Raw genomic sequence first — 143,501 nt, 5'->3', positions numbered from 1 at the left:
CCCGGCTCCAAGCGGAGCGTGCCTCTGGAGCTGCGGACTTGCCATCTCCCTGTTATGCCCTCATGTGAATGTTCTTCGGGAAATATTTCTGCTTTTATTTTATAATAAAATTAGAAATCATAAATATAAATATGGATATATACCATGAGGCCTGCCAGCCGGACGTGCAGCTGTGTCTGATTTCCCTACAGGGACTCAACACCCCGGGTGGATCGTTCTGGGCAGCCATGCCCGGTAAGTCCTGGAAACTGGGAGATGCCTTCCCACATACACAACCTATATCAATAGCTAAGTGAAGGGACTGAATACTCTGAAACCTCCTGCCCCAAAGCCCTCTGTCCCTTTTCTTGTCCCTGAAGCTCCCCATAGGAGTGAGGAGGGGGCAGCTGCTCTTGGGGACTCCTCTGCTCCCACCAGCCCAGCAGTGTCCTCAACCGACTCTTTCTTCACCTGGGAATGGGGGTAGGAAATGAGGGGCTGTGTGCGGAAAGTGGGTACATGTGTTTGAAGATGCCAAGGCTGGGGAACAAGTTGGGCCGTGGAGTTTTCCTAAAGGGCAGACTCCTTAGCGGTGAAAGCAATGCCCAGAACCAGGTGGAAGGCACTGGGCAGATTCGCTGGATGAAAGGGCAGCCGCTGATCCAGCCGTGAAGCCGGGATCAGGCGTGTGGCCATGGAGCAAAGGTCTCCATACTTCGAAATCTGTTGGTTTGGGGTGGAGACGAAGGGGCTTGGGGAGGAGGGGAGTCCTGGAGACTGGACAAGCCCAGCTCTTGGAACGCGTGTTCTGAAAGGGAACAAGCAGATGCCAGGACTTGGCTGGTCAGATCGAGGAGTCCCTGCCATGTGTGGTGCCTCTGCGGCCATAAATTAACCTGCACTGCCCCCTCCCCTCTCGGGGATCCAGCTTCCCCGCGCCCCATTCAGCGACACGTCTAAGCCAGTCCTGGCAGATCTGAAGCAGGCGGGACTCCTCGCCAGGGAAGTTGTGGCTTTTTCGTGTCAGGTCTTGGGGGGCTGTTGAAATGATACACTTGGCTCCTCTGTGACCAGGACACTTCTAACTAGATCTGGTGGCCCTGGGTGAGAAGGGATGGAGAGGATGAAGCGTTCTTGCGACCCGTGATCCTGGAGCTCGGGGACTTACTTCTCTGGCACTTGACTCTTTGGTGAAATTACCGCTAGAGGAGAACCCTTTTGCGCCGACTTTCTAAATACCAAGGATCTTTCCCAGTAGAGACCCTTACAATTCCGGAAGCTGGGCGTCTAATTTGGAGCGGGAGGCTTTGCCCCAGACTTCGTTCTGTGCAGGCGTGGGGGTCAGGTTTTACCCAGCAGGGTGAGATAACATCAAGCACCCAAAGTTCCCTGAACCCCAAGAGGAAGTCCAGCCCTGGCAGCTCCTGTGGCCTCTCCTGGAGGCTGTGCTCTCTGCCGCCGAAAACTCAGATTTTCCTCGGTGGGAGTGGCCCCACCCTCGCTGCCTGGCAGGGTGTAGAGCTGAGGATCCAAAGAGGCTCGAGGGATCAAGAAGCTGTCTTGGGTCAGCCAGCAGGTCGGTGATTACTTCTGGAAGGGAGGAAAGACAGTAGTCCCTGGAGCCTGAATCACCCCTATTGCCCCCCATTTTCACACTCACAATCATAGACAAACACACTCTACACCAGCTTTCACAAGGACACATACATATTTACAATTCAATTCACTGTGCCATGCACTGTGGTTAGCACAGAAACACTCACCCGCTCACACTTGGTGGCTACACAAGGAAATCCATCACACAAAACTCCATCACACATATAGTTCACATGCACACGAACAGAAACAAACATACACAGAAACACACAGACACATGTCCTCAGGTGAAACACTCTCCTGCACAGATGTAAGTAGTGAGGTACCTACACAAACAAGCCCTTCCCTCACCGCTGTATTCATGCACTCGAACACAAACCTCTGCTTCTCCCCAGGAACCTGCATATCCACCCCCATAGCCAGTGCCCTTGCCAGCAGCCAGTCCCAGCACATAGACCTGCTGGGGCCAGAACACAGCCCTGAAGCACAGCTGGCCGGGAAAGCCTAGGCTGCAGGAGCTGTGGCCCAAAGAAAGAGATGATGCTAACCCATCATCTCTGCAGATGGTCAGGGCTCCCAGCTGCAGCACCCTCTCTCCCCAGACCCAGATGGGATCCATGGAGTTAGCTGGGAGCTCTGATTTGGCCAGTAGGGGGCGGGGTGCCTGTCTTGGAGCTTTATTCAGGCTTAGTGGTGCTACTTGTTGCAACTTCCTTTTCTCTCCGCCTTGGAAAGTTAAGCCCAAAAATATTTATTTAAAAAGGGAAACTATGCAGAAGTTCTGAAAATAAACCTAAGCAGCTACTTACCCACTGTATAAATCTATACAAGCCAGTCCTCCACTCCACACTCCAATAGACCTACCGCACCAACTGTACATAACTTTTGCACAGACGTTGCCAGGTGAATACAACCATTCCCTGTCCAGGCCTTCATCAAACGGGGTTCTCAATGACTTGTCACCCCTCCCCTCTGCCAGTAGTCACTGAAACTGAGAGTTTTACTCAGGCCACTTGAAGGGAACGCAGCAACTAGAAGCATGAGTCTCCCTTTCTGCTTCCCCAACCACACTTGCTGTTCATTTATTCCCAGCCAGGTCCCATACCCATGCACCCTTGAAGGTGAAACGCTAATGAAGAAGGTAGAATTTAGGCCTTGAGAGCAGCTGGCCAGCTCCTCTGCTTGGGGGACTTAAAAGCCGAGGACTACTGAGGGCAGAAGGGAAACTGAGGGCTGGCTATGCTGCCTCCACAGTCTCCTTCCATGCCGGGAACTCGGCAGCCCTCTCCAGGCCTCAGGTCAGGCCTGGACCTGATGTCCCAATCTTGCAGGGCGTCTCGAGGGAGTGACTCGTCTACCTAAGGAGCAGGTGGTGATGGTGTGCCACACAAGAAAAGGTTAAACAGAGCCAGGGAGATTTGGGGAGACTACAAGTCCACTCAGTCTTCAGTTTAACCCAGTCCCTGTAGGACACACCATTTCAGTACCTGACAAAAACAGGGACCAGTCAAGTGGGGGTACTGAGTCAGGACACAGGGAATTTGGCCTCCTAGATTCCAACAGCTCCCACCTCTTGCCCAGAAGGATGCTGGGCGAGAAGAGGGAAGCGGGCTTTGGACAGGCGATATGTGAACGTCCTCATATTGAGGGGTGGGTGGAGGACGGAGGGCTTGGGCTCATGACTGAGCCCCTTCGTTTTTTTTCGCGTCGCCCATCTCAACGCTGCGGCTTAGGTACCCTTGGCACTCGGAGCCGCCTAGGGAAGCTGGAGAGGAAAGCGACCCAGTGCGCGAGGATGTACTACCAGACGCGAGAAGGCTCTTAAGAGTGCGTGAGCGCCGGTGCGCCTTGAGACGGCAGCTCTTTTGAGTACATAGGTGCGTGGGTGAGCCACTGAGCTGCCCAGGGCACTTGGAGGAGCCCAGAATGCGGCTTGTAAATAGAGGCGCCTGGGGCTGGAGGAGAACCAGCCTCTCCTCTCGCGCCGCGGGAACCCAACCCTGCCCGAACTGGTCCTGATTCCTGAACCCACGGCTGGACGCAGGCAGCCTGAATGAGGAGGAAAAGAGGGGGGCTGGGTTGCTGCTGCCAGGCGTGGGGGGCGCAATGGAGCCCGGAAAGATCTGGAGTCCCTGTGTCAGGGTCAAGGCCTCGCGTGCCTCTTCTCCGGAGCCTCTTCTCGAAACTCCGTGGGTCCCTGTGCGGCTGAAACTCAAAAAAGGTTTCTCATGGGTTGTGGGGTGGAATCGGAGAGGAGAGGATCAGAATAGTGTCCTTCAGAGGGGTGAGTTTTCCCTCCGTTTCTCGTCAATCACAACAGCAGGGTTGCTCCCGCGCTAGGTGAGAGACTAAATAAGACCATGTGGATGCGCCAGAACAAAGACCCCGACAGGCGGCCCTAGTCGCCCCCAAAGGCTCCCTTTCTTGAAGGGCGCACAAACCCGACAGGCTGGCACAAGGGACGCCTTCTTTAGGATGCTAGCAGCCCTGGCAAAGGCCAGGGCTAAATCCAGAACTACCGGCCGCCCGGCCCAGCCGGAGTACCCCGTGCGTCCTCACTGTTTGACTAGCCCGAGGCGGCTGGGACTCTGGCAAGCTGCTACGGGGCGGCTGAAGCCTTCGAAGACCCAGCCGCGCGCTTGATGCCAGGCCCGGCGCGACCGGCTTTCCCAGACAAGTGACCCGCGCGCTGCTGGAGATGACGCGAGGCTCTGGGGCCTGAGCTGCGGGGAGCAGGGGCCCGCGGGACTGGACAGCCTTCTTCTCTGGACCTTGAGCTAGCGGCGCGAGTAGGCCCAGGAGCCGGAACGCTTGGGACGCGCCGCGTGCGATAAAACCATGCGCAACCCCGCAGCCGTCCGGGCTCGGGGCTGGGGGGTGGGCGGGGCGCTTCAGCTCTGCAGGTCCAGAGCACTCAGGCCCAGCTAGCCCAGGCCTGAGATCCTGTAGTCTGCAGGCTGCGTTGCCTCGGTTGCCCCGGCCGGGGAGTCAGCCCAGTCGCCCGAGGTCCTGTAAAGAGAGCGACGGGTCAGACAGGAAGGCGAGAGCAGCCGCGGGGGCGGGCCTTGCAGAGCTGCAGGCCCTCGACTCCCTTCCTTCAGGGTTTTTCCAAGGATTTGTGTTGGCTTCCCAGCCAGGACCTTTCTTTAGTTCCAAAGCTCATTGCTGGCAGCATTATCCGGGTAACTCGCCCTGGGCCATGGAGACGCGGCTCGATGCTAGTGACTTCCCTAGTGCCCAGAGTAACAGGTCATACTTTTCCTTTCTTGAACGCTCACTCCACATCAGGCACTTTACACACCTGGTATCTGTTTAATTCTCACAGAGGCCACACAAAGAAGCTATTATTACTGATACATGAAACCGAGACGTCAGGTTCGGGAACTTGCCCAGAGTCAGACACGTTTACAGCGGTGGGACCGGCATTTGAACTTGGTCCTTGCCAGTATGCAGCGCATGTTTGCGCGGGGCCAGGGATTGGAGAGGCGCCTGGCCCCGGGGTCCTCGGGTGGCCGGGGGTGGGGGGGCGCAGATGCTTCCCTGGGGATCGGAGGCAGCCCTTTGCCGCGGGAGCGAGCTGCGGCATCGGGGCTCGCAGTCCCAGTGACCCGCCCAAGTCCGGTGCAAGCGTTTATCCCTTCAACCATCAGCGTAATTACCCCGTTCCCTCACTTGAGCTCTTCTAGTTTTGAAGCACCATCGAGTACCACCAAGCAGATTTCGACCAGCGCAGGTTACTAGATAGAAAAGATAGAACCTTGGGATCCTAGGGTCAATCTGCTGCCGCTTCCCTCTTCGCCCTCCTGAGACTCCGGCCTTGTCTCTGCCATTCTGATAGGGACAGTGAGGCTGATTGGGGACCCTGAGGGCTGAGACCAGAGTCTTGGGTGGGACACTCTCCTCTTTGTCCGCTTCCAGCCCCACCTCCATTAATCCTGTGCTGCGGACAGGGCTCTCTGGTGGGCTGTAAATAAAAAGCATCATTCACTTAACACAGGTTTACTGCTGGGGTGCAAGGAGATTAGTAAGGAGGCGGAGTCCAGACACTATTTTTCAAAGACCAGAGCGCATCGGACCCATCCCAGTCCGACTCCTCCCCTGCTTCCCCAGCGCACACCCTTCGGGCCCCTCTGGAAGCCCCCATGCCCTTCACCCGTGAAGCAGTAGATGGTGCAAGCGCTCAGATTCCACCCGAGCTAGGTGATTCTGTCAGTGTCAAGATAAGGTGTGTGCAATACCCTGTTGTCCCCAAGCAGAGCCATTGGCGACCCTGAAAAGCTGCCCGGAGACACCTGAACTGATGAGGGAGATTGCTCGTCCAAGTGAATGCATGGGCTCAGCTTAAAGCCAGTCCGGTATGAGTCACTCCTTCGTCCTCCTAAGGGAAGAGCAGGCCCTGGTGGGACGGGCTAGGGAGCTGAAGGAGATTAGAAACAGGGCAAGGCAGAATCGTTTCTAAAAGCAAAATAATGTAGGGATTGCTAGGGTTTGTCCAGTCTTCAGTGGGCTCGTGCTCTTTCTTCTGCATTCTGTTGTTGAGGTGGCTTCTTGAGTTTGGGGAAAATTGTTGTTCAGTCACTAAATCATGTCTGACTCTTTGTGACCCTGTGGACTGTAGCACTCCAGGCTTTCCTGTCCTCCCTATCTCTGGGAGCTTGTTCAGATTCATATCCATTGAGTCAGTGGTGCTATCTGACCATCTCATCCTCAGCCGCCCTTTTCTCCTCCTGCCCTCAATCTTTCCCAGCATCAGGGTCTTTTCCAATGAGTCAACTCTTCGTATCAGGTGGCCAAAATATTGAAGCTTCAGCTTCAGCATCAGTCCTTCCAATGAATATTCAGGGTTGATTTCCTTTAGGGGGAAAAAGCAGACACCAAACCAGCCCAAAGAATAGAGATTGTTCCCTTGGGATTGGGCAAGGGTGCAGAAAAATGGCCACCATCATGGAGCTCCAGATGCTGCTACAGAGACTTAAATGTATCTCAAAATCAGAACAAACCATCCCTGAAATCATTCAAAGGAATGCCTAACCACTGAAAGAAAGGGATCTGTTCTGACAGGCCACTTCCAAACCTTCCCCGGAGGAAGCAGGCAGAGCTGAGAACTTGAGTTTTGGTCTCTCACTGGACCTGTCAGTTAAGGCTCCCAACAAATGAGTTGTGAGCCAGAGATTTCCACAGCAGGTGAATACTGAATTTTGTGGGTGATCCCCAAAGGGATGTAGCTTTTTTTTTTAACTGAAGAAAATGGAGAGTCAAGAGTTCTATTTACTCTGAAAGACTAGACCTTGGTGTCAGTTCAGAGCTATAGATAAAATCAAGAGTTACTTTATCATTTACTTATTTCTTTAAAGAACTAGGTTAAGCAATCACCCTAAAGGCAGATAAATATTTAGTAGGAATATTAAATAGACAAGGCTTCAGAGGAAGGATGAAGGTCCAGAATGGGTGGAGCCAAGACACAGTATCCGGGGTTAGGCAGTCCTCCTTCCCTAGAGATCAGGAACCAAGAGGGGGCAGGGAGGCACAAGTAGGTAATGCCACATCACCCAGAAGCAGCTGGAATGTGTTGGGCACCAAACTTGAGACCAGGAAAGAATCAAAATGTCACCATACCTGGTAGCTATGTCAACAAAAGTGTGCCCCAGGCTCAAAGTCTACCCAACACAAACCAGCTTCCAATTCAGATGGAGCTGAGGCAAAGCCCAAGAAAAGAGACTGTATTACGTATGTTTGTAGACAAATCCCAAAACAAGAGTTTATTTCTCATCCACATTCATAACAGTCTAGTGGAACATTTCTGGGCAACAGGTGGCTTCCCATGGGGTGGTTCAGGGACCAAGCCTTCCTTATCAGGTGGCTCCACCCTTAGAGTCTTTTGTATTCAGTTGCCATATGGGTAAGAAGCATGAAAGACAGGCATGGGAGGGGTGGGTGAGGTGAGGGGGTTTGGAGTGGTACACATCACTTCCACTTGCATTCCATGGAACGGAACTTAGTCATTTGATCAAGTAAACTGCAAGGGAAATTGCGAAAGGAAGCTACCTGTGTGACCAGAAAGATATCCCAGGAAACAGATTTACTGACTTTTTATGGTTAGTCAGCCCTCAGTGATTTTAAAGCTGAGAGATCTGTAAATTTTCCCTTTGCATGCATCTATATGTATTTTTTTTTACAATTATGAGTTAGAATACTGTTTTTTGTTTATTGTCTTGCTTGTCTTGGTTTTTCTGGGGTGAGGAATACACATGGAGATACCACTCTTACATTATAGGTCACTTCACTTCTCTGGGCCTCAGTTTCCTCATCTGTTTCATAGTATATTAATTAGGGCAAGGTTCAGCTAAACGTGATTAAAAAAAAAAAAAACCCAAATCAGAGTCGCTTAAGCATAATAGAAGATCATTTCTCTCACAGATTAACATCTATGTAGGCAATCTAAGATTGATGCAAACCCAAGCTCTTCCTACTTTGTTGTTGTCTCTGAAGAAGTCTAGACATTGACTTACAAGATGGGCACTATAAATCACCTGATTTTATAATTTTTGTTTACTTATTTATGACTGTGCTGGGCTTTCTCTAGTTGTGGAGATCAGGGGCTACTCTCTCGTTGCAGTATGTGAGCTTCTCATTTCAATGGCTCCCCTCATTGCAGAGTCCAGGCTTTAGAGCACGGGCTCAGTAGTTGTGGTACATGAACTTAGTTGCCCCTTGGCCTGTGGAATCTTCCCGGACCAAGAATTGAACCTGTGTCCCTGCACTGGCAGGCGGATTCTTAACCTCTGAACCACCAGGAAACTCCTAAATCACCCATTTGAAATATGCTCAAAGAGCTAAAAGAAACTATATCTAAAGAACTAAAAGAAAGCATGAGAACTATGTCACACCAAACAGAGAATATCAATAAAGAAATCAGAACTACAAAAATAAATTATATAGGAATTTTGGCATTGAAAATTACAATAAATAAAATGAAACATTTTTACTAGAGGGAGTCAATAACAGTTTTAAGCTGACAGGAGAAAGAATCAGCCAACAAAATTATCCAGTTTGAGCAACAGAAAAAAGAATGAAGAAAAATGAACAATGTCTATGAGACCTGCAGGGCACCAGTGAGCATACCAACCTAGGCATACTGGGAGTTCCCTGAAGAAGAAGAGAGAGAAAAGGGCAGGAAGACTATTTGAAGAAATAATGGCTAAAAACTTCCCAAATTTGATGAAAAACATTAATTTACATATCCAAGAAGCTCAATAACCTTTATGTAAGATAAATTCAAAGAGAGCCACACTGAAACATATCATGATCAAACCATCAAGACAAAGACAATCTCTTTGGATACACTGTATGCAGAATCTTAGTTCCCCAACCAGGGATCAAACCCACACCCCTGGCAATGGAAGTATGGAGTCTTACACACTGGATTGCCAGGGAAGTCCCAAGAATCTTTTTTTAAATTGAAGTTTAGTTGCTGTACAATATTATATGTTATAGGTGTACAATACAGTGATTCACAATTTTTAAATGTTATGGTCCATTTATAGTTATTATGAAATATTGGCTATATTCCCTGTGTTGTACAATATACCCTTGTAGCTTACTTTGTACAGAATAATTTGTGCTTTTTAATCCCCTATCCCTGTCTTGTCCCACCTCCTTCGCCCCTCCCCACTGGTAACCACTAATTTGTTCTCTATATCTGTGAGACTGGTTTTGTTGTTGTTCTATTCACTAGTTTCTCCTATCGTTCAGATTCCACATATAAATGATATCATATAGTATTTGTCTTCCTCTGTCTGACATTTCATCTAGCATACTACAAGTCCATCTATGTTGCTGAAATGGCAAGATTTCATTCTGTTTTTATGGCTGAGTAGTATTCCATTGGAGAAGGAAATGGCAACCCACTCCAGTGTTCTTGCCCGGAGAATCCCAGGGACGGGGGAGCCTGGTGGGCTGCCATCTATGGGGTCGCACAGAGTCGGACATGACTGAAGTGACTTAGCAGCAGTAGCAGCAGTATTCCATTACATATATATACCAGGCTTCCCTGGTGGCTCAGGAGTAAAGAACCCACCTGCTAATTCAGGAGATGTGGGTTTGATCCCTGGGTCAGGAAGATGTCCTGGAGAAAGAAATGGCAACCCACTCCAGGATTCTTGCCTGAGAAATCCCATGGGCAGAGGAACCTGGTGGGCTATAGTCTATGGTCGCAAAGAGCTGGACATGACTGAGAGCCTAAATATCAACAACTATATATGGACTTTCCTAGTGGGTAAGCTAGTAAAGAATCTGCCTGCAATGTGGGAGACCTCGGTTTGATCCCTGGGTTGGAAAGATCCCCTGAAGAAGGGAACGGCTACCCACTCCAGTATTCTGGCCTGGAGAATTCCATGGACTATATAGTCCATGGGTCTCAAAGAGTCAGACATGACTGAGTGACTTTCACATATATATATATATCACATCTTCATCCATTTGTCTTTTGATGGACACTTGGGTTGCTTCCATATATTGACTACTGTAAATAGTGCTGCTATGAGCATTGGAGTGCATGTATCTTTTTGAATCTGTGTTTTTGGCTTTTCCAGATATATACCCAGGAATGGAATTGCAGTGTCATATGGTAGTTCTATTTTTAGTCTTTGAGAAAACTGCATACTGTTTTCCACAGTGGCTGCACCAGTTAACATTCTCACCAACAGTCTTCTACTGGAATAGACACCTACTCAGGATATGGATTTACTTTCCCTACCAAAACAACCATCCATGGGCTTGTAGATTGCCTTAGTCACCATCATGGTATTGCATACAGCATTGCTTCTGATCAAGGAATACACCCACACAAAAGAAGCACAGCAGTAGAGCCATGCTCCTAAGATTGACTGACCTTACCATGTCCCCCACCATCCTGAGGAAGCTGACTTGATAGAAAGGTAGAATGATCTTTTGAAGATTTAGTTACAGCATCAGCTGGATGGCAATGACTAGGGTGAGGTTCCTGAGAAAGCTGTATATGCTCTGAATCTACATCCATTTATGGTGCTGTTTTTCCCATAGCCAGACCTCACAGGTCTGGGAATCAAGGGGTAGAAATGGCAATGCCACCACTCACTATTCCTCCTAGTGACTCACAAGGAAAGTTTCTGCTTTCTGTTCCCACAACATGATGCTCTACTAGAAGTCTTAGTTCCAGAAGGAGAAATGCTTCCACCAGGAAACAAAACAATGATTCCACTGAACTGGAAGTTAAGACAGCCACCTGCCCACTTTGGGTTCCTCATGCCTCTGAATCAACAAGCAAAGAAGGGAGTTACTGTGCTGGCTGTGGTAATTGGTCCTGATTGCCAAACGGAAGTTGGACTGCTCCTGCACTCCGGAGGTAAGGAAAAGGATGTCCTGGGATACAGGAGATCCCTTAGCTTATCTCTTAGTAGTACCATGCCTTGTAATTAAGGTCAATGGAAAACTACAACAACCCAGACCAGGCAGGACTACTAAGGGCCCAGAGCCTTGAGGAATCAACCCACCAGTTGAAGAACTATGACCAGCTGAAGTCCTAGCTGAAGGCAAAGGTTTAGAATGGGTAATGGAAGAAGGTAATTATGAATACCAGCTCCAACTATGTGACCAGTTAGAGAAATGAGGACTGCAGTTGTCAAGAGTATTTCATCCTTATTTTTCTATTTATATTTTTGTGTATAATATAAGCATATATATTGGGCTGCCACAGTGGCTCAGTGGTAAAGAATCCACCTGCAGTGCAGGAGACGCAGGAGACGTGGGTTCTGTCCCTGGGTCAGGAAGATCCCCTGGAGAAGGGCATAGCAACCCACTCCAGTATTCTTGCCTAGAGAATCTCATACAGAAGAGCCGAGAAGGCTATAGTCCATAGATCGCAAAGAGCTAGACACAACTGAAGCGATTGAGCATGCAAATGCATGCATATATATCTGCCTGTCAAATGCAGCAGATGCAAGAGACACAGGATCGATCCCCGGGTAGGGAAGATCCCCTCGAGTAGGAAATGGCAATCCACTCCAGTATTCTTGCCTGGAAAATTCCATGGACAGAGGAGCCTGGTGGGGTTCAGTCCTTGGTGTCTCAAAGAGTTGGACACAACTGAGCAACTGAGCACATACACATGCATATATATTAAGCAAATATCATTGGGTTTTTTCCTCTATTTCCTTATCATGTAGCATAAGATGCATTGACGTATATTATAGCACATACATTTTGTTAATTTTACATCATAGTATTTAAGTTATGGGATATCAAGGAGAGGAGTGAACATAGTTCAAGGATTTTCCCTCCTCTTCTGGGGATGGGGTTGGTGCATTTTCAATCGTACTCAGGATAGTTGAATCATTCTTGGAATTATGACCTAGTTATTGTCTTAATTTGCACATTAAGTTTGGTTTAAGGAGCTATATATGTCAAGTTGACAAAGGGTAGGCATCTGAAGGTTTTAATTTCATGTGAAGCTTGGCTGGGCCACAAGATAGATATCTGATTGAACATTATTTCTGATGAAAATCGAAATGGCCATATGTTATCATGTCACACTTGTTCGAATGAGTATTATCAAAAAGGCAAGAAATAGTAAGCATTGGCAAGGAGGTGGAGAAAAGGGAATCCTTGTACACTGTTGGTGGGAATGTAAATTGGTGCAGCCACTGTGGAAGACAGCATGGAGATCCTGAAAAAATAAGAATAGAACTATCACATAATACAGCTATCCCACTTCTGAATATGTATTCAAAGAAACCCAAAAACTCTCATTTGGAAAGGTATATGCACCCCTATGTTTATCCCAGCATTATTTACAATACCAAGATATGGAAGCAGCCTAGGTGCACATCAATAGGTGAATGAAAAAAGAAGATGTGGTGTGTATATATATATATATATATATATATATATACACACACACACACAATATATATACATACAATATATATACTATATATATTGTATATAATATATATTGTATATATATATATATATATACAATACAATATTATTCAGTCATTAAAAAAATAAAATATTGCCATTTGCAACAACATGGACCTTCAGGGTATATGGTAAGTAAAAGAAGTCAGATGGAAAAAGACAACTAGGATATGATTTCACTTATATGTGGAATATAAAGAACAAGCAAAAATGAAATAAATGAACAAAACAAGTGAAAACCAACATATAGATACAGAGAACAGAGTAATGGTTACCAGAGGGAACTAAATCTATGTATATGATATGGCCTCCCTTGATTCTGCTTCTCTGGACAATGACAGTGACAGTCGCTCAGTTGAGTCTGATTTTTTGTGGCCCCATGGACTGTAGCCCTCCAGGCTTCTCTGTCCATAGAATGCTCCAGGCAAGAATACTGCAGTGGGTAGCCATTCCCTTCTCCAGGGGATCTTCCTGACCCAGGGATCAAACCCAGGTCTCCTGCATTGCAGGCAGATTCTTTACCATATGAGCCACCAGGGAAGCAGCTTTTCCAAGATAGACCAACCAGGTGACCCAAGCGGAAAAATATAAAGAATTATTTTTCACACTCTTTAGTACTTTGTATGTATGCCCAGTAGGCTATTAATATCATTTATTTTCTGGTAAATGATATACTATACCTATATCTTCCCACCTCACCACCATCTGCTATTGACCCTTGTAATTTAGTCTCCACACCTTGGTTAATGATAGAACTTGCAATCTGTAGCTGACCAAATGCTGCGCAGAATAAAGACTACATTTTCTGACCTCCCTTGCAGCTAAACATACCACACAACTAAGTTTTGGCTAATGAATATTATTGAAATGTTGTATGTAAACTTTTGGAAGTGTTTTTCAAGGAAGAGGATCCCTTTCTTCTCCCTTCCTCCTTTTTGCTGATAGGAATATAGATGCGATGGCCAGAGCTAGCACAGCCTTCTTGGACCATGAGGCAACATGCTGAAATTGGTGGAGCAGTCAAACAGAAGGAGCCTGATTCTAATATAACTTTGGAGTAGGTATTCTAGCCCTCAACCTCCTACTCCAGATTTCCTTAATATAAAAGAGAAATAAACCCCTATTTTATTTAAGCTACTAATCCCATAGGTTTCTCACATGTGTAGGTATATCTAATTCTAACTGAAAACTACTTTTCCAAATTCAAAGAGTATAATATTCCTATCTGGAACCCTATGGCTCTTTTACTTGTGTAATTTGCTTTTCTTCTTTCACTGTTTCTCTGAGGTGTAGTATTCTCTGACCATGCCTAGTTCACAAAAGTACAGAAAACTTGCATTCAAAGTATTGCCTAAGGCAAAGAAATGGCTTAACTGAGAAGTTGTAACTCCTAGTTCTCCAGTGCATGCTGTCCCCACGCATGCACTTGTGAAAACATAAGTTCAGCATAGTCCGGGCAACCAAATGAAGAAAGTTTCCAGCTACTCCTATGCCTAGATTAATTTGTCTGGACCCAAGAGGCTACCAGATATGTTCCCACTTTTATTTTGGGTCCTTCTCAGGCTGGCATACCCCTGAAAGAGATTTAAAAATCCACAGATGTTCCTTGATAGCAATGGTGGGGGTGGGGGCTGTGATGAGCTTTTGAAAGGCATAAAATATTGACTTTATCCCCTTCCCAGACTTGGTAAAACCTTGGTATTCCCCAGGTTTGGTAAAATCAGTACCAAAACTATTTCATTTTTATAAATGATCTGGAGGACCATGGTGAAACCGCTAGTTTTGCAAATGACACTGTGCTCTAGTAGTGAGTGAAGGACTCAGAGGCTGAGAACAAATTCAGGAAGATCTCATAAAGGCACCTGAGTAGGCAGACCAGTGACAGGTAAACTGAGGCAAGCAAATAAGCGACTGGAGGTACATAATAATCTAAATCTGTGGGTTGGGGAGCTGGAGGTGAAGGCACAGGGATTATTATTAACTCCTCTCCAAAGACATTACCCAATGAGCTTGTCTAGCTGAGAAGGTCAATGCAGTTCAGCCGCACAACATTGATCGAGAGTCTCTGATGTGCCAGGCATCATACCAAGTGCCAGTTTATAAACACGTGTCAGAGGTAGGCCCTACCCTCATGGGGTGTGTGCTCTAGCTCCAAATGTCACCATGGAGGGAGTTGGAATATTCTCCTTCCTGCTCTCTGGGACATTGTGTGCAAAATTGATCAGTGTGCCCAGAATCCAAAACAGAGCTTGGGAAGGTTCAATGAAGAGGTGGAACCAGAGGGCAGGCATCTGCCATCAAGCATTGGTTGCAGAGGTGAGGGTTCCACTCTGACCCCAGATTTATACGTCACCTCCTCTGTGAAGACCTACCTGACTGTCTCCCCCAGGTAGAAATGACCTACACTTACTTTAGTTTGTAAACAATTCTGTCATGTAACTTCACTCCAACTACTTTTTTTTTTTTAATATTTCTTATCTTTCCTTCCAAAATACCTGAAAGCAAAGACCTTACAAGGTTTTGCATCCTTAGTATTTAGTATAGTATGTTCATATAGTACATGCTCCATAAATATATTTCATTGGTCTCTAAAATATATTGTTCATATGCTATATCAGATAAAAAACATTTGATCATGTTCCATTTGTTTAAGTATATTGTATACTTTTTCTATACATTAGAAAACAAAAATAATGTGAACTGAATGAGGTATGAAATTGAATATAATGTTCTAAAAATCTTATTTTTAAACAAGACGTCAATAACAATAATGGATACAAATTCATATTTCAAATAGCCCTTGATAAGTTCAATTTTTTTTTTTCATCTGACTGGGTCTGTCCTGATTAGAATATCATTGTTTTTACCCAATAACATAGCAGATGAAGTGTCATCAGATAAAATGTCACTGAACATTTTATGGCCTGATTTGCCATTAGAATATATATATATTTAAATTTTTTATTCTTTTTTTTTTTTTTGGCTGTGCTGGGTCTTTGCCAAGGCAGGCAGGCTCCTCGGTATGTGAGATCTTAGTTCCCCAAACAGGGATTGAACCTGCGTCTCGTGTATTGGAAGTGCAGCGTCTTAGCCACTGGACCACCACAGAAGTCCCTAGAATATTTATTTTTATTTTTATTTTTTTTAGAATATATATTTTTAATAAACTAATTTCAGAGCAGTTTTAGGTTCACAATGGACCAGAAGATACAGAAATTTCCCGCACACTGTCTTCCCCAGCACAAGCATAGCCCCCTCACAGATGCACCATTATCACCCAGAGCCCGTCGTGCAGAGTTCACTTGCAATGCTGCACTTTGCATGAGTTTGCACAAGTGTATGTGGGTGTGTGTCCACCATTATAGTATTATGCAGAATAGTTTCACCGCCCTGAAAATCCTCTGCACTCCCTCTATTCATCTTGCCCACCTCCTCCAATCCCTCATCTTTTCACTATTGTTACGGTTTTCCTTTTTTGGGAATATCACATAGCTGGAATCATACAGTGTATAGCCTTTTCAGATTGACTTCTTTCACTTAGCCATATGCGCTTAAGTTTACGCATGGCTTTCCATGGCTTGATAGCATATCTTTTTAATGCTGCATAATATTGCATTGTCTGGATGTACCACAGTTTATTTACCCACTCATCCATTGAAGGACACCTCAGTTGCTTCCGAGTTATGGCAATTATGAATTAAGTAGCTATAAACATCTGTGTACAGGTTTCTGCATGAACATATTTTTCAGTTCCTTTGGGTAAATAGCAAGGAGACTGACTGTTGAGTCAAATGGTAAGAATATGTTTAACTTTGTAAGAAACCACCAAACTGTCTTCCAAAGTGGCTGTACTATTTTTCATTCCCATCAATAACAAATGAGGGTTCCTGTTGCTCCACATCCTTACCAATATCTATCTGTGTGTGCCTGAGTGCTCAGTAATGTCTGACTCTTTGCGACTGCATGGACTACAGCCTGCCAGGCTCCTCTGTCCATGTGATTTTTCAGGCAAGAATATTGGAGTGAGTTGCCATTTCCTACTCCATGGGAACTTCCCAACCCAGGGATCAAACCAGTGTCTCCTGCACTGGCAGGCAGATTCTTTACCACTGAGCTACCTGGAATGTTGTCTATGTTCTGAACTTTGGCCATTCTAATAGGTGTGTAGTGTTCTCTCGTTGTTGCTTCCTTTTCCCCCCATTGTTCTGCTTGCATTATTGTTTAGTTTTTCAACCTAAAGATTATTTGCAAAATTCTCTTCTTCAACCACTGGGCATGAGTAACTTCCTTAAATCTTGCAATGAGCATCCTGGCACTCAAGCGTTTCTCTAACACAAGGAAGACAAACGATAAAGGGCCTTGCTGACAATCGTTTTGGGGAACATCACCTCTTCCTTCAGAGGATCTTGTAGACAGCAGGTAGCATATCTCCACCTGAAACAAGATCTGAAGGTGGGTACCAACCTCAACCTATATAATATCTTTTCACTTTTTACTGATTTATTTCTTTTTGGCTGTGCTGGGTCTTCATTGCTGTGTGGGCTTTTCTCTAGTTGTGGTGAGCAGGGGACACTCTCTAGTTGAGGTACACTGGCTCCTCATTACAACGGCTCCTCTTGCTGTGGAGCATGGGCTCCAGGGAGCTTCAGTAGTTGGGGCACATGGGCTCAGTAGCTGTGGCTCGAAGGCTCTAGAGCACAGGATCAATAGTTGAGGTGCATGGGCTTAGGTACTCTGCGGCATGTGGGATCTTCCAGGATCAGGGATGGAACTCGTGTCTCCTGCATTGACAGGTGGATTCTTTACCACTGGGTCACAGGGAAGCCCCTCAATCTATATGTGAAATATTAGTAAAGCTCCATTTAAAATTTTATAGGTAAAATTAAAATATGAAGGTAAGTTCTGTTATTTTCTTGTCTCACCCCTAATGGATTATTTTGTGAATTGAAAACAGAATAATTTGAATAGAGAAGAAGGAGTGTAGAGCTAAAGGCAGATTTAGAAAAGCTAATTTTGATTCACTAAGTGAATCAGAACATGGTGGCAAATCTTTTTACACCTCTTTCAGCAAGAGGCGGAATTTATCTCCTTTCCCCTAGAAACTGGGTGGGGCCTCTGACTACTTCAACCAGTAGGATGCAGTGGAAGAGGCATTATGTGACTTTTATGGTTGTAAAAGGCCGTAAAACTTCCACCTTCATCACTGGAACCCTCACTTGTAGAGCTCTAAGCTTTGGTGTAAAACGCCCTACTTCCCTGAGGCTATGTGCCGGAGCACCAAAAGGGGCCCTGACAGGTCCAACCCAGGCCAAGGAGCCAGACATACAAGAAAAGCTGCCCTGCACCCTGCAGACCAGCCCACAGGTCAATTAAGTGCCCCTGTAGGACCTCTGTCGATGCCACAGGGAACAGATGAATCAGGCAAGTGATCTCTGAATTCCTGACACATGAGGTCATGAGATATAAGAACATGGCTGAGGTTTTTTAAATTTTTATTTTATATTATGATCCTGTTGATCAAGGCTTCCCAGGTGGCACAGTGGTAAAGAACCCACTTGCCAATATAGGAGACACAGGAGACTTAGGTTTGACCCCTGGGTCAGAAAGATTCCCTGGAGTAGAAAATGGCAACCCACTCCAGTATCTTGCCTGGAGAATTCCATGGACAGAGGAACCTGATGGGTGAGCTACAGTCCATGGGGTCGCAAAGAGGTGGCACAGCTGAGCAACTGAGTGCACACGCACGCATGGCTGATTTATAATGCGTTAGTTTCAGGTATACAGCAAAGTGATTCAGGTATACACATCTATTCTTTTTCAGATTCTTTTCCCATATAGGTTATTACAGAATATTGAGTGGGGTTCTCTGTGCTATACAGTAGAATCCTTGTTGATTATTTTCTATATAGTAGTATATATGTTACCTCTAAATTCCTAATTTATCCCTTCCCCAGCTTTCCCCTTTGGTAATCCTAAATTCGTTTCCTAAGGCTGTGGGTCTGTTTCTTTTTTTTCAATCTTGTCTGGGCTGGGTCTCAGTTGCAGCATGCAGGATCTTTGGTCTTCATTGCAGCATGCAGAATCTTTAGTTCTGGCCTGCCAACTCTTAGTTGTAGCATGTGGGATCTAGTTCCCCAACCAAAGATCAAACCTGGCCCCCCTGCATTTGGGAGCTTGGAGTCTTAGCCTCTGAGCCACCAGGGAAGTCCCTGTGAGTCTGTTTCTGTTTTGTGAATAAGTTCATTTGTATCATTTTTTTAAGACTCCACATTTAAGGAAATATCATACGATATTTATCTTTCTCTCTCTGACTTTCAGAGAAAGCAATGGCACCCCACTCCAGTACTCTTGCCTGGAAAATCCCATGGAAGGAGGAGCCTGGAAGGCTGCAGTCCATGGGGTCGCTGAGGGTCGGACACAACTGAGCGATTTCACTTTCACTTTTCACTTTCATGCATTGGAGAAGGGAATGGCAACCCACTCCAGTGTTCTTGCCTGGAGAATCCCAGGGACGGGGGAGCCTGGTGGGCTGCTGTCTATGGGGTCATACAGAGTCGGACACGACTGAAGTCACTTAGCAGCAGCAGCTCTGACTTTACTTACTATGATGATCTCTAGGTTCATCTACGTTGCGGCAAATGGCATTATTTCATTCCTTTTTATGACTGCATAATATTCCATTGTGTGTGTGTGTATATATATGTGTGCGTGTGTGTGTGTGTATATATATATGTGTGTGTGTGTGTGTGTGTGTGTGTATGTCACATCTTTCTTTATCCATTTATCTGTTGATGGACATTTATGTTGCTTCCATGTCTTAACTATTGTAAATGGTGCTGCAGTGAACATTGGGGTACATGTATCTTTTCGAATTATGTTTTGCACTAGATATATGCCCAAGAGTGGGATTGCTGGAGCATATGGTAGCTCTATTTTTAATTTTTAAAGAATCTCCACACTGTTCTCCCTAGTGGCTGCACCAATTTACATTCTCACCAACAGTGTAGAAGGGTTCAACGTGGTTACTTTTTTAAGTCACTAAATTTGGAGGTAGTTGTTATACAGCAGAGAATAACCAGACAATAAGGAAAGTGTTTCTCAAAAATCATAGCTACCAAACAGTGGAACAGACCACACTGAAGGGAACGATTGTGGGCAGCATTCAGTAAGAGGTAAGAACTGGACAGACATTGCCAAGGGGGATTGGGAGGAGCTGGTCATGGGAGAGGGCTCAGCTGGAAGTTGGGTGTCCTGCGTACATCCTGCCACGGAGGAGCCAAAAATCCTTGGGCAAATCTCTTCACGCATGTATCTCCCATGGTTTGAAAAGTTTTTAAAGAGATATGACATCATCTGCAAACTGGAAAGGGACTTGACTTCCCTTGCCTTGTCACACTACAACCATGCGTTGGTTGAACAGCTGAGTTAGGTGAATTAATTCTGAGATTCTATAAAAGGAGATGGAGTTGTACTTCATGTAACATGGCATAAATGTATGCTGCTGGGGATGATTGATTGGTCAGGGTTTCATCTTCCCAAAGGCAGAGTTCAACCCAGGGCGTGTTCTCCTCACTGCCTCCCCAGCCCCTGAGATGTGAGAGTGTCAGTCTAGCAAGCGGTCTCATTATTAAGTTGAAAATTAGATTGAAACTACATCTGGAGAGCAGATCTTTCTACAGGGAGACTGGGGGTGTTCAGGAGAAAACTCCAGAATTTTAGGATGATGGAGAGCATAGTTAGGACTTGCCCCAATTCCTCCTCAGGACTTCAGGAGGTTTAAGACAATAAATATTTCTGACAAGTTTGTTTATGAAGCTGAGATAAAGAATCAGAAATATTGCGGGTATGGCGAGGAGAGTGATATGAAGAAGGCTGGTTGGAATTAGTTTGCTGTCCTAAGGGTTATCAAAGCCCCAAATACTGAGAAGGGGAGTCCCAGGTGGCGACTTACATTCCTGGTTTGGAAACTCAGAGCCAACTTCCCTGTCCATGGAGGCACCGGAAGGTTAAGTTATGGTGCCACCTGCTGGAAAAACATAGGCTTGCTTCTCTTTGCTTGCTGGTTCTGTTCCTTCCTGCTGCTGCTGCTGCAGTCGTGTCCGACTCTGTGCGACCCCAGAGACAGCAACCCACCAGGCTCCCCTGTCCCTGGGATTCTCCAAGCAAGAACACTGGAGTGGGTTGCCATTTCCATCTCCAATGCATGAAAGTGAAAAGTGAAAGTAAAGTCGCTCAGTCGTGTCCGACCCTCAGCGACCCCATGGGCTGCAGCCTACCAGGCTTCTCTGTCCGTGGGATTTTCCAGGCAAGAGTACTGGAGTGGGGTGCCATTGCCTTCTCCTCTGTTCCTGCCTACACTTGCCCTAAAATTCAGTCCCCCAGAGACCCAAGACCTGGAGGGGAGCCACATCCCAGACAGGTGGGAAACCACAGTCGGGCTTATTAATATGCCTTCAGCCTTTCAAAACCTGGGCTCTTGGGGCTGGAGAATTAATATGTTATAGATCTAGCAGACCTTCTCAAAGGAGATGGAGATAGGATGAACATGCCCACCTCCCTTAAAAAGATAGGACCAGAGACTTCCCTGGCTGTCCAGAGGTTAAGATGTCAGGTCCCAATGCAGAGGGTATGGGTTCGATCCCTGGTAGGGAAGCTAAGATCCCACGTGCTTCACTAAAAAACCAGAACAGGAACAACAGAAGCAATATTGTAACAAGTTCAATAAAGACTTTAAAATTGGCCCACATTAAAAAAAATTTTTTTTTTAAAAACAAGCTAGGGCCAGAGGAGGGTTAGCTCCTCTGAGGTTGCCCTCAACTCAAATAGACAGCCTTCCCTGTGAGCCTACCATGATCAGCGTCCTCTTCCCTGAGTTTTCAGGAAGGACACATCTGTGGTTCTGAAGGAAGAGACATGGACCGGTGAGCCACGGAATGCCTTCACCAGCACGGGATCCAAAACCCGTACCCACACTCATCAATTTGCCAGTGCCCCATTCTGTGTGGACCAGGTCTAAAAGGCTCCATAATGACCCAGTAATGGCCAGCAGATGCCTTGAAAATGGTTCCCTCCTCTAAGGATCATTAGAAAGCTATTAAGGGTATCTAATGATTCCCTAGTGCTAATAAAGGTGCTAATAAGCCAACCAAGTTTTCTCACTTTTATGGAGATAACTAGAAGACCAATTATTTTTTATGTACATAAAGGAGCAAAATCTTAGCTGCTGTTCCTGTAGCTGTATTTTATTCTGCACTGTTACAGAAGCTGCATTGTAGCCCTTCGTTATGCATTAACAAGAAGCTTGGATTTTTAAACTCCACACCACCAGCTCACCTCAGGTTAAGAGCTGGTCTGGAGGAAGCAGAGAGAGAAAACAGAGGAGGATTGATCGTGGGGAAGGGGCCACCTTGGCCATGCAGCCCATCAGAAATTGCGTCCTTCCCTGCTACACGACAGAGAAGGCAATGGCACCCGACTCCAGTACTCTTGCCTGGCAAATCCCATGTGGATGGAGGAGCCTGGTAGGCTGCAGTCCATATGGTCGCTAAGAGTCAGACATGACTGAGAGACTTCACTTTCACTTTTCACTTTTATGCATTGGAGAAGGAAATGGCAACCCACTCCAGTGTTCTTGCCTGGAGAATCCCAGGGACAGGGGAGCCTGGTGGGCTGCCATCTCTGGGGTCACACAGAGCTGCTCCATGACGAGGCTTCCCCGGTGGCTCAAATGATAAAGAATCTGCCTGTAATACAGGAGACCTGGGTTTGATCCTTGGGTCAGGAAGATCCCCTGGAGAAGGGAATGGCTACCCGCTCCAGTATTATTGCCTGGAGAATTCCAAGGACAGAGAAGCCTGGTGGGCCACAGTCCCTGGAGTTGCAAAGACACGACTGAGCAACTAATACTTTCACTCCCACTCCCACTTTATGACAGGGGTTCTCAAACTTGAGCACATATCGGACCCACCCAAATGCTTGTTCAAACTCATACTGATGGGTCCCATGCTGGTTTGGTTTTTTTTTTAAGAAATTTATTTATTACATTTTTACTTATTTACTGCACAAGGTCTCGGCTGCAGCATGTGAGATCTAGTTCCCTGACAAAGGATCAAACCCAGACTCCCTGCATTGGGAAATCCCCTCACCCCAGAGTTTTTGACTCACTAAATTTTCATGGAGGGGCAGAGTTGAGGGGAGATTTACATTTTTAATAGGCTCCCAGGTGAAAAGACCACTGTAAAACAAGCTTTCAAACTTGGAAAACACAGATACCCTCCTTCCCTCCCTGACAAGAGATTAATGGATAAGCTTCCAAGGAGTCTTTGACTTTGGTGGGAAAAAATGACATCTTTATCTTCACTAATTTCTCATTGAAATTTCCATCTTTTCTTAAGTTACAAGCATAAGCAGACAACCACAGCAGTACTAGCCATGATAACAGATACTTTCAAATCCCATCACAGTCTAACAAGTATCTTCTGTACATATCACTGCTTCAAAACTCCAGTGGTTGTTAGTCCTGCTGGAAGATCTTATAATGTAATCCATTAATGCAGAAGTACAAATATTACTATATCACTACTTTAAAAAACATTTTGATCACTGTATTTCAACATGATTGGTTTCCTTTGAGAATCTCTGCATTTTTTTTTAATGCATTGAAAATGTTCTTCAGGCTGCAGAGGAAGGAAGAGGGATAGGAAGCAGGAACTATAGCAAAAAAAAAAAAAAACACCGCAGTTCAAACCTTGTTCTTAGGGTGTGCAATTCATTCTCAAGAAGAATTCAGAGTTTCCTTCCAGGGGAAAATTTGAGAGAAGTGATGTCACCACTTGGATGGGCAAGGAGAGGTGTGGAGGGGGTGGTGACCTAGAGGTAGGGTTCAGACAAGATGACCATCTATGCTGTTAGATTAGGCCTCTTAAAACCTCACCAGCTCAGTTTGGAATAAGCAGTGGCAATATCAACAGTAATGCTGATGTATCATCAAAAACATGATTGACTTCTATCAGGCACCAGATGGTTTATTAAGGTCTAACGTGTGTGATACACTCTATTTGGGAGACTTGATGGAGGTCATAATTTTATGACGTGCTGAGACAGGGAGGCTGTCCACTCAATAATTGGGAAGATTAAGCTGATTTCTCTACTCCCAAATCCTGCACTTTCCAGCCATTTGAAGGGATGGGACCAAGCGTGTGTGTCTATGGAGGTGGCAGTTGAGACATTTGCCCATATCGTAAAATCCTTCTTTATTCCCCATCTAGGCTCACAGATCTTGTCACTGTGGTTCCCACATCCAAACCCAATGTTTTTCTCCATGTGGCATTAAGGGAAGAACCTGGAGTCTGGGGTCACTTAGACTTGAGCTCCACACTGATTCTGCCACTGTGAATTTGGGTGATTTATTTGATTTCTCTGAACCTGACTCTTCATCTGTAAAATGACTACAGTATCTACTTTGCATGGCTGTTGGCACCCGCTGGGTGCTTGGTAAACACCAGCCGTCATGGTGTTTTCACCTACACTTGTTCCTGTGGCCACATACCATCACCCTCTCCCTCCCTGTCAATCTTCATTATTTCTGCCTGGCCACACCTCCTCCATCTTCTGCCCCCTTGCCCCAGCCTGCTCGCTCCTCCTAAATCTCCTTCCTTGCGATGCCCAATTCTGTGCATTTATGAACAGCTCACTGGGTATCTTCAGCTTCGCCGAAGAGGGCCTGATTATGCCTCATTTGAGGGGCCAGGCTTCCTGGCTGAACAGAGAACTCAGTGCCTCATCAGAGGAAGAGACAGTGTCATACAGAAATCTTCCCTAGAATAGTTCTTTCCATCATATTTTTCTTTTGTTTTATTTTAATTGGGGTAAAATTGCTTTACAATGTTGACTCCTGCATGAATCAGCCACAGTATAGTATAGCCCCTCCCTTGTAAGCCCCCTCCCACTGCTTCCCCATCCCACCCTTCTAGGTCATCACAGAGCGCCAAGCTGAGTTCCCTGTGCTATACATCAGCTTCCCACTAGCTAGCTGTTTTACACTCGGTAATTTACATATGCCAGTGCGACTCCTCGATTCGTCCCATCCTCTCCTTCCCCACTTGTGTCTACAAGTCCTTTTCTCTACGTCCACATCTCTATTCCTGCTCTGCAAATAGGATCATCTGTACCATTTTTCTAGATTCCATATATATGCATTAATAGACGATATTTGTTCCAACATGTTTCTTAGCCAAAGATTGTCTGGGACTTGCTTTGATTGTGTTTCTTCCCTTCTCCCGTGTAGGTGTTGAGACAGGTTTCCCAAACCTGTGGCTTTGAGAGCAGCCCCCAAAGCTCTGTGTCATCCCCTTGTCAACTCACCCACTCTTTCTGGCTCCAGAGAAACACACTGAAGCTTTGTCTGAGAACTGGGAGGCCCTGGCAATGTCAATTTCCTCAATGTCCTGCATTCCAATGTTTTAATCCTTTTATGTGCTCCGTGTCTTTAGGCAAGTCCCCTGTCCTTTCTGGGCCTGGGGTCGACACATCCTACAGAAGGAAGACACGGTCACTCCATTTTCCTGAGTGCTCTAGAGGGGTGATGGAAGGTTCAATTAACGTTTAGAGAGGATGAGGGCTCTGTTGCTAGACCAGAGATTCACAGTGCTTTTCCATGGCCTCTTTCCTGCCTATCCATCCATCACTGACACCTCCCTTAAAAGAAGCAGAGAATGTGACCCTTAGGCCCTCCATATAGGAGAGAGAGATTTCAATACTGGGTCTCCTGCATTGCAGGCTGATTCTTTACCATCTGAGCCACCAAGGAAGTCCCAAGTGAAAGTATTATTTGCTCAGTCGTGTCCGACTCTTTGCGACCCCATGGACTGTAGCCTTCCAGGCTCCTCTGTCCATGGAATTCTCCAGGCAAGAATACTGGAATGGGAAGCCATTCCCTTCTTCAGGGGATCTTCCCAACCCAGGGATCAAACCCAGGTCGCCTGTATTGCAGGCAGATTCTTTACCATCTGAGCCATCAGGGAAGTCTATAAACAAAAATTTTGTGCTAAATGCTTACCTGTTCAGGACTCTTGTAAAACACTCCAGGTGCAGGTAAGCCACTGACTGACCCTTCCTGGAGTTGAGCAGTTGGACTGGGAGGTGGGTCTCACACTGGGCAGAGGGAAAGGGAGGATCTGGGGTGATTCCACATATTGGGGGATGATGGACCACTAGCCAAACTGGGGCACTTAGAAGAAGAAGCAGGCTTGCCACAAAGGACAACACCTTTCCTGGTAAAGCAGGCAAGAACTTTCCCCCTTTTAACATAATTTCATTCTACAAAGGTAATGTTTTTATTATAAGAAATTTGGAAAACAATAAAAGTTTACAATTTCACTACTCAAATGAAGTTATTTTGCATTTTATTATCTTAGTATCTTTATGTACATATATATTTTTAAACAGCAAATGTTCTATATTACTGTTTTATAATTGTTTTTGTTAAGCAATAAGTTGTGATAACCTTTTTTATGATTATGAAATTAATCTATGTCAGAAAACTTGTGAAAATAAAAATTGTGAGTAATTACACTGCCCAAAGACCAAAAAAAAACCATAATCCATGAGGATGTAGGTATCTGATGCCAGGTATCAGAAGGAGTTAGAGCTAGGAGATTGTGACACAAGGGCTCCTGAACCCAGGGCCTCCCCGGAAATTCCCAAAGGCAGAATGTGCCAGAGGATAATAATAGACAAAGCAAAAATAATAGTTACAAGAATCATAATAACCATTATTTATTGAGCACCTATTAAGTGCTAAGAACTTGCTTGGTGTTTTGCTCCATTTACTCTTAGTAACAAACCCACAAGGTGGGTATCACCGCTCTCATTTACAAAGAAGAAATTGCATCTCCAAGCAGATGGACCATGAACCCGTACCCAGGCCCTACTTCGGGACCCAGTGAGCACCCATGCAGGATCCCATGGAAGATTCCTTTAACTCCAGCTACTGGTGGAGGGACCACCAGCCACCATGGTCTGAATGGCCCCTCTGCTGTCCCCTCCTAAATTGGCTCCTAGCTTCAGTAGCTCCATCTGTAAGAACAAGAAAAAGCAGAATCATGAGCAACAGAGAGAAAGTCCCAACTTGGGAAACAAGGCAGTCAGCCCATTGGGTCCAAGCTATAGGTTCACATCCACTCCAGTGGGTCACCCACACTGTGGGTGAGTCGCCCACAAAGGGGCAAGAAAGAGGCAGCCATAAAAAATCAGAAGGGGCATTTCTCCCCCTGGAGATAGCCTGGTAACTCTGATTCCGGTTCAGCTTATTCAGACCCTCTTCTTTAAAAAATTTTATATTTATTTAACTGTGTCTGCTGACTCATTGGAAAAGACTCTGATGCTGGGAGGGATTGGGGGCAGGAGGAGAAGGGGACAACAGAGGATGAGATGGCTGGATGGCATCACTGACTCGATGGACGTGAGTCTGAGTGAACTCCGGGGGTTGGTGATGGACAGGGAGGCCTGGCGTGCTGCGATTCATGGGGTCGCAAAGAGTCGGACACAACTGAGCGACTGAACTGAACTGAACTGTGTCTGGTCTTGGTTGCAGCATGTGGGATCTAGTCATCCAACCAGGGATTGAACCCCAGCCCCTTGCATTAAGAGTTCAGAGTCTTAGCCACTAGACCACCAGGGAAGTCCCCAGACCCTCTTCTTACTTGATTGGGGAATTATATATCCTTGCTAGGACCCTGACCCCATGAGTGGGGTACAGAGGAGCTGAAGAGATAAAAAGCAGACAGGAGCCTCAATATCCCCCACTTTCTGCTCTTTCTCCTGTTAACTTGATGGGTACAATAGCCAAGCCACAACCAAATGTGGACATCACGCCCAACTCCACACCCAGTAAGGAATCTTCCAGTGGTGTGTGTGTGTGTGTGTGTGTGTGTGTGTGTGTGTGTGTGTGTGTGCGTGTGTATTACCTCTGACATTTCCTGAACTCCTCTGGCTTCAGCTCAGAGAGACAAGTGCCAGATATGCTGAAAACGGAGCTGAAAGCCAGGCAACAGCCTAGGCAGCTGACTCCACAATCCCTGAGGGCCAGGCTGAGAGGCTGGATTCCCACGGGGTCTGGGAGATAGGCTAGACCAGCCCTGGGGGGCTGCTCCAGTCCACACCAGGTAGGGTCCTATCAACAGCCAGCAGCTTCTCCCTGAAGCAGTGCAGGTCCCCCTTCCTACACTCCCATCTCAGAGAGTCCTGTAGATTTCCTGAGGATATAAGGACCACCTTCTTTCTCCCCCTTCACTTTCTGCTTTAGGGAAATAGAGGAGCTGCTGCTACTTTTATTCAAAAAGTGAGATCGCAGTGGCTTGTGCTTACCCCAAACTCTTGTCAGGAGTCTTAGAATTTTAACTTCACACAGTCTCAGTTTCCCCATCGATGAAGTGGGACTAAGACTAAATAGGATAATACATGTACAAAGTCGACAACCGTTGGCAGCCAACAGCTGCTGGCGCCTTTCCCTCCCTTCCCCACGCCCTGCTATCAGCACTGCTCTTACTCTCAAGACTAAGAGTGGAGCGGGACCAACCAGGTCCCTGTGGCTGTTGCTGGCCTGAAGTCCTAAGTCAGGTCTGGGCACGGAGTTCTAGAACTAACATAAAAAACCAGGATGTTCTGTGCCTGCAACGCAGGAGACTCTGGTTTGAGAGGATCCCCTGGAGGAGGGCATGGCAACCCACTCCGGTATTCTTACCTGGAGAATTCCATGGACAGAGGAGCCTGGTGGGCTACAGTCAGGGTCGCAGAGAGTCGGACACGACTGAGCAACTAACACTTTCACGGTCACCCTCAGGGCGACTGGGTACTGGTCTGTAATATGCAGTGGGGTGCCGTGCTTGGAAAAAAGGGGCTGATGGTACCAAAGAGCTCCAAGGGCTAGACAATGGACCCATAATGGAAGCAACAGGGAGAGAGTCATTGACTTGGGAAGGAAGAGCTCTTCAGAGGGGAGTCCAGAGATGCTGTGGGCTGGCTTCAGTAGTGACGGTATATCTGATGTTCAGGCAGAGGAAGGTGAGATCAAGAGGACTGGGGGCGTAAAAGAGGGGATGGAATAAGTAAACTTATTCCTCCCCTAGTCTGGAGTTTCTGGATCTGTCAAAATAAGAGGCACAATTTGAGAAGAACTCTTCACTGCAAACCTCTCTTCTGCCCAGAGTTAATGTCTGAAATTCCTTCACTGCAGATCCATTGCTTTGGGTTAAGATGTCCCTTGGAAAATGCCAGACTCCTTAGCTGGTATCACACACTGATTAATCAAAGCCCTTATGAAGGTTCTGAAGGCAGGAGTAGGAAGATGAGGATGAGGGACATTGGCATTGCATCAGCACATTTTGGGGAGTCAAAAAGTCCTGCTGTGTTTTTAAAGAAAGCCAAGTATAAGCTCAGTACTGGAATGATAAATACATTGCATGCTTGGGTTTTTTTATCTTAATCATTTTTATTGATTTATTCTTATCTAGTTAAAATAAGACATATTAAATATGTCTTCTTACTGTTCTATAAATACATGTATCTGATTTTATATATCCAAAATGATAAATATGATGATAAAATACCAAGGCAGTTATAAAGATGACAGCCCAACCTCAAACGTAGTATTTACCAGTCCAATCTAGAAAAAAAAATCCCAACAATACATAAAAGGGCCTCACATGAAAACAGGCAGCTTGTATATCTACTCCAATACTGGGCTTACACTTGATAGTCTTTAAATACACAGTAGGTTTTTTTAATTCCCTAAAAAGTGTTATATGTGTGTGTTTGTGTATTCTCAGTCATGTCTGACTCTTTGCGACCCCATGGACTGTAGCCCACCAGGCTCCTCTTTTCCATGGAATTTTCCAGGCAACAATACCAAAGTGGGTTGTCATTTCCTACTCCAGGGGATCCTTCTGACCCAGGGATTGAACCCACATCTCTTGCATTGGCAGGTGGATTCTTTACCACTGCACCACCTGAGGAGCCCTTGACAAGATGCAAAGCAGCTCAAGGTGTTACCATCGTTGAGAGGTTCCTGCCCTGCCACGGGAGAAGTCCCCATTTGACAGGAACGTAGGGCCCATTACAGAGGCAGAGGGAGGAGCCCTTTGGGAAGCATGTAAAATACACACTCTGGACTCACACAGATACTTGTCTACAAGTTCATAGCAGTATTACTCACAATAACAGAGAGGTGCAAATAACCCAAGTGTCCATCAGCGGATGAGTGTATCAATAGAATGTGATACCTGCATACAATGAATACAATGCACAGAATGGATACTGGAATTCAGCCTTAACAACGAATGAAATTCTGATACATGTTACAACATGGATGACCTTGAAAACATGTGAAATAAGCCCATCACAAAAGGCCAAATACCATGTGATTCCACTTACGCAGAGGTGCCTATAGGATTCAAATTCACAGAGCTACAAAGTGGAATCGTGGTTGCCAAGGAATGGGCAAAGAGAGGAATGGGGAGTCAGTGCTTCATGGATATAGAGGTTCAGTTGAGGGTGATGACAAAGCTCTGGAGATGGATGGTGGTGATGGGGGCACAGCATTGTGAATGTACTCAATGTCACTGAACTGTGGACTGAAAAATGATTCCAATGGAGAAGCTTATGTTACATATATTTTACCACAATTAAAAAATACACACTCTGAAGTTTGGGGTTCAGACAGGCTCAGTGAGAAAGGCTGTGGGTTCTGCTTCCAAAGACATAGCGTGTCGGCCCTTTGCTATGGGCTCCAGTCTACTGCCCCCCCAGTGGCTGGGCTGGTGGTTGGGACCCAGGCTTTATGTTGATGGGGAAAGAGGTAGAGGGGCTTAGCAGAACCTAGTGAGGGGTTCCAGGACAAGCACTTGTGGGTGAGGGGGTTCAGAGTACCAGGGGGTATGAGGAAACTCACAGAAGCCCCACTCAGCATGTGCACAGGTGCCTGGGATGATATGAACCTGGCTGGAGTGATGGCTGAATGGAACAGAAAGTTGATAGGTGTCTGAAGGGACAGCAGGGGCCACTGGGGGAGTGGTGGGAAGTTTACTGAGGACAACAATCCTGAAAGTCTCCCCTCACTAGGAAGAGTGATATCCTGTGGCCAGTGGGCACTCCAGAATTCCATGGAGAGGGGAGCTTGGAGCAAGCACTCTTTCTCTGTGCCTTGAGCAAAGGATTATTTAGTGCTTCACTGCCCTGGATGGAGCTGCAGGCTTGGAACCATGACCCATGGGAAAAACAGCAGAGTTTGTGCTTCAGTCAGCACAAAAATAATAGAGCTGTCCAGAACTGGAGACGGAGTGGGCTACCTTCAGAGGTGGTGAGTTCCCCATCACCTCTCCTAAGATAAGCTGTCCTCTACAGATTCACAGCAGAGGACCCTGGGCTGCTTGGTTAGAAGAGGGGGCAGGAGATCCGCAAGAGAGGAGGTATTGTCTGAGAGAGTGGCTGCGGCTTTTTCAAGAGGAAGCCACTAATCCTCACAGGGAGCCTTTCTGGCCCAGGGCGCTAGATAATCCCAAACTGCCATTCTGGGGTTTCTTTCATCCTAGTGACTGGCGCGAGGGGCAGGGCGGCAGAGCTGTTCCCGACACTTCCTGGCAACAGTGCTGGGCGGGGGCAGACAGTCTGGCTCCCCATGCCTTTGCCCTAAATGCTGGGCTGGGAGGAGACTGGCAGCAGGATGGCAGAGAGAGAGAGAGAGAGAGAAAGAGGAAATGTCACCCTCACTCTCCCAAAGGACTACTTCAGAACCTAGGAGTTGGTGGCCCTGGGCTGGCCTGTGGGGGAAGGCGGAGGACTGGGCTCCTGGGAGTGGGCAGGTATGAGGGTGCAGCCCATTTCACAGGCAGGTGGGTCCTGAGTGGAATGAAATGAGTTTTTGCTTCCAGCGGCTTCCAACCTTTGGAAAGAGAGATGGACTCTACAGAGAGAGCTGTCTTGTTAGGAGTTTCTGGAGGACGACACTTGCCCAAAGACAGGTGATGCTGCATGGTGGGATTTAAGGAGGGTATGGCAGGTTAGGTCTTTGGAGGCAGAGGGAATTTTCTAGCAGTTTTCCACCTCATCCCTCTGCCTGTCCTACCTGAGAGTCCATCTGGCCTTCAGAACAAACCTTGAACTTCCAGTCAGCACTTCCCAGGCAGAAAAGTGTATGTATTAGGGACATAAGGGTCCCTACTGGAAACCCGCATCAAAATCACCTCCAAGATGGATAGAATGCTAACACTTACCTGTCAAGATTCCTTGCCTCTGAGGCTCATCTCTATTAAAAATATAGGTTCCCATAGCAAGGGGCTTTCCACGTGGCGCCAGTGGTAAAGAATCCGCCTGCCAATGCAGGAGACATGAGACATGTGAGTTCAATCCTTGGGTTGGGAAGATCCCCTGGAGTAGGAAATGGTACCCCATTCCAGTATTCTTGCCTGGAAACATTCCATGGACAGAGGAGTCTGGCAGGCTACAGCACATGGGGTCACAGACAGTTGGACACGACTGAGTGACTGAGCTCAGCATGTGGGGAGACCCTGGAACCAGAACCACCATCGCTGTGGAATTTTTGCCCTGCAGGGGGCACCAGGAGGACCTGTGTGTGCCCAGGTTCGCAGGCATCCCATGGAGCCATTTACTGCTCTGTGCTAGCTCCTGAGGACAGGAATATGGGAGAGGCAGAGCACACAGCCAGCAAACTGACGACTTCTCCAATTCTCTGGGTCCCAGTCACCCCATGAGCCACCACTCCAGGGCCCAGCATACAACCACACATCAGCCAGGCTCCAGGGACAGCCTCAGTGGGGGATTAGTGACTCTCCAGAGCCTCACCCAGAACCTTTGGGCACCAACTCCTCCAAGCCTGCACTGGCCTGGGCATCTGGGGTTGGATCATTTTGCCAGCTGATGAGTGTTCAGAAAACCCAGCAGGAGCTGTTTTCTCCCAGTGACAGGCAGACATCTGGGGGTGGACAGGTGTGGCTCATTCATACTTCTGTGGCAGTGTTTGCTTCCAGCAGCTTCCAACCTTTGGAAAGAGGAACGGACTGACCCCTAGGTCAGAGGTGAAGGTCAAAGGGAGTTCATTTTGAGAGCCCCAGTGCAATAAGGATTGTGTCCTGACTGTATATTCCCCGCAGTGGGGAATGATAGGGAGTTGGAGTGGATCGAAGTGCTCCTATTCCTAAACCTTGGGCCCTTTTCTCAGAGCTGATTAGATCTGCTAAGAGCTTAAACATTGTCACAGATGCTAGACTGTGTGACCCTGGTGCCTATAGAAGAAATGGTCTGAGGATGTTAGTGATGGATGCCACCTGCCAAGGCGGCAGCCATATAACTTGATTCTCAAGATGCCTGCAACCCTGAGTAACCTTCTGATCTCTGAATAACTCCGATCTTAACTCATGCTATATTCCAACTCAGGTTCACATAGGTTGTCTACAGCCAATGCACTGACTGATTCCCTCTGCCTTCTTTTACCAGTCCTTCTTAGAGTTCTGCCTGGTGCCTTAGTGGGGCATGCTGGGTGGACCCCTCATAGACCAAGGCCCACCATGACCCTGTTATGGGCTTGCTTCGCACATCTTCCAAAAGGCCCTCTTTTCTTGCCCCCTTACCAGCCCCGTCTCCTATGATCAAGGGAGGGTAAGAGGCTAGGTCTTTTCAACATTTTAACATTAATCATGAGTCTTAAGAGATGGTGAGGATAAAGAGCACTCTTTCCTGATAGAAGTAAACACAGTACATTTTAAAATGTACAAATAGGTCCCCATGTTTACATCGCTTGGGCAGCCTCTCCAAATTCCTGCAGGACTGGCATTTGTCACCGCCCACCAGCGTCACCCAGACACAAATGCCTGCAAAGAATTTTCTTCTCCAGGATGTCAGCAATCTTCTCCAGGATATCGGACCTCAGAGATGACTGTTTATGATGTCATTTAGCACTTGCACATTTGGTTCAAATGCCCCTAGCTATTTTTCCTCCTCTGTCCCCTGCCCTGACCAAGGAAGAGGACCCATTTCTGAAGACTTTGAAAACCACTTTTCCTCCATCTGGCTGGGGATGTGAGTGGTCTTGTCTGCCAGCAGAGGGATGAATGAAATCAGTGGGTCTTTGGCTCCCACAGCCCGTAATCACCCATGATAGCCATCGGCCTTCATTCTCAGCTGCTGCTGCCACAATGGAAGCCCCTTTTCCCAAGTTACCACCAGCCTGACCATCAGCATGGGAGCCAGGGGGAATTAAACCCCAGGACAAAAGTATATACCGAAAGCCCTAAGGTATGAGACTACCCCACAATGCCCTTCACAGCAGAGTGAGTCCTGGGGGCTTCAGGCTCTGACCCCACCTCTTGCCACATGTCCTTCACCACCCCACCATCCCTACATCTCTGTGTGTGTAAGTAAGTCTTCATCGCTCAGTCGTGTCTGACTCTCTGCGATCCCATGGACTATAGCCTGCCAGGCTCCTCTGTCCATGGAATTCTTCAGGCAAGAATACCGGAGTGGATAGACATTCCCTTCTCCAGGGGACCTTCCCAACTCAGGGATCGAACCTGGGACTCCCACATAGTGGGCAGACTCTTTACCATCTGAGCACACAGGGAAACCCTGTAGATGAGTCCAATTAAACAGAACGGCCTCAAAGAGAAGAAACTGCAAAAAGATAGTCTGAGGAAAGCTGGGAGGAAGCAGTCCCTCATTCTGCTTTAGGGCTTGGGACAAAAAGAGTGGGGGGTTCCGTATTCCCTGAATCCTGTGACTCTCTCAGGGGTCCTGCTAGTGGGTCTACCCCACGCGCCTTGTCTTGAGGGGACCACTAAATCATCTGAGATGTGCAATCTCAGGGACCACGACAGCTATCCTTGGCCTCCACACCCTAGAAACCTCTCAAATCCTTTGAGACAACAGAACATCAGTATCTCTCAAGATTCTTTCCTGTCAGTAAGTTCTGTTTTATTCCAGGGGAAAGGGGAGTATACTAAAAAGGCTTTGTGTCCACCTGTTTATGCTGTGCATTCCTTTTTCAGGTCTAACCACCCATATGTGCGTCTGACTGCAGGAGGGCATTCGGCAGGCACCGAGCCAAGCCAACACGAGGGACGGAGATATCATCCCCTGACACCGCAGGGGAGCAGGGGACACTGGACCCTGCTTTTCCCTCTGAATCCATCAATAAGGCACATTGTAACAAGAGCGGGGCACACTCTCGGATTCTTTTTACTCTACCAACAAACCTAACATCTAGCCGGTATCTAGCTCCTCAAACTTTGCCCACAAGCTATGAACACTGAGGGCCAAGGGAGAAGGGAGGTGAAGAAGAAACTGAGGCAGGAGCAGAAGCTGGACTGGTGGGTATCACTGCTTCCGAGGCAGCTAGGGAGGAGGTATTCCATTTCCTGAGCTGTGCTTGTCCCATTTCAGCTTGAGCAGATGGAAATATAGTTCAATGTTTCAACATCATTTGCCTTTCTCGTGCTAAAATATTGATAAGTGCTGCCCAGGCAGATGCCCCTGCGGTTCCGAGCAGTAACTGGAGCATGATGTGTACTGAAGTGAGACACGGCAAAGCCTTTAACGAGTGTTTAAAATTCCTGGAATAATGCTCAAAGCTGGCTTAGCTCACTGGGCTCCTGAAAACCGCCCCCACTGGGCCGCCTCCTAAGCGGCAGGAGGGGTGTGAGCCCGGCCGGGACCCCCTGCTGGTGGCAATTAGTGCGGCAGCTGCTCGTCTCCAGGACGAGAAACAAAGCGGAGGTGCCTGCATCTGCCGCGGAGCCGCGCTGGGAGGCAGGGCCGCTCAGGGGCGCCGAGGGCGAGGCGTGATGCGTCTCCCGCCTGCAGGGGCCCGGCACGGGGCACCCAGAAAGAGGGGGCTCTGGACAGGGCTCTCGAGAAAGACAGGTGAGGGGAGGGCCAGAAAAGGGAAGAGGGAGAGGAAGAGGGTGGGGACTTGGGAAAAGAAAGAGGAAGAAGGGCTGGGAAGAAGGGTTTTGCCAGGATCAGCAAATCTCCTGGGACCAGCTCGCCAGGCCCTGAAAGGAGAATCCAACACTGCCTCCAAGACAGCCTGATGAGTGGCATCCCTGTCCTAAGACGCTCATTTTCAGATTCCATTCATGACTAAGGCCCCCCGGATTGAGGGTGTAAAAGAAACCTACAAGAGCACCTGGGATGTCACCCAAGACTCAGAACAGTGCTGGTTGCTGAGGTTCGGATCTCCGTCATCTCTGTCCCCACGTGGAGATCGGAGGGTCTAATTGTGGAGATCCCTCAATATTAGAGGTCCTCAATATTTTAAGTTTTAGGGTTTCAGAGTCTTGATTTAAATAAATAAATAAATAAAAACCTCCTTTGGGATCTTTGTGAGATTGTTCAGAAGAATGTTCTCCAAGGAGCCTACTTGAATCTGATCTGGGGAGAAAATATCTGCGTTTTTCAGGAGTGACCCGATTAAAGTGCCACCCACATGGGAGAATGCAAGGCTGTGTCCCAGCAAGCTGGGGGGCACCCCCAAGAAGAAATTCTGGGCTGATGGTTTAATAGGACTTAAAGCAGTGTAACTTGATGCCCCTGATGGAAGACTCGCAGAAATTATTATTGTTGATTGAATAACATCTGCAATTGGGGAGACAGAATAAGAGACCTACAATGAGTTGGGAAACAGGGTCTAATGATTATGCTTTTCCTCTGCCTTCGAGGAAATCAAACTCAGTGAAGTCATGTAACTATAACTATTCTATTTTCTGAGATAAAAATTCAAGGGGGACGTGATCTGACACACAAGAGGACATTTATGGGGACAAACCAGATGGAGCATAACACTGAAAGGGAAGGGACAATAAAGTCTAAGACAGACATCTATCACGAATACTGGAGGCAGATTGAGGGGCTCCAGGACCCACCAGGGAAGCTGTGTTGGAAAAAACTTAATAGAGGAGGAAGTGTCTGGACCCAAGACATACCATGCACTCTGGAGAGGCTGGCAGCAGTCCTATCTTGTTCTCCATCCCGAAGCCATCTAGCTGATTGAGGAACACCTCCCCTGGTGACACTATGGTACCTCCCTCCACCCACATCTTCTGCTACAGGTATCTTCCCACTCCTGTGTTGTTTCAGCTGCTGGCCCCAGTCCAGCCATCCTCCAACCACAAGCATCCTCAAAAGGTGAGCCCGTCACACAGATCAACATCTACAAGGACTGTTGCTGAGACCAGCTCTGTAGCTCTGGGCTGAGGCCCTGGCCATGGGTCTGTCCCTCTGGCACTGTGGCTCTGTCTGTCATTGTTCTCCCAGTTTTCCAGTTGCAGAGTCTGTCCACTGAATGATGGGGCATCTGGCTTCCATGGCCAGAGGCCTGTCCACTCATGGAGCGGAGTATGGGTGTGGCCAAAGTGAAGACCTGCCTGATGCTGACCACCCTCTCCAGGAGCTTATCTGCAGAAGCTGAGGAGCCCTGCCTGCAGGCACTCAGCCTGGTCACTATGGAGGAGGAAGGCCAGCATCTGTGAAAAGACAAACAGGATGGAAAGTCCCAGGTGGCCAGAGTGAAAGGAACGATAGCAAGGGCAGGAGCCAGACAACAGTAGTAGTCACCCTTTCTAAATTTTGAAAAATCTCCTCTGATCATTACAACCCCGGCAGGTGTTATTAGTGCCAATTTATAAAGAAGAAAGCCAGGAACTCAGATCAGTGAAATCACATGACTAAGCTTACAGGCCTGATTTTCCCTACACAATGTCACCTCCTCGAGGAACTAGAAACCCAGGGAGGCACTTTTTGTGGAAATCTCCCAGGGTTCTTATTAAATCAGTGTTGGAGGGACCTAAGACTCTTCAGTCCTAAGAAGTCCCCAGGTGATCCCAAATGCTGCTGGAATCTCCCCCAACACATACGCGTGCACACACACACACACACACGCATGCATGCATGCAAACTGTGAGTGGCAAGGTCCTGCAGCCGTGTTTTTCCATCTCCTTGTTCACAAGCATCTCCTGGATTCTGACTCAATAAGGACTGATCTCAATAAGACTAAGTCTCAATAAGACTCAAGATGCTGACTGTCTGACAAGAGCCTCAAGCACCCTCAGATAAGCTTGGGAAATGCCCTTCGAGTGTGGGAAACATGAGGTCCCAGCTGGGAAGTTTCATCAGGGAACCAGAAGCTGGGTCCCGTCCCCTTCGATGTTCTCCTGGGTTTACCAGACACCCTTCCCTCTGACAGGAGAATGCCTGCCTTGACCCTGATGTTGCTCTGGTGTTCAGTCTTGAGCAAACTTCTTCCCATCTCTCTGCCTCCACACTCTCCTCTGTAACATGCGAAGTGGTAGCTGAATGGTAGTGCATGCAGAGGATACGATAGAGGGAGGCACCTAGAGAAGGGAGTGAGGGAGAAACAGCCAGTGTCCATCCAGCAAGTGGAAAAGAGATGGATGATGGGGAAAGGCAATGGGGAGAAAGCCACAATTGTGCTGCCTGCTAAGGAGCAAAGGTGGTGGAGTGGGGTTGGGGGGGCACCATATCCTGCCCCCACACCCTTGCACTGGCTTCCCTGGTGGCTTAGATGGTAAAAGAATCTACCTGCAATGTAGAAGATCCAGGTTCAGTCCCTGGGTCAAGAAGATCCCCTGGAGAAGGGAATGGCTACCCACTCCAGTATTCTTGCCTAAAGAATTCCATGGACAGAGGAGCCTGGCAGGCTATAGTCCACAGGGTGGCAAAGAGTCAGACAGGACTGAGCAACTAACACACACACACACCCTGGCATTAGAAAACATGGAGCCAAAGGACCAAAGAGACTTTGGTCTCAAAAGCAGGAATGGAGAGGATTCTAGAGACCTGGACCATTTCCACCATGAACAAGTATGCAAAGCCATCATTTTTTCCTCCATTTCACAGGAACAGAGAAGAAGTGCTAAGGGGGTTTGGGGTGGGGTGGCCAGGGGCTCTAACTGGAGTGAAGAAGAGGGCAGAGTGGCCCAGAACCAGGAGGAGCCAGGGGGCTGGACACAGACCCTCCCAGCTTCCCACTCACTGGCTTGAACCCAGTCCAGTTGCCACCACCCCACCTGGGTCCTCTCCATAGACAGGTACTGAGCACCCACTGTATAACACGTGCTGGAAATGTCCATTATATCCTTAATGTTCTGTCTACTCTGGTAACACATGTGTTCTTGTACCCATTATACAGATGAGGAAAGCAGACCCAATGCTCAAGTTTACAGAGTTACTACACGCAAGCACTGACATTCAAACCCAGGCCTCCTACTCGAACACTTCTGACTTCTACACTTCAGCATCTTTCTGAAAAGGGTGTTTGCACAGGGGCTCCAAACCCAAGGGAACCAGGGATATATTTATCCTTTCCCTCAAATCAAATTAAATGCATATTAGAGTGGTGATTTGGGCTTGTGGCACATGTGTGGGAACCTTTCACGGAGAGATATTGACCCACAGAAACTACTGGTTCCAATTCTAGGTTCATTTGCTGGGAATGGGCTTGCTAAGTATGTAGGCACATGGTGGTTTTTACCCTGCTGCTGCTAAGTCGCTTCAGTTGTGTCCGACTCTGTGCTACCCCAGAGATGGCAGCCCACCAGGCTCCCCTGTCCCTGGGATTCTCCAGGCAAGAACACTGGAGTGGGTTGCCATTTCCTTCTCCGATGCAGGAAAGTGAAAAGTGAAAGTGAAGTCGCTCAGTCGTGTCTGACTCCTAGCGACCCCATGGACTACAGCCTACTAGGCTCCTCCGTCCATGGGATTTTCCAGGCAAGAGTACTAGAGTGAGTTGCCATTGCCTTTTCCGGGTTTTTACCCTAATACACACCAAACACAGAGAATTCATTTTCTTGTTTCCCTTCATGAAATCCATGACTTCACCAGGTATTCTGGGCCCACTCACTAACCAGCATTTACCATGCAAAGCCTCCTCACCCCACACATCCATGTGGAAAAAATGGGGATGTCAATTTGAGCACATATGTTTTTCCTATCTTTACAATAAGGCAAATAGGCATGAAGATTTGAGTTTAAATGGATGACTTTGAAATTCAATGAAGAAACTAGACAGGAAAAGACAAGAAGATTCTAAAATTGGTCAAAATAAGATGGTTAGATTTAGAAGCAGATAAGAACTGAGTACCGCTGTCCAAACTAACCAGATATGCTCAGACAAGGATATTCTAAGTCTCAGTTCCAGGTACTTGAGTGTGAGGTCATCTCCAAGGCCCCTCCTCCCCCTCCCCTTACCCCACCCCCAACATGGCTTTGTTTCCAACACTTTCGGGGTACCCCGCCCCTTTCTCTTGCTCTGTTCTGTTAGCACCTCCTCCTTCAAGCTCCCTGGTTGCTTCCCTTACCTCTGATCATAGAGAATCCTCCTGTTGGTCCAGGTTATCCCACCTGCTCAGGCTGTCCTCACCTCCACTCCCTTTTTAGGGATCTCTCTGACTCAGCATAGGGCTTCCCAGGTGGCACTAATGGTATAGAACCCACCTGCCAATTCAGGAGGCAGATTCGGAGGTTCAATCCCTGGGGCATGGCAACCTACACGAGTGTTCTTACCTATGGAATCCCATGGATGGGGGATACTGGCGGGCTACAGTCCATAGGGTCACAAAGAGTCAGACATGACTGAAGGGACCTAGCATGCATGTATGCACTCACCAACTCAGCATGTCCTTCCTGGATCACCTGTTGATTCTAGAAGCATATTCCATGGCAGCCTGGAATACCTGGTTTCGTTGTCTATGACCATGAGCTAGTATTTATCACTCACTCACTCATCAGTTCAACAAATATGTACCAGACTTTGGGTTAGATGCTGTGGGCAATACAAAGGTGTGTTCAATACAGCCCTGTCCCACTCTAGTCAGACACTGAGCCATACACCCAAGGCACTGTCAGTCCAGGGAGAGTGTGTCTTGGGCTCTCTGGTGACCAGGGTATCTCAGTAAAGGCACTGTGTCTGTCTGGTATGCACTGCACCATAAACTTCCCCCACAGCCTCAGTGAGTCCCTCCTCCTGCTCTGAAAACCCCAGCTCCCCTCTGGATGGCCTGCGGAGTTCCTGTTGCCTCTGCTTCTGGGCAGGCCAGGATGACTCAGGTCTCCCTGAGTCAGTCTTCTCAGCTCAGGTGACCATTCCCCACCTGTCTCTAAGCGGTTCTCCCATGACTCAGGTACCCAGATGGTCCAGAAGAGTGCACTTCCAGGCTCCTATCACTCCAAGCGTTTGGTGTTATAATAATTTACATAAACATCACAAACAACACAGTTGCAGTTGGGGGGCAGGGAGGGGAAGTGTCATCATGCTGACACTTTGTTGCCTATGGACTGTCAGGGAAAGGAGCTCCAAGGGGTTATCTTCAAGCCAGGCCTTCCTGAAGACAACCCTCTCCAGAATGCAGGATCCTTGCCATATCCTCACAAGTGATGCTACCTCCCCATTAGACCCAGAAGAAGGAAGAGATGAAAGCTGATGATGAAACTCCTTACCTGCCTGCAAAGTGACTTCAGGCAATGGAGAAAACTAGCAAGCATCCTACAATTCCCTCAGCCTTCAACTTCCTCAACTGTAAAATGAGGATAAAGATACTAGCCACCCACTATGCTGGGAGGGTTAAAAGAAATAAGATGGTAAGAAAACCCAGGACACTACCTGATGCCCAGGAAGCCTTCAATCAATGTTCCTTTTCCTCCTTCCTCTGGGGGTGCTGTCCCTCGTGTAAAAGTTTAAAGCTTGAGGCACTGATCCGTGGCTTGATGGTAGAGATGGACTTTTCCCAGAGGCACCCAGGGGTGAGATTAATGAGTCCCTGGCTGTCCCCAACTTGACCTGGGAGGTGGAGTCCAGGGTGTCCTCGGGTCTGGGAAAGGGTGAAGGCTGGCATCAAGGGGAAAGTCCAACTCGAGGAGAGAATGGCCATGAAAAATGAGAGCTATGAACTTCCCTGGTGGTCCACTGATTAAGAATCTGCCTGCCGGTGCAGGGGACACAGGTTCTATCTCCTCCTAGTCCAGGAAGATTCCGTATGCTACAGAGCAACCCAACCCATGCGCTACAACTACTGAAGCCTGTCCCACGCTCTAGAGCCCATGCTGCGCAACAAAAGAAGCTACTGCCCGCGAGAAGCCCAGGCATCACAGCTAGAGAGTAGTCCCTGCTAGCTGCAACTAGAGAAAGTCCACACACTGCAACAAAGACCCTACCGCAGTCAAAAATAATTTTTTTTTTTTTTTTTAATGACAGCTGGCCCTGGGCAAGGGGTCAGCCTAGCTGTTGATTCAGAGATCTAATCTCTGCAGAACTGCATACTTCCTTGAAAGGGACCTTTTTGCTTTTTCAACTGTGAAGCTTCTTGAATCAAGTCCCTTCTTTCCAGTGAAGGTGAAGATTGCATCTTCCCCTTGACTGTACAGTAAAAAGAAGAGGGAGCAGGCACGGGGAGCAGGGGCAGGGAAATCCACAGGGATGAAGGACACCACCCAGCTGCCCACTCTCTCCTTCCAGGCTGCCCCCCACAAGCCTTCTTCATACCCAGGTGGGAGTCTGCTGTCACCACCACCCCTCTGGCCCCAAATACCCGCAGACACCCTCACCTCCAGTCCTGGGCACCAGAGAGCCCCATTTCCTCTCTTCATCCAGGGTGAGGATAGAATTGTTCTCAACAGATATACTGAATAGTAACAGGCTGTGCAGGGTATGTGTTGGAGGAGGAGGCCCTGGAAAACTACTACAGCCCAGCGCACTCAGCTTGGATGACTCTTCCTTCTGTGGCTAAAACATAGTCGCTGGCGGGTCCTCCCCCTTTACCGCAATCCTCCCTTGGCAAGGGGCTAAAATCCCCTTTCATCAACTGATAAATAGATAAGCAAAATGTGGCATATCCATATAATAGAGAATCTTGCAGCCATAAAAAGGAATGAAGTAGGGTACAGGCTGGGCTCCCCTGGTAGCTCAGCTGGTAAAGAATCTGCCTGCAATGCGGGAGACCTGGGTTCGACCTCTGGATTGGGAAGGTCCCTTGGAGGAGGCCATGGCAACCCACTCCAGTATTCTTGTCTGGAGAATCCCCATGGATAGAGGAGCCTGGCGGGCTACAGTCCATGGGGTCACAAAGAGTCAGACATGACTGAGAGACTAAGCACAGCAAAGGGTACAGGTTAGAAATGAATGAAGATTGCAAACATTTTAAGTAAGATAGTATAACACAAAAAGGTATGATTTAAGTAAAACAGTAAGACACAAAAAGTACGATTATATTTATACAAAATGTCCAGAATAGGTGCATCCAGAAAAACAGAGAGTAGACTGGTGGTAGCCAGAGGTTGGGGGCAGAGAAAGAGGGGACCCCAGGGAGTGACTACTTAATGGCTATGGGGTTCATTTTGTAGGATGATGAAAATGTTCTAAAACTAGATGGTGGTGATGGCTGCACAATACTGTGAGGGTACTAAATGCCATTGAATTGTATGCTTAAAAACAAAGTGAGGACTCTTATTGTGTATTTTACCACAATTAAAAAGCTTTTCAGGCTTTGAGTATTTCCTTTTCCCCTTCCATCTTTCTAACTCCACCTCCATTTGGGAAAAAGAGTGTTCTAGAGCTCACTTGGGGAGAAGGCAATGGCACCCCACTCCAGTACTTTTGCCTGGAAAATCCTATGGAAGGAGGAGCCTGGTAGGCTGCAGTCCATGGGGTCACTAAAGTCGGACACAACTGAGTGACTTCACTTTCACTTTTCACTTTCACGCATTGGAGAAGGAAATGGCAACCCACTCCAGTGTTCTTGCCTGGAGAATCCCAGGGACAGGGTAGCCTGGTGGGCTGCCGTCTGTGGGGTCGCACAGAGTCGGACACGACTGAAGGGACTTAGCAGCAGTATATATATATATATATATATATATATATATATATATATATATACTGAATCACTTTGTTGTACACCTGAAACTAACACATTGTAAATCGACTATACTTCAATTTTTAAAAAAAGTTCACCAAGGACAACCCCACAGGGACTTGACTGAGAGAGTGTCACTCTCAGACCTAGTCCCAGAACTAAGAAGAAAGACGCACCCTTGTGCCCATTCCAGGCTTTTATCCTAACACATCTCCCTGCCCAGCCCACTCTCTTTCTCACCAGCACGGAGCTTCCCAGATGGTCCCCAGAGAGGAGCAGAGGAGGCTAATCCACTGTGTCCATCTTCCTCCAGGTCCTCTGGCTCCTGTAATAGGGGAGCAGGCAGGATGGAGCCGGTGCTCATGAGGTCCAAGGAGTGTTTGTCACCTGTAAGACCACACATGAGGCCTCGCAACTCACCAGGTCTGAACACAGCCTGGTCCCTGCCCCCATGCTGACCATTCCTACTGCTATGGCAAGGCCCAGATGACCACAGGAAGCCTGGACCTCCTCCCTCCTCAGTGATAACACGGAATTTCACAAGATGCCACTCAGTTGGTTGTGGACCAAATCTGACCTGGGAGTCAGTCAGCTCAACTCGCCACGACATGCCCAGTAGACACCTACACTGGGCTTAGATGCGTCAAGAAGGAAGAAGATGCTTGGAGACAAGGGCCTGGGCCAGTCATCCAACTGGATGGCAGGAAGGCATCCAGAAAGATCAGTGTTCCCAGAAGGCCCTGTGGCTTCTTCTTTCCACCCTCAATGCCAAGAACCAAGATTAACCTCCTTCCTCCAGCTTGGGCAGAAATCAAGACGCTAGCCCCTTGTGTCCTCCAGGTTGCCACCAGCTGGGTAGCCTCTCTGACCTTGTCCCACAGCCAACCTGACCTACTCTTCCTGTGGACCTTAGCCTTTGTGGTTTATCCACGTACATTATTTAAATTCTAATTCCCCCAACTTCCTGTCCCACTATGGCCCTCTGTATCCTTAGACAGTACAGGCTCAATCCAATAGACTGCAATCCCCTGCCCCAAACGTTTAGGGTAAGATGCCTTTGGGAATTTAGGATCTGTGGGATTTCAGGAAGGTGCATATAATGGGGCTTGTATTATATGTTCTACAGTACCACCCTGGGGGTACAGAGCCATACCTGTAATCAAATACGCTAATATTTCCACAGTGAAACATCTGACATCTGTGCCAAACGGGACAAATAAAGACTATAAATAGCTTCACTTCAGCTTAGGTCAGATTTTGTTTCCAAATAGCTTTGGCAGCAAAAATACCAAACAAACAAGCAAAAATAGAGCTTTCCAAGTTTGGGATTTGTTGAGAAGAGACTGAAGATCGGTATTTATGCTGCTTAAGAGAGAACCAGGCAAAACTATCCCTGTAAAAGGGAAAGAGCCTGCAATGGAGACTGCCCCCTCCCACCACCTGCCTGCCCTCTGAGATCCTGGCTCTGGTGCCCAGGCTCCTCAGGCACTGTTTGGGACTCTATAGTGTTAGGGGTGCTTAAGGTCAGAGCCTGAGCCATCCTGGGTCTGTTTCCTGATCTCTTTTAACTGAGAAGGAAGTGATTCCACAGGCTCCTTTGACCTCTGACTTTTTATGGTCCTACTAAAAACATTAGCCAGCGCTTGCCACACTGTTCACAGGAGGCAGTGTCTTCACCATCAGAACAAGGAGCACCCCAAGAAAGCATCTGTCTCTTTCAGCACCCATGAGTGTCTTTGGACACACAGTGTCTTCCCAGTCCCCTGGATGGTCCTCTCCTCCTCACCAGCCTGGAAAACGTGTACCGGAGAACCACTTCAAAGGCCCTCCTCTGGGATCCTTCTTTATTCATGCTCCATGTGGGCATTTCTCTGCTTCCGGTGAACCGTAACTGGGTAGCTGGAGTCTACGTTGCCACCCACTGTCCCAGAGGGTACAGCAGCGCCTGGCACACAATAGGCACTCAGCAAGACATTGTGGAGAGGATGAGTGGGTGCTAGGTCCATGTGACTTCCCGCCAGGTAAGTTATCCTGGTGGAAGCAGGGCCCCTGTGCCATCTGGATGAGGCCCGGAGGCATCTGAGGGAGAGGAAGTGAACAGTGAAGGAGGAAGGAGATACACATTATCAGTCCAGGTGGACAACTCTGGGACCACATAGTAAGGCAAGAGGATGGAGCAGGAGTTCAGTTCAGTCGCTCAGTCGTGTCTGACTCTGTGACCCCATGCACTGCAGCACGCCAGGCTTCTCTGTCCATCACCAACTCCTGGAGCTTACTCAAACTCATGTCCATTGAGTCGGTGATGCCATCCAACCATCTCATCCTCTGTCGTCCCCTTCTCCTCCTGCCTTCAATCTTTCCCAGCATCAGGGGCTTTTCCAATAAGTCAACTCTTCGCATCAGGTGGCCAAAGGATTGGCGTTTCAGCTTCAGCATAAGTCCTTCCAATGAATATTCAGGACTGATTTCCTTTAGGATGGACTGGTTGGATCTCCTTGCAGTCCAAGGGACTCTCAAGAGGCTTCTCCAACAGCACAGTTCAAAGCATCAATTCTTCGGCACTCAGCTTTCTTTATAGTCCAATTCTCACATCCATACATGACTACTGGAAAAACCACAGTTTTGATGAAACAGACCTATGTTGACAAAGTAATGTCTCTGCTTTTTAATATGCTGTCTAGGTTGGTCATAGCTTTTCTTCCAAGGAGCAAGCGTCTTTTAAGTTCATGGCTGCAGTCACCATCTGCAGTGATTTTGGAGCCCCCAAAATAAAGTCTGTCACTGTTTCCATTGTTTCCCCATCTATTATTTGCCATGAAGTGATGGGACAGGAGAGGTAAACCCAAATCCACAGCCAAGATGGACGGTCCTACAGACACAAAACTGTGGATTTTGGTATAAGACAGGGACATTTTAATAAAAAGAGGCGATCCTGGGGTAAGCGATGCTCGGAAAAACCAAGAGGAAAAGGAAAGGCCCGGCAGCCCATCTGCACAGTCAAAGCCCTCAGAGCCCGGGACGGAGATGCTGCGCCGCAGCCGCGAGGTGGCACCAAAAACCCGCCAATTGCCCAGAGCGCACGCTGCCTTCCCACCTCCGACCAGGTTCTGCTTTTGGCCTGGGCGCGCACATCCGAAGCAGAAGGGCATCCCTTCGCTTTGCCGCCGGGTGGAGGCTGAGCACCCCGGCCAGGTTTTTCGGATCCCCGGCGGCGGAAGACGAGTCTTCCTCGAGTGCCCAGCTCAGAAAAGCTCCTAATCTGCTATCTGGAAGCTTCTCGAGGGACTCGTGGAATCTAGATGCGCTGCCCCGCTCCCCTCCTCTCCACCCCTCACCCCCACCAAGGAAACTGATCCCTTCTCCTTCCTCCCCGCGTCTCTCCGAAGGCGGGCTCACGTCCTGAATTCTTCTGGGAACAGAACTGTGGTCCGCCTTCATCCTGTCGCGTTCCCACTCACAGCTCGGGTTAGGGCCCGAGAGCGATTCTGGAAGCTGAGACTCCCGGGTCCTGTTCTGCTCCCTGAGACCTGTCACACCTTCGCGCACACGCAGTAAACACTTGCTGGCGAGAGTCACACGAAGGAGGTTCGCCCCGGGCTCTTGAGGGGCAGGTGTGAGAGGCCCCGAGGATCGCTGGACTCGATGCCAAGAGACTTGCGTTTGACTTTGACTCACTTGTTTTCTCGGGGTCCCTTAAAACCCCATTCCTCCAATATCGAGATCTTAAAGCCTCCTGGCGGCTCCAAAGCCGACGCCGTCTCCGCGTCGAAGAGCTTGCTGCAGCCTAGAAAGCTTTCTTTAGTTGTCTCTCAAATAGCAGATTTCTGCGCTGGGCCGTCTGGATCTCCGGAGTCCAAGAACAACGCGCAGAAACAGTTTGCAAAAGGCAAACCCCCAGGGCGCACGAAGTTACGCGGAGCTTGTCGCGGCAAGAGGAATTCTCCAGGCTCCCGAGTCCTGGGTCCCCCTCTCCATGTCTGACTCTCTGGGACCCTGCACCCAGGCCACACTCCCATTCATCCATTCACCTAGTGTGTTGGTCTCCTCGGGTCACACCAGCTACTCTCTCACCCTAGCACCCGCTCTCACTCGGAGTGAATGTTGCTATGGGGTGAGACTAAAGCAGACCGGTGGTGGGCAAGGGAGGAGACCTGGCCACTAACATCCTGGGTAGGGGCAGGGTTTCCGAGAAAGGTACACGGCTCTGATTGGCCCTCGGGATCCACCCACAGAACCCCTCTAAGGAGAACCTGTGAGCCTTTTAAGGAGTTGAAGGTCATGATGCTTCCAGAGTTAGAAGGTGAGAACAGGGACCTCATCACAGGCCTATGAAATTGGGACCAACGCTGAAATCAGATCATCAAGGGAGCCCAGAGGTCTCCCACTGGCCCTCATTCCTCCTTGGCACTGTGTTCAACCAGCCAGACAGCCTGAGCTCAGTCCCCTTCACCTCCTGCCTACCTATGGGAATAGCTTCCTGACCTGCCTTCCAGCCTACAGCCTCACTCCCTCAAAGTCTTGAAGCAGAGCTCTGAGTGTGATCTCTAAAGCTCTCCATAAAGCCTTATTTGGCTCCCCAGTACCCATGGGATCAAGGCAACACAACTTACCTGACCTTGAACTGGATCCAGACCCACCCCGCCCCCACCCGCTTCTCTCAGATTCCATTACCAGCTTCCTATGCATGTGGGCGCCTGCCGCGTGACTTTGTTCAGCGCTGGAATCCAACCTCCTCCAGGCCTTTGCTCCTACTGTTCCTGCCTGGAATCTCCTCCAGGGAGTACAATTCATCTTTCTGGTCAAAACCATCTCTTCTGCTGGAATACTCCAAAGTTGTAATTAATCTCCAAGTTGCCTCCCAAAATGCTCGGTATGCAATTCCTATGTGCGTCTGTTGGTTTTTCAGTGATATTTCAACTGTGAGTTACTCCGTGGTTAGCTACTTTAGGGCAAGGCTTGACTGTGCTTTGGCCCTCCCTCCCAACTCAGTTCTTATTTTGGAATAAGTTGGATGCAGTGGTATCCAAAGCATACATCACTTTCAACAATGTCCCTCCCCCTCTGGTACATATACAGGTAGAGATATCACAAGGGCACGAGGTCAGTATTTCTCCTGCATCTTGGGGGAATGTGGAGGGTCTCACTGTACACTTTTCAAGGTTCACATGGACACACACTTCACTTCCAAAAACACGTCATGGAGTCCTATGCCACTTGGAAGAGCTGGTGGTTCTTGCGGAGCCCTGTCCAGTCTGGAGGAGGAGCCCGCTGAAATCCCACTCACCCTCTGGGCTTCATGGGAATCCAGCCCGTTGCCCTTTGCTGGGTGCTTCTCTCCCAACTGGGCCCTGAAGCAGGAGCGTTGGTCCAAGTAAGGAACTTGCATCTACCTTGCAAGGTCCAAGTTCAGGAGCTTGAGAGAAGGTGCCTCCAAAAGGGCAGAGCCTAGGGCCACTGCCCCTGGGCCTTCCCAACTCCTTTCTCTCCCATTTTTCCTCATCTTTTGCGCCCACCTAAGGTTCTTAGGAAAGTACTTCCTCAGCTACCCGGAGTGCACGGGCTAGGAAGCCTGGGGGGGTGGGGGGTGGGGGGCGGGGGCTGGGCATTAGAGACACAGGGTGACGGGGTTAAGGGACAGGCCGGCTGTGTGACAGTAGCCACGGCCCTCTCTGAGCTTCAATTTTTCCTTTCCGTGGAATCAGAGCCGCTTCCATCTCAAAGGCCCTGGTGCCAGGGCCTGGATTCCAAAAATCCGCAGGTGTACCTCGGTCCCTCCTTGCCCCCCAGTCCAACCTGACCCTGCGGCGCCAGTGGGACCCGGACCTGGCGGGGGCAGGCGGCAGGCGGCGGCGCGGCGCTACCGAGCCAGAGGCGCGCACGCCCTTAATTAGCAGCGCGTTCAGTCATCAAGGGGCCCTGCTAGGAATTTGTTTAATAAAGGTCGCAAATTAGTTATGATGGTAAATAGTCATCTCAAAACCCAACAAACTAAAGCTACTGCCGGCCTGGAAGGGCTCCAGGCTGCCTCCCCAAGTACAGTCGGGCCCTCTCCCGGGACGGCCCAGCACCGCGGGGATCCCCCGGGGGAAGGTTGGGGCGAGGCTGCGGAGCTCGGGCGTCTGGCCCGGAGAGGCTGGGGCTTCGGCCACAGCGCCTCCCAGCGGCCTGAAAGAAGAAAGCCGGAGTCCGAGCCAGAGAAGCCGGGACAAAGGCCCGAAGCCAGAGAGCGCCAAGAAGGCTGGGAGGGGGAGCGGGCCGGAGAGGAGCGGAGAGCATCCCGCAGAGCCAGGCGGCAGCCTCCCAGACTCCAAGGACCGCGTTACCCCCGGACACCGCCGGGCTCCCCTCCCCGCTGGGCCTTGCCTCGGTCCCCTCAGACCCGTTGAGATTTCTGGGCTGAGTGCACTCCCCCCGCTTCACCTCTAGAGGTCCAAGAACTTATCCTTGGCCCCAAGCCCATCTTTTCCTAGGGGAGAACACCTGCGCTCTGGAGGTCTGTAGAGCGACTCCAGCCCCGCGGAGAGGCTCTCCCGAGTCCGGCAGTGAGAGCCGGAGGCTATGCATACAAGTATCTGTAACTTTCCATGTGCCTTCCTTCCTTGCCAGCACATTCTGTAACATCCTCAGTGTCTGAAGGGTTAGACTCCTGCAGGTTAAGGCCCTTCCCTTTTCCGAAAAAAAGTGTGTGTATAAATCCGTGAGCGTCATGGGCTTCTCTGTGAAAAGTGGGGAGATGTTGCAGGGAGTGGAGACCCTGCTTCTGTTCTGCGGAGGAGAGTGGGAAGGCTGAGTGTGTGTGTGTGCGCGCGCGCGTGCACGCGTGTGCGGCGAGAGTGGGTGAGGTTGGGCAAATGGGTGGTGTTCAAGTACCTGGAGTCAGACTGAAGTTTGGAGGTTGCAGTGTCTCCCGGTGGCATTTCTATTGTGTCTTTGGGTTGCCGCATGTATATTGTATGTCTGAAGGGTTCCTCTGTGTATCCTCCATGTGTTTTCTGGTGGATGTGTGGTGGCTGTGTTCTCTGACTGTATGGATCGCTCACCTGTTCCTCTTCTCTGATGTGAACTTTGGGTGAGCCCTAGTCCACTGTGCATCCCAGGCTCCATGCCAAATGTTCTTGATGTAAAGACTATTGTATGCAGATGTGTTTCTTTTGCGGTGTGAATTGCTCTGGACCGCTCCATAGGAGGATGCGGTTATGAAACTGACCATGTTTGTGTGCATCTGTGCAGTTTGGAGTGAGCACACCCTGGAGAGTGTGCCTGCAGGGGAGGAGAATGAGGGGTTCTTGTGTTTGTGTCTGAGAACCGATATGGAATCTCTAAAGAGGAAATCAGAAAGGCAGGCAGGCCCTGTGTTGTGTTGGGAAGGTTTATGCATGTTGGGAAACTGCTCTCAGGGCACGCGGATGCCTAAGGGAGACGGCTCTACTGGATTTGTGATGACATGGCTTGGAGTTGAGCTGTGTGCCTAACATGGGGGGTGGGTGGTATATTTGTGTAGATAATTGTGTGTGTGTGTGGTGTAGCCTCTGTCAGGCTGGCTGTGCCTGCCTGCTCCTGTAGAGCCCCGCCCAACACAGCCAGCTCAATCAGCCCCTGCATGAATACACCCGAATGGAAAGTTGTGCTCAGCTGACCGGAGAAATCAGAGCCGGCTAGCACTGCTCCCCTCCTCCCGACTCCCTCCTGCCCTCCCATAGGCCAGACACCCGCCTGGCCAGGGCACTGGGACAGTGGAGGCTCAGCTCAGCTGGGGCCAGAAGGGGCCCAGGCGGTGGGAAGTTGAGTAGGCCTGAGCCCAAGAACTTGGGGCAAGCATCCCAGGGGGCTGGACATCTCAGCGCAGTTCTTGGGGGTAAAGGGGTTAGGGGAGCTCCAGGGAAATTCCCCAAGGTGGCAGTGGGTGCCTCAGGTAACAGCCGCACAAAGACCTAGGCAGGGAAGGAGACAGAAAAAGAGAGGGAGAGGGAGAAGAGACAGAGACAGCCCCTGCTCGGAAAAGCCAAGTCCCAAGGCACCACAGACTTGTGATCTCTAGCGACCTGAGCGATGAGCTGGGTCCATATTCCAGGCTAACCCATTCTCTTTTCAGAAGAAGCTGAAGGAGCCACTCTACCACCACAGCCCACACTAGGGTTTGAGTTCTACCCCAGTTGGTTCACCTAGGCCTGGGCCTGGCCCTCCCAGTGATCACTGGAGCCCTCTGTGCATGCAAGTCCAGCCATCCCTGGCTAGTCCCACGGCCTCCAACCCCAATCCCAGGCCAGCCAGGCTCTTGTGTCTCCAATCCCACTATTGATCAGCATTCCCACTCTGCACCGTGGCAGCTTCCAGGTCATTTCATTTTAATCAGCTGTACATCTCGCCAGGGATAATCAACTGCACTGGCGCTGGGCAGTCGATTCCGCAGGATCCAGGAGGGCCAAAAGAGGGGCCTGGTCGGGGCTCAGGACAGAGCTGGGGGCAGGGCTGGGGAGGGAGAGGTGAGCAGGCTGGAAAGGAGGTGGAATGACCTATCTTTCCTCAGGCAGGCAGCTTCTAGAGGTCAATGACTTTGATACAGATTTTCCTGGTTTTGCATCCCACCCTGCAAGTTCAGGTTTCCAGTGCATCCCAGATTGCCATTGTGTTTTCTTTGAGGAGGGCAGGAATAAAGAAAATCTTCCCAAATTGGCAGTTCTTCTTTAAGCCCATCACACCCTAGCTACAGGTACCCCCACAGGCCTATGCACACAGGGAAGCTTTCCAGCCTGAGTGTGCTGGCTGGGGCGCCAGAGGGGAAGTGCACTGAGTTCGGGCAGGATGCACCCAGGGCAGCGTGTGCCATGGCACACCCAGAGTGCAGCTGGCCCCTGGGCTGCCACGGGTCCAGACAGCGGAGGGCGGATGGACGTTGGGTCCTGCTTACCCAGTCTGCCGAGCAAGTACACACACTCCCCTTGCCAGGGCACAATCTGCAACACTCCCAGGTGGTAGAGACTTCGTGCTGTGATGGCTTTTCCCCAGCAGGGCTTCAGCCAGGCCTTGCCCTTGAGCTCTGCCCCTGCGACCCCTGGGACATTGACTGCCTTGGCTGTGGCTTTGAGGGACCCAGATAGAGAAGGGGCAAGCAGCCGATTAAAGGAGAGATCCGGCCAGAAAGGGGTCTCTTTCCCTCTCTCTCTAATATTTAAAGGGGCAGGGGCCAAATTCAGTGTAACATCCAAACGTGTCAGGGTACAGGGTGGACTTTGGGAGTAGAACAGCCTGGCTCCCTCCACCCTCTGGTCAAAGACAACACACCAGGACTCCCATTCCTTAATGAGATAGGAAGGTGGATTAGGGGTGGGCAGCTGCCTGATGGACTGACTAGAACAAGGGAACCCACACATGTCCACACCAGATTCAAGACTCACAAGATACCTGTCCACTGCACAGAGACTCCTGTACACACAGCATCCTGTAGGTGTATTTAACCCACTCCTTGCAGAACTAGGGACACAGAAACTGCCCAAGCCACCCCAAAATACCTACACTATAGGCAACAGGCATGAAAACACAGGGCACGCACTGACTCAGTGTACACACTTTTACATCAAACATCACAACACATGCACACCTTTATATAGAGGACTTGACTGAATGGTGGAAATCAGCTTTCAGAATTACACACATCCACACCACTCACAGCCAGCGTTCATGCCTGGCCTGCAGGGAACCCATAGGTAAGGTCAGATCAGACAGTGCAGAGTGGAGTACTGGTATCTGTACAGACCTAGCAGAGATGAGGAGAGGAGAGTGGCAGATGAGAGATAGTAAGACAGATAGCTGGCTGGTGACACCATGTGGGGCCTGGGACCCCGAGGATAAAGTGGAAAAGGAGGAGTGGGTGCTGAATGCCCAAATGCTTTCTCTGCCAGTTATGTTGAGAGAAGGAAGCATTTTAATTCCACCGGTTTGCCCCCTGTCCCCATCTAAAAAGGCATCTGCTCCCTAGTGCCACCTGTCAAGGCCTTTCGAGGGGTCATCCTCCAGCAGCACCCAATCTTTCTGTCCACCCATCACTTCTAATTGGTCTGTTGGGTAGGGTCCATCCAGACACATCCAGACACTGTCTGAAGCAGCCGTGCCTTGGGTTTCCAGGCCCAAGGTCTGGGTCAGGTATGTGACAGGCCATTTGAAAATGATAGTAGGAGACAGAGCCCCTCACCCCAGACATTATTCTGTGCATCTCATCCGAGGCCCAAGCTGAATAGAATCCAGGCAGCCCTTTCCCCAGATGCCTACCACTTGGGCCACTACTGCCAGAAATATAACTTTATGAGGCACATTCCCTCCCCCTGCCTCCCCCGGGCAGTGAACACAAGTAGAGATGCTGATACTGGCATGCCAGGCCTCCGAACTTGGAAGCTCTCAAGGTGGTTGTGGTCATAGTGTCCTGATTCTAAGTAAGGATGCAGGTGGGGAACCTTCTCCACACAAGCCAGAGCCCTAGGTGCACAAGGCCCCACTTGCACCCAGGTCACCTCCTGTCCTGGCCACCTTTCTGCAAAGCCCACCCCACATCAACGCCATGGTACTGCCGAGGATGGGGACAAAAGGAAATCAGAAATCAAAATTAGTCTGGAAACTGGCGCAAAATTCCAGGCACGTTTCTTCTTAATCCTCCTTGCTCTGGAAATTGGACTTTCAAGTGAAGGCAAGTTTTCAGAAATTACCTCTTTGGCTCCTCCTCAGGCACAGATCAACCTGGCCCAGAGCACCAGAGTGGCAGAGGCACCCAGCCAGGCTATCACAGGGAGCCGTGGGCCCCCACCCTCACCCCTCCACCCTGTGCAGGGCAGGGAGGCTAGGGGTCAGAAGGAACCTGGTTGGCAAAATGCAGAGATTTGGGGGGCAGAGGGCGGATTCCATTTAAAGTATAACCTAACTCTGAAATGTTAGAGAGACTCCAGTTGATCCCAAAAGACAGAAATTTCAAAGAGACAGACAGCCATAAGGCCAAGTCATACAGTCACATAGACGCACACACAGGTGGTAAGGAGGGGTTCCATCCTGATTCTAGGCCCTCAACTCCTCAAACTACATCCTCACCCAGCCTACAGTAGTCCCCCCACTTCCACCCCCCGTAAAGAAGACAAAACCTATCAGCTCCACTCTAGATTTATGCTTGCATTTGGCGACCTTGTATATTTCCCCTTTAAATTAAAAAACAAAAAAAAGCAGTAACAACCAAAAGACGCCAACTCGCTCCCAAAGACCCACCAGGGCCAAGATAAGGCTACAGTTCCTGGGGATCTAGGCCTGGCATCTGGTGCTAAAGAAACTGGCCGTAGACCCCTCTCCCTGCGCCGTCTCTGCCTTTTCTCTCAGGATTTGGCTTTGGGTCCTTTCCAAAGGGCCTGTTCCCATCTTTCCACCCACTCCCCTTCTCCAGGAAAAAATTCAGATGCAGCCTTAAAATTCCACCCCAGCTTCAGTGGCTGCGTAGTGGGAGTGGAAGCAAAGGCCAGGCCGCTGCACCCCAGGGCTGCGGCACAGTGGTGGACAAAAACACCAGTCTCCCGGGAGTGATAAGAAAATGGAGAATACTGTATTTGCTTTAGAAAGTTTTTACATATAGATAAACACGCAGTTAAGATAACAGTAAAAGCGCCCTACGGGGAGTGAGAGATACCTCCAAAGCAGCTAAGAAATACTTGAAATAGCTTTTGCATAAGAATACTACAGTCTCACTCTCCGCTTTGCAAGCGACAGGGTCCCTCTTCCTCACCCAGCCCACCACGCCACGCCTTGACTGCCAAGTCGACGCCAGGAACATCGAGTGGGAGGGGAACCCCAAAAAGGAAAGAGACAGGTGAGTGGGGAGGGAGGAAAAAGGTGGGAGAGAAAGAAAGAGAAAGGGAGAGGAGAAAAAGCAATATCATATACAGGCAATTTCTACACATATATTACAAACTGGGAAAATGACCGATCATTAAGATATACATAATTCATATAAAATTTTGAAATAAAAATAAAAATCTGTTACAGTCATAACTATTCTTTTTCCACATTTATAACCAGTACCCACACAGGCAGTGACAGAGTGGAGAGAAAAAGGTGCTTAACAAGAAAATGATTGTCTGCTGAACAAAAAACAGAAGATTGCATTTTGTTTGACCAATACTTGGACTTAAAAACAGAGAAAGAAAGAGAGCAAGAGAGGAAAAAAGAGAGAGCGCAACAAAAGGCGAGAAACATTTGCTATTTCCCTCTCGAGGAGTTCTTTTTTTTTTTTTTAACAAATTCCGAACGGAGATGGCGGTTTTTTTTCTTCTCTTTTTGTCTGTTTTGCTTTTGTCGTCTTGTCGTCGTGGTGGCGGTCGGTTTTTGTATAGTCGACTCTTTTTTAATCGTTTTTAACTAGAGAGAGTATTTTCCCAGATACAAATAAATCGTCATGCAGGTGGGGTGCCGGGTCCGTGGGAACCGAAAGGAGAAGCGGTGCTTGTCCTAGAAAGTATACAATTGTCACCTCTTTTATGCTGTCTGCCCGCCGTATCAGCGCTTGTGACTGTCTGTTGGCTGTCGCGGTCCTTTGGGGTGGCCGTGGTGGTAGATGGTGGTTGGGAGTTGTTGATGGTTTGCGTTTAACTTGTTATTTTTCTTGGTTTTTATATATTTTTGGCTGGAGTGGAAGTGTGTGTGTATTTAGGTGTGTGTATGATTGTGTATCCTGATTTCGGTTTGTTCTGGGGGTGGAGGAGGAAGAGGAGGCAGTCAAGGAGGAGGAGGGGAAGGAGCGGGGAGAGGGGAGGAGGGCGGCCTTGGGTATCATACATCACATTCCGAGTCGCTGGAGGTTACCGAGAGGATGGAGGTGCCGGTGTCCGCGCGCTCCGTCAGGCTCGACACGCTGGTGGTGGGGCTGGCCGCTGTGGACGGCGACTCTGCTGAGCCGTGCGTGGGGCATCCGGGCTCGGCCAGCGAGCGCATGCCGCTCGGTCCAATGGCCTGGTGCTGGAGCCTGCGGGAGACAGAAAACGGCGCACGCCCTGACACGGCGGCCCCAAGACCCGGTTCCGACAAGCCTCCATCCCAAGCCCGCGCCGCCGGGAGCCGGGCCTGCCGCCCCCGTGCTACTCCGCCTTCCCCAACCCAGTGGCCTTCGCCACCGCCCCCTGATTCCGCTCTCTACGCTCATCCCCCTCCTGCTACGCCTAGCTGATCCCGAGCGCAGCAAAGCGTCCCCCAGCGCGGTCTGGGCTCCCGTCTCCCTTTCCCCGGGGTTCTCTGGGGTCTCCCAAAGCTTCCTAAATCATGGCGGGCCTCGGAGGAAGAGGTACAACCCCAGGCCGGCCTCCTGGGGAGGCCTGGGCGCTTGCTGTTAAAGAGGCCCAGCCCCAAAGGGGCAGAAGTCAGGGAGAGGCAGGATGTTTCTACTTCCCCAGCCCCTGGGACTCTTCAGACTCAGTTGGCTGTCCCTGGAGCAGACAGGTCCCCTCCCTGACTCCTGCCTCAGCTCCCCCAAGCACAAGTCCAGAGCTGCAGGATGCTCGCCCGCTGGAGATCTTCCCGTGGAGGACCACTTGGCTTTGCTCTCTGGATCCCTGAGCAGAGCGCAAGATCGGGGGAAGAGAAAATGGTGAAGCTGGGAGCAGAAAAGCGGGGGAAGAGGAGCGAGAGAGAAAGTGGGCGACAGAGGAGGCAGGAGGAGACTGTAGAGCCGTCTTTGGCTGCCCCTTCACCCCTCCAGGCTGCCGCTACCTAGTGTCTCTGGAGTTCTCCCCACAAGGAGGCCTTCCCCTGGTCCTGGGCGCTGCCCTCATCGGACGAAAAATTGGCTCCACAGGCATGGGTGAGAGGGCCAAAGGTTCAGGCCTGGGCCACCTAAACCGGAAAACACTCCCTCCCTCCAGGGATTCACACCCAACCCGCAGCCCTGGCAGCTGTCAGCAGCTGCGGCCTGGCTCCCTGCAGTGCATTAGGCCAGGGCACACCCAGGCAGGCCCGGGATACAGGCTTTCCCTCGGGGTTTCACCCAACTCTCTCCTTCCCCAGTGTCTCTCCACTTTATTTTTCTCCCTACTTCCCCCAGGCCCAGCTCTGCTGACAGGTCAAGCCCAGTGCAACTTTGTGACTTTGTGGCCAACTTGCTGGGGCAGCAAGGCAACTTCTGTTTCTGCTTATTCCCTAACTTAGTGGACCAACGGCATGTTCCTTGGCTAAGGCAGGAGGGCTGCACCGACACCCACGGCCCCTCCACTCCCAGCCTGGTTCTCCAGTTGCTGGTCAGACAACTTGCAACGCCTTGGGAACAGGCCTGCTGCACGGTGGCCAGCCCGGCCTTTCCCCTTTGTGGCAGGGACCCAGTTCAATTTCCTCTCCCAGACGTTCGTGGATTCCTCCCAGGGTTTTTGCAGTGCGTGGAAGTAAAAGCCAGGTGGCAAGGAGCTCTTTCCTTCCTTCCCTGTCTGCAGGCTCCAGCGGAGCCCAGAGCCGGATCCCGGGCTGATAAGGCTGGCGCGGGTGCAGCGCGGGGCTAAGGCTCCCAAGGACCCAACCCAGAGGTTATGGACACTCAGGACCTCATACACTCTCCACACTGACAAGAGCCCCTTCGGGGCAAAAACAGCCCATACGTCCACGCTCGCCCTTCTTCCGCGCTCCCAGGCAAGCGGAAACTTTCTCCAAACTGACCAAGAGGTCTAGGCTTCTCGTGCGCTCGGCAGCCGCTCGCCTCCTGCCTCCTGTCCGCTCACGCCTCTTTTCCATCCATCTCCCCCTCCCCGTCCCCGGAGATGGTAGCCAGGCCGCGGGGTCCCCGCCACTGACCTGTTCTTGGCCGCCGCGGCGCGGTCGCGCTGTCTCCGGTTCTTAAACCAGTTGCCTACTTGTGTGGGAGTGAGGCCGGTGGCCTGCGCCAGTTCGCGTTTCTTGCTGGGGTTGGGGTAGGGGTCCTGCAGGTACCACTCCCGCAGCAGGCTCCGAGTCCGCTCCTTGAAGCAATGCGTCTTCTGCTCGCCGTCCCAGATGGTGCGCGGCAGCGGGAACTTCTTGCGCACGCGGTACTTGTCCACCGGGCCGAGCGGGCGGCCGCGCAGCTTCTCGGCCTCCTGGTAGTGCGCCTCGAGCCACATGGCCTGCAGCTTGCCGTGAGACTCCTTGGTGAACTTGTGGTTCTCCAGGATGTGGTAAAGGTCGCGGAAGTTGCCCGTGTGGAAAGCGACCACGGCGCGCGCGCGCAGGATCGACTCGTGCTTGTTGATGGCCTCGCACGCCCCGGGGGCCACGGGCAGCGACCAGAGGAAGCGGCCCAGCCGCTCGATGTCGCCCGTCTCCTCCAGCGTCTCGCAGACGCTGGCCACCTGCTCCGGCGAGAAGTTGAGGGTGGGCAGCTGGAACATGGACAACTCTTCCGGGGGGGCCCTGGAGCCGCCGCCGCCGCCGCCTCCCGCTCCGCCAGCACCGCCGCCTCCCACACCGTTCCCGCCGCTGCCGCCGCCGCCGCCTCCCGAGCCGTTCCCGCCGCCGCTACTCGCCAGAAGTAGGGAGCGGTGGTGAGAATCGGCGAAGTTTGGCAACAAGAAGTGGGAGGAATAGAGGTCTAGGGGGGAGCGGAATACCATGGACTGACCTGAGAGGAGAGGAGAAAATTCAGGGAGAGGAAGAGAGAGGGGAGGAAGAGGAGGAGAGGGGCGATGGGGACGAGGAGGAGGGAGAGGAGAGGGGGGAGGCGGAGGAGGGAAGGAGGGGGGAGCAGGAGGAGGGGGAGGAGGAAGGGCGTAAGGGACACCCACACCCCGAACACATCCACACACACACACACCCGCGCAGCCACATAGAGAGGGAGGAAGGAGAGCGGCCCGGTGCGCGCGCGCAGAGAGCGAGCCCGAGACAGAGAGAGGGAGAGGGGGAGAGAGCGAGCGAGAGCCAACCACCGCCGAGTCAAGATTCAGCGATTCCACAGCAATCGCCCTAATGACAACAGCCTCATAATATCTCCCCTAAATCCACAGTGAGTGCAGCATTGAAACATTTTGTTTCGCTTTTCTATTGGTCTGCGGAGTGTCGTTGTAGCGTTGTCACGGCAACCGCTGCCAATCACTGTCAGCCCTGCCAATCAATACCGAGAACGTAAGGACGGTTTTACCACTTAGCCAGAGTGGGGGGGTGGGGGGAGGGGGAGAGGAGGGAAAAAGGGAGAAGGGGGGAGAAAGAATTTTTTTTTTTTTGAATCTTTGCAACTCTTAATCTCACTACTTCCCCTTCTCTTCCTCTCTCTCCTTGTTTCTCACTGTTTCTGAGCTCTTTTCCCCTCTTCCCCAAAGAAGTTGGTCCAGAAAATTTACAAGCCATGGACATACAGTCGTTAAAAGGGATGAGCAATTAAACGGGGGGATTTTGTTGGGAGGTGAGAGGCTCCCCACACTGCATGAAGGCCGGGGGCCAGCCCCCAAGGAGAGGCCGAGGGGCAGCGGAGCCAGCACGGTTTGCACACGGTGTGCACGTCGGGCCGCCTCTTTCTGCCTATGTGAGCACTAATAGTGGCGAGAAAGAAAGGAGAGATGAGATCATGGGGCCCACCGCGCGCCGACCCTGGTTCCGCGGGCTCGGAGCCCCAGGATCTCGAATTTTGGGGAGCATATGGCTCCTGGGAGCCGGATCTCAGGACCCAGGGCTCAGGAGGCCACTCTGGCCTCCCTAGTCTGAAATCTTCAGCCACATTTACCCCCAACTTCCTCTGCATTGAATCTGGTTTCTCTTTAATTCTGTTTCCAGTCAAGGAGCCTTGATTTCCCCTATTGCCTTATATTTTTAAATAGCAGTAGAAACAACAGTACCCTTTCCATCATAAAAGGCGGCCCACCTCTTTGTTTTCCCCCAGGTTTCAGCTGCCTCCCTAGGAGTGGTGGAGAAGGTTGGGTTGAGACAACTGAAAGCCCTCTTCCCCCTTCCCAAGATGCCCGGTAGCCCCACAACCCCCAAGGGGCTAGTGGATCTGGCTACCAACCCCAGAAGGCACTCAAACTTTGGAGGCTGCCCTGAAGAAGCAAGCAGGCCTGAAAATTGCTTGTTTGCTCACATAGTAAAGAAAAAAAAAATCCATGTAACATCATAAGCCTAAAACAAACCCCAAAAGGCCCATGACATGAAGAGAGCCCTCCCTCCCCCTGGCCACTGCAACCTCCAGGCCAGGCATGGGTTTTATTCTAAGGTATGTTGCGTTAAAGAACATGTAATCAGCATCTTGAGCCAGGCCTCCCTTTGTGAGGCTTCTGTAACTAGGGAAGTGTGATTTACGCAGATTTGTCGGGGTCAGTGATGTCTTTCCCCTAAGCACTGTGTATATTTAGACAGGACTCGGTTTGGTGTTAAAAAGTGTATATTTTGAATGAGTTCACACACAGTAGCCAACAATGCCCACATTGTCGGCCCGTGTACAACGTGTATTGAAAACGCAGCGTCCAGACTTCAACTAATCTGCCCTCAATAAAGCTGAAATAATTATCCTAAGCTGCCTTTCCAGAAGAAAAATCATTGAGGAATTCAAAACTTTTTTTCTTTAAAAAAAAAAAAAAAGGATCTTTTCTACATTCCGATGCAGATCTGGGGGTGAGGCACTGAGACCAACACCACTTTGCAGATCTCAAAGAGGAAGGCGAGAAAGACAGACTGTGAGAGAATTTAAATAGGAAACCTAACGCTACTAGGGCTGTAAGTGTCCCAGCCCCTAAACCCCTAGTTCTGGCCTCCTTAGGCCTTGACTCCCCCAACACCAGGCTTCCCGGGTGAGACATGCAAGCTGCTTTGGAGGCTCCACTGCAGCTGGGAGGCTGTGGGCTGAGCGAAGGGGTAGACGCCGGCCACTCAGCCCCCAGGCAGCTAGGGTCGCTGGTCTTAAACCCGCTGACTGAGGCAGTTAAATATTCGCCCAAAGGGAAGACCTGCCAAGCCCCACTTTGTGGGGCTCCATGTATCTCTCCCCTCCGTGAATCTTCCTCCCGTTCGAGTCCTTTTCTGCTCAGCTGAGAAGCTCTAGGCGGTCGCTCACTGCGGGCCCAGAAAGAGCCCTAAGGTTGGGACACAAAAACAGACACTTCATCTTTTCTTCCCGACCCTTTCTCTCCTTTCTCTCGTCGGGGAAGGATTATAGGCTGAGGGGTGGGAGGGGGAAGGGGCAGGAGGAGGAAGCGGGGGAGGAAGGAATGAAAAAGGGGAGGGGAGTGGGTATTGTGCCGCGTGTGGGGGGAGAATTCCTACGGGTGGGTTTCCGAATATTGTGTTCAACTTTTTGAAAACAGCTCGTGACCCCGAAACTGCATCCCTGGAACCGAGGACCCAAGGCGCCGGGCGGGCGGGTGAACCCAGCCAGTCCCCTCCCAGTCCCCGCAACCCCCGCCTCCGGGTTGGGGCGACCCGGCCTCTCCCCGCCGCTGCTGGGCCAACCCCGGAGGGAGGCAGGGCAGGTGCCGCGGGCTCTGCCGAAAGCGCTGAAATCGAAAACCGTCGCCACTCCAGGAGAATTGAAGCAACTGGGGCTGAGGTTCAGCTCGGCGGCACCTCTGCCCCTAGCCTCAGCCGGGGAGCCTGCCGAGCCGCCGCACCCCTCCGGCGGCTTGCTGGGTGCAAACCGGGGCGGAGGGCGACAGCCAGGCGCGCAGCTTTGTGCGCCCGGCCAGGGCCGGGAGCGGCGGGGTGAGCGCGCAGCCCCGGGCTGTCTGAGCCTCCCTGCAGAGCCGAGCTCCGCGCCGCCCACCGAGCCCACCCCGCGGTCCCGCAGCTGCCAGCGGCTCTCCGCTCCGGCCCGAAGCACCACGCCTGCCGCCGGGAGCCCGTAAGTTGAGAGTCCAGAGAGCTGGGGAGGGAGGCGGGGCGGCTTGTCCGCGGCACGGATGGCTGGACTGGCTCCCGGCCGAGCTGGGAGGACAGACTCGGCAGGATGTCGATCTAAGGTGCTGATGGGAGGTTGGTGGGGAGGTGGAGCGGCGGAGCTTCCCCTCCCAAATTCCTAGACGCTGGCGTTGGGGAGGGATGTTAGGAGAAGGACCTCGGGTTCTGGGGCCCAGGCTGTGTGCCCCGCTGCTATGGGGATCCGAAGTGCTGAGCAGCGCGAGAGCCGGGAGGTGGGCCTGGGGGACGCCTGGAGGAGGTGGCGCGCAGGGGCCTCCGGCTCCCTGGGTCTTTCAGAGAAGGGCGATCTGGATGGCTAGGTCGGCCGCGGAGTCTCTAGGTGTCTTCTGCTCTCTGGCCGCTCAGACTCCGGGATCTGGGATATGGCACCAGTACAGGCCGAGGTCACAAAATTGTCACCATCGTCTCTGCCTTAATCCTGACCCAGGCGATGAGAAGGACAGCAGTACAGGTGATGAGGGGAGAAAGGGCCTTTGGGCTGGAAGATAGCCTTCTCTTCCCAGGACCTACTGGGCATTTACTTACAAATGTCATTCCCAACCGAGGCAGTCTCAACTCCACCAGAAGAGGTGTCTAAGAGAGTCCCACGCTCTCCTAGTTTCTGTTACCGGCAAAGCCAAGGGGTCTGGAAGCCTCCAAGAGAGGAAGATCCGAGGGCTGGGGCAGCGGCACCCACTTGACCTCGCTCATCTCCATAGGCCAGTTTGTCTTGGGGGGCAACGCTTGTCCGGCCCCCAAGATTTAGGGAGGCGGAAGCTGGCCCGTGGTCTGGGCCTCCCCGCAAGCTGCAAACTGAGGCGCTTGGCGCCGACGGCCAAGGAAGGCGCAGGGGAGCGCAGCACGCAGGCGGGGAGGCCGCGAAGCCCTTCAAGGACCCCGATTACTTTCCTTTGAATGAAAAACAACAACAACAACAACAACTGCTCCCTTCCCGAGCCCCCGCCCCTCCTTAGCCTCCGGGCACCCGCGCTCCGAGTAATTGTCGACCAGGACAGTAAACACAGCTCAGTTGCCTCAACTTTCTCCATACATAAAAGTTCCCGGCGTGCGGGGAAATTTGAATATTTGATCAGCCCCTTTGAGTGACCCTCATTAGCCTGGCGCCCTGCTAAGGCCCCGACATTGCAAGAAAGCTGCTGGGCCCGGCATTTGTATGCCTTGTTAGCGCCGCTTAATGAAGCCGCCCCGACCGCTCAAAGGCGGCCTCCCGGCTGGCGGCGCACACCTCTCGGCACCCCGCTCTGCCTAATGAGCCCCACCGCCCGCCGAAGGCCCCTCTGCCCCCCACATCCTCAAACAAGAAAAGTTTGGCTCTGTCTTGGGCCACCGCACCTCCCACTGCCAGGCCTAGGAGAGTGGGCACAAACAAGGCCTAGGTAGGTGGCTGTGGTTACCCAGCCACAAGAGAAGAGGTGGGAGATTTGGGTGGGGGGCCAGGGGATGGTTTGTGGCCTTTGGTTGTAGCCTAAGGAAAGCACTGCCAACATTTCTCAAGAGGGTCAATTTCAAATCAGTCACCCCAGTTCCTTAAAGAACTGCAAGTGGACTAACCTTGGCGTGGCAGAGAGTAGATGCCCGTGGAGGGTCAGCTTTCCATCTCCTTCCTCCTCCAAATTCCTTTGGTCTCCACTGCCCAGGAGGCTGCCTACTTTTTTTTTTTTGCAGAGATCCCGGGTGTAACAGCCAGAACTGGTGTGCTAGGGCTTGGAGTTAAGAAGGGGTGGGCACACCATCATTGCTCCCACCATCCACAGACCTCAAGCACAGTCAAATGTTATGATAGTTGACACTAGGAAAGGCAAGGTACCACAGTGCACCCTGTTCTTGTCCCCAATCCTAGTCACGATGTTTCGGATTTTTTTCTTTCATCACACATCGGGTCTCCAGGAGGCCTGAAAAAAAGCACTCTAGGCAAAAGGCCACTCTGCACAGGATCAACTCGCTGCTAGGGTGAGACTAAGAATAAAATAGGCCTGAAGGAGAAAAAGAGAGGGAGAGCTCTGGAAAGAAGGAGGACTAAAGCACCATCTACTTCTTTTCTTGGTGGGGCAAGTGACATTGTTGACCAGCAAATGTCAGGAACCTTGTTAGCAGTTGGGCTTCAGTGCTTTGAAAGAGTAGACTCCTTCCCCTCTCTACCCGCTCTCTCCCCTGATGCCCCTTTCCCTGGACAGTTGTTACTCAAGGCCCCTCCTTGCTCACCCAGCTCTTGGGCTTTTAAGGGTTACTTTTGGGGGGATTAATATACAAAGCTTGGAAAGCAGGTTGCTTTCAGGTCCACACTCTGGGCGTTCTGGAGGTGCCTACCCTCCCCCCACCCCCATGCCCACAATCTCTCAGACACACATGGGCTGGCCAGATTGGTAACCTCTGGAACCCATTCCAGAATGGCCATCTCTAGGAATGAGTGGCTCCATCCAGCTCTCATCCTCTGCCAAAAGGCCAGGTAGGCCTTGGGATAGCACAGCCTTCTGAATCCATCTGGTCTGCTCCTCTTCACTTCTCTCCCCCAGCTCAACTGGCATGCTCCGCCCCTTTTTCCATTCCACGACCTCCTAATTCAAGCCCAAACTGATGAGTTTTAGAAATCATCTCTGCCCTGGGCAAGGCAGTGACCGGGGCCTTGATCCATGAAAAGGCCAAAGGTAGGAGCGGGGAGGAGAGGAGTTGAAGCTGTTGGAGAGAAAAGGGGTCCTAAGGCGGAGGGTCTAACTCAGCTCTGTGGCCCCAAGGCCAGGCCCACCAACTGCTCAGGGGAGGAGGCGAGAGGAGGGGGCTAGGAGTCCGCGGGCCTCGGTCGGGACAGGAGGGACCTGAGGCGTCGGCGTGGGGGGCTAGATCCATAGGAGAGGGGCGGGGAGGCGGGGGTCGGGGGAGCGCGCAGGGCGAGGTGGCGGGGGGTGGGGGGGTTGGGGGGGAGGTTTGCGGTCTTTAAGAGCCACACTGCTGGCAGGAGAAGCGCGAGGCCGGGTGCTGGTAGCGCCTTGACCCCAAGGGGATTTAGCGGGAAGGGAGCGGCCGGGCTCCAGGGGCTTTGTCCCGGGGCAACCAGAGAGGCCGAGGCACAAGAATAAGGAGCGACCGCGTCTTGAAAGGCCGCGAGGAGGCGGAGGCGCTGCTGCTCTTGACTTCTGAGCAGGGCTTAGAAAGCCTGTCCCGGCTTAAGCCGAACTGCGGGTGCTGGGCCCTGAGCGCCGAGTCCGGGGGCTCCCAGCTCCCGGCCTCGGAACCGAGGAGGCGTGGGATGAGGGGGACACTGGGGTGGCTAGAGACCTGGCAAAGTTTCTTTTGGCTCTGCAGCCGCCGGACCCTGTTGCCGAGCTGCGAGCCTGACAGGCTGGCTGCGCCAGGCATGGCCAGAGAAATAATTTTCTTTTTCCAACTTGGGCGTTTGGTTTTGTGTGTCCACCACGCGCAGCTCCGGAGCCGGCCGACCCCACATGGATTCTCAACAGGTGGCCAAGTAAGTCCATTTAAGAATTCTGGTTCTAGCACCAGCTCCTCCCCGGGCCCCCTTCCCTTTTCCCCTCCCAGTTCCCCTCCCCCCCCCTCCGTGGCAGCCCCGAATTCCTGCTGCTCCTCCCGCGGGCGAAGGCGGGAGGAGGAGGTGAGGGAGGGGCTGAGTGGCGCTCTCTCCCGGGGTCCCTCCGGCTCCCAGCTGCAGCCCAGGACGGCTCCACCTGGGACCCGCGGGCCCGATCACCCTTAGGTCGGTCGTGGGCCTCGGTGCCCCGAGGCGTGTGGGTGGCGGAACGCGCCGCAGCACCTCCAGAGTGTAGCGGGCTGGAAGGGGACCCGGGCCCCCGTGGCCGCGCGGCCTTTGTGTGTGTGTGTGGGGGGGGGGGGACTGGGGACAGAAACCCACCTATACACCCTCTCTTATAAGAGACCGGGATCCAGCCCCGGGGGAGCACTCGCCAGCTATATACAGTAGCCCGCAGAGGAGCGTCTCAGGGGCCAGGGCTGGGGACAGGGTGGGGGAGGTGGAGAGGGCAGAAGCAGGAGGAGAAGGAAGCAGAGAAAGGCAAAGGCAAGAAATCCGGAGCGTCCGAGTGAAAAGTCAGAAAAATGTCCTCAGAGCGCGCGGGAAACAGGCGCTCGCGCCCGCGGGTGCACATCCTCTCCCTCTCACACACACGCACTCGCACCCACTCCACACAGGTAGCCCACGCACGCGTCCTTGGCAGTGCCGGGTCTCCTGCGCCGGCGCCCCAGCCCAGCCGGGAGGGACTCGCCCTCCTACTCCCTTTCCTCGGCTGCCAAGAACCCCTCCGCCCCTCCAACTTTGCCCCGAGACTGACTGGGGGAGCTGGGAGCACCCCCACCCCTCCCAGGGCTGGGAAGCAGGGAGGATCTTACCTGTGGAAAGGTAAGGGAAGCCGGGAGCAGGAAGCAGCGGCGGATAAATATTCATTAGGAAGTGTGTCTCCTTTTAAACCTCGCGGCGCGCGCTCTGGCTCCTATCTCTCTCCCTCCCTCTGTCCTCTTGTGAGGCTCTCTACCCCTCTCGCTCAGTCTCCCCCCAACCCCCACCCTTTCCTGCGAAATGCCGGGTGGATCCCTGTCTAGCTAACCTGTTGGGAAGCCTGAGCTGCGGGCAGCGCCTGCACAGCTGTTTGCCTTCGCTCTTGGGGCGCGTGTTCCCCATCCTTCCTCCTTTCGCCCAGCCCCTTACCCCCTCCTAAATTACTACATCATTAGCTTTATTTTCCGGTGGGGGGGGGGGTAACGGCGCAGCCCGATGCACCTCCCCAAAGCAGGGCGAAAAGCCGGCGATTTCAGAAGCTGCCCAACTCCATCTCCACCCAGTGTAGTTTTTTCTTTTCCCTTCTTTTCATCTCCACCTCCACCCTGTACCAGCACTACTCCATCCGGATCCCCGGCTGGGTCGGCAGTGAGACTCCAGGTCTGCAGGTCCAGTGCTCAAGCTTGGGACTTCACCCTGCACTGGACGTGGGGATAGCTCTCCGAGTCCCCCTTTCCCACGTAGGTTTTCTAGGTTGACCCAGTCTGGGCACCTGGGCAGCTTGGAATTCATGATCAAAACCCCGGGGGCGCATAGCAAGACCCTCACCTCTCCAGGCCTCAGGGGCCCCGGGTCTTGGCCCTTTGGCCGAGCCTGGGAGGCTGTATGGAAAGTGGGAGAGAGGTGGCCTCACTTTGGGCGAATGCGCAGGAGACAGGCCGACGCACTGACAACAGCCTTTCACGAACAAACTGACCTGAAGTTAGCCGCGAATACTCATCTTTCTCACACTCACGAGAAAACACATCTACAGGATTCCAGGAACGCACCAGTCCCCGCACCATCCCTGCGAGAACAGCTTCCAGTCGCGTGCTAGCCACCCGCATTCCCATCCCAGCACGCTGGAGACCAGCGCTCCCGCCGGCTTCGGGGACTAGAAGACGCGCGGGCCAGCAAGGCGGCGCCCGGCGGAGGGATACATCGCAAGGCGGTCGCGGCACGACCCTGACCACCCTTCTTGGTACCCTTCCTATCCGCTCCAGGCCCTTAGGCCTCTCCAGGGACTCTAAGAGATGGCGTGGCCCTTTAGGGTGCGTGGCGGTGGCAGGGGCTCAGGGTCCGGCATCCGGCTGAGCTTGGAGCGCCGAGGTGGGGGCGGGAGGAGGGGCCGAGGGGGCGGTCCCAGGCCAGCTCCCAGTTACAAATACAGCCGGTCCCCGGAGGAGGCCGAGGAAGAAAGTTTCGCCCCCAAAGACGTAGATTACTCACCCTCGAGGCGCCTGGACTTTCACTGTTGGTTCCTAAAAGGTCCCCAGGATCCCGGGGCGCCCTGATCCAGTTGGTGGCCTGAGTGGAGGGGTGCAGTCGCGAGCCTCCAGGCGACTTCGCGGACTCCCCCACCACTCCCATTTGCCCTGGCCCGGCCAAAATCGACCAAAAGAGATCCCAAAAGCTGTTTCGACCCTTTTCTCCCCTCCCCCCACCCAAGGAACAAGGCGCAGGATCCTCGGAGGATCGCCCTCTTCCTGAAAAGTTAAGATGGGGAGATGTAAGGTGTAAGAGAGGCCTAGAAGGCCCTGGGGCCGGAAAACCTTATTAACCTCAAGCCCCACCTAAAGCCCCGAATTTACACTTGCACACTTCCTCCTCTTCACGCAGACTCGGGGGGTCGCATACGTCGGAGCTCAGGCTTAAAGCTGAGTCACCTGACTGTACACGGAACGTACATGCAGTTGTACCCGAATGCACAGGAGAATTAGAGGAATACTAACAGCAGGATTTGAGGGAGGGGGGAAGAAATGTCCACAGACAGTATTATTTGAATGAACGGGTGCACACCCAGTTGTGCAGATGCAGACAAAAGCCGCAGTGCCCGCGCTCGGAGTGAACCCAGCCACAGGCAGGTGTGCAGGAAGCCACATACAGGGAGAGTGGCTCGAATGAGGATGCGGAACGCGAGGCCAAGGGCTTCCTGCTAGAGAGACGGACGTTGGCTCCCCGAAGGAGAAACTTTGTTAAGCAGACTGGGTGAAATGTTCCAGATCAAGTGCTGGAGACTAGAAAGAGCACCGCATCCACCCCAAAGCCGATCCTTTCACCTTCTTCTAAGCTGGGCTGGAGACCCCAGAAGAGGGCAATCCAGAAAATATTCATTTTGACCCGGATTATTTATTTGTTATTACTATTGGTTTATGAGATTGGGTTCTGAAGGATAGGGTGGAAAGCATAGACGCCTTCACTCAAAAGCTGGGAGATTTCTAATAGGAACGTTCAGCCCCAACCAGGATTCAAGAAGCCAGGAGGCCCTTATTTTGCCCCCTTGTCTCCCTTTATGCCAAATTTAGTCGTTAAAAAGAGCCTTAGCTAGCTGCATACTCTCCTGCCTTCACCTCCACCCCAATTCCCTTTATATCAAATAAATCCACAAAAGAACACTCCAAAGCAAACTGAATTATTTGGTTTGTTAGACTGATTTTCTTGGTGAGATATTGGCAACTTCTCACTCCCTATTGCTCAGTTCCAAACAGAACCTACTGTCCTGGTCAACTTGGAAGTCAGGAAGGGGGATTCCTAGAGTAGCTCTCCCAAAAGACAAGTGCACAGGCTTGATTGTGGTTTCAGCTTTTTGCCTGCCCTGGTCCCAGTAAACCTCGCAGATAGTAGCCACCATGGTTTTCCTGCAGAAGAGGCTAGCACCCTGGGTGTAATGGTGCCCTTACATCCACTTCACTTCCCTCCCTAAATCTCTCTCTAAAAGTAGAGGGTTCGCTTGGAAAATTCTTTTAGACTAAAATAGGATGGGGAGGGAGGAAGAGGGTTTTCTGGGCTAGCAAGTAGATAACATCCTGCAAGGGGTAGAGGAAGGTTCCTCTTGTGAAAAAGAGATGAGCCATCCTGTAAACCTGGAAGGACAGGTTGAAGCAGATGTAGTTGCCCTAGAAATGTAGAGGGTAGAGTAGGGATCTGAGTAGGAAAGAATGTCTTCCCTTTTGGGGTCAAACACTCTGCCCCTTCTCCCCCTATACTTAATTCCTGGAAATTTTAGCAAGAGTCGTTTTGAACAATAAAGAGTGAATCACTTTAAAGTCTGTTAATGTTTCTTGGAAGGACAGTTTCTTCCAAGACCTTTTTCTTTCTCCAGGTCTGTTTTTTCCTTATTCCCTAATAAGGGTCCACCTGCTGTTGTACCTCAGAAGGAGACTGTGACAGAAGGGGTGGGGGTGAATAAAGGGACCATTGCTCCCACACCCGAAGTGTAACTTCCATTCCCTGTAGCTGAGATTCAGGACATGTGGAAGCAAACTCCTTTCCCTTGGGGCATTTCTTTCTCCCCTCTTTGGATAGTTTATTTAGACCAATAATGAATAATTATTGGTCTCTCTCCCAATAATAAATAACAATCAGCATTTTAGAGTTGGAGATGTTGGCTATTACTTACCAATGAATTCTACAAGATTCTCCAAACTCTGCTTGTTTGATTTAGAAAACTCCGGTTACATAGCTAAGCTCATTGCAGCATTTATCACTCAAGCAGAAAAGCAGCTCGTTTTCTCATAGCCCCACATGCCCCATGTACACTCACTGGAGCGAATTTATTTTTCTCTGTGTTTCCTAAACGCCCTTGTCACCGCTGCCCAGCCACCGGGCTCAGGGTAAAACTAGGGAGGTTTGTGACCTCTGGAATGGAGGTGCACTGTGTTGTTAGAGTTTTTTGTTGTGATGAGTTCTTAGCGATCGTGAGCTCCTCTCCCTCCCTCCCTCCCTCCCCCGTCCCAGCCTCTCTCTCTTTCTCCCTCTCCTTGGTCCCAAATGAGCCAACTGTAGTTGCACGCGTCTTCCTTACGAGAAACCCGCCGCGCAGATAGAAGCAAACCATTTCCGCTGCCCGGGGCAAAGGGCTGAACTTCGTTGTCCAGTCCAGTGCTGAGGCGGGAAAGTGTGTCGGGGGCGGGGGATGTCTATGCGGGTGGGGGAGGGGCAACCATCACTTTCCACAATAAAAATAACCAGATACCCCTTTAATCGCTCCCGTTAACAGTGCCCTTGCGCCAGAGAGACCGTCTCACCTCCAAAGGCGTCTTCACCCCCGGAGGGCCCAGGCTTCCAGCCACAGCCCGGCAACACTGGGCCCGCGCGCCCGAGAGGAGGTGCTCCGACGGCAAAAATCCCATACATTTTTAACTACAGTGATTACTAAATTAATAGCAGGCACTAAGACAGATGTCAAAACGTCTTGAAAATGTTTATCTGTGAATAATTGAGAAGGTGGTGGGACGCATTATCTGATTGTGTAATGAAATATGTATGAGGAACAGCTGTTTGCAACAGTCCCCTCCCGCCGCCTCCTCAGCCGGGGCCCTTCTCTTGAAAGCAGAAGTCTCGATGAAGTTGGTTGCCCACTTCCGAACACTTGGGAGCCCTCTGGGCCCCTCTGGGGCTGCTGGCAGAGCTGTGGTTCCAGCGCGCGCCGGGGACAAACTCGCTTCTTGGCGGAGGACATCAACGTGGAGTCACCCCTCGGCCTCGCTCTTTTGGCTTTGGTGGCGGGGTGAGGCTGCCCTGCCGGCCGACCTGGCCTTCGTGCCTTCGGGACTGGCAGCGGGCTTGACTTGCCCGACCCAAGGAGAGCGCGGGCTCCGGCGGCGGCGGAGGCCCGGTCCTGGCTTGCGCCCCCTGAGTGGGGCGGCCTGCTCTAAGGCGAGGGCCTGGAGTCAACGTGGGGTGACGGGGCTCCCAAGGGGGCTTTGTTTGGCGCCGCGGCCACACCGCGAACTTCCTTCCAGCCCCCAGCCGGTCCCCACCCCAAACCCGCGCGCCGGCCCCGTTTGTTTTTCCCAGTCCCACGCCCTCCACCGGCGCGCGCCAACAGTTCTCGGGGCGGCGTCAGCGGCTCGGGGCTGTGGCCCAAGGCAGGCCCGAGTCCCGCTGGGCTCAGCGAGGCGAGCTCCAAACGCGCAAAGCGCGGAGAAGGAGCTCGCGGTCTTTCTGAAATTCTGGGGTAGGGGTCGGTCAGGCCGGGGAGGTAGCCGAATGAGGCGCATGGCCTTGGCGGGAGGCAGAGGCCCAAGTCCTGGTCTCGGAAGGGAGCGGGCGGCCTGCGCCGCCGCCACTCACCCCACTGCCGCCGGGCCCCGTCCCCCTGCCCCAGCCAGGCAGAGAGTGGCAGCGGCACGGGAGTTACACGAGGACTGACCCTCTAGACTTGGACCTTGAACGCGGCGTGGGCAACATTCTAGACCTGTGACCCCTTGTGGGCGTGATGTTTTCTTCTCCGAGTTCCAGGCGCCGCGTATCGCGGCGAAGGGTGCCCTGAGCCCTGTGCTACCCGCGGCCCCCAACCGGGCTATAGGCCAGCCCGCGCCCCCCACCCCCCCGCCTTTGCGGCCTCCCAACTCTTCGTCCTCCCGAACCTGGCGACCCCGTCATTCGTTCCCGGCGTCCAGCCTTTGGCCCCGCCAGCCCTTCGGGCACCGCCGGCCCTGACCGCTCCGGGGCCGGAGAGCGGAGGAGCTGCGGCTCCAGGGCAGCGAGCGTCTACGAGGATTCCACCCGCTGCCTCTGAGTCGAGATGCGCTCGGGCGTTATTTCTCGGGCGTCCCCCCTTTTACCTAATCCCTATGCTTTTATTCTAATCCCACACATTACGGTTAATCTGTAATGATACCGCTTCGGAGGTACCTGTTGCATGGGAGGCACGGTAATTTGTAGCCTTGGAAACAGTTTCAAATAAAGATTATAAACTGATGTCAACTGTGTTTATTTTCGGCGCAGGGGGGAGTTGGGGGCCTGGCAGGCCTGGGGCGGAGAGGACGGAGTCTGGGGAGAGAAGGACCAAGTCGCGTGGGGCAGAGCCGAGTGGGCAGGAGTCCAGGGGCGGGCGAGCACCAGACCCCGCTCCACTTGCTCCCGTCGGCGCCTGGTGTCTTTTTGAGTTTTTCTTTTTGGGAAATCGCGTGGTCTTAAATCTTGAGGCATAGCGAAAGAGGAACAGTTTGCAAAATTGAGGAAAACTTGGTGAACTTGAACCACTGTGTTTTATGAATTAGCATTCAGCCGGGGCCCTGCGTCTCTTGGAGGGACGTTGAAACCGCTGAAAGCAGAGAAAGGGCGGCTTGCAGGACCCTTCAGCTGCAAGAAGGCAGAGCCGCGTCGGTACCGATCACTCAGCGCTCGGAGCTTCCTCCTCTATTAAACACACCCGCAACTGCAGCAACAACAACCAAAAATTGTTCGCACACCGAAAGCAAAATTAAACATAATTGCTTTTATTTATCTCTTGCTTTTAAATCATTAAAATATTTTTAGTTACATTGTATAAAATAGCATCCACTCTGATTATTACCTGCCATATCTGTTGATCCGCTCCTTGAGTATTCAACCCAGAAATATTAACAATTAAGAAAAAAGCAGATCTTATATATTGTATCTGTCAAGATATGTTACAATTTCCATTAACAAAAAAACATTATTCTTGTTGAAGAAGCTATGAAGCATATCTTTCATGAGCACTTTATTAATAATCATAGTTGTCAAAAAGAATTAGATATGCATAGATTGTAGATGCAAAGGAAATATTAGATGCACAGAATAAAATATACAGTGGGATTGAAGCATAACTATTTTTCTTTTTAAAATAAAATTTTGCCCAGGTGAAAAAAAACTGAGCTATTAAGCTTACTTAAAAGATGGCTTTGTTGGTTTAATTATACTGTAGTTATTTTATAAATATGTTTCAAAGGAAGCTTGCCATATTGCATGTCAATGAGGACTGGAAAGAAAAGCTCACAAAAGCTAATGCATACCAAATACCAAATTTTAGTCATTAGCATTCCTATTTATTACAAACTAAAGAAACCTATTAACAGACAAGAATTTCTGTTTAGCTAGCATTACAATGTTTGGCCATTAAAATAAAAAGGGCAAAGTATATACGTATTTTTTCCCCTTGGAAACTATACTTTTTTTTTTTTTTTTTTTTTTTTGCCTAGAAGCTCTGGTGAAATTGGAAGATGTTTTTCATTGGGGAAATGCGGTTCTACAGTGGGAATGGGCCAGAGGGGCCAGAACCACTATTTTTAGTTACCGAGCTTAATGCTATTCTTTTGGGAGCAAGAGCAGTGCAGGGCTGGGTCTGTGCAGCTTGTGGAGGGCTGCATAGTTACCACAGTCTGTGAGGGGGCCCTTTGTCTTTAATTTGTGTCTTGAGCATATGCAAATTATTAATTGTTTTCCCTCTGGGGGAGGGAGTGGATAGCAATGGTAATACTGCTTTTGTTTGGATATTAACATTTCCTTAAATGCTCCCCAGGCAGGGTACTTCTCCCAAGGCGGATCCCCCTAGTTGGAAAGCCCACCACCTCAATGAATACAAGTGTATTAATTCTAGAAACACACACAGACAGGTTTGTGTCATTTCAAAAACCTTTTGCGTTGAGCAAAAGCGGCAATCCTGTTCTCACAACAGAAGTAAATGGATGTATAAATATTTTTGAATGCTGATTTGAGAAGGGAAAGAAACTTTTCAACCATTCTTACAGTCAGAAAATTTAAAGATCTTTTTTCTTCCTAAAATCGGGGCAGATTTTTTTTTCCCTAATTGGGTATGGAAAGAAGTAAATATTACAGGAACTGAAATGAAATGTTTGGGATGATAAGGAAGGGTTATTTTGAATTAGGTGAGATATTTTTAAGTGCCCAATAGAAAAAAAATAATAGTTATATGAGCTTGTTAAACCAAGCAACTTGAAGCATAGGTTCTTCTGGCCTGATGTTGGATTCTGCCGGCATTGGTGGACTTCTGGCATTTAAAAGCTTGAAAAAATGTTAGAAAAGTGCTTCCCCAAAAGACCCATATGAAAACAGCAAGTATCAGAAGGAAGGAAGAGAATACGTGAATTCTTGATTTAAAAAAAGAAAATCTCTCTGCCAAAGTCATCAACATTTGCAAACCCCACAAAAAATGTTTAGCTTTCCAATAGTAAAGTTCACTGTGTTGTGTTGGTGGGGGCAAGTTATCTCTCTTGTGATTACTCGGGCAACAATAAAGGGGGGAAAGTGTACTGATTCCTACACTGCAAACTTTCCCTGAGGGCAGTAACAAAAGTCACTGTATTAAGCAGGAAGCTTGGTGACTTAGTGCTGGCAGTTTCAGAAAAAAAAAAAAAGTGAACTCTCGCCATTTCTATCCCATTATGTCTGGACAAAGTATCAGCCCCCAAATTTCTAAAGCATATTTGATCCAAAGGTGGGGAAAATTGTTTTAAATAGCTAAGTGTATCAAAAAGGATGAGGCTTGCCTCAAAGGCCAGATCTACAGAATTATTTGGATAATTTGACTCATCTTATTCATCCCAAATGAACAAGTCTGATTTTGCCTCCACTTCAAGAAAGCACATATTATCTAGATGGGCTTCCCACTTGCCTCTCCCTTATCTGTATCTTTCCCCAGCATCAAATAGCCAAGGAAGAGAAGGCTGTTTCCCCTCAGTTGTGTCTGACTCTTTGTGACTCCATGGACTGTAGCCTGCCAGGCTCCTCTGTACATAGAATTCTCCAGGCCAGATTACTGGAGTGGGTACCAGGGGATCTTCCCAACCCAGGGACTGAACCCAGGTCTCCCTCATTGTCGGCGGATTCTTTACCATCTGAGCCACCAGGGAAGCCCATATTTAAACTAAGGTCATTTAAATCTTAACATGGGTGAAAGATAACCCTGCTTTCAGTTCTCTTAAATCTCATTCCAAAGAGCGTATCAGGGAGACCATCTCAGTGATAAGATGGAGACCCTTTTCTCAGGGAGCTAATCCTCATCTTGGGGAGAGGAACTTAGATAGGTCAGGATGGCACAGAACAGTGCTGTTCTTATGGGTGTCCAGTCTGGGAGCCCACAGGAGGGAAGCATGGGAGAAATCTTAGAAGGCTTCCTGGAAGAGGTGGGCTTTGTGTTGAAGCCTTGAAGGTTGAGTATGACATGAGATGGTGAGGAGGATGATTTATAAACAGAATTACTATACAGTTAAGATATAGTGACAGGTCTTACATAAACAGGCATTCAAAAGTGCTTATTTAAATAAATGAGTGGAATTATTTAGAAGCCTAATAATAAACTCCTCTAAACTTTTCTCCTTTGGACAGCCCATCTACCATGTTAACCTGTTAGCATGTTAAGCTCTCTCCACCCATTTAGTGTTGTATTTTCCCCTCATTCGGGCTGAGAGACCACAGTTTGTGGTTACTGATGTCTAGGACTGAATAATACCCATTGGCACCAGGCAGTGAGTGAAGGTTCTTATTCAGAGGAGACTTCTCCAGTCTTGCAAAAATGAGGGCATTCCTGCAATCATAAGGAGTTTGGGGTTTTGTTTTTTCACAAATCTTCCTCTTAGGGTACCAATTTAATGTTTTGTTTGAAACATCCTGGAATGCAAAATGATGAAAGGGAACTTTTTAGGTTTTTATACACAGAGCAGATTCCACTGAAAATGACCTCTGGATTAGAAACAAGGAAACCAGTTAGTGCCACTAATTAGTGAATGCATAATGTGGTTCACTCAATTCAGCTTCACTTTTTTTTTTCCCTGAGAGATAGGGACATTACTGGCTACCTTTGTCTATGTGGTAAGACTTTGTTTTTGTTCTTTAAAGAAGAAACAATAGTGAGGTAGTCTTTTTTCATAATTCTGGCTTCCAGCAGTTACAGGATTTGGGTGATATTAATCAATTACGGATAGGTGTTTTTTTTTTTTTTCCTCCTCTGGAAACAGATGCTTATTAGTTTAATCTTTAAGATACAAATTTTAAAATGACAACAACCAGAAAAATAAACAATACTGCCAAGCTGGGAAATCTACACCCATAGAGTCTTTTCTTCCAAATGTATTTTTATGCTTTAGTAGAGTCTGGATGCCTAGGACATACAATCCACATTAGGATACGGCAGAGATTTGCTCTTCAGAAAGTATTAATACCTTCGCTGAGCACAGTGGTGCCAGACTTTATCATGCACCAAGCTGAATATCTCACATGGCCGTTCTTTCTGCCGAATCTTCTCTACTCTGCCCTCACCTCCACCTCTGCTCCAGAAATTTGACTTTCTTCTGGTTCTTCTTTTCTTTTTTTCCTAAACAAGCCATTGTTTCTTCCTAAACTAAGCATGAAAGTCAACAAGTTGAGGGCAATTCCATTTCAATAATAAACAGATGTCTTTTGAGTTCCCGAGACCCAAGTAAAGGCCCTTCCACGGGAAGCACCTTATTCAAAAGGAGGAAACACCAAGGATTATGAAGGATTTGGCTGTGAGTGCAGCTGAAGTGGAACCAGCCTCCCACCCCCACACCCTGTACAGTCCCTCCGAGCTCATCCAAGGGAAACTTGCTTTCCCAAGAGCCCATCTTTTCCTGGTTGTAAAATGTGTTCCGTCCTAACATACACAGGCTAAACATATGGCAAACAGTGTGAAGAGAACATGTGTCCATTACCACTTCCAAGGGCAGAGCCAGGACGTGTGTTCAGTAAAGGAATTCTTGTATGGGAGCCCTACACCATAATTCTCCAATGAAAGTTGAACTGACCTCAATTTGTGTGGGCAACCTGCTTTGTGTGTGTGTGTGTGTGTGTGGTGTATTTACAAGGCCAGATGAATTCAGGCCACTCAGTTTCTTGGTATTGAGGAGGAAAAAAGTACTGGATGACCTTGTGTGTATGTGTCGAGAAGGAGGGGTCCCCAGAGATTAGAAAATGAAGAGGGGCTGGAATTTTTATTTTAATTAGTCTCATATTTCCCTGGAGAGCTTTTCTGAGCATATGATCTTCTTTCTATTTACTTGTCTGCAGCCAAGTGTGGAGACTCACCAAGCCCAGGAGGAAGAGTGGACCATCTTGACCTAAGCTGAATTATGAAAAAAAGTTAGCCCTGGCTTCCAGAAATACTAAGTCACATGGAGGCAAAGTTAAGGCCGGGTCACCAAGGATAAAACAGAAGCTGCTTCCATGACTCAAAGGTCCACATTAACCAGAGGACACACTGAAAACCCTCTTCTTGCGTGAGACATGGAAAGCCTGCCTCAAGGGTGGACTTCGCTTGATACGGCAAGTGAGGACTGTATCCTTCAGTCCTGATACCCAGGTCACATCTTCAGCTCCTGCCAGATCATGCTGTGAGGGAGGGTGGATCAGGGACAGGGGAGGGGTCTGCAGCATCAGCCAAAGCAGCCAGAATTGGGGCGGGAAGAACCTATCAACTTGCCTTGGAGACGGCAAGTCCCTCCACCCACTGAAGGAAGGTACCCACCTGGGACAGAGAGGGTTATTAAGTCCTCCCCTGAGTCACAGCACTGATGTCCCCAGAAGATCTCCAACCCTCTGTAGTAATCTATAGTATGAATCAGTTGGGGTGAAAAAGCTTCTTCTATCAAGTTTAACAACTTTCTGGTGTAACTTCTGAGAGGGTTGATTGCTTATTCATGCGGAAGCAGGACGCCCAGTTCATTTTGCCTGTTTTTGCTACTCTTTGTTGGGTTTGGGAGGCTGTTATGGTAGCTGCAAATGGCTTCTCAAGTGACATTTGCTGACATTCAGTGAAGTACATTTATCAGTATTCGGCAGCTCACCTCTACACATGCAATCCATTTTGTTTTGTTCTTCATAGCAACCTCCTTTCCGACACCCGTGCCCTGAAAATGATAAATGGCAAGGTGGCATATTTCTCAAGCTGCACTCAAATGTCACTGTGAAAAATCTTTAATGGACTAAGTGTAGCTCTTCACATTACAACTTGTCAGGTACTGAGAAATTCTAGAGTTTCTCCCTAATCCACAAGTCTTTGGAACCACACATCTGCAAGCAGAGACTAATTATAAGCTATACCATTCAGACCTAGGCAAGTAGAAACCAAGAAGAAAACATCTGATATCAGCTAATTCATCTTTATTCTTATTCTCATTCCATTTTTGCTACTTCCCTTCCTACTCAGAGACCATGCCAGGTATGAGTAATCTGTTACTCTAATTAAGTGGGTGACGGCCCCCACCCCATGCCCCATGCGGGCTTGTAATCCAGTTGTTCAACCAGCCTTCTCCAGAATATCTTCACTCTTCTCCTCCAAGACTCAAAATCTCTAGGACCTCTTCCATCCCTCCACCAAATCCCTGATTCCAAATTATAAATCCTGGCCCCTAACTGTTGACAATGAGATAATTCAGAGGTACCTAAGATGTCTGGCTAGAAGGGCCCTTTCTCCTGTCTCCCTAATTTTTCCTTTTCAGACCATCCTTCCAGAGAGCTGAAAGTTTTACCTCACTGCCAAAAAGGTCTGCCTATTTTTTCATTACCACCACACTGCTCTCAGGGGAACAGCCTTCAGGCACTCATTCACCCCTCAACATGGCTTGCTCACTCGGATGCTATCTTTGCAAGGGGTCTCTATTCCCTGGAGTGTGGGCCAACATGGAATCAGCCCTTGCCCACTGTGGTTGGGGGAATTTGCTGATTTGCCTCTATTTGAGATGTGTTCCAATGAGAGAACCATTATCAATTAATATTGATTTTACAATCAATGTTCGAAGGTCAATGAAGTTGGGAGAAGGTAACCTAAAGCCAAGGGAAAGAAGCAGTGCCACCCCAAACTGTGCCAGCAAGTTCATCTTTGGCCAGATGCTGAAGACTGGGATGTTTTGGTTTTCCTCTGACCACTTAAATCTCACCCAGTTTCTAACCTTGGTATTTGCTTCTAGACCCCTTGGTTGGGCACCTCCCTGGCTCTCCTATTTTTTCTCTACTATTGTCCTTGGCCTTTTTCCTCCCTTACTAGCTGTCCCCTCTGGCTCCTAGACCTCAGGGACCCCTCCAATAAGGACAGGTCTTTGGTCATATAGATGCTCAACAATCTAATAGTCTCACAATCTAAAATCTTTAAATGCCTCCATTTCTATGCTTTTGTGTTTATTGTGTCTCGGTTTTCAGACCTTTTCAAAGTCTTCGAGCTATGCCAAAACTAGGCTAAGAATTTTGTCGTTTCTCATATCTTAGAATAAGAAAGGGAAATAAATTGTGCCCCTAGTGGTCAGGCGTGGTAGGGCACAAAGAGTATAGATAACCTGCTAGGTATTAAAAAGCAGAGACATTACTTTGCCAACAAAGGTACCTCTAGTCAAAACTATGGTTTTTCCAGTAGTCATGTATGAATGTAAGAGTTGGACTATAAAGAAAGCTGAGTGCCAAAGAACTGATGCTTTTGAACTGTGGTGTTGGAGAAGACTCTTGAGAGTCCCTTGGACTGCAAGGAGATCCAACCAGTCCATCCTAAAGGAAATCAGTCCTGGGTATTCATTGAAGGGACTGATGCTGAAGCTGAAACGCCAATCCTTTGGCCACCTGATGCGAAGAACTGACTCATTGGAAAAGACCCTGATGCTGGGAAAGATTGAAGGAGAAGGGGATGACAGAGGATGAGATGCTTGGATGGCATCACTGACTCTATGAGCATGAGTTTGAGTAAGCTCCAGGAGTTGGTGATGGACAGGGAGGCCTGGAGTGCTGCAGTCCATGGGGTCGCAAAGAGTCAGAGATGACTGAGCAACTTAACTGAACTGAACTGAAATGCCTGCCCAGCAGGGCAGAGACAGAGGATCCCAGGTGACTGCCTGGGGATGGCACGGATATGAGACCAACAAGGGCCCAGCCATACCCGAACCCATGACTTAGCAGGCTAGGACATATCCCAGGGAAAAGTTGGTGTGTCAATTGTCCCTGTAATTTGATCAGGGCAGACAATTAAACCAGACAGCTGAGGGGGAAATATGTCATAATTTTGGAAACTGCTAAAAAACCAACACAGGGTTGGGGCTGATTTTTGGAAGCAATGATTAAATCTGTATTTTCATGGCTATTTTGTGCATTTGTATAAGCTGTTTTAGATCTAAAGGTCAAAAGATAGGAGACAGCAATATCCTATTTTCTTTGTTGGCTGTTGGCTATTCAATTGTTCCATTATTGCTTTAAAAAAAGAAGAAGAAGAAAGAAGGAAATGCTTGAGTAGTTCTTTCTAAAATCAGTGGCAATTCCATTGTCTCTCATTTGATGATCAAACAATACCTGGGTTGGATGTTGAACCTCAGATGACATATGTGACTACTGGGTACCCTGTATATAAGTGTGTGTGTGTGAGTGTGTGTGCATGTGTGGGAGCAGGCTCTTGAAGGGTGGGGAGTAGAGGTGAGGAGGGGCACTTTTCAGAACCTGGGAAACTGTAAGGATGCCGCCATCCAGTTCTCTCACCTGACAAATAAAACAACCTTAGTTACAATCCATAATTACAGTCTGCATGTAGTAATTAATACAAGGTTTCTTTTTCAGACAATCTCATACATTCTAGCTATTCTTCCTTTTATTTAACCATTTCAGAGCCCAGGTTAGGAAGAACTGTGTTGACATCGTTTTGGTTGGGCACATTCTCCGAGGGTGAAACCATGTCCACAGTGTGGAGCCTGCTTTGCCACCTCTTGTCACTTCCCAAGGTACATCCTAAGCTAAGGCTGGGGTCAACATTCTTTATGCATGACCTCTTTATTAGCCTCCATTGCAGAGATGGATTGTCAAATACCTTCTTTGGAATCTGCACACCTCCTGGGCTTTGGCTGTGCTGTTCTCTGTGCCAGAAACTCTCCATACCTTTCCCCCCGACCCTACCTGTCTGAACTTTAGTCCTTTAAACTCCCTCAGGCATTGTCTTCTCCAGGAATTCCCTATCCTCCCCTCCTCCTACATCCTGCAACACCTCCCTCCATCAATCCTCTTGTTTATTGGATCTTTCACATCCACATACAAGCATCCTCTATAATCTATTAGTCAATGTTCTGCAACCACTGTGCCAACCTTGCAGCCAGGGGCCATATGTCGGCTGCAGTTGTATAGTAGACTTGTCCACATTTGCTGAGCAAATCCGCCACACTTCCTGAGCAGAAGGACAGGTAAGGGTGCAGAGGAATTCGTTGGAAATGACAGGGACATGGAGCACAGGCAGAGCCCAGGTATGTTCGATACAAAGACATGAGTTTAGTCTGAATCCATCTGTCCTAATTCCAGGCCCTGTCTGGGCAGGTCCTTTTCTCCAGAGCTCTCCAGGAAACCTTTTTTCAGTTTCCCCTGTATTGCCTTTGGGGGGGAGGGCAAGTGCTTTCAGTGAGCAAGTAGGTCCCACATCTGATTCAGGTCAAATGGTCTCTTACATGTTCTTCAGCTATAATCCCTCTCCTCTGGCACCATCTTCTAGGCTCTTCTTCGCTGTCACAATCTATCCCCTTTGGTTCAGATTTTACTTTCTCTTTTCTGCCCCCTGCCTACCAGCATCTGCCTTGTATCTGAAGTCACAACACAGTTTTACTGACAGAGCAGACTGTTGCTTACTCCATAAGAGGCTACATATCGCTCCTCTTCAGGTAAACAATTTCAACAGGTGAGATCCACGCACACCTGTTTCTGCCTTCACACCCGTTCATTTACCTATTGTCTGTGACTGCTTTCCTACTGAAACAGCAATGCTGAGTGGTTGTGACTGAGGTCATACAGCTCAGAAAGCCTAGCATTTACTCTTTGGCCCTTTATGGAAAGTGCCCTGATCTCTGTTTATAGAGGATGCTTATATGTGCATAAGAATGATCTGGCAAAGAGGAGGAATTGATGATATTGGAGCTAGGGAGTAGAGGGATCATTGGGGCAAAATCCCTGAGAAGGGAACACACAACAGGTTCCAGAGCCCAAGGGAAGAACTGGATTTTGATGGGAGTCAAGACATATCATCTGCTAAAACAAACAGGAAGATGGAGCGTGCGTACAGGCACAGGCAGGTAGGACAATGAGGGCGTTCCCGTCAATTGCCTCTATGAGCTCCATTGTACGTGTGAGGCAAGGTCACAAGCTAGAAATTTAGGGGATAAGGGAGGTGTACGGGCAGAGGAGAAATTGTAGACAGTGGGGAAGTGAGCACACGAGAACATCAACTAGGATGCCTGCTCCGTGTTGTGGCCACCGTCTAAATGAAGGCAGTGAGCACGGCGGTGTGCTATTCTCCAGCAGTGTCCACAGGCTCCAGTGCCAGCAGGGGTGGTTGAATTTCATCAGCGGCAGGGCTCTGCCAGGTGTGTCAAAGGGGTGAAGGGAGAAAGGAGTAGTGACCTTCGGTGCAATGGGAATGACTAAGGATCACAGCAGGTCATGGAAGCTCAACTGGTGAGAAGAGTGGTGAGGAGTGAGAAAGGGGTGAGGTAGTGGGAAAGCGGGAGGGTCAGTCCATGGGCTGGAGTCATGACGAGGTCAATGCTCCTTTGGAGAATATGAGAGCTGGAAGGATCAGAGGTCAAAGAATGGGGAGCATGATGTCCAGATTTCCGAGGTAGAGCAGTTCCTGGTGATGGTAGGATATAGATAGAGTGTAGCCATGGGAGTGGGAGAGAGATAAGTGAGAGTCAGGGAGGTCAAGACACTGAGAGGCCATCCAAGAGCATGCACTCTGATACTCAGTCGTGTCTGACTTTGCAACCTGAGGAACTGTAGCCGCCACACTTCTCTGTCCATGGGATTCACCAGGCAACAATACTGGAGAGGGGTACCATTTCCTCTTCCAGAGGATCTTCCCAACTCAGGGATCGAAACTGCATCTCTTATATCTTCTGCAATGGCAGGCAGATTCTTTACCACTGAGCTACTTGGGAAGCCCCAGGGAGGGCACCTACAGTTAGCCAAACTGGGGACAGGAAGTGATGTGGAAAGGAAGTGAATGGATGGGGGACAGAATCTTCAATTGGGTTGGGGGTGACTAAGATGACAGCAACAAGGGACGAGAAACAGGAGACACAGTGTAATTGTCAAAGTGTCAGGGGCCCTTGAAGCAGAGCAGAGATTGGTCTAGAAGTAGCAGTGGGAACAAGACGGACCCCATCTCTCCCCAAACTCAGTGGTTTAGGGAGAGTGAGGGATAGATAAAAGAATTTCCACCTCAGAGGACTGCCAAGTGAGGCCTCGGGGAGAATGAGCTTCAGTGAACGTAAGAAGAGAAAAACATTCAGGGAAGTTTTTGAAGAGGTAGGAGCTGTGCTGGTTTTCCAGTGTGCCTCATTGGCAGGGCTGGGGAGTGGGGGGAGAGCTGGGGAGGACCCTGAATTAGATTAGGGTGGACAGAGCTGTACTGGGTAAGGTCTGGGAGGCGAACTGGAAGACTTGAACTTCTGGGGAGGACCAAGTTGGCAAGGATGTGTAGACATAACAGGATTCAGCTGTGAAAGCCTCTCTGAGGTGGGAGAGGTGGAAGAACAGGGGGTCCCCAGATGGTGTCCAAATCTACTGTAGCTCAGGATGTTGTGTAGTCTGGTGGGTAGTGAGAGGCTCCCCAAGGATCTACCATCTTAGGCAACATGGAGGGGGAGGGCGCCTGGGTTGGGAGGAGCCCTGGCAGTGACAGCAGTAATCACTAGGGTTGCTGTGACCCTTCCATGGAGGTCAAGAGGCGGGCGAGGGTTGGCGGGGTGCAGGCCCTCAGCTTGTGCTGATCATTGTTATCAACACGCTCCAGTACAAATAAACGAACCAAGTCACAGCCGTCAGATTCCTCCCTTGAACCTGCTGACCTCTCCAGCCCCCACCCCATTTACCTGCTTCTCTTCAACATGAAACAGCCCCAAAGAGCTGAGGATGTTGTCTGGTCTGTGTCCTGTCCCCACCCCTTCGCTAAGATCACTCTTCTCAAAGACAGGCACATGGTACCCATGGAGGCCTTCCGTCTGCTCTTGAACATGCAGAGTCCCCTGAACCCCATTCCCAAACCGTCCACCTTAATGCCTTTGCACAACCTCTTCTCTTTCCAGAATGCTTTCCCCTCACATTTCTGTTGTGGCTTCTTACTGTTACATCAGTTCTAATACACCCTCTGAGAGAGGCTTTCCCTGTGGAGCCCTCTAACCCAGCTTCTGAAGTCACTCCATCACATCACCCTGTCTTATTGTCTTCACGACTTGTCATGCCCTCAGAAATGATCTTCATTTATTTGGTTAATTTATTTATGTCCCACTTCCTTGATCTAGAATGTAAGCCCATGGAAGCCAGGACCTCATGTCTTCTTCACTGCTGTATCTTTAGCATTGGAAACATTAACTTTTTCCTAGATGTCCAATAATTACTTGTTAATAAAATTAGCCTTATAAAGAGAGCCTTAAAAGAGAACTCTTGAACTCAAGAATGCACAATTTGTCTACAGAGATAATTAAAACCCGTTCAGCCCTCTGCCAGGATGGCCTAGGGATCATCATAAAAGTATAAATCCATAGGACCCATCAGAGACTAAATCAGAATCTCCAGGGGTGGGTCTGGACTTTGTATGCTGAATCAGCTCCCCAAGCAAGCCATTGGCAGTCAGCAGGTATGGGTGTGAGGAATGGACATTTGGAAACCTCATTCATTTTTTCCCCCACAAAGAATCATTGAAAACTTCTGTGGTACCCAGCTCTGCGAGGGACTCAAAGAACATCCTGTTACAAGTAAGAGAAACCTAGTCAAACTAGCATCATTAAAATAATGGGGAGCTTTCAGTTAAGGGATGCAAGAGTATCTCAGAGAGCCAACAAGCAGGAATGGTTGCCTCAGAGAGGTCTTGGGGAACTTCCCTGGTGGTCCAGTGGTTAGGAATATGCCTGCCAATGCAGAGGACACAGAGCGGATCCCTCTGTCCTGGAACTAAGATCCCATATGCTACAGGACAACTAAACCCACGCACCACAATCACTGAAGTACACACGCCCTGGAGCCTGTGCTCTGCAGCAAGAGAAGCCACTGCAGTGAGAAGCCCAAGCACTGCAACTAGAGCAAGCCCTTGAGCTGCAGTGGAGACCCAGAGCAGCCAAATAGATGGATGAATGAATGAATGAATTTTCAAAATTATAAATGAAAAAAGAAAGGTCTGGGACCAGAAGTGGAAGAGGCACCATGAGAGAGGTGGCCATTCTCACTCTTACTCACTCTTGCCTCTGCTTTGTTCACACTCCACTGCTGGTTGATGGTGCTGCATCTTTGTATGCATGGTAGGCCAAAGCCCCCTCAGTTCTAGGACTTCAATCTCCTCCCTTCAGGTGACCAGCAGACAGTACTCTCTTCCCTTTTGGCCAAGTCCAAAATGCCTGGAGAGAGTTTGGCCTAATGGGTCAGAAGTTGACCCAGAGGACTGATCCCTTATATGAATGGAGGCTTGTTCTCAGAAGGTTGTGGATTTGACAGTCTACAACATATTAGGAATGACGAGCTACCACTGGGGTATGGAATCTTTGATTAGATCTTCTATGGGGTGGAAGTGGCATTTTTTTTTTCAGTTGCTGCCACCTGTTAGTGAATGAATTTATCAAGTTCTTTCCTGATGGAGAGGTCTTAGAGAAGTCTGGAAATAACCCTGAAGTCACTGAGTACCCAAGAGAGGGTAGGGAAGATGTCATGAGGGTTTAAAAGGTTGCACTGCTCTTCCGAGAGCTCTGTGAGGCATGTAGACAATCTGAGGTAAGGGCAGCTGTATGTCATGCGAGTCACTTGAACTTAAGGTTAGAAACACATGAGCTCCTTGAGTGACTGAATCCATATTGCCTGGTACTTTCAGTTGCTTAGGTAGTTCATAGAAGAATGTAATAGGATTGAGGACCCAGGCGTGCTTTCTGGAAGCCTGTTCCTCATGGCCCTGGGAGAGTACCTTGACCATCTGTTTGGAAACTTATAGACAATATTCCCCTTCCCTTTCATCTCATTTCCTAGAAGGTCAGCAGGCCAAGCCTAGGGGATCAAGGGAGCAGAGGGCACCTCATTCAGATCAAGGTGTCGGGGCTCCACAGATCTACAATCAGAAGCTTTGAGGAGCAAGACTCTCTTTTCAGCTTCACTGCTGCTGCTGCTAAGTCACTTCAGTCGTGTCCAACTCTGTGTGACCCCAAAGATGGCAGCCCACCAGGCTCCCCTGTCCCTGGGATTCTACATTGGAGTGGGTTGCCATTTCCTTCTCCAATGCATGAAAGTGAAAAGTGAAAGTGAAGTCACTCAGTCGTGTCCAACTCTTAGTGACCCCATGGACTGCAGCCTACCAGGCTCCTCCATCCATGGGCTTTTCCAGGCAAGAGTACTGGAGTGGGGTGCCATTGCCTTCTCTGTTTCAGCTTCACAGGGCACACTAATTTACTCTGATAAACCTCCTCCTTAGAAATCCCCTTTTCCACGACCTAAGTCTCAGCTTCATTCTCTCCATTCACTAGCTGAGGTAAGATTATTGGTCAGGGAATCAACACCTAAAGAGGGGGCCTCACACAGTGTTGGGGTCTTTGAAAGCTATAGAAACAACTTCTAGTGGGGTTGGGGCCTGCTGAGTCCACCAGGTGAGGGATGAGGAAGCCAAGTGGTTCCATGGCTTGGGAGCAAAGCTGCGGAGGTAGGGCTGCTGTCTCCCTGAGGGCCAGGCCACAGGATATGTTTCAAGTCCCAGTCATTGCCCCCTCACAAAGCAAGAACCAGGAAATAGTCCTTCTCCTAGTTCTCCATCCTTTCTCAGAGCAAGAGGAAACACTGATGGAGTAAGAGAGAATGAAGAGACTTTGTTTCTAGTTCTAGTTCATTCCTTCCATCATTCAGCAGATACTCAGAGTGCTTACCACAGCACTGGGGTGAATGTGAGGGACATGCCATGAGCGAAACAGGTCCCATCTCTGCTGTGACCAGAAGTACAGCTCTTCCTGGGCCTCCATTTCCTCCTCTCTAAAGTGAGGTGGTTGGCCTAGATCAACAATTCTCAAAGCTTAGCATGCATTCAAATCACCTGGAGGATTTGTTAAACCCCAGCTTGCTTGGCCTTACTCCCAGAATTCCTGATCCAGTAGATCTAAGAATTTGCATTTCTAACAAGTTCCCAGTTGAGACTGATGCTGCTAGTCCAGGGACCACACTTTGAGAACGACCACACTAGATGACCTCTCAGACCCCTTCAGTGATGTGACTGGCTTGGTGGTCACTGGAGTGGCCTAATCAGAAAGGGATTGTGCAAAGTCAGGTTGGAAATGGAAAAGTCCCATAAGTTTCCTGAGCTTAGGGGTAAATGGATCAGAGAAACCTTAACAGAGCCACTAAAGCATCTGCCTCATTATTTTTTTAAAAAAATGATTAAAAAGTAATTTCCTAACATGAAAGTTCAATCAGATGCTGGAGAAATTATTTCAACTTTTCATTGGGGAAAAAAAGGCTCCACTAAAAAGCTACAAGGGTATTGATGTCTATTAAATATTTGCTTTTCTCTCTAGCCCACACTAGACTGAGTAATTTGTATTTGGCAGAAACCAGCTGCAATTACATTAGTCAATCCAAAAGCCCAACTTGCTCATACAAAATGCAAACAAATTAGTTAAAATGGCCTAATTAGTGGACTGTAAAAATACAAACTGAGGCTGGCAGCCTGGTGTGTGTGAGTCAAGAGCACTGTCTCCCCACATGGGGAGCCCAGAGCTAAGGAGACATGAGACTCAGCTTTCAGCTGATGGAGGGTCTTCTTCCGGGACCTCTGATAGCCAGTGACCCCGATGAATCCCAATGGTTCTGCCTCAGGAAATGCCATCCTCTCCTGACCTGGGGCATGGCCTCAACTTTGGCCAGGTGGGTGCAATAGTAGAAACATGGGGTTTGGATCTAGATAAACTCAGGCTTGACTCTCAGCCCCACCAATTCACCAGTTAACCCTTTGCTCAAGTCACTTCACTTCTCTAAGCCTCTTATTTCCTTTTTAAAATGGAAAGGATGCATCCTGTATTGAACAGTGGCTGTGAAGATTAGCAATTAGGTATATATGTATCTGGGCTTCCCAGATACTAGGAGTAAAGAATCCACCTGCCAATATAGGAGATACAAGAGGCTCGGTTTGATCCCTGGGTCAGGAAGATTCCCCCAGAGAAGGAAATGACAACCTGTTCCAGCATTCTTGCCTGGAAAATTCCACGGACAGAGGAGTCTGGCTACAGTCCATGGAGTCTCGAGGAATCAGACACGATTGAGTGGCTCAGCACACACACACATCTACATATCTGGTGCATAATGCATAGTGTGGCTCTGGGTTTCCTTGGCCTTGACATACCGGAATGGCTCTATAGATCAGGATTCTGGTTTCAATTTAGGGCACCAGTGGCCAGTTTTGTAAAGACTGGATGAGACTGAGGAAATGACCCTCAGTGCACCGACCAAGGTCAAGGACTGTGTTGAGTATTGCGGTGTGACTCAGCTCATCTGTGCTCTCTCCCCAGGGGCTCCAGGCTTGCAGCCCTATAGATGCATGGGTCACAGAATCAGAGAGCTGGCAGGGACAGCAGACACCTCCCAGTCTAGGGGTCACTGTGCCTCAGGGTCCCTCGGGGAGCTTCTACAAAAGGCTGGAGCCAGGACCCCACTCCCAGAAAGTCTAGCTCAAGCAACCTTGGAGGGGCTCAGGTGTCAGTGTGTTTTGATGTCTCTCCAGGTGATTCTAAATGAAGTCAAGGTTAAGGGTCATTCCTCTAATCAGACCCTTTATTTTGTGGGGGAAAAATAAAAACCTAGCAAATATGCAATGAATATTTAAAGATGAACAAAGCAGTAAACAGCGACAACTCAGAAACTCAGAGAGATGTGAATTATCTAAGATCACACAGAATCAAAATTTCCTGAATTGTTGGATCACACTGTTGGCTCTGATAGGCAGAATGTGTGCACAATGCCCACAGAGTCCTGGGGCTCTTTACCAGGCACTTAAAGAAGGTTAGACTTTGGTGACACTCAACATCTTGTATTTCATAACACCTTCTCGCCTGAGCACATTTCCAACTCAATTATAGTCACAACATCAGCCAGCTTGAGACTTGGGAGTCTCGGGGAAGTGCTACACCATTTGTTTCAAGATCACACAGCCAATCAGTGTTGGACACAAGACTGAGAAACCCAGGGGATGGGTGTTAGAGAAATAGAGTCCACATCAGTTCTGGATGCCAGACTTTGTGAATCACAAGGGTGCTCCCTGGCCCTTACTGGATTCTACCGAAAGGCAGACAGCAAAGTTACACGCTTACATAGAGAGGACCAGAGATTTAAGATGTCCTGAGTAAGTGGAAAAACGTTTAGTTACGGTGTGACTCTTAACTCAAAAATAGAATCTAACCCTTCAGGGACTGTGTCTCATTTACACTTTTTAAAAATTAATTACTTAATTATTTTTGGCTGGGTCTTTGTTGCTGCACATGGTCTTTCTGTAGTTGCAGTGAGTGGGGGCTACCCTCTAGATCCTGTGAGAGGGCTTCTCGTTGCAGTGGCTTCTCCTGTTGCAGAGTATGGGCTCCAGGGCGCCCAGGCATCAGTAGCTGCCCCCAGGGCATGTGGAATCTTTCCTAACCTGGAGTTGAACTCACGTCCCCTGCACCAGCAGTGGATCCTTACCTACTGGGCCACCAGGGAAGTCCCTCTCAAAACCCCCTTACTTTTGTATCCCGCATTTAATGGAGGCTCTTCTGAATTTTCCTGCCTCTGTTCTCATGGGCCTCTGTTCCCTCTGGAGTCAGACACCTGGACTCAAAGAGTCCAGGACACAGGCAGAATGTAAGGGCTTCTCAACTTGAAGGAAAGGGTAAGGAGGGCTAGTCCTGCTCCTACCCTCATTCTCCAACTCCAGGCTGCCCTTCTGTCCACCCCAATTCCCAGAACCAAAATTCTAGAGACACGAAAATATAGTGTCATTTCTGACATGTGTGGCCTTCAGTGATTTCATCACTACATATGTTCAGACCTTTCTAAGTGCTCTGAGATGCAATTCACTCTTTGACATATCTTTGACATAATTATCTCAAATCGTGGCATGGCATCAGGCTGAGGTTGGATCCCTCAGCTTTGCCTACCTTAAGTCCGATTAGTACTTAGCTTCTACATCCTCATTTCTAATCTCATTTAAGGTTAAGCATTTCCCTCGAAGAACTGTGTTAGATGCTTTCCACAGCTCTGGGTTTTATTGTATTGAAATGTTGTATTTTATCTTTCAGTATTTTTTTTTATGTATTTATTTTTAACTGAAGAGTGTCTATGGCAATACCACCCTGAATTGAGGTTTTGAACTGTGGTGTTGGAGAAGACTCTTGAGAGTCCCTTGGACTGCAAGGGGATCCAACCAGTCCATCCTAAAGGAAATCAGTCCTGAATATTCATTGGAAGGACTGATGCTGAAGCTGAAGCTCCAATACTTTGGCTACTTGATGCGAAGAACTGACTCATTGGAAAAGACCCTGATGCTGGGAAAGATTGAAGGCAGGAGGAGAAGAGGACAATAGAGGATGAGATGGTTGGATGGCATCACTGACTTGATGGACATGAGTTTGAGTAAGCTCCGGGAGTTGGTGATGGACAGTGAAGCCTAGCATGCTGCAATCCGTGGGGTTGCAAAGAGTCAGACACGATTGAGCAACTGAACTGAACTGAATTGAATTGAAGGGTAATTGCTTTACAGTGTTGCATTGGTTTCTATCAAACATCAACATGAACCAGCCATAGGTTTGCCCATGTCCCCTCTCACTGTTATGGGTTTTATTGTATTGAAATGTTGTATTTTATCTTTCAGTATTTTCAAACCTTCCTCAGTGAAGGTCTGCTGGTAGAAAAATAAATTTGTCTGAAAATGTTTTGAAATGTATATTTCTTCTAAGTACTTTCCTTCAACACATTGATAAGATCTTTTTCCAGTATCTTCTGGCTTCCATTGTTGGTGTTGGGAGGCCAGCTGCTACTCTAATTATCAGTCCTTTGAAAATCATGGTTTTCCTCTCTGGCTGCTTTTAAGATTTTTTTCTTTGTCTTTTGTGTTCTGTGATTGCGGTGTGATTCGCATGGTTATGCACATTGCCACATACATGGGTATATGTATTGAACCATACTGATAAATATCAGTTGTAGGTTTGGATTGACAGGAACTTCACACATGGACCTGGATAATTCAGATGAAGTTTGCTTATCTAAAAAATACAGGTGAAAGTCTACACCATGAGAATACACAGCAGAGAGAGACAGCGGTATAAGCTTCAGGACCCCCGTTTTCATAAAGGAATACATACATTGTTGTAGACTGCAATATCTAAGTGAATGAGCATCCAATAAGACTTTTTGAAAAAGTATCTTCTTCTTCCAAGCTTAATCTCATGTACAATCTTGGTGTTATCCGATGTGTAGCATGCCCACACAATTCAGTGCTGTATAATACAGTGTACTGGAATAGGAACACAATCACCTCAGCCACTCCCACTTTGGTCCTGGGAAAGCTGTGATAGGAACCTAGAACAAATATCTAACCCAAATATCTGTATAAGTCCTGCTTAGTCTGCCATATAGTTAAACCTTTTATTTATCCTTCTTGACTTTTTTGCTTAGACTCTGTGGGAAAATCCTATCCTTTCAAATATTGCCTCTGCCCTATCCTTCCTCTCCTCTCTGCTGTAGTTTTCTTCATGTATGTTAAACGTATTCACCAGATCCTGAATGTCTCTTAACATTTCCTTGATGTTATCCTTCTCATTGTCTTTCTGAGCTGCATTCTGGATCATTCTTTGCAGAATATCTAATCCTCTGTTGAAGCTATCAACTGAGTTTTTAATTTCAACAATTTAATACTTTTTATGGCTTAAAGATCTATTTGAATTTTTTTTCTAATCTGTTTGGGCATTTCTACAGCCTCTTACTACTAATGATACTTTTAATCCTTGCCTTTACTTTTAAAGTTATTAAACATACTATTTCATAATTATACCTGGTCATTTCAATATCTGATGTCTCTGTGGGTTCAATTCTGCTATTTGCTGGCTCTTGCTCTTGGTACTTTGTTTCCTTGAGTGCTTTATAATTGTTGACTATAAGTTTATATCTTTGAAACTTCATCTATATGGGAAATATTTGAGGTTTGGATTAAAGTTCCTTCAGAGAGGTAGCATCTTATTCCCCAGGTCTCTGGAACTACTACTAATTTACATTCACTTCCTTGACTTCTTAACTGGGGCTTTCTTGGACCACTGGGGAGTAAGCATTCGATGTGTAAACTCATGGAAGAGCTGGCACTTGTTTATAAATTCTCAGAAAACGTCTCCCATCTGTGTAGAGTCAGAGCTGGATACACATAATTTTTCTTGTGCTCCCGTTGGTAGGAACAGAGGCTAGGTTATTTCTAAGTCACCTTTATGATGAGGGGGCAGTGATGTGGAATTTCAGGTTTATGCATAGGGGATCTCTACTACATTCCCCCAATTTAGATAAGCACTAGGTTTTTTCTTCTTTCCCCTCTTGCCCTATAAGGTTGTGAAAACTAAATCAAAATTTACATGATTCAGCACATGCCCTCAAGGCCAAAGCCAACTTCAGTGGTCCATTTATTTCTCTGCAATTTCACTTTACCTATTTTTTATCTAGGACTATTCCCTAGTTTCTTTCCAATTCATCAGTACATTGAAAAGTGTTCTTTTAATTTTATCCAGATTTTATAGTTGTTTTTATTGGGAAGATTGATTGGCATTTAGTCCACTGTCTTGTAAGAAATGGGCATGGCTACTTACTATCCTTCCAATCCTGAGCAAACAATTGATCTCATCAAACCTCAGTCTCCTCACCTAAAAAAATCATCTATTTCCTAGAGTTATTTGAGGATCAATTGAAATATTGTATGAAAAAGATTTTTTAAACTTAAAAGTAAAACAGTTTATCAATATTAGAGCATTTTGTGACTCTGTATCTGATTTAAAAAATGATTTCTTTTTCACGAAAATGAGAGAAGAAAGCTTTGCACAGGCTGTTTATAATCCAGGTCAATATTCACCTAGTCATTCAACAAGCATTTGCCAAGTAGCTTCTATATGGCACTTTCCTAGCCTAGAGGTTACCTGATTAGATTATTTACCTGAGGTGTTGAAGCCAGGACAAAAATGTAGTTTATTTAGAAATTTAAAAAAAAATCCTCTGCTGTTTGCTTATATGAACCTTTTCTTTCTTCTAAACAACAGACACAATACCTATATTTCTTTTCTAGGCTGTGCTTAGTCACTCAGTCGTGTCCAACTCTTTGTGACCCCATGGACTGTAGCCTGCCAGGCTCTTCTATCCATGGGAATTCTCTAGGCAAGAATACTTGAGCAGGTTGCCATGACCTCCTCCAGGGGATCTTCCCAACCCAGGGGTTGAACCCAGGTCTCCCACATTGCAGGCAGATTCTTTACCCTATGAGCCACCAGGGAAGCCCAAGAATACTAGACTGGGTAGCCTATCCCTTCTCCAGGGGAACTTCCCAACACAGGAATTGAACTGGGTCTCTGGCACACAGGTGGATTCTTTACCAATTCCAGCACATCCTTATTTCCTCTGCAGGTCAAAAAGATATTTGTTTCTCTAAGAGTACTTTTAACGTTCTGATTTCTTCTGGGCATTTCTCTCAAGGACTGTTTTCAACTCAGGTTAAATAACCTGAGTTATGTCTGCAGCCTGGGCCAGCCCTGTGAAGGCCTAGGCTGTTGGTCTAGACGGAGAAAACCTGGATTCTAATTCCCTTCTCCCTTACTTGGCTGTTTAGCTTGGGAAAATCACAGCCCTCGGTTCTAAAGACCACACCCCCTCCGTATAAAAAAAAGGAATGCTTATCACATTGTGAGGGTCACCTGAGGGTAACGCATATGAAGATACCCTGGATATTTTGAAGATTTCCACAATTTAAGGGAAAGGAATTATTATTTCCTAGCATTAGAAATGATTTCTTCTCATACTGCCAACCCCCACTAATAATATCCCAGGCCAGAAAAAAAAATTTTTTTCAGGGCACATTCTTGTGGAAGCCAGAATTTGGGAATGCTCACAACTGCGTGTCATGGTGGGACACATCCCTGCTGGCTCCAGGGAAAAATTACATTCCCTCTGCCTTTGGCTGCAGCAGCACTCATGTCCCTGCTTCTCCCCAGCTGCCTGCCTCACAGGGGCAGCCCTCCCAGGCCCAGCTGCGGGGACTTGCCTCCTCCGGGTCGGGCGCAGAGTGCCAGAACAGGCTGATATGCCAAGAGCTGTGGTATCAGGGGTCAGTGTCAGGATGCGCTGACTGCAGAGGACACGGTGACAGGCTGAGCTGGGGCAGTAATTAGACAGTGAGAGCTTCCTCCAGCAAGCTGCAATCAATAGGTCCGCTTACCGAGGGGAAAAAAAGATTAAAGTAAAGCAGATGGCGGAAGATAATAACATCTCCCACTTAACTCGTGTTTTCACTCGTTGAAGCACTTTCATCACCATTTTCTCGTTTGGTCCACAGCTTCTCTCTCCTCAGATCCTCTGGTGAATGTAGCTTGCCAGTTTTACAGGCAAGGAAGCTGAAGCATAGGCATAGCGGCTGATTAACCTTGCTCTAAGAGCTGAGACATACATTTCCATTCTTTTGTGCTAGCCATCCCATCATCAGTACCTTGGAGAGAATGCAAACATGTTCATTAATGCCACACATTTTTATTGAGTACCTACTATGTACCAGTCACTGTGCTAGGGATGATGGATTCAGCAGGAAATGAGACAAAGTCCTATTCTCATTGAGATTCCCATTTAGTAGGAGACGATAACACACAGACAAATGAACATGATAATTTCAGATAGTAGTATGTGCCATGAAGACAATAAACTGTAACAATTCAGTAGAGAGGAACCAGCACGGCTAATTGATCCTGCAAAGAGCTCTCTGAGCAGGTGATCTCTGAGCTGAAACCTGAATATCAAGAAGTTGCGTGAATGTCAAGAAGAGGTAGAATAATGAAGAAAAAGCAAATGCAAATTAATAGCAAGTTAATAATGCTTTGGACCTTGCAGTCTCTCAGGATTGGAAGAGGAGGCTGAGGAAAAGGAAGTCCTCTTGTGAAGCACAGGGAGGCTGGCCTGGAAAATTTGAACTTCCCTCTGGAGCTCCCTTCTCAGGCTACCAACTTTTCTTTACTCCTGGCCTCAAGTTGCCCATCTGTGAAACGGATGCAGTGGTGGCAGTCATTACTGTAGACCTCAGGGTGAAGAGTTGTGAAGTGTTAGACCCATAACCACACCAGTAAGAGGTTGCAAATTTTTTAGACACTTGGTGAATGTTAACTGTTTCCTGTTTTCTTTATTTATTTGGTTGTGCTGGGTCTTCACTGCTGCACCAGCTTTCCTCTAGTTGTGGTGAGCAGGGGCTCCTCTCTAGTTGCCGTGTACAGACTTCTCTTTGCAGTGGCTTCTCTTGTTACAGAGCATGGGCTCTAGGGTGCATGTGCTTTGGTAGCTCCAGTTCCCAGGTTCTAGAGAACAGGTTCAGTAGTTGTGGTGCATGAGCTTAGTTGCTCTGCAGCATGAGGGATCCTCCTGGATCAGGGATCGAACACATGTCTTCTCCATTGGCAGGTGGATTCTTCACCAGTGAACCACCAGGGAAGCCCCTGCTATTTTAAGTAATGTTACCAAAAGATAGCTAAAAAGTAAACCTCTCTAGTCTACTCACTTGAATTAAATTCAACTGGTCTACACAAACTTGACAACGTCAGCTTTCTAAGGCTTCCTGTCAATGACATCACTGTCTCTTGACTTTACAAAGGACTCTCTACTGTACAGAACCTTTGGCAGCTCTTACTAGATATCTACTAGACTATAAGCCCTTTGAAGACAAGGACCAGTTACTTACTATAAGGGTGCAATAAATGTTTGTGGAATTAATATGTGAAAAACAGCTTTATCCCCATCACAATATCTCCTCATGTGGACATGGTCATTATTAGCATGATAATGTACCAGCTGGGGCTTCTGCGGTGCCTCAGTGGTAAAGAATCCACCTGTGTGCAGGAGACAGGTAGACAAGGGTTCAATGCCTGGGTTGGGTAGATCCCCTGGAGGAAGAAATGGCAACCTGATTCAGTATTCTTGCCTGGAAAATTCCATAGACAGAGAAGCCTTGTGGTCTACAGTCCATAGGGTCACAGAGAATCAAGCACGACTGAGTGATTGAGCATGCATGTACCCATGTATATACTAGGTGAGGAAACTGAGGCTCAGAGAGTTTGAAAGACTAGCAGTCTCTACCCAAACTCACCGACTTCATTGGAAACTTTCTTGGTAGTTATATCTACAGTAGCAGCAGAAGCATCAGTCAAGTTTTCAGAGACAGACACAAAGGGAGAGATTTCTTTTTGCCTAAAGAGTCCAAGTCAGGGATCTCAAATCTTCAGATCTAAGGGGACTTGCCTAAAGAGACCTTACCAACTGAGGGCTCAAGTTCTGCAAAGGAAGAGACTGATAAGATTATTTAGGCTTGGTTTGCAGCTGGATAACAAGGCCAGAGAGTTACTTGGGCTTGTCAAGGTCACCTAGGTAGCTGAACACTTATTTTTAGTGCAGCTATGATACAGATAACCACAATGGTGTGATCACTCACCTAGAGCCAGACATCCTGGAATTCGAAGTCAAGTAGGCCTTAGGAAGCACCACTACGAACAAAGCTAGTGGAGGTGATGGAATTCCAGTTAAGCTATTTCAAATCCTAAAAGATGATGCTGTGAAAGTGCTGCACTCAATATGCCAGCAAATCTGAAAAACTCAGCAGTGGCCACAGGACTGGAAAAGGTCAGTTTTCATTCCAATCTCAAGGAAAGGCAATGAATGCCAAAGAATGCTTGAACTACTGCACAATTACACTCATCTCACATGCTAGCAAAGTAATGCTTAAAATTATCCAAGTCAGGCTTCAACAGTATGTGAATGTGAACTTCCTGATGTTCAAACTGGATTTAGAAAAGGCAGAGGAACCAGAGATTAAATTGCCAACATCCGATGGGTCACTGAAAAAGCAAGAGAGTTTCAGAAAAACATCTATTTCTGCTTGATTGACTATGCCAAAGCCTTTGACTGTGTGGCTCACAACAAACTGTGGAAAATTCTGAAAGAGATGGGAATACCAGACCACCTGACCTGCCTCTTGAGAAATTTGTATGCAGGTCAGGAAGCAACAGTTAGAACTGGACATGGAACAATAGACTGGTTCCAAATTGGGAAAGGAATACATCAAGGCTGTATGTTGTCACCCTGCTTATTTAACTTCTTTGCAGAGTATATCATGTGAAATGCCGGGCTGGATGAAGCACAAGCTGGAATCAAGATTGCTGGGAGCATAACCTCAGATACACAGATACATAGATGATACCAATAACCTGAATAACCTCAGATACACATTCTTATGGCAGAAAGTGAATAAGAACTAAAGAACCTTTCCATGAAAGTGAAAGAGGAGAGTGAAAAGTTGGCTTAAAGCTCAACATTCAGAAGACTAAGATCATGGCATCTGATCCCATCACTTCATGGCAAATAGATGGGGAAACAAAGGAAACAGTGACAGACCTTATTTTTTTTTTTGGCTCCAAAATCACTGCAGATGGTAACTTCAGCTATGAAATTAAAAGACGCTTGCTCCTTGGAAGAAAAGCTATGACCAACCTAGACAGCATATTAAAAAGCAGAGACATTACTTTGTCAACATAGATCTGTTTCATCAAAACTATGGTTTTTCCAGTAGTCATGTATGGATGTGAGAGTTGGACTATAAAGAAAGCTGAGTGCCGAAGAATTGATGCTTTTGAACTGCCTTTTCAGTGCCTTGCTTTAGTGTTTAAGCTTTGGTGTTGGAGAAGACTCTTGAGAGTCCTTTGGACTGCAAGGAGATCCAACCTGTCAATCCTAAAGGAAATCAGTCCTGAATATTCATTGGAAGGACTGATGCTGAAGCTGAAACTCCAATCCTTTGGCCACCTGATGCAAAGAACTGACTCATTGGAAAAGACCCTGATGCTGGGAAAGATTGAAGGTGTGAGGAGAAGGGGATGACAGAGGATGAGATGGTTGGATGGCATCACCAACTCTATGGACATGAGTTTGAGTAAGCTCCAGGAGTTGGTGATGGACAGGGAAGCCTGGCATGCACAGTCCATAGGGTTGCAGAGAGTCGGACACGACTGAGCGACTGAGCTGACTGACAGATCACTTCCCTTTACAAAGATCCCTTGTGGCAGGGCCTTGGGGTTTCATGTCATTTGCATTTGGATTGCCTGATATGTCAATCAGTTCTAGCCTCTTGCCAAGAAAGTTGCAAACCTAAGACTATTTAAGGAGGGAGAAGAAAGGGAGTGATAAGAGCCCTCCCTTTGGCACTCCATTAAAACAGTTAAGCTGTTTCAATGAGGTTGAAAAATTGTAGTCAGTAGATTCAGATAGAAATATAACACATTTGGACATCATTGATTTTATCCAAACACAGACTCGTTTTGAGACATCTAAGAGAGTTCAGGCTGCTGAATGCTCATGGTCAGTCACTTTAGTCACATCTGACTCTTTGCAACCCCACGGACTGTAGCCCACCAGGTTCCTCTGTCCATAGGATTTTCTTGATAAGAATTCTGGAGTAGGTTGCCATTTCCTCCTCCAGGGGATCTTCCTGATCTAGGGATCGAACCCACGTCTCCTGCATTGGCAGGTGGATTCTTTACTGCCACCTGGGAAGCCTGGGCTACTGAATGGATACAACCAAAGAGTGCTTGATTCTCAAAGCTCCTTGAAATTCCTTCTCCTCTGCACTAGCTGTCAATCTTGGTTGAACATTGGAATCATTTGGAGAACTTTAAAAAGCCTGGCTGCCTAGGTCCTCCCTCTAGAGATACTAACTCAAACATTCTGGGATGTACCTAGACATTGAGATGTTTTAAATCTCGGCAGATTGATTCTACGATGCAATTAAGATTGAGACCAGTGATCTGAAAGGGGTCACTTCCCAAGCACAAGAAAGAAAGACATTAATACAACAAGGAAGAGAAAGTGTCATTTCCTCAATAGCTTGCACCATCTGGGAATGTGCTGGGACAGCCTTTTTCTCTAAGGTGACTGACCAGCCAGTTTGTTGTCCCAGGTTTAGCACTGAAAGTCCTGTTCTCCAGGAAACCCATCAGTTCCAGCCAACCTGGGAAGCTCAGTCACTCCACCCCTACCCAGGCTTGCTCAGTTCTTTTGCATAATGGAAGGAGGGGAATCGAAGGGAAGGAGAGAAACTTAAGGGAGGGTTTGAGGGGGATCAGAAAAGAGAGCGAAGAGGCAAGTGGATAGAAGACTGTACAATGATCCCCTAATTTCATGAGGGTCCACCAATTCAAAAATACTTGATATAGGTAACTTCTTTCCTTGTAAAAACTGTAAAGGTGGCCAAGTTCCACTTCAGGGTTGAAATTATGGGAAGTTGAAGTGGCCTTGAGGTGAGACAGCCTCCCAGGAATTTGCACAAATTTTGTGAGAGGTCTTAGGTCTTGGGGAACCAGTGTGTACTGAAGCCCTTTTCACTCAGACCTTGGAGCAAGCGGCTCCCAGGTGACATGAGTCATATTGGCATCCATCACACTCTGAAACTTTTTTGGACATCATTTTCCACAGACACTATAGCTGGGCTCACACCCAGGGTGAATGAACGTGGTGCGTGTGGGCAAAGAGGGAGCATGGAGTTACTGCAGAAAAGGTACTGTTAAGTGGTTCTTTGGGATGAGGCTGAGAACAGTTAGACCGGCACAGATGGGGTGTCTGGAGAAGGGAAACCAGCTTAGCTAGACAGGCCCCTGTTTTACAATGTTATAAAAGACGAATCATGCCAGCTTGAAAAGTTAGCCATTGGCCAGGAATCTGAAAAATTAAATGTCCAGAAATCACTTGCAAAATGACCTCACAGGCCCCGATCATCCCCAAAATTGATCAGACAAATGGATGGAAACAGATCATTTCACGTTCCTTGTTGTTGGTTTTGTTTTTCTTCCCCCGCCCCCAGGCCTCTGCTCCACATCCTCCTCACCATCCACAAAGAACCAAATTTGGAAAGTTTTCGATTGGCTTTTGGCGCTCTGATTTTTTTAGAGGGAAGGAAAACACCTATTAAAAATGTTCGTTCCAGGTGGATGGTTGCTTCCAGCAGCCTCCAGTGCCAGGGAAATGAATCTAAAATCCCCAGTCCCTTGCCCAAATCTCAATGGCTAGTAATTAAATTTCCACTAACAGTTTGTTTTATCACCTCGGTTAGCTTGTTGACATATAATAGGTGCTGCTGAGAGGTAGAGCTAGTTAATGATTTTCTTTTACATATTGATATTAGTACCTGGAGAGGGAACATCTCCTCTTCAGAATATGATTACTATTTTGAAATCTTAAGCACAGGAGGGAAATCCGCAGCTATAAATTAAACAAGAAGTTCTGAGAACTTATATCTTCAGTTCCCATCCAGACACTAATGCATCTCATTTACTTTGTGCTGTTCCCCTGAGTTATCTGTGTCACACAGGCGACTCTTGCATGTCGCGTTAACTATCTATTGAAAAAAGCTCGAAGTGTGCTTGTAACGGTGCCCTGAGCCAGGAGACAAGGTAGAAAGCTGAAGAGGAAAAACTCATCACTGTTTCAAGTTGCTTGGATATTTTAATTCGAAGAGGAAAGAACCCATGTCAGCTAAGGATGGAGCTGTAATTAAACTGATTTCACATTCACAATTGTCTCCAAATCGGCTCTCATTGATTCTTCTCATCTTTAAACTATATGAAATCAATTATCTCTGCAAACCAGTGGTAAGGATCATACGCCAGCCTCTTACTCCTAAAGTGAAGAAATGATTTGGAATTCATTATTGATACGAACAACTCTTCCAATGGAAAGCTCCTTCTGATTCTCTGGGGGTGGGTTCAGGAAAGCATGGCCTGCCCCTGGCCTCCAGTTTGGATGCCCAGGGCGAGGGTACGGTCTTTGTGTGACAAATGCTGGGGGGCAGGAGAGGAGGGCAGGACAAAGCGGACTTTGCCTCCAGAGTGGCCAGCCTTTAACGTGTGAGACTTTACACACAGTGACAAACGTGTCCCTGGCATACCCCAGAGTGACAACTACGGGGGAAGGGGGGATGGGCGTCCTGGCCTGAAAATACCTCTTGTGAGTGGAGGATGCCAGCCACCTGGAGCTGTGACAGGCACTGGTGTGTACAGGATCTGAAATGGAGTTGATGTGATGTCATTTCGGCTATTCTATAACCTGGTTATCTCTTGCCAAGACTTCACGTCTGATTAGCCTGCTCGGAGGGGACAGCGGACTTTATCAGCCTCGCTTCCCGACACTGCCGTCAACTTCAGAAATGCGGTGAAGGAATTTAAGATGAGGTGTCACATCTTCCTATCAGATCCTTTTGTGAGCCACCCCTGAGTCCGGCGCCTCCTTTGGGAAACATTCATAACGGAGGGAAATGAAGTTTCGGCTGGCTTCAACCTGGTGATGCATTGGACGGTTCCATCTTCCCGGCTTAGCATCTCCTGGCTGGTTCTGGGTTGTCTCCCGTGAGTTCTCTTTGTCAGCCACCAGGGTAGGGGGCAGGATGTTGGTCCGACAGTGAATACCACTTGTTTGCAGCTTGCAGGAAGGGTGAGGTCTGCTGGAGACAGGCAAGGCTGCTTCTATTGAGATCTTTGTCTGAGCGTGGGGAAGTCAGCCAGTGGACTGCTGACAAAGTAAATCCTCCCTGGCCGTCACCTCTTTACCTAGTCGGGTAATTTTGCCACTTTAACTCCAGGGGCCCTGGCAAGGCCCAGACCACACAGGGTTTTTTAGGGGTCCGAGCCTGCCAAGCTTCCTGGCAAAGGAAAGGAGGCTGGCTCCTCTGCAAGTTTCATCTTCTCAAATCCCCCTCTACACCTGCTCTCCAGCCCCTGTCCCAGCTGCAATGACTGTCCCGACAGCAGATCTGTGACTCTCTCCCACCCGGGAGAGAAGTGTGGAGACGGGGTTAGCTGTTAGAAAAGTTATGATGCCCAGGAAGTGTAACACTGGTAAGTGTGATACTTTTCCAGCAAACGTCTTCTGAAAGGTGTCTCCTACTCCCCAGTCCAGTAGGCAAAGACTGCTTCTGTGAGGCTGCATCCTTCTCAGAAACAAAATCATGAGCTCATTTACAGTGGCGGAATAGGAACTCAGGGTATGGCCTTCGATCTTAGAGAATTTGATTTTAAAAGAAGATCCCATAGAGGTCAGTGCTTAATCCAAGAGGAATGAGTCTCTAGTGATAGAATTGAAGGCACTGAGAGATCTTGACATTTAGGAACCCTGGGTTTCTGGCATCATACTCTCTGAACATTGGTGTCTTGATTGGGAACGTGGGGATTAATACCAGGCTTACTTCTTACTCCTGTCAGAGGTCTAGGATGTGATGACTATATATGGGTATGCAGGAAGTGCCACTCAAACAGTAAAATGTATAAGATAATGCCATTATTTTCTGTAGGAGGATGTAAGTTAGTTAGCTCAAGTTCAATGATTTGATCCCAGAAGGAAAATCTGCCAGCTGGCTTCAAAATGCTATTCTGTTCCACTGAATTCCATGCAGGTTCCGAGGAAAGCTTCTGCCCTTCTATGTATTGTCCTCAGTAGGAATAATACATTCAGTTTTATCAGAGTTAAGCTGCAGGAGGCAAAAGCCCCTTTCTAGCTTTTAAGCAGAAAGGTATTTAACACAGGGTCCTTATGAAAGCAAAACCACAGGAACTGGTTTTAGCCTGGCTCCAGGAATGGCTCCTAGGATAACACCACAGAGCTGACCCTCCAGGGAACTGCTGCTTCTGCCACCATCAGGAAGGCAGAGGATCAGGAGGCCAGTTCTGGAATCAGTGCAACAAAACATCATCCATGGGTGAGCCAGGAATTAGGGAGCATTCTCTAGCCATTTGCCTCTCAGCTCCACACCTGGACGCTGGGGCCCTGCCACAGAAAAGCCTCATAGCTCTATGACTGTGCATCCAGCCACAGGAGGACATGGAACATTATCTGGCATATTAGTATTTCTTAATCACCTCTTCCTCCTTGATTCCCAAGGAATCAAGATGGGCACCAACCTGGCAGATAACATTTTCTGGCTGCCTTGAATGCACCAGGTATCCCCATTAGAAATGCAGGAATCTGCTGTTATTGGGGAGAATATGGACACTGAGAAACAGGTTAATATGGAAACCTGCTGTGTCTGTACTATTTAAGGTACTGTGGGGGTGGCAGAAGAATGGGAAACCAATGGTCTTTGCTTTTAAGGAACTCAACCTGATTGGCGCAATAAAATTTATGTTAACAAGGATCCAGGGAATCTTGTCTTTGGGTCTCCCTGGCCTCTTATGATCTTCTGGATCAATGTCAAAGTGAGAATTGTACTGTCCTGTAGCTCTGCCAAAGATAGTCACATAGTATATGATGTGTCCTTTGAATGCTCCTTTACTCTGAACAAAACTGCAAAGTTAGCCAGGTGTGACTGCAAGGCTTCTGAGCATACCTGTCCTCAGGCGCCTATGCTTCCTAGAGGCCTCTCTCATCACTTTCCTTCCAGCCTGGTTACCAGGGAGCTGCTACATACAAACATTATTTAGCATCAGGTTCACGGACTAAGGTGCATGCATGCTCAGTCACTTCAGTTGTGTCCGACTCTTTGCGACCCTATGGACTATAGCCGCCAGGCTCCTCTGTCCATGGGATTCTCCAGGCAAGAATACTGGAGTCGGCTGAGTGGAGTACCAGGCCCTCCTCCATGAACTAAGGTATTAGAAGTCAAATGCTTAAGGGTTTCTTTGCCTGTGATATTTGGTTCTTAATAAGACTCATTAAAGACTCAAATCCTTGCTGATAACTCTAATTTCATAGCCTCTGAGTTGAGACACTTGTGTATACCACCAAATTTGGCCAAGGAAATGATGATGAGGATGATAAGGTTACTATAAATAATTGCTAACATGTATTGAATACTTGCTATCTACTAGTCACTGTTTTAAGACCTCTGTATGTATTAACTCCTTTAACTCTGATAACAACCTTATCAGGAGACAGGCCCTATTATCATGATGATTTTATAGTTATTGAATTAGAGACCCAGTACTTCCTCAGGTTCACAAAAGTAGTAAGTGGACGAGCCTGTGTGTGAGTCCAGAGCTCAAGACCTTCTATCCTCTCCAGTCTCTCTATGAGATATGATGGAAAACTCTGCTGTGGTTTCTGGGGAAATTTTTCCTCCATGACAAAATAGCAGCACAAGGAGAAACGCTTTTGCTCCTTTCCACCTTTCCTTACATGTTCTTATGTTAGGGAGCAGTGGCAACCATCTTGTGACCATGAGGGAATAAACTTGAGAATAAAAGCCAAGAAGCTTAAGATAGCAGAATAAAGAATGCAAAGAGCCTGGTCCCCCGATGATTGTACTGAAGTGATAAACCAACTCTTGGACCAATCACTAGATAAACTTTTATCTTTTATCACTATGATCAGTAATAAAAATATAGCTTCCTTAACCAGCTTGACCCCAGATCCTGCAATGAACCAACAGAGCATCACTGTGGAGGTGGTGATGGTGGGGAGGGGCAGCGCAAATCTAAGAGCCTCACCAGAGCACTCCTGTTGGGGACTACCATCAGAATTTTCCCTACGGTTCATTATCCAAGACAGCAAGGCTAGAGAGTTCTGAAGAGTCCTTGTACTTCTTTGAATTTCAGGATTCTTATCTGCAGACTCACTCGCCCCCTCTGGTTGAAATTGGGAATATCTACATGCTTTTTATATCCGCACTGAGGACAACTATGAATTCAGCACTATTCACTCAAATTTGACCAAATCCATGCAAATCAATACAGGACAATGTGATGTAACACAAGGAACCCAACAAACAAAACAAGAGCCAGCGTGTGTGCACACACGTGTATCATGCATGGATGGGCTTCCCTCGTGGCTCAGTGGTAACAAATCCGCCTGTCAATGCAGGAGATGCAGGTTTGATTCCTGGGTTGGGAAGATCCCCTGAAGAAGGAAATGCCAAGCCACTCCAGTATGCTTGCTTAGGAAATCCCATGGGCAGAAAAGCTTGGCAGGCTACAGTCCACGGGGTTGCAAAAGAGTCAGATATGACTGAGGGACTAAACAACAACATATGTGAATGGTTTATCGTGGTTGCATGCTCTTTACTTCCTGGGTGACTTTTACTACCAGAAGATTGTCTCATCAGAAGCGCTTTCCTCCAATATACAAGGAAGACGTGGCAGCTAACAGGAGAGAGATGAGTCCACCCTCCGTGGGCCCTGCCAAGGGCAGGAGTCCAGGGGCCTTCCAGACTGAATGTCACCAGCCCTTTCATTTCCCTTGTATAAACTGATCACTCATCTTTCTACACAGATATTTTAAAAACACTTGACTTTTTACAATACAACTCATCATTCAGTCCCTTTTTTCCCATTAGGATGTTATTCTGGGAACGTCTCTTTGCTATTTTTAGGACCATTGATTTCTTTTTGAATCATTCTGCCTGCGTTATTCGTGATGTCCTCGCACAATACTTCTGGTCTGACTCTTCTATCGACACCTAGCAAAGGCATCCTGCCGATCAGTTAGCAGACACGGCAGGAGGGACAAAGCTGGGGAAGGAACCTCCACCCACCCTGGCCCCTCCTCTCCTTCCCCTGCAGAAATAATCATGATAACAATAACGACACCACCACCCTGCATTTATACGGAACATTGTACTTTTCAAGGAGGGTACACCTTTCAATGAACAACACATAATATCTTTCAAAGGATGAGAACAGAACAGTATGTTGGAGGAACTCTTTTTGATTGGGGTAGGGAGGGTGGGGAGCAGTAGCAGTAGCAGTACTCTGGGCTTTTTTCTTAGCAGCTTTGCATTTCTCTTGAGGAAGGGAAATCTATTCTGTTGATCACCTCATTTATTCCCAGGCCTGATCTTTGTAGTTATGCTGCACTCTGTACAACTTGGTCCAAAGTGGGGACAACTGCCTGCCCACCCACCTCAACAGAGCTGAGAGCCTAGAATTTTCTACAAACACTATTCTCAAAGCAAGCAATTTCTCTCTTTACTCTCTAGGTAACTTGAATTGCCATCAAATGCAAGGCGTAGATAACAAGACTTGTCCTGGGGACTTTGGGAGAAGGCATCTGTTGGAAGGTAGCTGTGGGCACAGTAAAAAGGGAACTGATGTCAGGCAATCTGTGTTCAAATTTTGGTTCTGCCACTTACCAGCTGTGTGACAGCGGCAAGTGGAAATGGCATGCCTAGTCTGCTTGTCATGAAAATTAAATGACATAACTGGATGAAGAGGCACTTGGCGCGTTGGAAAGTGACAAATAAACACAAGTTTGCAACATGAGGCAGAGGAGAGAGCTTAGGTTTTGTGGCCAGGCCCTCTTGGTTATGAATGCTGGCATTGCAAATTGATAGCTTGATCCTGGGTAACTTACTTAGACTTTCTGAACCTTAGTTTCCACAGCTGTAAAATGGAGCTAACAGAATGGAGTTAAGCAAGGTGAGGGGCTTAGCATGGTGGCCAGTGCTTGGTAAGTGACGGCTGCTTCTACTACTACTATTACGTGTCTTTCAAACCATGGTCCAAATGGGGAATTTGCATTCAATGCAGAGAGTTTGATCCCTAGTCAGGGAGCTAAGATCTCACATGCCTTATGGCCAAAAAGAAAGAAAAAAACCTAAAACATAAAATAGAAACAATATTGTGACACAGTCAACAAATAAATGAACTTAAATTTAAATTCAATGATTTAAAAATGGTTCACATTTTAAAAAACTTTAAAAAAAGATAAAGACAGAATTGCAAGAGGAAGTGAGTCTTGCTTCCAAGGGGATAGAAGGTCTTCAAAACTTCCATCTTTGCTCCATGGCTCTCCATCTCCATCAACTTAGTAAGGGTTTGTTCAGATCTGACCTCCTTTTGTCTGCTTAGAACTTTGGGGGTCACAATCTAAAATTAGTTTTTCCAGGCCAGTTGAATCTTGATAGAAAAAAAATTTTTACTCTGATTTCTAAGTTGCTCTGAGTTTGATGTAGCACATAGATTCAGAATTCTGCACATGACTGCATGATGTATTATACATCATGAATAGCTTTCCTGAGTGTATGCTGGGTACCATTCTCTCCAAAAGTTGGCTGTAGTTTCAAATACGTTGAATAGAACAGAAGGCAATATGGAAAGTCTTTGAGTGGAATGGCTGCTCCACAACTTACTGCAAACTAGTGGAATCCAAAGACACTTTCTTTCAGTTAGGAATATAGACATTGCTTGAATCAAGTGGCCACAAAGACCCATTTCAACTTGCTAAACTTAAGATTAAGAGAATAAGTACCTGATAGAAATTATTGTTTATGGTACCAAAAAGACATTTAAAAGAATATTCACAGCAACTATATTTGTAATAGTTCCAAACTGGAGATAACTCAGATATCCTTCAGCAGTAGAATAGGTGGTATATTCACATGCGGAATATTATATAACAAGGAAGAAGAACACACTGCATATTTTTGAGTGAGAGAAGCCAGATACACAAGAATACATACTATATGTAAGATTCCACTTATATGAAGGTCAAGAATGGAAAAATAAGTTCTGGGTGATAGAGGTTAACTTTTGGTGGTGGTGGAGATGGTCTGGGAAGGTACATGAAGAAACTGTGGTGCTCAATTATAGATATTATTGCCTTTCTGATATGGAACCTGGAAATGGAATACATTTAAGGTAGCCCAACAGTCCCTCTAAATTTATGGTTTTACATTTTAGAAAATATATCATGATGGCCACATGAGCATAGACTCTGAGAAGAACCCAACAGTCATGTTAATTTCCATTCAACTACTAGAATTCTATAATGCATGATATTCATTAATAGTTGTTGAATCAAAAAGGAATGAATGAGGTCTTTTCAGTTATTCATATAACTTTATGTGGAAAGAAGTTATTTGCCAGCCAACCCCTACTTTCTAATTTGACTGACCCCACAGCAACCAAAACATCAGTGATCCAGATTCAATAGTCAAGATCCAATCAAAGCCTTCTCAGAGGCTAAGATGCCTGGGGAGACTTGGGGGCATAGGGCTAAACCGTCTGAGCATTCGAGGCCTCAGTTCCTGACTCCAGCTGAACTCACTCTGCTCTTTGGACTTGAGGCCTTTGAACTAAAATGTGCCCTTGCAAGATTTCCCGGCTTCCTTGTTTGGACTGGACAGGAATGAGAAACACCATTCTTACGGTATTTCAGGACCTTGCCTTCCTGTGCAGTCCCTAAAGGAGGAAGTTCAGAGAGGGGCAAGGGTTCACTTGAGTCCCACCATTTACAGGCCATCCGGCCACCTCTTTGCCCTCATCACGTCTCCCCTGAGAATTTATTCCCTTCACCGACCTGAGCCCCCTTCTCATTGTTTTTCTTATACTAGAGCCTTTTTTTTTTCTTTTAAAAAAAAGTCCACCAGAAGGATTTTCTATTCTGGTTTGAAACTTGATCATCTTTTTTGTGCAAAAATAATTATCTTGATAAAAACCTGGTGATTATAGCTGCTAATACTGTCTCATATAATTAAAATTTGCTAGGAGGGTAGAACTTAAAAGTTCTCAACAAAAAAGGGGAGTAGATATGTGAGGTGATGAATGTTAATGAATTCAACGGGGACAGGAATCCATATATATATATCAAATCATTGCATTGTATACTTTAAATATTTTACAATTTTGTTTGTCAATTATACTCGATAAAGTTGTAAAAGAGGGCTTCATAAATGGCTCAAGTGGTAAAGAATTCACCTGCCAATGCAGATACATGCAACACACATGAGTTCAATCCCTAGGTTGGGAAGATCCCCTGGAGGAGGAAATGGCAATCCACTTCCGTATTCTTGCCTATAAAGTCCCATGAACAGAGGAGCCTGGCAGGCTACAGTCCATAGGGTCACAAAGAGTCAGACACAACTTAGTGATTGAGCCTACACAAAGCTGAAAAAATAAAATATAAAGTAAAAACTTTGGGCATTTGAGTGGATCCTGCTTTCTTGTAATCCTACAAATAGATTACAGCAGGCATTCTTTTCCCAACTTACAAACGTGCAAAAGAGAGATTCAGATAATCACCAGGATCAAGGTCCTACCGCAGTTGCAGGGACTGGAATCTGGGGGTTGGAATTGTGCACACATTTCCACCTCTCCAGGGCTTCCCTCTGTCTGACTCAGTCCACAGCCTCTGACTCTCATCTCCCACTTTGGTAATGGAGACTTTCATCAAAAGTGAGAAAGCCCCCAGAGATACAGGGAGGTGTCCTAAGGATGGACTTCAGCACCTACCTAGAGCCCAGAGTGGCTTCTGGGGCCTTTTATCCATCCCCAGGGCCCAGCACAGGGCTTGAAGCAGAGGGATCCTCAGTAAAAGGGTGCTAGAGTGGGTTAACTACCGGTGCTGCAAGCTTAGTGTGCCTGAGCTTTGAGCACATAAAGCCACAGCGAAGGGAGGATGCGTTAGAGATCCTGGTGTCCACTGGGCATTTTCTACTAATAACAATCCTCATCGTTAGCATTCATTGAGAGTTTACTGGGTACCAATGACTGGACACAATTTACATGAGTTATTTCAGTACTACAGTCGTCCCTCTAAAACCACGGGGAAATGGTCCCAGGATCCACCATGGATACCAGAATCCATGGAGGCTCAAGCTCCATAGTCAGTTGATCTTTTGTTATCTGCGTTCCACATTCACAGATTCAACCCACCTGGATTGTAAGCATAGTGTCCGTGGTCTGTGATTGGTCGGACCCACTAACACGAAGCACAGACTGTACAGTGATCCTGTGAAATATGTACTGTCTATCACAGTTTTACAGACGAGGAAATCAGAGCTCAGATAAGGGGCTTGCCTAAGGCTATTCAGGCAGTCTGTGGAAGTGGGGAGGGCCAGCATTCACACTCAGGCAGCCAAGTCCAGAGACCATACTCTGAGCCTTGGAGCAGATCCCCCACAGAGAACCAGTTCCAAGGCCCAGGGGATCCTCAGACAGCAAGAGGCTTCCTTTTGTCTTTCCCTGGACTGACACCCTCATCCCTCAAAATGTCCACTTCCTTCAGCGTTTGGCTCTTTTTTCCATTCCTCTCCCCCTCTTCTTCTCACTTGCTTCTTTAACTTTCTCATTTTTCCCATTTCCCACGTTTTATCTTTTTCTTTTGAAGTAACTTTTTGTTGGCGTATAATTGCCTTACAATGTTATGTTCATTTTCTACTGTTCAGCAGAATGGATGCACATTTTAAAAGATAATCTCTCTCTTTTCCCCCTTTCCCTCTTTTTTGCACCAGTTTTTTTCTCTCACCTCTCCTTTTTCTCTTTTCCTTTGCTTCTCCTCCACCACCCCCCACCATCTCTCTCTTTCTCCTGTAGCAATGTGGCATATGTGCTCAGTCAATCAGTTGTGTCCAGCTCTTTGCGACCCCGTGGATGGTAGCCCATCAGGGCCCTCTGTCCATGGGATTTTCCAGGCAAGAACACTGGAGTGGGTTGCTATGCTGGCACAAGCATAAGTTGTAGGAGAAAATCATCTAGAGGGGATCTCAGGTGTCCCCAGATTTGTCCGTTCTTTCTCCTTCGCCAAATGAGTCACTTAGCCCAGGAGGTCATCTATTCTCATTCCTGGGCAGACAGTAGTTCGAGAAGCAGACATTAACCAAATACCACACTGCAAAGGCAAACTACAACTGGATGAGGTCAAGAAGGCAACAGGACCTAGCCTGGAAATAATCAGAATGGTTAGCAAAGTCTTCAGGATGACTGAACTCTGACTCTGACACTGTTGTAGTTGATACTGACGTCTCAGCTTATCTAATACTTACAACCATCCTCTAGCTGCTGCTGCTGCTAAGTCACTTCAGTCGTGTCCGACTCTGTGCGACCCCAGAGACGGCAGCCCACCAGGCTCCATCGTCCCTGGGATTCTCCAGGCAAGAACACTGGAGTGGGTTGCCATTTCCTTCTCCAATGCATGAAAGTGAAAAGTGAAAGTGAAGTCACTCAGTCGTGCCCGACTCCCAGCGACCCCATGGGCTCCTCTGTCCATGGGATTTTCCAGGCAAGAGTATTGGAGTGGGGTGCCATTGCCTTCGCCATACAATCATCCTCTGCTGCTGCTGCTGCTGCTAAGTCGCTTCAGTCGTGTCCGACTCTGTGCGACCCCATAGACGGCAGCCCACCAGGCTCCCCCATCCCTGGGATTCTCCAGGCAAGAACACTGGAGTGGGTTGCCATTTCCTTCTCCAAGTACATGGTACTGCTTTTCCACAAAACATCAGTAAGACCTAACAGACACCAACCTCGAGGGCACTATGGCTCTGAAACTACAACAGGAAAGCTGATCAGGCCTATGGTCATCCGTGGCCTCTGCTTTGCAACAGCTTAGACTGCCAAGAATTTTAATCATAGAAAATGATTTTTCTATCTGAAACCTCTATTTATAATAAGTTCACCACTCAAGCATTCCATAATTCCTTCATGAATGTTAATTTTCTCTCTGCTAGATTATAAAGTCTTTGAAGTTAATGATCATGTCGTTTGGTTTTTGTATTCCCATGGTATCTATATATTCTAGAAACAGAATACATACTAAATATATACATAGTAATTTACCCTCTCAACAGCTGCCCTAAACCACCAAAAGTAACCATCCTCTCAGGTGGGTGCTAATATTTGTCCGTTTTACAGATGAGAAAATTGCAGGGTGGGCTTCCCAGGGGGCGCTAGTGGTAAAGGTCCTGCCTGCAATGCAGGAGACATAAGAGATAAGGGTTCGATCCCTGGGTCAGGAAGATCCCCTGGAGGAGGGCATGGCAACCCACTCCAGTATTCTTGCCTTTAGAGTCCCATGGACAGAGGAGCCTGGGGCTACAGTTCACAATTCAGATCCTGATGGTGGGCCTGTGTTCTCAAGTCTTGTGCTATGTCACTGAGAAGTTAAGGCAGGCTTTCTTGAGGAGGTGACAATGAGATGAGATCTAAGGCTAAGTAGAGCTGTGTTTGGGCTGAAGTAGTAAAATACCATAGACTTGGTGGCTTCTAAACAACAGGAATTTATTTCTTATGGTTCAAGAAGTAGGAAGTCCAAGATCAAAGTGCTAGCAGAAAGTGTCTTCTGAGGGCTTCCTGGTCATAGACAGTGGTCTTCTTTCTGTGTCCTCATATTGCTGAAGGAGCATGATATCTCTCTGGGATCTCTTTTATAAGGGCATTAATCCCATTAATGAGGGCTCCACCCTCATGGCCTAATATCCTTCCAAAGACCCTGCCTTCAAATACTATAACAGTGGAGATGAGGGTATAGCCTATGGAGTTGGAGCAGACACAGTCAGTCTAAAGCAAGCTGGATTATTAAATAGTTACCAAACTCTTGCCCTCATGCCCATGTCCATGGCAGACATCACTAGTTGATTACAGCACCCCTTTTCTCAGATGGGGACTCTTCAGATTCCTCAGGAAGATACTCCCAATTGATTGATCAGAATTGGTTCAAGAATTGAAACCTACTTGCCATCCTAGGTTTTACTACTTCTAAACCACCAGGCAATGTAAAATCACTTTGATTTAGCTTTAATATGTGCCAGTGAGACAGAAGGCAATGGCAACCCACTCCAGTACTCTTGCCTGGAAAATCCCATGGATGGAGGAGCTTGGTAGGCTGCAGTCCATGGGGTTGCTAAGAGTCGGACATGACCGAGTGATTTCACTTTCCCTTTTCACTTTCCTGCATTGGAGAAGGAAATGGCAACCCACTCCAGTGTTCTTGCCTGGAGAATCCCAGGGACGGTGGAGCCTGGTGGGCTGCCGTCTATAGGGTCGCACAGAGTTGGACACGACTGAAGTGACTTAGCAGCAGCAGCAGTGAGACAGTCAGCATTGATTAGGCACTTGCTGTATACAGCAGTTTGGCTTCCTCAAAATAGCACTTATTGAGTTACCTGGATTGGCTCTTCCTTCTCTGGGAACAAAGTGATAAGGAAGGCAGGGGACCTGGAAGGTCAGTGAGCTTCGAGGGGAGTTATTTGGGGAATGGAAATCGCACCTTGCCTCATGCAGAGGCCCCACATGGGATTCACAGCCTGTAAAGAGTTTCATTGTTGGGCAATGCAGGATCCATCCTGCGGTCTCTGAATCCTCACTGACTCACAGCCAAACAGAAATTATGCTGAGAATGGCCGTTGTGTCTGGTCCTAAAATCAGCTTCCAAGCCGAGAATTCAAAACATCTGCTCAAGTGCTGACCTCCACACAACATCCCTCCTCATATTCCCGCCCTGACCAGCTGTGGGTCAGCAGAGCCTGGCTTCCAGAGAAAACCCAGAGCAGAGGGCGATGTGCAGCGGTGAAGGGGGGCTCGGCTGCCCAAACAGGCCCCTAGAGTCACTTACGCCTTAGGTGGCTCCTCCATTTTACTTAAGTACCACCACTGTTTCAGGCATTCATGTTACCTATTGTCTTTTAAAAAATTATACATTAAATGTGGTTAGACTTGTATGAATAGACCAGTATGATATAAGTGATATTTAGTAACCGATAATTACTGCATGTTAGCCATCTGCTATTCCTGAGGTTTTCACCAAACCCTTTCATAAAAGCAAAATGATACTCCGCAGCCAAATTATATAACATTAACGGGATATTTTATATGCGAAATGCTGTATTTCTTTACTTTTCATTCAACTAAAAATGTACACAGTCAGTAGCAAGCCATTTCAGCTGCATATTTATCCAAAACATTTCATAGGCAAAAAAAAGTCAAGTGAGAAAAATAACAGTTCAGCCACATGAGGGCTAGAAAAAACACATTAGAAAAGGGATCCTCATTACAATAATAAACGAGGGTCCAATCAAGGCTGCCACATGCAGGGCTGGTCCATACTGGGCAGGGAGGTTCTGCCCTTGACTTTGAGAGCCTCTGGCACCCTAACCAGCATTCCCAGTCTAGGGCTGCCACAGCTGCCACAGGGCAAGCATTGACATCTCCCACCACTTTTCAGCCTCACATTCTGGAAAGGGTTTCTTGGGTGTAAGCAGATACTGCTTTTCAGATGTCTGGGCCCCTGTCTCACCACCCTATAATCCTCACCATCCTGGAAATGCAGCCAGACAGTGCTCGGGGAGGAGAAGAGCAGAGAAATGCAGAGACTTTGCATTCCACAACAGGTCCGTGAAAAGACACATCTCAACATTTGTGAACCTGAGCTCCAAGTCCCCTGGATGGGGGAGACGCTGGCTGGCGGCATTTGCTAGGTAAGTGTGATGTGTGGAGCCCTGACAGGCAGGGAAGGGAACAGCCTGCACCTGGCTCTGGCAGAGGCCATGTCCTGCAGAGGGATGAAAGTGTAGTGCTCAGACAGTACTTACATTCTCTCAGCCTCAGTGTCCTCATCTGTAAAATGGGACTAGAATACCTTTGAGGATTAAGTGAGATTATTTTGCCAGGTGCTAAGAGCAGTGTCTGGCCTATATGAGTCACACTTGCTAAATGTTTACTATTGTTATTGTTGCATGCGTGCTCAGTCGTGTCCGACTTTATGTTGTATCAGGTTTATGATATAACTGAGCAAAGAAAATATAATCAAACGAAACAGTAGAGAATAATCACTGGACTATATGGCACTGAGTGCAGAATGCTCAAGTACAGACTGAATTTGAGGTGTTGAAAGGCTCACGTGGTGGGGAAGTGAGCAGAGGGCAAGAAGGGCTGAGTAATGAAGGTGGATTTCACATGAGAACATCTGTTTCAGATCCTACAGGATGCCAGTCATTGCAGTCCCTGGCAAGTATATGAAGTCTTCTGCAGGCAGATTTATTGCTCAGATCTCAAGCTTCCCCTGTGGGCTCCAGCAATCAGGTCAACAGTGGGGTCTATTTATGGTAACTCAGGCCCAATAAAATAGGCTGTCTTCCAGGGTGGATAATTGAGAAGGGCAGGGACTTCATGGAGGCACTTAACGTCCCTGTGTCAGCAGTTTACTTCTAATTAATCTTCTCTGAATTGCTCTATCCTAGCTTGCAAGAGCTTCCAATATTTACCTCCTGACTTCTTAAAGGGCCAGGGTCTTTTTCATATGAACATCAAAGAACCTCCCAGATAATAGAAAATCTGTTTTTAACACAGTTACTTGGCTATTTCCCTTCTCCCATACATATCCACACAGACAAGGGAGAAGGAGATGGAAGAGAGACAGGGACAATGGAGGGAAGAGAACATGTCAAGGGAGAGGCTGGGATGGCCAATAGCAAAGCAAGGAAGGCATTGGACAGCATTTGGTCTTGACTGTTGTCCTGAGAAAGCTGGTGATGGCAGAGCATGACTGCACCCCAGATAAGTGGGGCACAATGCTGACTGGGCTGTCTCCTACCTCCCACATTTCTACCTGGAGATCTGGCTTCCTGGAGCTGCTGCGTCATCACGTCTGTCCATTCATCCAGTCAACTTGTGTTTGCTGATAACTCCTCAACCAAGATTTAGACTCAGGACCAAAGTAGTGGATCTTCAGAGATCCTTTCCCTTTGTAAAGCAAGAGAAGTGCATGAGGGCCTTATTCTCTGCAACAGACATGTGGCTGAAAATTTCAGTTTAAATACAGAACTAACATCCAACCTTATCATAAATATAGTAGCTATTTAAATGGCCCCTGCTTTTTAGAATGAATAATTTATGTTAGTTTATCTGGTTTGGGCAGCTGGCATATTGCTATGCTATGTTAAGTTGCTTCAGTCATGTCCGACTCTGTGCGACCCCATAGATGGCAGCCCACCAGGCTCCCCCGTCCCTGGGATTCTCCAGGCAAGAACACTGGAGTGGGTTGCCATTTCCTTCTCCAATGCATGAAAGTGAAAAGTGAAAGTGAAGTTGCACAGTCGTGTCTGACTCTTCTCGACCCCATGGACTGCAGCCTTCCAGGCTCCTCCGTCCACAGGATTTTCCAGGCAAGAGTACTGGAGTGGGGTGCCATCTCCTTCTCCGAGTTGGCATATTAGATTTCATAAAGCAGGATACCTGTATGTAGAGTATGTTGTGAAATGGTCAGTTAAAACAGGTGCTAGACAGGCTTGTACCAAAGATTTTAGAGTAAATATTGGAGCAATGTTGGATCCAAACAGATGGCCTTGCTATTTATCGAGCATTTACTATGTACCCATCCAATACAGGAAGTCACAGAATACAAAAGAAAACATATTTTGCCTCTGCACACTTTTGTTTCCTCATGTATAAAATGGGGTGTTAGATGAAAAGATGTCTAACACAACTTCTAGCCCTAGACGTTTATGATTCTGTAATGTGATCTTTGCCCTAAAAGGCCTCAGAATCTTGCTGGAATAAAGCACAATACACACCATCTAATGAAATAACAATGTGGCAGTGACTGGAGATCAAGGAGAAGAGAGGCCATGAGGGTTGGGAAAGGTCTAAAAGTCTTTCCCCAGTTTGTGGGACATGGCAGGGCCTTGTAAGCTGGAGAAAGATTTCCAGGGGACTAGTGGAGGGTTGAGTCAAGCTGGAGGGGACAAGCTTGGTGATGGTAGGGGGCCCAGAGGGTACCTGCCTCACAGGATTGTTGGAAGATTAAATGAATTAACACCTAAAGAGTCCACATTGTGCATAATGCCTGGTACACAGTAAACATTTAATGCAAGTCTAAACACAACTGCTAGGGAGTGACTGACATGCTAGGTTATCTTCTGCTTCATCTTCATGGGTGTAACTAGAAACAGGAGGGAATCTCAGAGGAGCAGCTGCAGCGGCTTCAACAGTGGAACCAACATGGTGGCCACCCTGCAGGACAAGCGTCCCGAAGAGATGGAGTAGAGGGTGGGTCTGGCACCAAGATTCATCGCTACTTGCTTTTGTATGAAAATTCCTCACTAGGCCCAGGTAAACAGAAGCTCTGCGAGTTTTATAGACACAGTTTGGGTTAAATTAGCCTTTGGAATGATCAGGAAAGATTTTACCTTGAAAAATGAGGTTTATACATTTTGGGGTCTGTATTATTTATTATCAAGCAGGGCACAAAGTCGTTTATTGTTCTGTCTGTGCCCTCAGTGGTGTTCCCAAGAGGATCAGTGCATCCAGCAAACACAGGTTCTGAAGATGTCCCTAAGCCAAAATGCTAAGGGGTCTCTTTAAAGAACTTGCCTGGCCTTCTGTGGGCAGCTCTCATGACATTCTATGACTCTGGATAGATTCCCAGCCAATGATATTCCCATTGCTCTTCTTTGAGTTCCAATTAATGTTATTATTAACCACAACTATCATTTATTGAGTTTTGTTGAGCATTTATTGATCCAGGTACATATATAGATTTTAAAATACCTTACATTGGCCCTAGGAGATAGGTTTATTATTATGTACATTTTACAGATAAGAAAACTGAGGCCCAGTGGGGTTAAGTCATTTACCCAAAGTCACACATCAGACAAGTAGCAGAGCTGGGACTCTGACTGAGCTCTGTCTGATTCTAATTCTTAATAACTATATCCTCCTACCTCCAAGATGATAAGCCAACTGTGTATAAGGAATAAAAAGGGCAGATGGATGCAGATGATGCAGATGGATGAGAATTTAAAAATGGGAGGGCTTTCCAGTGCTGCCTTGGAAAAGAGAAAGGAAGATAAAGAGAGCAAAGAACAGAACTGCACTCCTTTGACTCAAGGGCAAGATGTACCATGGACAGAGCCCACATCCCGGATTTCTGGTATGTAAGAGTCACGTGAAATTGAGAAATGCCTAAACCCAGGGTATCCCCAGCCTTCGCTCTCTAAGCATCTAGATCCATCAGGGTCTTAGGAGAGAGATAAGACTCCCATCCCAGAGAAGCAAGGCCTCAGAGATAGGAGGCAGCTGCCCATGATGGGTGCATCATAGGATGAGAAGGTACTGGATGTTTGAAAGGAGGACAGACAGAAAATAAAACCCCTCTACGTTACCCCTCTACATTTGTTGCATTATCTACAACAAAGCAAAGCAGGAGAGAGAAATTATAGAAAGTTTCTAGTGGACAAGGAAATTGGAAATGGAAATTGGGATCTCCCAGTAACGTGCCAATTATTACTAATTTGCACTATGTAAAATGTTATGATAGCGTCTTTGTCACTATCTTCTTCTTTCTGTTTTATCTTCGCAATTACACAAATATTTGAAAGGCTTCCAGGGGCTTATTCTCAACCTTGTTGCCCCAATCCTGTTTTTCCTACAACATCTCACATCTCTTAAATCCCAATCTTCCTCCTGATTAGAAGTTTTCTTCATGCCTAGAGAGAGCCTACTGCATATGTGGTGGGCTCCTGGCAGGCAAAACTGTGCTTTCCTATGTCTGGAATCCCTTCTAGACTAAGCCTGGAATGGGCAAACAGCAAGTGCTCAATAAATACCTGCTGTGTGATGAATACATTTCAGCTTTGCCTTCCCTGGTCGCATGTCACTCTGAGAGTCATGTTGAAAGGCAAGAGGAGCAGCCAGTTGGGTGTCAGGTGCTGCCAACATGGGGCTTTGAGCAAACCCCGTGTGTTGGAGTATGGTGGGACTGGGGGGTGGGGGACGGGTGTGGAGTTCTGCAGGCTGGGGAAGAGGCTGCCAGGATTTGCCTGAAATCTCTGCATTTTCCCTGGACAGACCAAGTTGGACGTGGATGGAGGTGGGGGTGGGGGAAGCCTACCACCCAGGACAATGGAAAAAAAAGAACAAGCTTGCATGTCCTGGACTAAGCTGACACCCTTTGAGATACAAAGATGGCTCAGGGCCTGCCTGGGAACAATTCTCTTGGTATGGACCCCAAAGTTAGAGGGAGACTGAAGAGCAGAACAATTTCTCATTCATGGAGAAAATGAGGAGGCCGAGCATCTTTTCAATGAGTCAGCTGTAGGCAAAGGGATTTATTTACAATATTATTATTTGGTAGCAAAGAACTTACTATGGCCGAATGTAAAAAGTATTTTTTTTGATAAGTTAAAGAGATTAAGAAAAATCGGCCGATTTTGACAGAGAATGGTGTGTAAACGAGAGGTGTTATCAGTGAGAATCTGGCACCAGCTCCATTTTGTTATGGTGAAAAATATCAGTATTATTTACTAAGAAGATTAGGGTTGAATTGGAAGAGAGGCTGGTTGTTGTGTGCAGATGGAGATAAGATAAGGATTTTACCTTCTCTGCGGAGCCAAATGCAGCACACAGGCGCTGTTATCTCGGGGCTGGCAAGCAGGGGGATATTAAGATGTACGTTGTAATTACCAGTGGCAGGAGCAAATTTCATAGTGACTATTTTAAACCCTAATAAAATGCCGGCCTTTAATTATACAGCTTTGAAATATTTTTCTCCGTTAATTGCAACGGGGGAAAATAAAATCAACCTCATATTTGAAACTGATTCTCACAGGGAAAGCCCTCGCCCGGCGCTCCAGCTGCCTCTGAGCACCGCGCTGCGGGGCGGAGGGGCTGCCTCGGTTTTTGAGTTTCCGGGTTCCATTGACCTCCCTCACACACTGCCTGCACAGCCAGCCTTGTGTGGGAGACAATAAAAAGGTGGAAGTCTTTCGGTGTAGAATTAGATCCCGTCCAAGAAGCCGCATGCTCTTTCCTTCTGAGAATAAAGTCTGATTTCTAGAAGCTGGAGGCAGGCGGGACATAGGAGAGAAGACACGGTTCAAGTAGGGGCTTCAACGCTGCAGAGGCACCGCCCGCCCGCACCACCCCACTGCCCCCACATCAAGGGCTCTAGTCTATGGAGCATCCCACCCCATCAGCCTCCGCACAGGGCATTTGAAGGCCGCTATCCATCTTGGTCCACACCTGTACCACTATTACTGACATTTCTCCCCCCACCCTCACCGGCCACACCACTTGGCATGTGGGATCCTAGTTCCCCGACCAGGGCTAGAACCCCCGTCCCCTGCACTGAACGCACAGAGTCTTCACCACTGGACCACCGAGGAAGTCCTATTTACATTTTTGAGTACTGTTTCTGAGGTCCAGGGAGGTCAAGTAATTTGCCCAGGATCACACCCAGGGTCGCCATTCATGGACCATCTGACCCCAGAGCACCCTTCCTCATCTCTCAGGAAAAATTCACCTCTCCATCTGTCCTTACCTTTTCCTCGGCTCATCAGCTCCATCTGTGACTGCGGACAGTTACCTGAACTCCCTGCCCCCATTGCCTTCAGAGAGCTGCACCTACTCCACATCGTTGCCCGGAAAATTAAAAAACCCCCTCACTGCCCTCAGGTCGACAGTCAACCATCACAGCTGCCCCTCAGGCCCTCCATAGTCTGGTCTCCATTACCTTGCCTCACTGTCATCCCCTTCACCCACACAAGAAACTCCCAATTCTGGTTCTGGAAGGTTCCTTGGCCTCTGAAAGGAGCCACACAAGCTCATCTTCTTCCTGCCTGGAACCCCTTTGAAGCTTCTCTCCACTTGACTGTTCTTCAAAGCCAAGTTCAAACTGCTCTGCTTCCTGACCGGCCTCCATGCAAGTCCCTCAGCACTCTGGTCATGCCCAGGTCAGGCTCTCTTTCTGCCTGGGCCTTCTTTGCATCATTTAGGACATAAGCTCTCAAGGGCAGACAGTCACACAGACACTGTCTGAGGCCCTAACGTGATTTGCTGAGCAAAAATTGTCAGTTACCCTTTAGCATACACGTGTTTTGTTTTACCTGGTGGATTGTAAACTTCTTGATGGCAGGAACTGTGTGAATTCCCTTTGCAATCCTAGCCCTGACTTTCCAGAGGTGCCCTTGATGAGAAAGGGGCTCCTTTTGTATCTGGATCTCATGAGATGCTTCCCTGGTGGCTCAGAGGTTAAAGCATCTGCCTGCAATGCGGGAGACCTGGGTTCGATCCCTGGGTTGGGAAGATACCCTGGAGAAGGAAATGGCAACCTACTCCAGTATTCTTACCTGGAGAATCCCATGGACAGAGGAGCCTGGTGGTCTATCCACAGGGTCGCAAAGAGGCAGACACGACTGAGCGACCACTCACAATCACTCCCATGAGATGGAAAAACCTGTGGGCAAGAGGCCAAGAGATGGCACAGCCTAACTTGCTGGCGCCACCTTTTGTATTCACATAACCCTAATCTCCTCCCCGGAGAAGGCAATGGCACCCCACTCCAGTACTCCTGCCTGGAAAATCCCACGGACGGAGGAGCCTGGAGGGCTGCAGTCCATGGGGTCGCTGAGGGTCAGACACGACTGAGCAACTTCACTTTCCCTTTTCACTTTCATGCATTGGAGAAGGGAATGGCAACCCACTCCAGTGTTCTTGCCTGGAGAATCCCAGGGATGGGGGAGCCTGGTGGGCTGCTGTCTATGGGGTCGCACAGAGTCGGACACGACTGAAGTGACTTAGCAGCAGCAGCAGCAATCTCCTCCCCTGTGAAATGGGGCCACTAACACCCACCCTCTAGAGTGTGGGGTTTGTGATCCAACCACTATCGGAGATGAGATGGGCAGGAAGTACACAAACGTGGCATGTTGGTAGATAACACCTCCTTCTCCCAGGGACTGCAGACCCTTTACAGTCATTGTGTTGGCTGGCCCCAAAACAAAAAGGAAATCTCTTACCCTCCAGCATTGGCCCCACATCCTGTGGCTAGGTAAGGGGATCCAACTGGAGGGAACCATGGCGTGAGCTCTGGAAGGATTGGGAGGGTCCTCCCAGAGTCTTCCCTGGGGCTAGTGGGAGGTAGAGAGAGAGTGGGGTGCAGAGGGTTTTTCCCCAGAGAAAAGAGTCAGCCCAGTGGGATTCTCAGCTGTTTGGACCATTTCTCATCCAGGGTGAGGGATGGAAGCAGGCCCCTCCATCCAGGAAAGGCACCAACCTCACAACAAAGTGAGGCTTTATCAAAACCACCAATAGGACCCCTTAGTATGCTTCTTTGCTGCCAAACTACTCTTCTTAGGAGAGTTGCCTCCAGGTAGAAAGCACAGACGATCTGACGTACTATGGTCTTAAGGTCTCTCTCTCTCTGAACTCCCTGACACAGTATTAGAGCTGGGCATAAAAGGAATTTTCATAAAATTCTCCATTAAGTTACACTTTACCTTCTCAGAGTTCATCTATTTAATTTTTTATGGAACCTCTCTGTATCTCGTAGCTCCAAACTTCCCATCAAATAGTTGGTGGTCTGAAAACAGATACTTATATATACTAGGAACCCACTCCTCCAAGAAGGTTTTGGGAAGACATTCCATAAAAGGGTAGAATTCTTTGATCCACAATGGTTCTTACCATCAGTATGAACATGTATCTGCTGCTGCTGCTGCCAAGTCGCTTCAGTCGTGTCCGACTCTGTGCGACCCCGTAGACGGCAGCCTACCAGGCTCCCCCGTCCCTGGTATTCACCAGGCAAGAACACTGGAGTGGGTTGCCATTTCCTTCTCCAATGCATGAAAGTGAGAAGTGAAAGTGAAGTCACTCAGTCGTGCCCGACTCTTCGCAACCCCATGGACTGCAGCCCACCAGGTTCCTCCGTCCATGGGATTTTCCAGGCAAGAGTACTGGAGTGGGGTGCCATCGCCTTCTCTGAACATTTATCTAGTACTGACTAAATATGAAGAGCCAACTCATTAGGAAAAAAACCCTGATGCTAGGAAAGAAGGCAGGAGGAGAAGGGGACAACAAGATGAGATGGTTGGATGACATCACCGACTAAATGGACATGAGTTTGAGCAAGCTCCAGAAGGACACGGAAGCCTGGTGTACTGCAGTCCACAGGGTCACAGAGTCAGACATGACTGAGCAACTGAATGATGACAATGACTAAATATGCCTACTTGTAAACTTCAATTTTTATTATTGATAATAACAGCTAACATCAATGGAATTTTTGTTTTCCTATGCAAGACACTGGGCTAGAGATTTTTACATATGGCTTCATTGAATTCTTATAAAATCCCTGAGGGGATGCTATTATTATCCCCATTTTATTGAGGAGAAAACAGAGGTTTAGAGAAAAAACTGATAGCTGAATGTTGAATCCAGTCTCCTTCTGAAGCTGTGCTGCTTCCCACGATGTTGCACAGCTTCACATGGGGCCAGGCTGCATTAACTAAGTGTGTGTCCACCATGAGGAGTATTTGATTACGGATATTTAGTGCACGTTCATATGTGTGTGGGTGTGTTTGCAGCAGTCCCATGCTGTTCCCGGCTCTCTCGACAGCAATGACCAGGGCTTTGTGATTCTCTAGCTCCAGGAGGTCAGGGCCCACTCTGCCACCATGCCTGGGTGAATAGCAGGAGCCCGCCGGCACATGCTCTGGGTCAGAGTTCAGAGATTGAATCCCAAGCGGGTGTCTGTCCCAGGTGATGGCAGCTGACCCTGGGGTTGCAGCCTTTGTGGGTGCTGGTTGATGTTGGGGCTCTCACTATTCCAGAAATGATTAAGACTCTGATACTATCTTGATAGCTTTAGGAGACACCCCTCTGTGGATTGGGATGCTACTGGTTGATATAAAATGATATATTTTTTTCAATCTATTTCATGGTGGCAGTAATTCAGACGAGGAAAGGTCTTTGCCTTCTACGGGAGCTTTATGCTGCTTAGAAAGAAAAAAAGAAAGTAATCACTGAAAAGGATGAAGAAAATTTTTCAGAGGACCTACTACATTAGTAACTGGGAGCTTAGAAAATGAAACACTTTCTAAATTTCCAATATTGAACAATTGGCTTTCCCTCCCTCCTGAACAGTAACAATTATCTCTCCCTCTTCCAAATGTCAGGCAGCCCAAGGGAAGTACAGTGACAGAGAACACAGCCAGGGGAAAGGCTGAAAATATTACAGTGTTTCTCTGATTTTTCACTCAGAAGCAGATCTCTGTATTGTTTTCCTTGAGCAGTTTTCCTTTATTTTTGCAGCCTGCCCCAGAGGGATAGAACACATGATTTTAAGCCACAGACAAAACTAATTTTTAGATTGTGCTGTAGCTTTGTTTTTCCCACATTTGCAAATTTCTTAAGTTGCTCTGTCCCTGGCTAGAGTATACTAAGACCAAACCTGCCACTTCCAGGGCCTTCTTCCATACCAATTTTTCCTTCCCTAGGTTGCGTGCAAGCCAAGGCCACCACTAATAGTAATATTTTAAGAAATCTCTCCAAGATTATTTTAAGAAACTCTGATTTTGCAACAAATGTAGAATTTAACAAAGTCAGAGCCACTCATTTGCCAGTGCCAGTCTATGGTCTGATATAAATGACTAGCCAGTAGCTTGTAGCTAGTAACTAGAAGAGTCTGAGACTCTAAGGGGATTTGGTGATAGGGAAACTGATCAGAGAACTAAGCTTGAGCGTTTACTATAAATCCTTGTGGAACATTATAATTTTTTTTTTATCAAAGTTATACAGGTACATAGTTTCAAGGTAAAAAATGCAACTCTATAAGGCTCATTCCCAACTCCCTTTTCACAGTCCCCGGAGGCCACAATTTCAAATCTAGCACCTTCTTCTATTATTTAGCTCCATTTATCTAAATGACATGCTTATGCTATTATTTCTGCACTTTTCAATCTTAGACCCTGTCCACTAACTTTCTACTAAAGAAGATCTCTGACACTTCCCTCCCACCCCATTCACACTTGTTTCCTCCCCACCAAATTTTATCTGCCCCTCAACATCACAATATAGTTATATCATAATTTTTGAAATGGTCAATGTTTGGCATTTAATTACTATGCCTATGAAAATAATAATTTACTGCAGAGCTATATGTAGTCTAGGTTCTATTTCCTTTCTTACATTTTCCTTGTTTTTGGTAGAGTCAATAATTCTCTTTTCTTTAGTGTACTATACACTTGTTAATTCATCCTTGAATGTTGTAAATCTCTCGATACATTTAAAATATTAGGAATTTTACCAATCTTATTTTTTCTGTAGAGATTTCCATTTCATAACTGACTGTCCTCCTGCTTCAATCTGAACTGGCTGTTTCCTAGGCTACTGCGAAGTTACTGTCTTAGGGTCTTTCTTACAATTATCTTCTTGATTCCCTAAGCTTTGTCCTTGTATTAGACTCCATTTCTGGTGTCCAATGTCTTCCTCTTTCTTGATTTACTCCTTCAGATACTTCATGGTAAAAAGATGTGAAGGACAAGTAGGAGGTGACTTTTTTGAGCTCATATGTGAATGAAAATATCATTGTCTTGCACTTATGCTTGATTGATAGCTTGCCTAGGTATAGAATTCCAGGATGGAAATAATTTCCCTTCTACTTTAAAAAAAATTTTATTTATTTCTAAAAAAAATTTTTTTTGGCCACAGCATGCAGCTTATGGGAACTTCATTCCTCAGCCAGGGATTGAACCTGGGACCAAGGCATTGAAAGTGCCAAGTCCTAACAACTGGAATACTAAGGAATTCCCCCCTTCTGCTTTTAAAAACATTTCTCTGGGTTGCAAACTGATTCCAAAAATATTAAACCAGCAAAATGATATGATGATCATAGTGAAACCTACCCATAGAGTTTAAGAACTGTAGAAAGTCAAAGGGTAGGCAATCACCCATTAGCAAGTGTGTATTGATTATGTTAATAGAAGTGATAACATTAGTTTATCTTCTTCAAACTCCCTTTCTTGACCTTCAGTGTTTCTCCTACTCCCCTGCTTACTGGACCAAGTTAAGTCTTCTCTAAACAGCCTTCCAAACTCCTACCCACCTCCTGGCTTCCTATCATACCTACTCTAGTCCAAATAAGCTATTCTTATTATCTCTTGTTCACTTTTCCTCTTTACCAACCAGCAATTCTCCCCCCTGAACATTTCCCTGGATGTTCCCTGAACATTTCCCTTTTAAAACAAATCTTACACAGTTTCAAGGCCTATTTCAAAGCCCATCTTCTCCATGAGGTCTGGTTACACTGATGACCAAATACTATGGACTAGCTCATCAACCTTCTCTCCATTCATTCTCTTTGCAGTTGCAGAGATTAGAAAGATGAAAACTAGGTTTCTGAATTTTTATTGTAGCTAGGGTTCTGCCTAAGTCGATACATTCAGGATTTGGAGTTGAATCGAATTGAATGGGCATTTGAAATTAGATTATTCACCATAGTATCTGCAGCAGAAGAAAATGAATGAGGCCAAAAGTAGAAAAGAATTTCCCTCCAAGCTGATGCACATGGGATCAGTTTGTCACCCTTGAGACTGACTATTTGGATGAACCAGGATTTTCCTACTTCATTCATTAGCCACTTAATGCATGTTTGCTGAATGAAGAAATATTTAATGATCATTAGAAATCTGCTAGAGGTTTCAAGGACTTAGGTACTCATTAACCCCATCCCCAAAGAAAAAGAAATAGAATAGAAAATATTTCAGTAAATGGATCTTACCCTAGGGAGTTCAGAATCATCACCTATAGCAGTGGCCAAGGGGTCAATGGCAGAGGATAGATGGTTAATCAACTTTGAACATCCCACATATAGAATCCCCTGGGCAGTTCTTCCTGTTTGGAGGAATTTTTGTTTTGCAACTTTTGGAAGCAAGTTTTTCTGCCCCCAAAATCCCCTTACCTCATCTGGTGTCCAATTCACTTCCCACTTACAAGTGTCACGGGAATATCACTCTGTAACTACAACACGTGCGTCATCTTCCAAATTGAGTTCTGTGAAACCTCTCATTGTTCTCCAGGGAACTCAGGCATATCTTCCATTCTGTCACTTCTGACACAGAGAAGAAAAGGAGGACTTTGATAAGAGCAACTGACAAAGCAAGGATAACATGTTCCCAAGTCGGACAAGACAATCTTACAGCTATTCACAAGGATTTTTATGAAAAATGGCATAAATTTAAATACCGTCTATCTGTAATGAGGCCACAAACACACAATCAAATACACAAATAAATGTTTCAAAATTACCTGCGGCCATTAGTGAAATGACCATTGACTAATAGTGTACTCATCAAGAATCATGGGGACCCAAAGGGACAGAGGAAAGGGAAAACCAGAAGCAGATGTAATAACTAAGTTACATTAAAATGTACAAACACGGGCCTTCCTGGTGTCCAGTGGTTAAGAATCCACTTTCAAATGCAGGGAACGTAGGTTGGACCCCTGATTGGGAAACTAAGAGCCCACATGCCACAGGGTAACTAAGTCTGTGCTGAGACTGCCAAGCCCATGTGCTCTGGAGCCCAGGCACCATGACTACAGAAGCCCGAGCACCACGATGACGGGTCCCACGTGCCGCGAGAAAGAAACGGTGTGCAGCAGCAGAAACGGCCAAATAAGTAAATAATCCTTTAAAAATGTACAAACATGATTGAGCATCTATTGTATGCTGTTTTCTAGCATATTGTCTCATTTATTTCATACCTTGTAAGTTATATATTATTAACCTCATTTTGCAAAGGAGGAAACTTAAGTCAGAGGAGTTAAGTACCTTGGCTAAGGCCACACTCTTGGTGTCTGAGCTAGATCTGGATCCAAGCCACTTGATTTCAAGTCATGGGCTCACTTTCAGTCTTGGTTTTATGGGTTATATAGGTCCCAGATCTGTAGTTATGTAGGTCCCAGAATACAAATAAATGGTGAGGACCAAGGAAGGAGTTAGAGACAGAAGGTCCGCTAGTGGTTTTAGGATGAATGCTGAGGGGAAGGGTAAGTGGATAAGAGTTGTTTTTCCTGGGAAAGGGAGTATCTTATGACTGGTTAACTCTTTACTACAGAGACCTAGATGAGATTTAGGGAAGCAGAAGCTCCAGGAAGAGTTATATGAATTCCTCAGGAGCCATTTGACCCTGGAAAAAGAGTCTTTCAGTCTGGAGCAAATCAGGGAGTCTTCCAGAAACTTGGAGGCAGAAAAGGGCATGAGTTCCTTTACCCCAGCTCACCTTGGGTACCTCCACCATAGTACACTGGTTTTCTCTGGACAAAATAGTTTGAAACCCAGTATGGCACTGCAAGCTTTGAATCAAGTGCTCATTAAGATTTCTGCCATGTACTCATATATTCCTTCACACAGTTGGTGAGTATTTATTGCGTTCCAATTAAATACTCAGCTCCGTTCTTAGTCTCATACCTCATAAAAGAAAAGAGACTACTTGCTCTCTACCTCATGAAGGTTATCATCTTAGAGAAAAGACTAGATACACACAAGTCAGTTAAGGAACAGTCCAAATCAGGAATAATCAAGTGCCCAAAATTATAATATGGGCTATACAGAAGTAAGACTGGGAGCTGACTGCAGCTCAGATCATGAATTCCTTATCACCAAATTCAGACATAAATTGAAGAAAGTAAGGAAAACCACTAGACCATTCAGGTATGACCTAAATCAAATCCCATATGATTATACAGTGAAAATGACAAATAGATTCAAGGGATTAGATCTAATAGACAGAGTGCCTGAAGAACTATGGACAGAGATTCCTGACATTGTACAGGAGGCAGGGATCAAGACCATACCCAAGGAAAAGAAATGCAAAAAGGCAAGATGTTTGTCTGAAGAGGCCTTACAAATAGCTGTGAATAGAAAAGAAGTGAAAGGCAAAGGAGAAAAGGAAAGATATACCCATTTGAATGCAGAGTTCCAAAGAATAGCAAGGAGAGATAAGAAAGCCTTCCTCAGTGATCAATGCAAAGAAATAGAGGAAAACAATAGAATAGGAAAGACTAGAGATCTCTTCAAGAAAATTAGAGATACTAAGGGAACATTTCATGCAAAGATGGGCACAATAAAGGACAGAAATGGTATGGACCTAAAAGAAGCAGAAGATATTAAGAGGTGGCAAGAACACACAGAAGAACTATACAAAAAAGATCTTCATGACCCAAATAACCACAATGGTGTGATCACTCACCTAGAGCCAGACATCCTGGAATTCGAAGTTAAGTGGGCCCTAGGAAGCATCACTTTGAACAAAGCTAGTGGAGGTGATGGAATTCCAGTTGAGCTATTTCAAATCCTAAAAGATGATGCTGTGAAAGTGTTGCACTCAATATGCCAGCAAATCTGAAAAACTCAGCAGTGGCCACAGGACTGGAAAAGGTCAGTTTTCATTCCAAAAGAAAGGCAACGCCAAAGAATGTTCAAACTACCACACAACTGCACTCATCTCACATTCTAGCAAAGTAATGCTCAAAATTCTCCAAGCCAGGGAGGAGGGTTCAGGATGGGGAACACGTGTATACCTGTGGGGGATTCATGTTGATATATGGCAAAACCAATACAATATTGTAAAGTTAAAAAATAAAATAAAAAATTCTCCAAGCCAGATTTCAACAGTACATGAACTGTGAACTTCCAGTTGTTCAAGCTAGACTTAGAAAGACAGAGGAACCAGAGATCAAATTGTCAAAATCCGTTGGATCATAGAAAAAGCAAGAGAGTTCCAGAAAAACATCTACTTTGCTTTATTGACTATGCCAAAGACTTTGACTGTGTGGATCAGAACAAACTGTGGGAAATTCTTAAAGAGATGGGAATACCAAACCACCTGACCTGCCTCCTGAGGAATCTGTATGCAGGTCAAGAAGCAACAGTTAGAACTGGACATGGAACAACAGACTGGTTCCAAATCAGGAAAGGAGTACGTCAAGGCTGTATATCGTCACCCTGCTTATTTAACTTACATGCAGAGTACCTCATGCGAAATGCTGGGCTGGATGATGCACAAGCTGGAATCAAGATTGCCGGGAGAAATGTCAATAACCTCAGATATGCAGATGACACCACCCTTATGGCAGAAAGGGAAGAACTAAAGAGCCTCTTGATGAGAGTGAAAGAGGAGAGTGAAAAAGTTGGCTTAAAACTCAAACATTCAGAAAACGAATATCTGTATCCAGTCCCATCACTTCATGGCAAATAAATGGGGAAACAATGGAAACAGTGACAGACTTTATTTTGGGGGGCTCCAAAATCACTGCAGATGGTGACTGCAGCCATGCAATGAAAAGACACTTGTTCCTTGGAAGAAAAGCTATGACCAACCTAGACAGCATACTCAAAAGCAGAGACATTACTTTGCCAACAAAGGTCCATCTAGTGAAAGCTCTGGTTTTTCCAGTAGTCATGTATGGACGTGAGAGTTGAACTATAAAGAAAGCTGAGTGCGGAAGAATGGATGCTTTTGAGCTGTGGTGTTGGAGAAGACTCTTGAGAGTCCCTTGGACTGCAAGGAGATCTGATCTAACCAGTCCATCCTAAAGGAAACCAGTCCTGAATATTTATTGGAAGGACTGATGTTGAAGCTGTCCTTCCAATGCGAAGGACACCTGACGCGAAGAACTGACTCATTGGAAAAGACCGTGATGCTGGGAAAGATTGAAGGTGCAAGGAGAAGGGGATGACAGAGGATGAGATGGTTGGATGGCATCACCAACTCTATGGACATGAGTTTGAGTAAGTTCTGGGAGTTGGTGATGGACAGGGAAGCCTGGCATGTTGCAGTCCATAGAGTTGCAAAGAGTCAGACAGGACTGAGCAACTGAACTAAACTGATACAAATACTATCTTGTATCTACTTATTTATATTTTTGTTATGTGGGAGGTTTTTTTTTTTTTTTTGGTCACATCCCATATAGTACCACAACACAGCATGTGGGATGTTAATTCCCTGACCAGGGATTGAAACTGCACCCCCTACAGTGGAAGTGTTGATCTGAACCATGGGACTTCCTATGCTATATTTACTTTTAAAGCAAATGGAATGGTTTAAGTGGCAAGTTTTATGTCATATATATACACATTTTTTAAAACACACACACCACATACATACACAGCAAATGGAAACTTAAGTCTTCTATGGGAATCAAGACAGAAATTCTTAGTAAAGACCAAACTGGAGTCATTGGTTGTCCTAAAACCATCATGGACAACGGTTACCTTAATTTGGAGACCCCAACTCATATCATATCTAACATACTAAAATTCACTCACACCCATACTAAATACACATGTGTGCTTTTCCCACATGAAACATTTTTCACAAAATGCTTCTTATACTTATAAAATTTAGCTTTTAAGATTATTTGGCTAAGAGTGACTCCTTTAACTCATAATTGGCAACCATTTTCTGGCAAGATGATATCTACTCAGAAATTTGGGGAAAGGGCAAAATCTAATTTACAGATTTTTTCAAATATTTTCAAATTATTTTCAAATAAGATATTTTTTATGAATAGTAAATTTAACAATGACAAAAATAAGACATATTGAAGATATTTACTTTAGCAATAATAATTTTTATTTTCAGGTTTTCTTTCAGAATCAGGAGCCAATAAATACATTTTACATATGATTGTTGAGAAGAAACATGTGGACTCTAGGATTTTATTCAAGTGTCCATGGATAAAAATGAGCTGGATTTGATATAGAGAAAAGAAATAGGAGAAATGTTCCAATAAATATACATGTATATAAAGGTATGTAATATGAAATGAACACTTCCTCTACCCACTCTTTTTTCCCTCCACTGAGAATCACACAAAATGTGAACAGCACAGAAAGTATGAAGGGTACTGATTTTCACCGGATTGGCCCTTCATCTCGTATTCTTGGAATTACTTAGGAGTGGTGATGCTCAGAGGCAGGGGGATGAACTTGGTGGCCATAAGGGACTCTGTAAAGACTGAGTGCTCATAAAAAAGGGAGGATGACCACACATTGCTTGGTCATCACAGACAGCCTATAATTTCTGGCAAAATGACAGGGGGCCCCTTCCCCCACACTTGTCCCTCAACTCCCCACCAGTGTTAGTCCCTGTAAATCAAAAAGTTTCTTCTAAACACTAAATTTTAGAGGTACCTTAATAGCACTCGCCAGCTAAAATATTTTACATTTAGGATATCTTACATTTCCATCTTGGAATTATGTCCAAAATGAACGCCTCTGCACATCTTCAGGAAGGCACAGGGCTGTATTACCAATTGTCTACAATGCTTTCCATTTACCATAGGCAGGGACACAGAGAGAGGGAGAAATTGGGTGAGGTCTCGAAGCTCAAGGCTGTTTGCGTTTGCTGGCCAGAAGTTGGAGGGTGTGAGCTGATAGAGAAGAGAAATATGGGGCACAGTTCTACCCTGAGGGGGCTGCATTTCACTGGGGAGACACCTGCAAGGATTGAACACAGCCACCAAGAGGTAAATCAGGCAGTCCTGGGTTGTGAATAGCCCCAGCAATTCAGAGTGGAGAAGGACTGAGCCCCCGTGGAAATGATGGTCAGGAACCAGGCAGGCTTTGCCCTCTTGCAGGCATGCTTAAGGCTGATTATCCACCCTGTTGAATCACTCAGCTTTTCCAAGTTTCTATATCGTTGTGGACTCTCTCTCCTCCCTCCCAGAAATGCTGGCAAGCTTCTTTAGTCATTTGTGTTTCTTTACGTTATCAAGGCTAGAGGTATATCTTCTCTGATGGATAATGGCCCTCAGTTAAGACTAGCAAAAGCTATTTTGCTTGATGTATTAGTGCCCTATTTTAGAATAATCCTATTCCCTTGATTCTTTAGTATTTACAATTTTTGTAAGTACCGATTATATTTTCTAAGTCAAAGTGGGGTAAAATTAGTGCATTGTATCCTGCCGTTGCCGCTTTCTGGAGCAGTCAGTCTTACATATTTGAACAATACCACCCCAGTGTAATTTTAAAAGGTAAGAGCTCGATTCTTTAAAAAACACTTAGACGGGCAGTGTGAGCTCTGAGGAACCTCACATTAGGAGTGTTTTACATATATCACACAAAAGGAAAATGCGTTTGGAGGGGATCCGGGCTCATCCAAGTGTAGAGCCGGACTGACTGAATGGTGGCAAATGGGCCCGTTTCTGCCAGCTGCACACTGTCAGCCAGTGACACTCGCCGCTGTCTTCCATTAATGAGCTTGTGGTTTGGGGAGTGACTGGGCTGGGGCATGTAAAAAGTCAGGGCCACGCAGAAGCCGTGACCCTCCTCAGTGTTTACCAGCTAGTCAAGACCATGCATTTACCTTGCAGTCCCTGTCCATTTTGCAGCAGCTCTGTAATGAATTTGATATGTATCCAGCTAATGTTTTTATATTCTCTAAACGTGTCTGTTTTTGTTGGCCTTATTAAGGATTATTTCCCTTAACTTTTTTTATCAGAAAGTGGGTGTTGCAAGTATCAAACTCAGAACTGAGGATTGGCTGAGTAGAGGTGGTAGGATAGAGGAAGCTGGGACCCTAGGATTGGGGACCCTAGATTCATCAAGTGCTCCCCATTGCTCCTTGGGACATAAGCCTCATGCCTATTGAGGCTGTAGTGTTAGGAAGAAATTCAGAATCTTGGTGTATTAGCTACTTCTTACTGCTTTTGGTAAAGTCCTACCAGAATTAGATGGTTAAAGGCAGTCCGACAGCACAGAAAAGATGGAGATGGAGCAATAGGAATGTCTACTTGCTTCTTGCCTCTCCCATCCTCTTCTGGCAAACTGGGGTTTTTGCACTCAAGACAGATAGAGTTGGAGGACTTACCTCGTGGTTCAGGGGCTAAGACTGTGCTCCCAATACAGGGGGTCCAGGTTCGATCCCTGGTCAAGGAACTAGATTCTTCATGTCGCAAATAAGAGTTCACATGCTGCAACTAAATATCCTGCATGAAGCAACCAGGATAGACAATCCCATGTGCTGCAACTAAGACCCAGGGTGGCCAAATAAATAGATACTTTTAAAAAGGAAGACGGGTAGAATTGGATAGAACTGCTTAAGACAGAGGCCAATAGATTGAAGGTCAGGAATTGGACATGGTTAGAAGGCAAAGAATCAAAGATTGTAGCTCATGGAACTCACTGGAAGCAAACAGACAGGAAACCTGCCAAGGGACCTGCATTACTGAAAAAACACCAAGACCACTGACAACAACCTGGGATTGATTGTTGTGCCTCCACGGTCATCTCCTAACTCCCAACCCAACGCTGAAAGTACGTGTCCTTAAAGCTGCAAAGCCACAATAAAGAGCTATTTCCTCTGATGCCCACCTTATATGGCCATAAAGACAAAGAACGAGGAGATTTTCCAAGAGAGCAGATTTGCCAGATAAGCAGACAGAACATCTCACAACATTCTCAGCACAAGGAGTTCGGAAGACTACCATATGTGCCATGGGCCATGTATCAATGTGACTCAGTGGTAAAGAATCCACTTGCCAATGCAGGGAACACAGGAGACGTGGGTTCTGTCCCTGGATTTAGAAGATTCCTCTGGAAGAGGAAATGGCAACCCACTCCAGCATTCTTGCCTGGAGAATCTTGGACTGGAGTTTGCCAGGCTACAGTCCATGAGGTCGCAAAGAGTTAGACATGACTGAGCATGTGTGGGTACCTTTTTACCATTTCCCGAAGTTTTTTTTTTTTTTTTTTTTTATGGTATTGTGGGTATTTGGGGGATGTGGGTATTTGGGAGGAGAGTGAAAAAGTTGGCTTAAAACTCAACATTCAGAAAACTAAGATCATGTCATCTGGTCCCATCACTTCATGGCAAATAGATGAGGAAACAATGGAAACAATGACAGACTATTTTTGGGGGGCTCCAAAATCACTGCAGATGGTAACTGCAGCCATGAAATTAAAAGACTCTTGCTCCTTGGATGAAAAGTTATGACCGATCTAGACAGCATATTAAAAAGGAGAGATGTTACTTTGCCAACAAAGGTCCGTCTGGTCAAAGCTATGGTTTTTCCCCAGTAGTCATATATGGATGTGAGAGTTGGACTATAAAGAAAGCTTTATAGTCTTTCTTTATAAAGAAAGTGCTATAGTCATAGAGCTGAAGAATTGATTCTTTTGAACATGGTGTTGGAGAAGACACTTGAGAGTCCCTTGGATTGCAAGGAGATCCAACCAGTCCATCCTAAAGGAGATCAGTCCATCCTAAAGGAGATCAGTCTTGGATATTCATTGGAAGGACCGATGCTGAAGCTGAAACTCCCAATACTTTGGCCACCTGATGCGAAGAACTGACTCGTTGGAAAAGACCTTGATGCTGGGAAAGATTGAAGGTGGGAGAAGAAGTGGACGACAGAGGATGAGATGGCATCACTGACTTAATGGACATGAGTTTGAATAAACTCCAGGAGTTAGCAATGGACAGAGAGGCCTGGTGTGCTGCAGTCCATGGGGTCGCAAAGAGTCGGACACGACTGAGTGACTGAACTGAACTGGAGGATGGATAATACATTTTAGCCCTTTGTCATTGCACCTAGTCAGATGCTGCCACCTCCCTTCCCCAGTGGACTCTGGGAGATGGTGCCTATTTCCACCATATCAGGACTTGATTGACAAGATTTTACATCTACACAATCCTGGACCTGGGTCAGAATGCTGTAACTGAATGAGACTTTGGTTCATTCCTTTCCTGTGTTGAGTGGATGAATGCATTTTGTGGGTATGAACATTTTTTATACTGAATGCATGGGTAGGCAAATGGATAGACTGCAGTAAATACCATCTCTCACTCTGAAAAACTAGTCAGTGGGTAGATAGCATTCATTTTCATCTTCTTCCAGAATAACTTCTTGTATTGCTGAGGCTGAAAAGTTAAAAGTTAAATTTCTAAAACTCTCTTGCAGTTAGGATTCTGGATGAATATTAGGTTCTAATAATTATATGCATTTAACACAACATTTAGAAGCTACTGTGGCACAGCCCACATTCCAGTTTGGGGCTATCTTCTGCTGGCAAACAAGGTTGTGGAGATGTCATGCTCCAGTATCCGTTGTGTGTGTGGGCTGTGAGAGGAGAGGGAAGTACTGAAAGGTATTTGCAAAGGTGGTGACCGCTGAACTATGTCTAATGTCTAGGCAGTCATGACTATGGCAGTGGTTTCCAGTACAAGATTCCTGATTGCTGAATCACAGTTACGGCAGTGTGCCCCTGAACTCAGTATATCCCTGGTGGCCTCCCAGTGTCCTGTCTTCCTTTTTGAGCTAGAGGTGATAGCAACTAGACTGTGATGTTCTAGAAATCTTCTTAGAAGCTCAGGCCATGCCTTGTTCCTCCAACCCTCTAGATATTTCATAAACATCTAATTCTCTGGGTCAAATATCTAGAATGGATTTTGTCTTTTAAATCCTGACGTTAATTTTTTTTAAAATGCATTTGATGCAACATTTAGAGGCTACCGTAAGGCGATGGCATCCCACTCCAGTACCCTTGCCTGGAAAATCCCGTGGATGGAGGAGCCTGGTAGGCTGCAGTCCATGGGGTCGCGAAGAGTCGGACACAACTGAGCGACTTCACTTTCACTTTTCACTTTCCTGCATTGGAGAAGGAAATGGCAACCCACTCCAGTGTTCTTGCCTGGAGAATCCCAGGGACAGGGGAGCATGGTGGGCTGCCATCTATGGGGTCGCACAAAGTCGGACACGACTAAAGCGACTCAGTAGCAGCAGCAGCAGCAGTGGCACAACCCTAATATCCATCTAGGATCCTAATTGCAAGGAGTTCAAGTAATTTAACTTCCAACTTTCCAGCCTCAGCAATACAGAAAGTTGTTCTGGAAGAAGAGAATGAATACTGTTTACCAAGTGACTAATGGATTTTGGTTTTTTAATCCTGCACATCAAACTTTCCCCCTTCTTCTGCCCACAACCCCTTCTACCCATTTTGTCCTGCTGTTCACCTCCCTGACCTACATTTTTAACGACCCATTTTCCTTGTTGTAACTGGTTTGGGAAAGAACACTGATACAGTTCTGGACAAGGGAGATGTTCAGATGGGAAGTCTACCGAGTGGTCTGCATAGGGGATCTTTGCTTTAGAATAGAGCTACTGAGGACAGAAGTGATCCTTCTCTCACTGGAGGCTGTTGTGTCTGCATGTGGTGCCTCAGATTGTGGTAGCCATACAGTGCTTACGAGAGGAGTTGGGCTGAGGACAACACATGTAAAATTGCTATATGAAAAGACAGATAAACTCAAGTCCTGATGACATATTTAAACTGCTGAATTAAATACTTGGGAAATGCCCTTTCTCTAGACTTCTTGTTTCATTGAGGTAATAAATCTCATCATCATTGAAGCCACTTTGAGCTGGGGTTTCTGTGAAGTGAAGTCAAGTCGCTCAGTTGTGTTCGACTCTTTGCGACCCCATGGACTGTAGCCGGCCAGGCTCCTCCATCCATGGCATTCTCCAGGCAAGAATACTGGAGTGGGTTGCCATTTCCTTCTCCAGGGGATCTTCCCGACCCAGGGATCGAACCCAGGTCTCCCTCATTGCAGGCAGACGCTTTAACCTCTGAGCCACCAGGGATGGTGGGGTTTCTGTACTTTCATTCAAAAACTCCTAACTTGAGAGGGTATTCATAAATAACTATACGTTTTATTACATATAGAATTCACAAATAATACGATTCATAACATTACATATTTCTTTACTCTTTTACATGTATATCTATCCATGTTGATAACTTTAAATACAATCTATACATTTTAGCCCCTTTATCGTAGTTTGTTGAATAAACATAGCACAACTTATTTAATCCTTTTTTTTTTTAAACTAATGGACATTTGGATTGTTTCCAATTTTTGGCTGTTACAATGCTGGAATGAACAGTACTGTAACGTCTCCCGAAACACATATGCAAATGTTTTCCTAGGGTATTTAACTAAAGATGGATCAACCAGGCCATAAGATATGCACATTTCACATTTTGCTAGATATTGTTAAGTTGAGCTTCAAAATTTTTATGCCAATTTGCATTCCCAACAACCTTGTGTGAGAGTTCCTATTTCTCGTATCCTTTTCAACAATCAGAATTTATTTTCTGCTAATCTTACGTGTGTGAAATGATCTCTCATTGTGATTTTAATTAGTGCTTCTTGATTATCCTGAGGCTGAACACTAATGTGTGTTTCTAGTCTCTGCAGGTTTCTTCTTACATGATTCATGCATTTTTCTGCTTGGTCATTTGTAGTTCTTTATTTTGAATAGTGCTCTTTTGATTATTATATATAATAGATATCTTCTTTCAATCAATTGCTTGGCTATTGATTTTGTTTATGGTGTCTTTTATTCCACAAAGTTTTCTATTTTTTTAGGAGCCTTCCTTTCCTGTTTGTCTTAAATTAGGGTCATGTTCTAGTTCTTTTTAAAAATTTATCTTTTTAAATTTATTTGGCTGTGCCAGATCTTAGCTGTGGCACATGGGATCTTTGATCTTTGTTGCAGCATGTGGAATCTTCAGCTGCAGCATGTGAACTCTTAGTTGCGGCACGTGGGATCTAGTTTCCTGACCAGGAACTGAACACCTGCAATAGGAGTGCGGTGTCAGCCGCTGGACCACCAGGGAAGTCCCAAAAGTTTTCTGTTTTGATGTCACATTTTCCTTTATGATTTCCCTGTGTGTGTGTTGTGTGTATATGTGTCTTCTAAGAAAATCATACCTTACGTTGTGTCATAAATGTATTTTCCTATATTTTCTTCATATAGTTTTAAAGTTTTATATAATAAACTATTTTTTAGAGCAGTTTTAGGTTCACAGCAAAACTGAATAGAAAGTACCCCCGTTCCTACACATGTACAACCTCTTCCGCTATCAACATCTTGCTACAGTTTGCTACAGTTGATGAACCTACACTGATACTTCATTATCGTGCAAAGTACATAGTTTGCTTTAGGCGTCACTCCCAGTGTCATCCACTTTAGGGATTTTGACAAATGTATAATGACTTGAATCCACTATTATATTATCATACAAAATAGTTTCACTGCCCTCTGAACTTTATTCATCATTCTCTTCCCAATAACTTCTGGCAACCACTAATCTTTTTATTGTCTCCATGGTTTTGCTTCTTCCAGAACATCATATAGTGTATAGCCTCTTCATATTGGCTTCTTTCACTTAGTAATACACATTTAAGTTTCCTCCACATTTTTTCGTGGCTTGATAGCTCATTCCTTTTCAGCACTCCATAGTACAAAAATTTCTAACAAAATATACCAAATTAAATTCAGTAATACATTAAAAGAATCATACACCATGATGAAGTGGGGTTTATCCCAGGGATTCAAGGATGATTCAGTATCCACAAATCAATTAAAATGATATACAACATTAAAAAATTGAAAAGGCAGAAACCAACACAAATTATTAAGCAATTACTATCATCCAATTAAAAATGTTTTTAAAAGTTGAAGAATAAAAACCATATGATCATTTCAAGAAATGTAGAGAAACCTTTTGACAAAACTCAACATCCATTTATGGTGAAAATTCTCAATGCAATGGGTATAGAGGAAACATACTTTAACATAATAAAGGCCATACATTACAAACTCACAGCGAGGATCATACTCAACAGTGAGGTCATGGAAGCAACCCGAATGTCCACTGATGGAAGAATGGATAAGGAAGATATGTTACATATATACAATGGAATATTTCTCAGCCATAAAAGGAACAAAATTTGTAGAAAGGGTCATTTGTAATGATGTGGGTGGACCTCGAGACTGTCATACAAGTGAAGTAAGTCAGAAAGAGAAAAACAAATATCATATATTAACACACATATATGGAGTCTAGAAAAATAGTAGAGATGAAACCTATTCGCAGAGCAGGACTGGAGATGCAGGGGTAGAGAATGGACAAGTGGACACAGTCGGGGAAGGGGAGGGTGGGACGAACTGGGACAGTAGCTGTGACATATGCATGTTACAATGTGCAGAATAGACAGCTAGTGGGAAGCTGCTGTACAGCACAGGGAACTCAGTCCATGCTCTGCAAAGACCTAGAGGGGTGGGACAGGGCGGTGGTGTGGGAGCGAGGCTCAAAAAGGGATATATGTACACTTATAGCTGATGCACTTTGTTGTACAGCAGATACTTATACAACATTGTAAAGCAATTAAACTCCAATTAAAAAAGAGAAAAGCCAAAAGCATTTCCTATAAAATCAGGAACAAGACAAGGATGTCCACTCCTGCTACTTTTTTTAAAACATAATATTGAAACTCCTAGCCACAGAAATAAGATGAGAAAAAATAAAGAAAAGGAATACCAATTGGAAAAGAAGTAAAGTTATCCTTGTTTAAAGATTAAATGATACTATATAAAAAAATCCTAAAGTTGCTATAAAAAACTATTAGAACTAATTAAGGAATTCAGTACAGTTGCAGTATACAAAATTGATATACAGAAATCTGTTGTATTTCTATCTATTAATAATGAACTATCAGAAAGAGAAATTAAGGAAACAGTCTCATTTACAATTGCATCAAAAAGAATAAAATACGTAAAAATAAATCCAACCAAACAGTTAAAAGACTTGTACTCTGAAAACTATATGACATTGATTAAAGAAAGTGAAGATGACACAAAGAAATGGAAAGACTGCTATGCTCATGGATTGGAAGAATTAATATTGTTAAAATGACCATATTCCTCAAGGCAACCTACATATTTAATGCAATCCCTATCAAAATAACAAGGGCATTTTTCGTAGAACTAAACAAATGATTCTAAAATCTGTATGGAAACACAAGAGACCCTGAATAGCCAAAGCAATCTTAAGAAAGAAGAACAAAGCTAGAGACATCATATCCCCTGATTTCAAGCTATATTGCAAAGCTACAGTAAACAAAACAGTTTGGTACTGCAGAGAAACAGACACGTAGATCAATGTAACAGAATAGAGAATCCAGAGATAAACCCACACTCACAATGGCCAATGAACCTATGACAAGCAGATGAGAATACACAATGAAGAAAAGATAATATCTTCAATAAATGATGTTGAGAAAACTGAACAGCTACATGCAAAAGAATCAGACTGGGCAACTGTCTCACATCACATACAAAAGTAAATTCAAAATGGAGTAAAGGCTTAAATGTAGGACTTGAAACCATAAAACTCCTAGAAGAAAATATAGGCAGCACACTTGTTGACATCAGTCTTAGAAATATTTCCTTATCTGTCTCCTCAGGCAAGGGAAACAAAAGCAAAAATAAACAAATGGGACTACATCAAACTAAAAAGCTTTTGTACGGTGAAGGAAACTATCAACAAAATGAAAAGACAGTTTACTGAATGGAAGAAGATATTTACAAACAGTATTCCCAATAAGGTGTTAATATCCAAAATACACAAAAATCTCATATAAGCCAATATTAAAAAACTGATTGTAAAAACAGGTAGAGGACCTGAATAGACATTTTTTTTCCAGAAGAAGACATACAGTTGGCAAACAGACACATGAAAAGATGCTCAACATCATTAATCATCAGGGAAACCCAAAATAAAACCACAATGAGATACCACCTCATACCTATCAGAACGGCTATCATCAAAAAGAAAACAAACAGCAAGTATTGGAGAGAATGTGATGAATAGGGAACCCTTAATCACAATGGAATTGTAAATTGGTGCAGCTACTTGGAAAACAATATGGAGATCCCTCAAAAAATTCAACTGCCATATGATCCAGCAATTTCACTTCTGGGTTTTTAACCAAAGAAAACAAAAACACTAATTCAAAAAGATATATGCACCCCTATGTTCATTGCAGCATTATTGCAATCACCAGGATATGGAAGCAATCTAAGTGCCCATCAATAGATAAAAAAATAAAGATGTGGTATGTATACAGACAATGTATTCACCCCTATAAAAAATGAAATCTCACAATTTGTGTCAACATGGATGGATCTAAAGGGTATTATGCTAAGTGAAATAAGTCAGACAGAGAAAGACAAATACCATATTATCTCATATGTGGAATCCTAATAACAAAACAAACACAACAAAATAAAAACATACTCATAGATACAGAGAACAAATTGGTGGTTGCCAAAGAAGAAGGCGGATGGGACAAAATAATTAGAGGAGATGAAGAGCAACAAACCTCCAGTTATAAAATAAATAAGCCATGGGGATATAACACACAGCATAAGGAATATGGTAGGTAATTCTGTAATAAGTTTGTATGGGGACAGATGGTTACTAGACTTAGCATGGTTATCATTCCACAACATATGTGAATGCAAAATCTCTATGTAGCACACCTAAAACTAACTAACTACTACTATATTTAAGTTAAAAAGAGATACCCCAGGATGTGGTCTACCTCGGTGAATGTTCCATGTGAGCTGTTCTTGGATGGAGTAGTCTATAGATGTCAATTATATCTAATTGATTAGTCGCGCTGTTGAATTCAACTGTGTCCTTACAGACACAGTTTTTCTGCCTGCTGAATCTATCTGTTTCTGACACAGGGATGTTAAAGTCTCCAGCTATAACAGTGGTGGTTTAGTCTCTAAGTCATGTCTGACTCTTTTATAACACCATGAACTGCAGTGTACCAGGCTCCTCTGTCCATGGGATTTCCCAGGCGAGAATACTGGAGTGGGCTGCCATTTCCTTCTCCAGGGGAGTGTCTCGACCCAGGGATCAAACCTGGGTCTCCTGAATTGCAGGCGGTCTCCACCACTGCAGGTGGATTCTTCACCGACTGAGCCACCAGGGAAGCCCCTTGAAACTGTATCTCTTAGTGAGGTGGTGGTTTAGTCACTAAGCTGTAACAGTGGATTCATCTATTTCTCCTTTCAGTTCCATTTGTTTTTTTCTTCACATGCTTTTGTGCTCTGTTTTTAGGTGCATACATTTTAAATAGTAAGAATCATTATATCTTCTTGGAGTACTGACCCTTCATTATGTAATGTCCTTCTTCATTCCAGATAATTTTCCTTGCTCTGAAGTCTGCTCTGTCTGAAGTTAATATAGCTACCTCAGCTTTGTTTTGATTAGGCTTAATCTGGTATATCTTCATCCATCTTTTTACTTTTAATCTATACATGTTTTCATATTTAAAGTGGATGTCTTAAGGGAAG

The 143,501-nt window shown here is 47.2% G+C and overlaps 3 protein-coding genes, 1 long non-coding RNA gene and 1 other non-coding gene across 10 annotated transcripts in view; 2 read left to right on the top strand and 3 right to left on the bottom strand.

The window, feature by feature from the left end:
- SIX2 (SIX homeobox 2) overlaps positions 1-148 on the top strand; it is a 4,292-nt gene extending 4,144 nt beyond the window's left edge. For both annotated transcript variants that reach the window (XM_027555162.1, XM_027555164.1), the window contains exon 2: positions 1-148. This exon is cut by the window's left edge and continues 1,155 nt beyond it. The gene's annotated coding sequence lies outside the window, so the exon portion shown is untranslated.
- A 26,143-nt stretch (positions 149-26,291) lies between these two features.
- On the bottom strand, positions 26,292-44,857 carry LOC113901161. Its single transcript, XR_003513339.1, has 2 exons — positions 43,701-44,857; positions 26,292-26,607 (listed from the first exon to the last, which is right to left on the bottom strand). It is a non-coding gene; the product is annotated as an uncharacterized LOC113901161 (long non-coding RNA).
- Positions 44,858-55,010: 10,153 nt separating this feature from the next.
- Positions 55,011-67,716, bottom strand: SIX3 (SIX homeobox 3). 2 transcript variants are annotated; one of them, XM_027555155.1, is made up of 3 exons: positions 67,559-67,716; positions 58,257-59,058; positions 55,011-56,448 (listed from the first exon to the last, which is right to left on the bottom strand). In XM_027555155.1, the coding sequence occupies exons 1-3, from the start codon at positions 67,692-67,694 to the stop codon at positions 56,256-56,258; spliced, it is 1,131 nt and encodes a 376-aa protein (XP_027410956.1). In that variant the 5' UTR covers positions 67,695-67,716; the 3' UTR covers positions 55,011-56,255. The 2 variants fall into 2 exon arrangements, with proteins under 2 accessions (XP_027410956.1, XP_027410957.1); XM_027555156.1 differs by lacking the exon at positions 67,559-67,716 and adding an exon at positions 66,696-66,840.
- LOC113901160 (translation initiation factor IF-2-like) lies at positions 59,184-72,546 on the top strand. 4 transcript variants are annotated; one of them, XM_027555160.1, is made up of 4 exons: positions 59,184-59,439; positions 61,727-62,259; positions 65,755-65,799; positions 70,841-72,546. In XM_027555160.1, exon 4 carries the CDS (start codon positions 71,107-71,109, stop codon positions 71,992-71,994), a length of 888 nt encoding a protein of 295 aa, XP_027410961.1. In that variant the 5' UTR covers positions 59,184-59,439; positions 61,727-62,259; positions 65,755-65,799; positions 70,841-71,106; the 3' UTR covers positions 71,995-72,546. The 4 variants fall into 4 exon arrangements, with proteins under 4 accessions (XP_027410961.1, XP_027410962.1, XP_027410960.1 ...); XM_027555161.1 differs by lacking the exons at positions 59,184-59,439; positions 61,727-62,259 and adding an exon at positions 63,888-64,981; XM_027555159.1 differs by lacking the exons at positions 59,184-59,439; positions 61,727-62,259 and having other exon boundaries at positions 65,715-65,799.
- Positions 72,547-126,015: 53,469 nt separating this feature from the next.
- TRNAE-UUC lies at positions 126,016-126,088 on the bottom strand. Its single transcript has one exon. It is a non-coding gene; the product is annotated as a tRNA-Glu (tRNA).
- Between the last annotated feature and the right edge of the window lie 17,413 nt (positions 126,089-143,501).

The sequence above is a fragment of the Bos indicus x Bos taurus genome, chromosome 11 (assembly GCF_003369695.1).
Source record: "Bos indicus x Bos taurus breed Angus x Brahman F1 hybrid chromosome 11, Bos_hybrid_MaternalHap_v2.0, whole genome shotgun sequence".
Classification (NCBI taxonomy): domain Eukaryota; kingdom Metazoa; phylum Chordata; class Mammalia; order Artiodactyla; family Bovidae; genus Bos; species Bos indicus x Bos taurus.
Note: the sequence above shows the minus strand (reverse complement) of the source record. Positions and strands in the feature narration are given on the sequence as shown.

Bases quoted from the DNA above. Each gene is read 5' to 3' on its own strand.
- SIX3 (XM_027555155.1), bottom strand. From the start codon at position 67,694: ATGGGAATGCGGGTGGCTAGCACGCGACTGGAAGCTGTTCTCGCAGGG. The intron at 59,059-67,558 runs GTCAGTTTGTTC...CTCTCCTCTCAG, and splicing joins GTATTCGCGGCTAACTTCAG to GTCAGTCCATGGTATTCCGC. The intron at 56,449-58,256 runs GTCAGTGGCGGG...TGTCTCCCGCAG, and splicing joins GCCGCGGCGGCCAAGAACAG to GCTCCAGCACCAGGCCATTG.
- LOC113901160 (XM_027555160.1), top strand. From the start codon at position 71,107: ATGAGGAACAGCTGTTTGCAACAGTCCCCTCCCGCCGCCTCCTCAGCC.